General features: G+C 33.0%; 8 protein-coding genes across 16 annotated transcripts; 3 read left to right on the top strand and 5 right to left on the bottom strand.

Moving 5' to 3' along the window:
• Positions 1-32,045: 32,045 nt before the first annotated feature.
• On the bottom strand, positions 32,046-35,598 carry LOC148605051 (sulfate transporter-like). The gene is made up of 2 exons (XM_088549955.1): positions 35,459-35,598; positions 32,046-34,351 (listed from the first exon to the last, which is right to left on the bottom strand). Exon 2 carries the CDS (start codon positions 34,329-34,331, stop codon positions 32,268-32,270), a length of 2,064 nt encoding a protein of 687 aa, XP_088406081.1. The 5' UTR covers positions 34,332-34,351; positions 35,459-35,598; the 3' UTR covers positions 32,046-32,267.
• A 7,220-nt stretch (positions 35,599-42,818) lies between these two features.
• LOC148605050 (uncharacterized) lies at positions 42,819-49,912 on the bottom strand. Of its 2 annotated transcripts, XM_088549704.1 has the most exons (4): positions 49,746-49,912; positions 48,553-48,684; positions 44,852-45,595; positions 42,819-44,037 (listed from the first exon to the last, which is right to left on the bottom strand). In XM_088549704.1, the coding sequence occupies exons 1-4, from the start codon at positions 49,807-49,809 to the stop codon at positions 42,971-42,973; spliced, it is 2,007 nt and encodes a 668-aa protein (XP_088405830.1). In that variant the 5' UTR covers positions 49,810-49,912; the 3' UTR covers positions 42,819-42,970. The 2 variants fall into 2 exon arrangements, with proteins under 2 accessions (XP_088405830.1, XP_088405831.1); XM_088549705.1 differs by lacking the exons at positions 48,553-48,684; positions 49,746-49,912 and adding an exon at positions 45,719-45,863.
• Positions 49,913-50,210: 298 nt separating this feature from the next.
• LOC148605048 (uncharacterized) lies at positions 50,211-68,902 on the top strand. The gene is made up of 6 exons (XM_088549138.1): positions 50,211-50,262; positions 61,913-62,129; positions 63,146-63,199; positions 65,142-65,249; positions 67,978-68,082; positions 68,762-68,902. Coding segments are annotated over exons 1-6 (528 nt in total). The 5' UTR covers positions 50,211-50,220; the 3' UTR covers positions 68,764-68,902.
• LOC148605049 (mitochondrial import inner membrane translocase subunit Tim8 A-like) lies at positions 54,203-54,964 on the bottom strand. The gene has a single exon (XM_088550656.1). It carries the CDS (start codon positions 54,854-54,856, stop codon positions 54,596-54,598), a length of 261 nt encoding a protein of 86 aa, XP_088406782.1. The 5' UTR covers positions 54,857-54,964; the 3' UTR covers positions 54,203-54,595.
• A 12,114-nt stretch (positions 68,903-81,016) lies between the features above and the next one.
• LOC148605047 (transmembrane protein 272-like) lies at positions 81,017-95,156 on the bottom strand. Of its 3 annotated transcripts, none has more exons than XM_088547674.1 (6): positions 95,099-95,156; positions 88,091-88,144; positions 87,539-87,661; positions 86,479-86,538; positions 83,172-83,375; positions 81,017-81,460 (listed from the first exon to the last, which is right to left on the bottom strand). In XM_088547674.1, the coding sequence occupies exons 2-6, from the start codon at positions 88,134-88,136 to the stop codon at positions 81,270-81,272; spliced, it is 624 nt and encodes a 207-aa protein (XP_088403800.1). In that variant the 5' UTR covers positions 88,137-88,144; positions 95,099-95,156; the 3' UTR covers positions 81,017-81,269. The 3 variants fall into 3 exon arrangements, with proteins under 3 accessions (XP_088403800.1, XP_088403798.1, XP_088403799.1); XM_088547672.1 differs by lacking the exon at positions 95,099-95,156 and adding an exon at positions 93,513-93,803; XM_088547673.1 differs by lacking the exon at positions 95,099-95,156 and adding an exon at positions 93,327-93,474.
• On the top strand, positions 91,382-110,210 carry LOC148605046 (transmembrane protein 272-like). Of its 4 annotated transcripts, none has more exons than XM_088547670.1 (6): positions 91,382-91,400; positions 103,720-103,842; positions 104,924-105,040; positions 107,350-107,409; positions 107,904-108,113; positions 109,135-110,210. In XM_088547670.1, exons 2-6 carry the CDS (start codon positions 103,788-103,790, stop codon positions 109,323-109,325), a joined length of 633 nt encoding a protein of 210 aa, XP_088403796.1. In that variant the 5' UTR covers positions 91,382-91,400; positions 103,720-103,787; the 3' UTR covers positions 109,326-110,210. The 4 variants fall into 4 exon arrangements, with proteins under 4 accessions (XP_088403796.1, XP_088403795.1, XP_088403794.1 ...); XM_088547669.1 differs by lacking the exon at positions 91,382-91,400 and adding an exon at positions 91,842-91,862; XM_088547668.1 differs by lacking the exon at positions 91,382-91,400 and adding an exon at positions 101,696-101,938.
• Positions 110,211-119,519: 9,309 nt separating this feature from the next.
• Positions 119,520-129,344, bottom strand: LOC148605045 (carbonyl reductase [NADPH] 3-like). Of its 3 annotated transcripts, XR_015915943.1 has the most exons (9): positions 129,133-129,341; positions 128,354-128,435; positions 127,563-127,741; positions 126,149-126,261; positions 122,593-122,721; positions 121,808-121,949; positions 120,771-120,834; positions 120,069-120,232; positions 119,520-119,636 (listed from the first exon to the last, which is right to left on the bottom strand). XR_015915943.1 is itself a non-coding variant. In XM_088548991.1 (8 exons), the coding sequence occupies exons 1-8, from the start codon at positions 129,151-129,153 to the stop codon at positions 119,539-119,541; spliced, it is 828 nt and encodes a 275-aa protein (XP_088405117.1). In that variant the 5' UTR covers positions 129,154-129,341; the 3' UTR covers positions 119,520-119,538. The 3 variants fall into 3 exon arrangements, 2 of the variants coding, with proteins under 2 accessions (XP_088405117.1, XP_088405118.1); XM_088548991.1 differs by lacking the exon at positions 120,069-120,232; XM_088548992.1 differs by lacking the exons at positions 120,069-120,232; positions 122,593-122,721 and having other exon boundaries at positions 129,133-129,344.
• Positions 129,345-131,865: 2,521 nt separating this feature from the next.
• LOC148605044 (uncharacterized) lies at positions 131,866-139,380 on the top strand. Its single transcript, XM_088550216.1, has 4 exons — positions 131,866-131,900; positions 133,484-133,687; positions 135,044-135,277; positions 137,284-139,380. The coding sequence occupies exons 2-4, from the start codon at positions 133,505-133,507 to the stop codon at positions 137,809-137,811; spliced, it is 945 nt and encodes a 314-aa protein (XP_088406342.1). The 5' UTR covers positions 131,866-131,900; positions 133,484-133,504; the 3' UTR covers positions 137,812-139,380.
• The last annotated feature ends 4,799 nt before the right edge of the window (positions 139,381-144,179 follow it).

Genomic DNA, 144,179 nt, shown 5'->3' with positions numbered 1-144,179 from the left:
TTTATATGTTTGTATCATATTAAATTTCACCAAAGCCTATCAAGCTTTCATTTGAAACAGAATGAGGTCAGTCCAAATCACTTTGATGCTTCAATGAGATTGATGTTTGTTTGTTTGTTTGTTGGGGTTTAACGTCCGAACAGCAATATTTCAGCTATATTCAGACGATGAACATGAAATGGATGACAAAATGAACATGAAATGATGATGAAATGAAAAAGGGATGGGACACAAGGACAATGGGGTCGACAAATTTTGATTGCCACTGGCAATAGGGAGAGGTGGGTAGGGTCGGGCAATTTAGCTTCCTGTGGCGGAGCCCTATGGTTCTTACTCCGGGAGAATACCACAGTAGGTGCACCAATATGGTTTGCGGTCAGGTTTTCCGTATTATAGCCTGACAACCCCAGCATGTAACACGCCAGGGGTATCCCATTCCACCACCTGGGGCACACATCCCAGTTGCTCTGGACCACTATTTAGTCGCCTCTTACGACAAGCTTAGCGCTGCTGCAGGCCTATTCTTTTAACACCCGGACCTGCACGGGGTGAGATTGATGTTAAATACTGCATACAATGATTTGTAAAAGACAAAATCAAAATATACAAAACTAAACATTAACAAAACAAGCGAATTTGATTTTCTTGACTTAAAAATATGTACATGTTTATACTTTCTGAATGTTGAAATCAGTACTACACCATTAAATATTACATACATGTTTGCATCTACCGTGTGGTACAGAAACAACCTTGATCTTACATGTGTATTTGGTATCCTTTTCTACAAAATAGTTAACATCTATGTTTACACTACAAATGATTATTTGTAAAAGATCATCATCTATATTTCTTGGGTTGTGCTTCCTGCAAATAAACAGTAAAATATGTCTTTACCGAACCCTAAAACATTTCATTAACCTACCTAAACCAGACATTTTTTTAAAGTATTTTGTACCATTTTAATGTATTTAGAACCTTTGGAGGTTTCACATAACAAAACATGAACCTTTTCATGTAAGATATGGGATCACATGGGATACCAAAGTTTATCCATAATTCCTCCCACTGAATGATCTTTAATGACACTGACACAATCTTCCTTACATATTCCAATGGTGCACCTCTTATTTTAGATTTTGATCAAAATCAATATGGAGGTCAAAATGTGTTTGTTATCGAATGGACCGTTTCAATGTAGTGAACATTGTTCAGAGTTTTTTTTCTACTAAGCATCGTCGGTGGAAAATAATAATCATCAACAATTTGTTTAATTACGGTGGAAATCGCTTTCAGATAAAAGCTTGGGACAATTTTTAGTGCATACGATCAAATCTACCGAATTTAGACGGAAAATTGTCTGCAAATATTTATTAGTCAAATATGCAATTATGTTGACGCTCTTTTACTCATTTATTGTAAAAATACAATTTTTTTAAAACATTTATAAATATCCATAGAATGGAAACCAGCTATATTAATGATGCTATTTGTCAGCAAACAAAATTAATAATTAATATTTATGTTTCCTACGCACCTGGAATGTTAAGGACCACTCGGGTGTAGTTTTGGCCAAAGCAAGAAACATTGATCCTTTACCCGTGCTGTTGGTCAATAACCAAGCTAATAAAAAAACAGAACTAAAAACAAAAAAAAAACAAAAAAAAAAAAAACAAAAAAAAAAAAAGATGTACAATGGACGTAATGGTTACCATTTAACCATTGATTATTCAAAGTATTCTGAATGTTTTGATAGCCCTTTATTGACCCCTTGAATTTTTGACTTCCTCTGAATGCAGAATTTTCTAATGCTTAATGAAAAACACTGAAGTTTTAAACTGTGCATTTACCTTTAATAATCTTAGTTTCTCTTAATAATCAATGGTGTCTTGTTCATATGTCGCATGCTACATTGAAATATGTCGAAACCAAAACCTGACGTTTTCCTTGATATTTATTTTATATTATATTTTATCATATATACTTCAAATATTCTAGAATCTGTATGAATACATGTACCTGCCTATTATCCAACGTGTCAATCTAACTTAATTCGATATGAGTACCAAAATACCAACATTATAAGATAAATTGTCAATTTCAAATTTTGGTATGCTGTACATAAATGTGTTTAAAAATTCATCTCTCATCAGTTGCATCAAAACCAAATGCATAGAAAGACCGTGATCAAAATAATGTACATGAAAAAAACCATCACCTTTCAATTCAAATTTTCAATGTATAAATACATTTCCTATATACAAATATATGTAATGTATGTATTCAGGTACGAGGACACAATTAATTTCGTAGTGCATTTCAACAGACCCATCTTGACATATAAAAAAATCCATCGCTTCAAACTCATTCAAACTTCACCAATATGGAAACATGTATAAAAGCAGATTTCTATAAGAGTGCCAGAAAAATTCACCATCATATTTTATTTTTAGCAACTTTGCTTCGGAGACCCCGTAGGCATGAAAAGTGACCACTGCCAAATGTCCTAAATTTTGACCTTCTTTGATAGGACCAAATCACAATTTCCACATAAAATTACAGGATGAAAAAAAACCTTGTAAATTTGATCCTTGCCCTACATTTCTGCAGTTAATACTAAGCAATAAAGTTTATGACAGCAAAGAAAAAAAATCAGGCAGAAACACACTAAAAAAAAGGAACTATATTCGTATACAACGAAAAGTCAAGGGGAATTATTGTGATCTCGTACCTTCATTGTTCAGGGATATTGTTTGGCTTGAATTACCTCCAAAAAGGCTGGTTCCCCTTATAGAAGAGTCCAATTAGTCAAAAATGTCTGCAAAATAATCCCCAAATAAGGTAAACGATTTCCCAATTGGTAATTGGTAGTCAAAGAGTATATAATGGTGTTTCTGTTCAATATTACACTAATTAATTGTAAGTGTTTCATTAGGTATCCTCTAAAAAATTAATCAATCATGGTTTCAATCCATGTTTCCCAATTGACGATTATTTTTTCAAATAAAAACAAATGGTTGTGATATTTTGAAAAAAGACCAACAATAGCACTGTTGTATTTCAAATCCAGCAACGTGTTCTTCATACAAAAGAGTAATAATGATAAGAGTTATTCCACAGTAATTCTAATGATAGTAAATATCAAATATCAAACGCTTGGTCTATTATTGACACGTGGACATTAGCCTTTCAGAATGTGATATTCTTGTCGATAAAAGGCTAAATAAAATGGTATATATCCGGCTTTAAAAGTGTCTAACGTCATGTAATTGTAATGTTATAGTGGTAAGAAATTGTACGTCTGTCAACATCAAGTCATAATTGGATGGTGATCCCAATGAAATATATTTGTCTATATCGTCATAACACTTGGAGTTTATTTTGTTTAATAAAAATCATTGGCATTATGTGAAAAGCGCCTATTTATTGAAACTTTCGTAATGATAGAAATAAGATGTTAAAACTTCTAAAATACTAATCATATTTATTACAAATTTCGATATGCTATACATGTGTCCAAAGTAGCAAAGTCTTCTTGGTCGTGTTTTAAGGGTGTTTGCTGGTCTCTTTAAAAACAACAATGATTTCTAATGGTAGTGAAATCTTTAAGATCTTTCATGTTAAAACAATAACCGTAGACATAATTGTCGGGTCGTGTGCTCGTTGTTGATATATAAGTACATGAAAGCGCAAAAGGATTTCTTTTGATTTTCCATAGGATGTCTTAGTGTGTTTTATCTTCTAAAAATCCCGACGAAATTACAAAAATTTCAAATACAATTATGAATAGAAAAGTGTGGGTCACTGATCAAACAATATTACTGCTACTGAGTCTAAAACTCTGACATAAATGTAGGCGTGTTTATTCATATTTGCAGCGTCTTAGATTTAGTATTTATTATTATTGGTGGGCATTACTCTTTTGATTTGAGACAGTTGTGTCTTCTTTCATGACGTCAGCAAAAGTAATATTCAGTATGAAATTTCAACTTCCGGTATCTAATTATCAAATTTCTATAGTTGAATTTACTAAGGTATTTTCTGATAAAAAAAAAACAGTAGTATACATATCGCTTCATAGTCGGGGGAATATATGCCGAAATTTTATGGAATTACAGAAATTGCATGGCATAGCGGATAGCTTGTAGCAAAAGCAATGTGTTTTATATAAATGCTGCCATGATCAACGACCTTTATGTATTTATCAATGCTTCGTGTCGTATAGCAGGAATCGTGCCATGCACGAAGAATTTCTTGCATCTCAATAACCGCAACTTCCGATCTTTCCACAATAAAATGAAGTTGAATTCGTCGCAGACATCAGTTACTAAACAGTATATGTCGCAACAATCGTGCAGTTACGAATCCTTAACTACAGCTATTTTAAAAAACAAGGCACGTTCCATAATAGCAGTGAATTACGAATTAATGTTCTTAATTGTCTTCCTTTAATGGTTCTGCAAGAAAAAAACCGATAATCAAATTCTAAAAACTAATTTGGAAAAAGAAATATTAAAAGTGAAATATTTATATACTTTCGTTACATTTTGTATCAGCACGGGATTAAGAATAAATATTCGGCAGTAAGAACAATGGAAAACGATTCATTTTCTGCTGTTATAGTAGAAAGCTATATTGTTATGAACACAGAGAAAAATCAATGCAACAGACATAAAGAATCTACAGAATAGAATAAAAACTTCATCTGGTAGTCTTTTATGATTTTTCTTTCTGTAAAGAAATAGTTGATTTATAATTACCGGTATAAATATATGTGATAAACAGATTAAAACATGACATTTTTAACATTGCCTTTGTCATCAACCCTCGATTGATATCGTCCCTCAGGGCCGATATCAAGATCTCTGTCTGAAAACAAGGGCAATGCTAAAAATCATCAATAGTTTTTGTATTGTTAGGAATAGCACCCTCCCATACATCACCCTCTTCCTGTTTCTTATAAAGACCTATATGTAGAGTAGTTTTCTGTATTCGTTGTTTCTGTTACTGTATGGTTAATTGTTACTTAAAAAGTGCTTAATAAATATTAACTACATTCAAGCAGTAAATTGTAAAACTGAATTATTTAAGGTTTTTAAGGAAAGTTAACGATTGTAGTATCATGAACGGACACTCCTGGTTCAATGCTAGTCGTTCCATTGTAAAAATCGCTGCTGAATTGTTAAAAGTATACTTTGAATGCTTAAAGTGCAAAAAGAGATCAAATATTTTTACAGTAGTGCAAATTGTTTATTGGAAATGTTAAAACAAAATACCAGCAGATATTCAATATTGTGCATTTAATCATTACTGACCATCATCATTTTCAGAAGCAATGTGACTCTTCTGCTTTGAATGCTTTGGAATAATTTCCATATAAAAAGTATTGTTTCATCTGTTGAAAAAATGCTTTTGTTTTCCAGATTTAGTTCGTGTGTTACAATCGATTTTCGCACCTGGCTAAATTAACACGCAAATGTGAAAATTAACTTCTATATTCTCTGCTAAAGTTTAATATTTGTTAAACATTCGATACATTATGAAACATATTTTCCGACGTTTCTTATCTGAACTCCAGGCGTCATTAACGTTAATATTTCAAAATATTTAAGAAGAAACACTAAGTTAATGATGGGATTCTGCCATCTACACGGGAAACATACTGGTGGTCCTACAGTTTTGAACGACCAGTTCAGCCCTGCAATTAGCGCGTGGGTTTGCGACTGATGAAATCCTATGTATTATTCCCTAGGCCTTCAAAATATTCTTTTCTATCCCCATCAGTGAACCGTGCTCCCCCCATTTAAAGGTCAACTCTTCTGGGATACCAAATGTCAGAAATGTATCAAGAAGACGCTCAAAAGGCCCTTCTGCACCTGATACTGATCTCTACACCACTGACCAATTTGAATACCTGCCAACAATTACAATATATTCCTACAAATCATCTGAAATGGATATTCTGGGAGTATTATGTCAGACTGTGGCTGCATAGGGTCTGATGGCAATGAGCACAGCGGTTCCACACCTTTGCAAAATCAACTACTATTTCGAGCCAAAGTGAGGATGAGGCGGTTGCAAGTCCTGTCTTGGTGTGCACTCAGCTTATCCTTAAATACCAAGTTGTAGGCGTGTTTTGACTGACACTTTCCATGACACCAATTTGAATATTTCCTCCAGGTCAGCAGAGTTTGTCTTGACATTGGATTGGTTCCACGGCTAGATTGTGAACTGCGACTGTTGTGGCATTATGATCAATATGGAGTTGAAGGGGCTCACATGTCGTGAGTGTTACAGGATGATATTCACAGACATAAAATATTGTCGCACCGTAGACATCAAGAAGCAATTTTTTCAATGCATCCACATTATCCACTGTGGCCTTTATATCCGGAGGTAAAGTTTTAGGAATGGCGGTTGGTGTGGATTGGCGTCTATCATGTTCTGTATCTTTTGTTGGTTTTCTAGGTTGTCATTGATTGCAAAGTCAATGGTCAATTACATCTTTTTACTGGGCACTCTAAATTTGGCATGTTGATGAGTTAAATGATTAAATAGTCTTTTGGGTAGTGACTATCAGTCATAGATGAGAATTAAAATCTTCCTATTTAATGGATTTAATTAAGGATAACTGATAACTAAAACATAAATTGGCATATGATACAGTGGATAAAATAATGATTAGTTATGCATGAAAATGTGTTTTTTGTCCTAAGGTGCGACACCAAACGTATTCCAATAAATTACACGGTCGAAGGAAAAAACTAAAACAAATACCTATTTTATTTTAGAAATAACCCCTTTTTTATCAGATACATTTACATATATGATGAAACCATAGATACATTCTGATGATTATAATCAGAAAAATACGCAAATAATTTCAGGCTTCAAAGATAATATCACCATTAATGTAGGGAACTCAATTTCGATGAAATAGTGCATATGTGATTCTAAGATTCTGACAAGTACATACATATCGATAAGAAACATTCCATTTGTACACGATTTTACACGTTAATTACACGTTTGATTTTATATTATAGGTTAGATAAAAGCTGTCTGCACGTTACTCTACGTTTGATTAACAACCATAGACCCTCCAACGCACATTTTCTACGATTTCAACTTAATTTAATTCAATAGTTAGATGTATTATGTACAAAGCTGTTGGCATGTAAGAAGCGTAAAGATACGTTATCAATGACCCTTGTATGCCTTGCGTACGTCGGTTGACAACAGTAACAAGAGGGTCTAATTGTACTAAAGAAGAAACCACTTCTACATTGTAATCATATCATTTTGGTTTTGATGGCAACTGGTTTGCTCAGACTCAAAATTATTTCTGCCGTCGACGCTATGTGCTTCCATAACATGTGCCTCTTTTAAGTTTGATGACATTAAACATCCACTTTTGATTGTTTCGGTCTAAAAATAGAAAAAGCTCTGCACTACGGTAAAAAAAATTTTGTTTAACAATAAATAATTCATTTTTAAAGTGATCGTTAATGTTAAATCCCTAAGTGTTGAAGTTAAGAATGTCTCTCAAATGTATTTTTTAGCGATTGAAATATATACAATACTCATTTATCCTTTAAATAACCTCGTGGGTAGAAACACGTGATGACGGGTCAGAAAAAGGTTAATTGTACTTTTTTTATTGATCAATAAGAAGAAGACGGATGAAGCTAATTGATTTCAAATTAAAAAAGAATCTGTTCTCCTAATGAGCTCCAAACGTTGAAAGCAATTAAAGGTTCTTTGTAAAGATCGTGATGTTAAAAAGAGTGATCAAGAGAAACAAGATTGTAGCGGGAATCAAAGAATGTAATCCAGGGACAAAGACCAGACATGGAAAACAGACACCGACAACAAGCTGTAACAGAAGTAAATGAGCAACACTAAATACTTGGAGCTTGGACCAGGTGCACCGGTAGGGTAAACGTCCTCACCTTTTCTTGAAACACCTGCCAAATTGCTCATAAAGAGTCAAGTTCAGGGCAGATGAAAGAGGAAAGGAAAACTATGACACGTTGAACAAATCAAGAGACAAAGTAGATATGTTGCAGAGAATTGAAAAACCAAATTGATCGAAAGTAAAGCAGCTCGAAAGCTTTAATTCTGACATATTGGAAACGGACCGTCAGCTGCGTCTAATACATGTTTTTTATGTGGACAATTGCAAATTCCAAAACAGCGGCACCGTCTTTTATGTTTGACATGTAGGTATTCTGAAACAGGAATTCCTTTGATTCGTTCTGCAAATTGACCTGCGTAATTACAAAGTGATTGTTTCAATTTATAACACTGATGATGTGATCAGCAGGCGTTTTATACAGTGTCGCTTATTTCCATTGTTCAAAACATAATGAAAATATTTGAAAACAAACAGCTCCGTCCTTCATAGGCAAAGCCCAAAACAATAATATTAGCATTATCAAAAAGCTTATCTGTAATACAAAAATGTGAAATCAATCCTATTTTACCTTTTTGTCTTTCACAAGGATTTTAAGGAATTGCGACACAAAAGAATAAAGAAACAGGTCGGCTAGGAGAAGAACTCAATTAGTGCTCATTGAAATGCGGATATTTTGTTGAAAAATTGTCCTTTCAAAAATGACAAATATGTGAGACTCTAGCCTATTGATCACCTGTTGCTCGACGTAGCATGTTTTGTCTTTGTATTCAAATATGTTAAATAATAGACCTAAAACAACAAATACGTGAGAATTACTATTCTTGCAGTTACACACTTTATTGGTGATATCTTTAAGACGGGTTTTCAATGTATCGTGCGGCAAGGTTGTATATAATGTTGAAAACTCAACTGTTTAATTAACTTCAACGTAGGAGTGAGATTAAGATTATCTAAAATATGTTTCAAGTGTTCTTTCAGAATCCACATACGAGTAATACCACTATGTGAGTAAACAATTTCAAAGTATTTTTGTTGTCAGTCCTTCTCTGTGGACAAAGTCTTGGAGAGCCGTAGACAGTATTTTTGTTGAACAAGTAGATGATCCTGCTGTGTACCGTTGCTTGTATAGATTTTAATGTACTTTTCTAATAAAGACTTCTCGCTTTGAGGAATATTCAATGAGGCCATAAGGGACTTGTGGTTAGCTAGGATTTCATCCATGTTGAACGTAGTGCGTTTGTATGTAGGATAACCCCAATTATATTTTATTCCTAGCTCTTTTATTTAGCATTCGTAATAATGCTCTTTACATACAAAAACGATGTTATTAGAAGCTTTGTCCGCAGGGACAATAACATATTTCTCATAAAAAGAGGAAAAAAACGAACGTTTTTGAATACTGATTTTGGTCGATTATTCATGCCGTGTTTGAGGTAGTGAATACGACGTTGCACCCAATTTGACAGTGAGTCAAGTTCTGTTTTTTTCTCTATCTTTATTCGCGCCTTTGTATAATCTTCAACTGATTCCATTATGATTTTAAATTATGGTAGTTTACTTGTTGCGGTTCTCTGACATTCGAGCCGTAAAATATCACTAATGGAGGTTCTTATTTTGAATAATGTTAAGATCACCAGTGATGACATATAGAGTAGGGTTGTAACAAAAGAAGATTTGGAACTCTCAGACAGTTCTCGATGTACTCTTCTACACTTAGATCCTGCTTATATTGATTTCTGAAGTATGGCTGTATTTTCTTTATTAGTTCTTTTCGGTTAAAAATGTTGCTGACGTTAATCGCATCAATACCTATATTTTGCAAATGAAATGTGCAGAATTTATTTTTCTGTTTTTTGTCATGAAGGGCTCCGATCTGAAAAGTCTGATGGTATGAGAAGTCTTTTGCTAAGGAATGAGCTAAACCCAGGTCTTCACATATTGTTCCTCTACACAAATTATATACATATACAAAACAATACTTAAGGACGAGTTTGAATGATTATTTTTGAACTAATTTCCTTTTTACAAAGTGTCTGGTATGCATAAACGAAATAAAACACGTCAAGCAAAATCATAAGTACGGCCGGGGTATCGGGCCGTCAATGGGCAAACGTTATGGAATGTTTTGTTGTTTTGTTAATCCTCACCTCATTTATTTTCAAGTTTTTACTCAAATAATAACCATTATTTTTTTTCTTAAAGGAATGGTAATAACAAAATTACCAAATTGATACAATCTTCGCAGTAGTCAAAATGAGTAGTCAAAAGGAAAGTCCGTATAAGAAATAGCTGGGTAAAAGTCGGAAGTTGGAAACTATCGCAATGGCCCTGACTTTGTACAGGCATTTCGAAATGAAAGGTTGGTTAAAAGTAATTATTCAAACCGTATTAGATTATTGTTTTATTAATGCTAAGGTATGCACTAAAGTAATCAATTGCTACCGGTGTTGCTTAAACTGCTTAAAGTGTTATATTACTAAACGATATTCCGATAAGAGTTATCGGACTTTAAAAACGCTCAAAATGGTCTTATTAAGGCTAAATTTCCCATGTCACTAAATCCTTGCGCTTTTTCAATTGGGTATTGTTGTTTTGGGTTGTAGTTCGGATGATATACAATATAAATAGTACCGCATTAACCTAATAATGTAAGTCTCATGATAAAGTTGAATAAGAAAAATGTTCTCCGTTATTTTTATTCATTACTTTTATTTCATTATATTTTGTCTGGTTCCACTTATGTTATTCATTGTAAAATTTTCTTTTTCTTTTATGCAGATCATACTGATGCTAACAGCTATTTCAATATTTAAAATGCTAACATCTCTTAATGAGAGTATGTGTAAATCAATCTTCCTGACTAGTAGGTCTGCCAATATCTAATTACTGAACGAAAATGAAATACTACAAAATAATAAAGATTTTATAATTTTAATAATTGCCAATGTTATACTCTTAACAAGATTACATGTTAGTTGCCAATTCATAGAGTGTACCAGTATTAACAGGAATCCATGTATGAAAGTGAGAATGTCAGTGTTAATAAAATGAAAGTGAAATAAATTATATAGAGCCATATACTGGAAGCGTCAAACCTTTGTTCTACGCTTATTTATTACAGTAAAAAATGCGGCTACACAAATCTCTGTGTTATATTTTTCATTCATTGGTTATGCAAGTATACATAAGACATGATATTGTTGCCAATATAAGAGAGATAAAGATTATGAGAACTCATTGAACCAATTGACACGATATCGGCCAATGCTCAATATGATTACACCAGCTTTAATCCTCTGAAATTGTTATTGTGGTATATAGAATGTGTATACATATTTACTCAAAAGTAACATCAAGAAAATATTTTTGCAGCTGGGTTATAAAAGAAGTTATCAACGGTTATCAAGTTTATCGTTAACCTGTTCAACTAGCAATAAGTACAAGTTCACGTGTTCATCATTTGTATAATCAGCTATAAGCTGTAAACCTACTGAGTGGTTGACCTGTTTGGTATAATCATCCCATGAACATGAATTTGATCAGAGATTTTTTGTCTTTTTCATTTATTGTAAAATAAAAGAGTAATAAAAGGAACCAAGATTCTATCAGAAATCAAAATGTAATCCAGTTACAAAGACCAGACAAAGAATATAAGCACAAAAAAAAAACATAAAACAACCACAATAATACATACAAAGTAACAAAAGTAAATATGCAGTTCGGACTCCACTAAAAACTAGGAGCATGGACCAGGTGCAACGGTAAGATAAGCGTCGTCCATTGCTTTTCTAGTACTACCTGCCGAGTTGCTCACAAAAAAATAAGTTCTGGTAGACGAAATAGGAAAGCAAAACAAATCAGTTTTCACAATGCAGATGGATTCTCCGTAACGATCCACGATGACGACCATAAAATTTCTGTAGTAATGACTTCAATCATGTAGCAACATATCCCTGTTCCAGAAGCCTAATTGTAAGAAGTCAAGCGCAATACAAAAAGTTGCATAGTTACAGCAAGCTCTGGCATAATATATGAGTTGTGAAAGACAACTCTATACGCAGTAACTCAAAGTTTAATTTGCAAGGTATGATGATTTAAAAAAAGAACTTACACATACACCTGGATTTTGTAATGATCATACTTTACGTGCTTTTTACAACTTTATATGGGCGAGCTGCTTTAACTTTTAATACAGCTCGCCCATATAAAAAACCACAAAAAACAAGACGGCATAGAAAAATATTATATATATATATATTCAAACAAACTCAAAATATAACCATACATTTCAACATAAACCTACGCAAAATCAATATTTATTTTTCACTTACATATATATATATATATATATATAAAGAAATACAATTTGGCGTATTCATCTGCTTTGCAGGTCCGGGAGTAAACAAAATAGGCCTGCAGCAGCGTTAAGCTTGTCGTAAAAGGCGACTAAACAGAGCAACTGGGATGTTTGCAAAGTTACTTTGAATCACTATCCGACAAAATCACCGAACTTTCCTCTTTCGTCTACCCCGGACTTTACTTTTTATGAGCAACTCGGCGGGTTTTTCTAGAAAAGCAGAGGACGCTTACCCTACCGGTGCTTCCGGTCCATGCTCCTAGTTTTAGTGGAGTCCGAGTTGCTCATTTGCTTTTGTATGATCTTAGTTACTTATGTTCTTTGTTGTGTATGTCCGTTTTCCATGTCTGGTCTTTGTCCCTAAATTACATTCCTTTGATTACCGCTATAATCTTTGTTCCCTTGAATACTCTTTAATGTATAGATCTAGCTCTTAAGTACATGTCATATGATGTCAGAAAAAGTAGGTACAACTTTATAATTTGCATCGTAAATACCAGACAGCGCTTTTCAAACAGCTGTTCCGCGTTTGTAAGGTAAAACAGTCATTGATGAAACCATAACACATACCTTAGGGATACATCTACCTTGATTGAATCAAATGTGTACTTATGTTATCCCAGTACATTACGAAATCAAAGGCTTAATGTGAATATTAACCAATGGGGTATTTCAATCTGAGATATAATTACATTAATGAATCATATACAAAGTATCTTTTAATTGTTATTTATCCTTATGTATTATCTTAAATTTAAAGTTCATTAAAATGTAATTTCATTGACTGTATTCTTAAATACAACTGTATCTTATTGTGATAAATATATATATTCTAAAGTTTCTCACAATTTTCAATATAATTTCATTTGTATTATAGCTGTATATTTGTCATACTTTACATGTGGTGAGACTATAATAAAACATTGATTCTGAACCAATCATGAATTTGTTTTACAACAAAACCGATACTATGCACGGATAAATTGTAAAGCTAGAGCTTTGATCTGCTGTAAAATACCTATAAACATCTTTCAAACTTAAATATAATTTGCTTTTAAATGATTATTTTAACTTGAACAAAATTTTTGTAAGATTACAAAATACATTCAACTTCATCGTTTACAAGATCTTTGTAGATTTTTGCTTCAATGCATATACATGAGTAACTCTGTATATACAATGTAGCAAATACGATGACTTCCATTTCAAATTGTCAAATTTCAAATTTTCTTTCTTGTATACAACAACTTTTTTTTTATACTTTTTCATGAACTTTACTCGTTTGTCAATTTCTGAATGCATAATGTTTTAAAAAGCTTAATATTGTATCGAACACTATACTTTTGCTTCCGAAAGGGATAATTCCATGTTTGAAATCTCTTATAGTTATTTTATTATCAACTTTGGACAAATTTCTCCTAGATTATAATTAAGAAAAGGGATTTTTAAATATTTAATATACAAATTAAAACTACAAGATGTATACAAACAAAATTTAGATCCTTTAAAATGTATGCAAATTGAGCTTCCTGTACAACTCATATTGACTTGGCTTGTGATTTTTTTAAATGAAATTCCGTGATATGGTTTTCATGTGAATATTTCACTCGAAGACACAACATGAATAAAAAAGAATTTCGCGTGAACTCTGTCACCAATTTTTTAATATACATTAAGGAGGTAGACCTAGGGTAAGTGACATAACTCTTGAAATCAGTGATACGCTTGTATCATATTCAACTTTACCAAAGCTAATTAAGCTTTCATTTGAAACAGAATGAAATCAGCCAAAGTTACTTTAATGCTTACATGACACTGATGTAAAAATTCTGAATACCAACGTTCAGTGAATTGTAAGAGTTGTGTCCCTTACCCTAGGTCTTCACCTTGAGATGGAAATATAACAATATTGTCATTTTATGACACTAAACAGTATTTACAAAGATATGTTGTTGCCAGACTATTGGAGCAAACCTGTTCAAGGCCATTAATGCATCGATATATTACTAAACCAATTAAACCTACGCGCTCGGTCAAAGTGAACAAATAGGTCGATCAGTGGGAAATACAGAAATAAATTTTCCATTTAGTTAATGTTTTAAAATGTTTTCAAATACTTTAAAATTTCAGTTTTATTGGATTGGAACAATTTTATTTGAATCCAACTAAAGTAACTACTTTAACAGAGAAGACATCTGACGAAAACAAGCCATTACTAATACAGTTTATTTTCCTCCTTTAATGTATAAGGGACAGTACCAAAAAGTTTGTTTTGTAATTTATATTTCAAGTACCAGTCCATATAAACTTAGCTCACTGCCAATGATAGGAGCGATATAGGGGTTTACATATGCTATAGTTTACGTAACGATAGTCCTTCCTGCATTCAGAATCTGTAGTATTGCCTGAATTCAACCAATTCAAACCAAACCAAGAATGGTAACTCTTATAAAAGGGCAATGTCTACACAATCTATATATTTTTTATCGAGAAAGTGCAACAACTTAATAAAAAAGATAAGACCGGTCTCTAGTTTAGAAAGCGTTTCTGAATTAAATATACAAATAAATTCGTTGGGGTTTTGACATGTATAAATCACCTCTTGTCTGATTTTGCTAAGACTGCTACTTTAGTGCAAGTCTTTGAAATAATCAGATATAACTTGAAAAAATGAACCATGCATTTAAAAAACAGCCGATCTGGCAATGTAATTTCTTTTTTGCATAAACGGGCTGCCTTTCGGTATCTGTCTATATCACTGGATCTCATGATCTGTTTGGAAACGTTTCATTATAACGTTACAAAATAAAAGTTTTTTGATAGTATTTTTCTTTTGAAATATTCATTTCTTTTGTATTTCAATGAAATTATATTTTACAGAAATGATACAGTAGTTGATTGATTGATTGATTGATTGTTGGGGTTTAACGTCCGAGCAGCAATATTTCAGCTATATTCAGACGATCAGAAATGATACAGAAAATCTGATGTATGTTCCTTTACTCAGATGGTAAAAACAGGTAAATTATACTGCCGAATTTGAAGGTACTTTCATATCATGTTTTACCCGCTGTCTGATGTTTTACAGAGAAGTGATACTATATATTGTAGGATAGTGACTTAAATGTAATTACTAGTCCATATAAAATTTAGACAGTGCCAATGGTAAAATGATTCATGATTAAGAAAAACCCACCAAACAAACGATGCTTTTTTTCAGTCTACATATGCTATACTTTCACATAACAATCCTTGCTGCATTCAGATCTGTACGTTTTAGAAATTCATGCCTTCATCACCCACTAAAACAGCCAAATGAAGCTAAATCAAGAACGATAACTCATTCAAAGTGCAAATTCCATGTACAATGATTTGTATAATTTTTATCTCAAACGCGCAACAACAAAATGAAAATTTAAGACTGGTTACGTGATCAGTAACTGTTTCTGAACAAGAAATGAAATTGAAATCCGTGGATTTATGACATGCATGAATCATCTCCTATCTGATTTTTTAGAAAGACTGACACTTAAATGGCGCATGAACACTGAAACGTTTTTAAAAGCTGTTTAAACTTTATAAGCTAAACAAATGATATTAAGAAAAAACAATTTTATACGTCTTCAAAACACATTAACGTATGTTTAGTTATAATATAATGTGAAAATTACGTATTATCTTTTTTTAATTGACGTTAGATCAATGTTCATATCAATACAGAATATCATCCAGCTATGGATGACATATTCGTTTTGCATTCATCATCAAACTTATGAAACTACTTATAAAAGTGCACGATATTTGCATCGTAATTCGTTTTAGATGCATTTAGCTGATAATACATTTGCATATACATCGAACAAACCTTTGCAGTAAGCATACAGAAAGTAGTTTTATATCTGTTTCGATATTTTAGCAAAATTACTGTCGAATAGAATATTGTATCATTCTAATTTTTGTAGTTTATTCACGTTGATATGTATAGATATGGGCATTCATTTTAGGACAAGAATGCTATACAAATGTATTAATGTACGGCTCTGCTATTGACTCGACCATTTCATTCAGTCGAAATATGATACAATATAAACAAAACCTAATAACAAACAGAATAACACGTCAAGCAGAGCTAAAAACACGATTCCTTCAGTCACACATTTATTCCTTCATTTCGTTGTATTGCGCATTTGCGAAGAAGCCGCGATGATGGTTAAACTCAACCGAGGATCGAATAAACAACCGTTCTATCTTCGGAAGTTCGTCCGTTTCCTTTTTTAAGCTTTTTTTTTTACTTCAAACGAATTGTTGACAAAAGACATGTACGATTTAATTTATTTAGACCAATTAGAACATCTTTACTTTGTATAAAACTTGAACAAATGATTAACTGTTATCAACTGGAAGAAGTAGGTACCATCGTGAACATAAAACTGAACACTGAGCCACGTTATTATTATATGTTATAGCAATGGAAGAAAGATTCTTATATTTCATGAAAATTTATTTAAATTGTTTCCAAAGGAAATATATATTTCTATTCAGGACTTGACTTGATTTGATCGATATGTGGTCTGTTCACAGTTTTAAAGTGTGACCATTGCCATTAATATTTGGTCGTACTTGATGTAGTATATTTCAAAGTTTTTTGTCAAACTGGCAATCCATGAATGTCGATCCATCTTAGATTTATATAAGAATAATTTATATACAACTATTTCGTTTTATTTGAATAAATGGCTTGCGTAGAAGTTCTTTAAATACAAGCAATCTAATTGTTATTACTCTGACACTCTCAATTAAATGAGCTTAAAACCACTGCTCTCATTGAGTGTAACATTTACAGTTTCATTAAATTAAATGTTAGAAGCAAAACAATAAAAAAAAATAAATTTCCTGTCATTTAAAAGAAAACAATTTCTGCTAGAAAAGCAGAGGACGGTCAGGCTACCGGTGCACCTTATCCATACTTTCAGTTTTTAGTGGAATCTGAGTTGCTCATTTACTTTTGTTACTTAATTCGGAATTTAGAGGGGCCGGTATTCAGAGGACTTTTTTACTTGAATATATAGGCGTTAATTCCGGACCAAAAATAAATGTACGGTTTTCAGAGGAATCCGGTTTTCAGAGGGGCCGGTTTATAGGGGTTCCACTGTATGTATTATTTTAGTAGTTGTATGTTCTTTGTTGTGTATGCCTGTCTTCGGTGTTATGTCTGTCCTTGGATTACATTTCTTTTGATTTCCACTGGAATCTTGGTTCCCTTGATCACGCTTACAAAACTGGAATACATATGTATATAATTTTACAATTAAAGCAATACTTTCAGAAAGGAAAATGCAAATAAATCCTAAAATATAGATCCGTTTCCTCTGATGCTGATACAATGTAAAATATAAAAAACAATTGTAATCTATTTCCGTCAAACTTTTATTCAGGTACAGGTTTTCCTAAGAATAATGCAAATAAAGAAAAATAAGTCGAATGTTTCGAAATAGTTCATAAATTCAAGCTACATGTAAATACGGATAAGAGAATCTAATGTTACTAGAATAATTAAGTAATTTAAAAGAGTTCGTTGAATCGTGTTACGAACATACTTCATAAATTTACACTTTTTTTCAAAGAATGTGGATACATAGTGTAGAATACCCATTCTCCGCATAACTTTTAGATGAACCTGTACTAAAAAATCCTCATATCAAACTTTTATACCACAAATGACTTCAATCGATTGAACTAAACAGTTCTTCGTTGTTTACAGTAACAGAGTTTAATTAAACGAGTTAAAGCTTTAGTGTTATAAATGTCAAGTTAAGTGATTCTTTCGAGTTTACAAAGTATTTTAACGAAATGAATAGCTTTTAATTGCTCAGTCCCAGGTTGGCAGATATAAGTCATTACTCTTGTTTATTTATGGTCGCCATCATGAATTAGCTTTCAGTTACGGTTTTTTGTATATTCTTTTTTATGTCTCTATTTTTTTTTGCTTCGTCTTATTCATCTTTTCCTGTTCAAATTTGGCGAATAAACCTTTACTATGTAGAAGGACTAAGCTACGATTTCATTTTACATCGTCTATCAACTTCATTTGAAAACTTTCAAAACAAAATAATTAAAGCAAACAATAAAGCAACAACAACAACAAAAATGCAACACAAAGAAGCATTAAGTACCAGTCTTTCTAAAAATCAGACAGACGGTGATTCATGCATGTCAAAAACCCACCAAATTCAGTTTTATTTCTTGTTCATAAACAGTAACTAATCACGTAACCAGTCTTAAATTTTCATTTGGTTCTTGCGCTTTTCAGATAAAAATTATATAGATTGTACATGAAATTTGCACTTTGCAAGTCTTAGAGTTATAGTTGTTCTTTATTTGGCTTCATTTAGTTGCTTTCAGTGGGAGATACATGTATGATTTTCTCAAAATTGCAGATCTGAATACAGAAAACGTTGTTGTTATGTGAAAGGACAGTATATGTAGACTAAAACAGCACCGTTTGTTTGGTGAGTTTTTCTTGACCATGAATCACTTCACCATAGGTAATGTCTGAATTTTATGTGGACTGGTACTTAATCACACAGACAAAGAGTAATATTTCAGTAATATATTTTTAATTGTAGTCCAGCTTAATCACATTGTAAATAGTCCGGGTGTTTAACGATCCGGCTATTTTTGGTATTACATAACTGATAGAGTTCAACCAATAATAATTGCTTATAAAACTAAAAAAAATCATTCTTCATACAGTCACCGTCATTTGTGTTTTACTTTTAATCGGTAGAAATTTAAATTTAATTGTACAAGATAATCTATCATTATTATGAATGAGTGTCATTTTGATGTGTGCAATGTTGTTCGTGCTGAGTGATAAGAAAGACAAAGGTATCAAATGAGTTGTATTGATGAAAGACTGTTTCGATTTGTTATAAAATCATACAGTGTTTTCAAGCGACAAATACAATTCCAATTATAATTGTTTTCAATTATTTATTTTTAAATTGAGTTGTTGTATGCGCAAATCCAGTTTTGCATTTCCATGTCTTTGTGAATGTCTTTAATAATTAAATTTCTTCATCATCTGGAGTTTCCAAAATCCACAAGGGAGATAATTGTCTCATTTTGTACGAAAAATGTATGATGCAGATCGATAATACTCAAGTGTCAATAAAACAATTGGCTTTTAAAGAGGGAAATCCATAATAAAAAAGCGTTCGAGAACACATAAGCTGACAAAGACAACCAAAAATAAATCCCACAAAGAGTAACAGCATAAACTGCACTAAGTAACCGGGGTGAAAGCACATGTTGCGGAAGAGAGACCAGTTTTTGAATCCTCCACAACACCCGTCGTGCTGTCCGATATTACACTCAGGAACACGAAAAGATACATGTAGTTTAGACTGTTGTTTACAATTTAACTACAACACGTACCTGTGTATTTTTCTTCGGTTTCTGTATGTTGTTCTTTATTTCTGTCTCAGTTTTGTTTGCGATGTTGTATTGACTTAATTTTGAATGGTCGAATACTAAATACAATAAATAGAAAAAAAAATAATAAACCAGAAAAAAACAAAAAAAGTACAAAAAAATTAACTTCCATGTTATTCATTTTTTAAATTCAGTCAGTGTATACACAGATCAAATTTTTACCCAAGTGTGCTTGTCTTGTCTTTTAAATTCGTTGTGTCGCTTTAAAATTGATCTCTTATGACTTCATGGTCGAATAATAATAGCAAGAAAGAGTCAGAAAAACATGACGATAAAATAAAAATAGGCAAAAAATACACTTTGAAACCTTTGAGAAGGTTAACGTAATTGTGCCTTACAATGCGAATTAGATACAATGTCTTATAAATTTGATTGCAAAGTGCAAGCGTCAAACAAAAATTAATTCTTCATAATATAAGTAGATTAGAGTTCATCAAATGAATGTCGACCTTATATTACATGTGTTCTGCTTTTTGTAATTGTATTGCAATGAAAACTGTCTAAGTCGAACCTTAAATAACCATGACCCAAAACACCTGTCTAAACCGAACCTTGAATAACCCCGACCCAAAAAAACTGTGTAAACTAAACCCCGAATAACCATGACCCGAAAACCTCTTAAAGCCGAACCTTGAATAACAATGACCAAAAACCTTTCAAAGCCGAAACCTGAATAACCATGACCAGAACACCAGCCTAAACTGAATCTTGAATAACCATGATCCAAAAAACTCTCAAAGCCTAACCTTGAGTAACAATGACCCGAAAACCTCTCGAAGCCGAACCCTAAATAACCATGACCTGCAAACCTGTCTAAACCAAACCCTGAATAACCAGGACACGAAAACCTCTCAAAGCCTAACCTTGAGTAACAATGACCCGAAAACCTCTCAAAGCCGAACCCTGAATAACCATGACCCGAAAACCTGTCTAAATCGAACCCTGAATAACCATAACCCTGAAAACCTGTCTAAACTGAATCCTGAAAAACCATAACCCCGAAAACCAGTCTAAACATGACTCTTTATGGAGTCCTTTTTGCATCAATTTGATTACTTTTTAATTACGGATTCGATGTATACAGATTTCATTGTATAATGATTTGCACCACCAAGAGTAATAAATAATGACCATTTATCTACAACGTGAATGTAAACCAGCAATACAATAAATCTACTATTCAGGGGTATATTGTAACAATTAATTCATAACTAATTACTTCCTCCGTGTCCGACACAAATTGATAAAGTTCCTGTTTCGCTTTAGAAATCCCATCCTTTGTAATTGGAAAGGAAATTTGAGTCATTACTATTTAGATGGAAATTACGTTGGGCTCATTAATATCCTCTATTTTTTTTCAATTTTTTATTTTTTATTATTATTTTTTTTTTGCATAAGTTTTGCAATAAAAATATACAATAAATGGGAGAAAAGTGGGTTTAATAAGTTTGTTCCTATGTACAAATGTTTGTAAGAATCTGGCAATGAAACAATGAAACATCGATGGAAAATCAGGATTTCTGAAATATATTAATAGAATACTTTCATGTAAATTGAAACAACGGATCACGAGTTCTAAAAACTGGGAGCATGGACCAGGTGCACCGGTAGGGTAAACGTCCTTAATGAAAACATAAATTTATATATCAACTTGGCCTCCGTATCGTTTTCCTATTATGAGATTGTGAATATATAAAATGATACTCATACATGTCCTACAGCCATACAAGTTGATTCGAATGTCATCTCTGAACGAAAGATTCACATTTTTGATATTTATGCAAAAAACATGTGTATCAATTTTCTATTTCATCATTTTATAATGAATTGTACTTCTTGTTGTTTTGTGCAAGAATACAATTCAGTGTAATGTTTTGCAAGAACGAATCAATATTAAAATACTATATATATATATTAAAATATTAAATACGGGTAAATGGTTGATATTGTTATATCAAATAAACAAAAATGCATATATGATAAGGTACAAACCATTTGATTTTCGGGGGAGGGGGAGGGTTATGGATTTTTTCCCAAAAGTTTTGTTTCATATTTTTGGCAGACAAAAAAGAATCAAATGATTATTTTCTACTTATAACATGTGAGTGAATTCAAAGCCGAATTAAGTTATTGATTTTCGATTGTTACATGTATGTATTAGAAATAGAAACAGTAGCAACTTTTTTTAATAAAGTGTCACTGAATCGTGAAACATTCTGGTCAAAGTTTAAAATGATGCACATTCCTTAAAAATATGTTGTACCGACGCGTGCCGGTAATTTTATGGTAACTTTTTCGATAAGATGATCTAAGACACCTATTTAGTCGTCCTAAAGTTAGGATGAAAATTGCAACTCGTCTTAAATTATGATGGTTCCTCCGAGAACACGACTTAGGACAGAGACGAATCCTTAGATAGTCTTAGGAAACGTCTTATCCTAAGATAGCTTCGAGAAACAAATCCCAGGTCAAGAATGATGGAAAAAGCATTTCAAGTACTAGTCAATCACGGCATTTGTATATTCTATACATGTAAATTAAGGTGTCTCAATGATCTTTTCTATGTTTGTTGTGACCATTTCTGAAATAAAAAAAAGTGCATTGATTTTTTAGGCGTATCATCACCTGCCTAATTCTTTATTTGACCAGTACTATCGACACAAACAAACCAAAACATCTGAAAGAGCTTCCCGGTACCAGTGTCCTATAACAAATAGAGGAAGTTGGAGTCATTACCGTTTAAAACAGATGCATTAAGCTGATTAATAGTCCTTTTGGATTTTTTTTTTAAATTTCCATAAATCATGTAGATTTCTATTGAAAAAATCCATAAATGACGCAGAGCTGTAAGAGAAAGGAATACTATGTATTATATACCGGTTTGTGCTATACGAAATAAACACCAAAAAAGAGCTAAGCACTAAGTACATAAAAGTCACATGTGGTGTCGTAACAAACGAAGAATTCGAATTATTACCATTTAATTTATATGAAAATTGCATAAAGCTCATAAATATAGAGTTCAGACAGTTTTGGATTAATGAACTTTTGTTAGAAATTTTAAATGAATACGTAATAAACAAGTACTGAACTAAGTGCTGTTACATGATGCTTGAAGAGTGATGACTAGTGTTATTTCCCTTTTACACCATAGTAAACTAAATTTAAAAAAACATAACATACACTATAACAAGTTGTTCAAAATATTTCGGGAAAAATACATTTGTAGCTGAAAAAAATTTAATGTACCAAAGCCACGCTTATTTTGGTCCACATATGACCTTTAGCATCATAAACTATGTTCTCTTATTTGATCCTAGTCGATTTTTTTCTTTTGTTTTTCTTTTGCTAGTTTGATTGTATCTTTTGAATCTAAATTCTTCCTCGTACATTGTTTACTACATACTTTCTTTTTACCTTTACAATATAGTATCTACATCTTTTGTAAAGATGAATTAAGCTATATGCCATTTTAAAGCACGTTTTAAAATTTGACTTAAATTGCTTTACTTATTCAAACAATTCTATTGTCCTGTTATCAAAATTTGATAACATAAAATAAAACTGGATACTGTCACTATAAATAACGGTGGGAATTTACACTGCGGGTTTCATGATGCGGTCTTAGTACGCACAGGGTTTCTTGGCAGTAAACTCGAGCTCTTGCACACAAGGATAATGGGGTCGACAATTTTTCATTGCCACTGGAATTAGGGAGAGGTGGGTAGGGTCGGGCAATTTAGCCTCCTGTGGCGGAGCCATATGGTTCCTACTCCGGGCGATAACCACCGAAAGGTTTCTTTAACGTGCAAGGAACGTGGCACCTTCCCTAATACGTTGCACCACTATGGCTGCGGTCAGGTTTTCTGTATTATGTCCTGACGCCCCCAGCATGTAACATGCCAGGGGTACCCCATTCCACCACCTAGGGCACACAACCCAGTTGCTCTGTGGGCAAAGCGCCCTAGCCCCCGGCTAGGGTTCTGAGCACTATTTAGTCGTCTCTTACGACAAGCTTAGGGCTGGTGAGGGACTATTATTTTGACACCCGGACCCGGACCCATTAAAATGGCAATAGTTTAAAGGGAAACGGTACATTCTAATTGATACTTGGTTAACTTTGGTAAACCTCGCTTAAATTGATTGATTGATAAATCATGGTTCGTCGTCATATGGCAGTTTTTCATACATTTCAGGACAGATGATCGACCAAACGAACAGACAGACCCTGCCTTGTTCTAGTCGGACATGCTGAGCCGTATTTTTTATGCTTGTTCACAGGCATAAGAGACCGCATGAAGGCATGCCACCTAATTCGGATACATAATTATTCTGATTCCAAGTCAACGAGGCGTCCTTCTGTCAACTTAAATACCACATATGAAGGGGAATCAGTGACTATGTACAGTATTACACCGGGAATCGAACCTACGACCACCCCCAATTCGAAGCAGGCACGCTACCTTGAAACCATCTTGCATTAAAACAATCATAATTCAGAAACTTTATACCTTCCTCTTGATTGAAATATGAATTTCCATTACTAATTATTATAAGTCTTTCCTTAAATATTCGCCCCGTGCAGGTCCGGGTGTCAAAAGAATAGGCCTGCAGCAGCGCTAAGCTTGTCGTAAAAGGCGAGTAAATAGTGCTCAAAAACCTAGTCGGGGGCTAGGCGCTCTGCTCACAAAGCAACTGGGATATGTGCCCCAGGTGGTGGAATGGGGTACCCCTGGCGTGTTACATGCTGGGGTTCTCAGGCTATAGTACGGAAAACCTGACCGAAAACCATAATGGTGCACCGTGTTGGTAAAGATGCCACGTTCCTTGCACGTTAAAGAACCCTGCTATGGTATTCGATAGGAGTAGGAACATTTGCGCTCCGCCACAGGAGGCTAAATTGCCCGACCTTAATCATCCCTCTCTTTTTCTAGTGGCAATCTAAATTTGTCGACCCTGTTACCCTTGTGTCCCATCCCTTTTTTTCATTTCAACATCATTCATGTTCATTGTCTGAATATAGCTGAAATATTGCTGCTCAGACGTTAAACCCCAGCAACCAATCAATCAATCCTTAAATATTCAGCGGCGGTGACCTAGTTTTCGCAGCTGTCGTATTGTTTTGTTTTGTTTTGTTTTGTTTAGTAATTATTTTTAAAGTCATTTAGTGAAGGGACTAATTGTTACACAACGAAAAAACGACCTATCCCTGGTTCAAGTAAAAAAGTCAAATACAACGCGTAATTACACATTAGTAGACATAGAAACACCAAGACACATTTAAGAAATAATTCATGGAGGGGGTAGATTTATACTCATTTTAACTTGGGTACGGCATTTAACACCGAGCGACAGCTTAGTCAGTTTAGTATTAGATAACCTCTCAGTCGTTAAATCATCGCGTAAACGTTTTTAAATAAGTATTTTGTCTCGATGCGACAGCGAAAGAATAGAGGCAGTGCGCAAGGCTAAAGATGGAGTTGTACCGACATGTACTGTTTGATGATATGAAGACGTCATATTAGAATGAATGATAAAAAACTTGACACAAACATACATTTACCATTCTACCTACACAAATGCTTAGACGTTTGCATTTGTGCCGATTTTTTCTATCACTTCCGCCCATTTCTTTACTTCACTCGCACCGATTAATTTCCGTTTTCATTACAAGAAAATCACAGTTAAAATAAGTTTATTTTCAAGACACAAAATGTATTTTATTAATGTTATCAGTATATACCTCTTCCTTTTGCTAGTTACGTACATTTTGTTGATGTTACATGTATATATTTTTTCAAGACATTAATATAACTGTTTGTCCCTGCTCACAATGGGGAGGTTGAAGAATGAATTCGAACGTGATAAGACAATTTCTATACAGCTCAAAAGACTCTAATCTCTGTAAATACATATGTCCATGTAGCACTAAAATCTGTCCTTAACGAGTGATATGAACACACACTTAACAAACTGCACGGTACATAACCAACTAAACACACATTCATTTCCAGATTTATCCAGGGTACTGTCTTGGCATAACACATGTATTTATTTTATTTACATGTTATTACCTGAAAATGATAAAATCGGCACAAATAAAATGCTTAAATCGGCCTAAGTGAAATGCTTAAATCGGCCCAAATGAAATGCTTAAATCGGCCAAATTGAAAGAATTAAAATTGATAATGTCGGTGCAAACGTCATACGCCCAAATGCTAAATGTATGGGGATTAGAACAGGTATACTGTCTCGGTTATTCCAGAAATAAATATATAACTATTTGCTTTTCATTCAAAATCCATGGCTTTAACACTACCCGAAACATATGCTATTTCATCCAGTTTTTTTATATACCTGTACGCGTTTTTTCCAAGTTCAGCTTTCTATATTAATGTTAGTAATACTTAGATTAAACATGCGTTTACAGAGGCAGAAATGTAGACTAAATGTATGCTTTGAAAGTCGTAACTGTTTATATTTTTGTATATAGCAACCACAACAAAGTATAATTCTTTTGAAAGGATGCTGTGTTTTACATCATTGATGGCGTCTGCGTTTTATGTATCCATAACAAACACTGGCAGCTGATGCTTAAAACAGAACACTATTACCTAATCGTAGTAAAGACTAACTTAATGTACCTTAAAGCTAACATTTCAAGCTTCATTAGAACTGAGTCGTTACAAAATTATCATCATTAGAAATAGATATGCATGTGGAATTTTTTTTACGTTCATGTAACATTATCTTAAAACTAGCAAAGACACACCATGACCTTAAAAACTATTACTTTGAAACTAAACTCCTTTTTGACTCCCCAAACAGCACACAAAATTCGTGTAAACTCTGCAGCCGAATTTTGTCTGATGTATACGTTCACGCATGTTGTAATTGTGAATCAACTTTAGTATTAAAAAACCTGTTTTGGGATTTAATAATCGAAAACTTTCCTCTTTTTCTATTTACTGAGCTTAACAAGCTCGACAAAGTCCAGCAATTTGAAGTACTTTTAGGAAAACCATTGACATCAATCGAAGTCGATACATACAGTTTCATGAGACTGTGTCACGTACATGTTGTGCAATGCCTCGGAAAGTATAATTTACTCATGAGTTCCGTGGTAAACGCTAAATTATAAATGCAGAAAACACATAATTAAACTTATCTATAGATATACATGTATTTATTGACTAACGTTCTAATATTAGCCTAAATATGATGATAAAAGCTGCCAATACAATACAAAATACAAAAGGGCGCCAACACGGGACTTAGTCGTCCAATACGAATTTTACCCGTCCAATACAGCTTTTACAAAGTGTGCACGTCCAATACGTCATATTGGCCAATATGACGTATTTAATACGCCTCAGTCCAATATGGCTAGCCTCGGACTAGTAACTAAGCCCATCTGAAAAACCTTACGCAATAATTGCATAATTTGTATATACATGTACATGTATATACATCACTTGACCTGTATACTCTTTTAATATTTTTTATGTTGACTCTCTGATTACATTGCATCTTTAGTTTGTATTTCATTGTTTAAGGAATTGTTATTATATCTCTTTAAGAAGAAATAAAGAAATGAATGAATGAATGAATGAATGAATGAATGAATGAATGAAATTTATAACAATTAATAATACACCATTATAATATGAATTAATGTATTCAGTGGTTTTAACTTCTGGGTAGTCGTTGAGCATGCTTACAGTAATATACATTTCGACGAGGAAGATTCGTCCGTTCTACCCCAAAGCCCTACCTCACTGGCTATCCCACAGTTGGTTCTAATTGTTCAGTGTATAAAATGTGTACATGTACCAGACTGAGTGTTAAGAAAATCACGTTTTACAACCTTTACATGAAATAAATGGTATACACTTTTTTCCTCACATGCATCAACCCAAGCTGTTTGTATCTTTAAGAAGTAATTGGACTTATTTACTTGCTTTATGTAATTTCTCATGTCTGTCGCGGTTAGCTTGACATCAATCTTTTTATTCTGTTGATTTAATGTTAGAAATCCTTAAAACCGCTGTTTCCCTTCACTTCACTCTGAAGAATATACTGAATCAAATTTACGCGTAATTGATTGCTTTGAACGTTAAAGTCACTAATTTGCCGACGATACACTTTCAAAGTGTATGTTAGATAAAAAGTCTAGACGTCACTAATTCTTCGAGTCCATTATAAGCGACTTTTAGTGTGACCCGCATTTCATTCAACAGACATCTTCAAATTAATCTGAAAAGTTTAATGTATAAGGAACGAAAGTATATCAGTGCCATATTGACACTCATCTACATTGTATTTCATACAGTTTAAGGGTGATTCCTATTTAAACGTGCAGCTGAACGGCAACCAATAACAACGCATGCCCTATTTATATAAAGTGGCTACTGACACGTACCAAAATTAATACTGAGTCGAATGTATAGCATCCATTCATTTAGTATGAATATAAAAACATGAAAGATTTAAGTGTCGTTATCATAGTACATGTATCTCAATTTCAGTAAGACCGTCCAGCTGAACAGCAGCACTAATAACGTATGCCCTATTTATAAAAAAGCTGCCACAGACACGTACCTAAATGAATTATGGGGCAAAGTTTAGGGGGCATTGAATACTATTATGAGCCACTGGGGCAGGGGTGCTTTGTGTAATGGAACTTTGAGATGGAAATCAGAATTAAATGTAGCGTATCGTCCATATACAATTAAATATTTGCCTTAGAAATTTTAGTCACATTAAATGTACATGTACACGCATATGGGAATAGTTTGTTGTCAATACGGTGTTATCTTTCTTTTTACTGGTGCTATGTCGTTAAACATGAAATTAAATTCACAACTTCGTGTCGTTATTGTTCATGTTTAGGACAAATTAGTCAACTAAAAACATTCAAATCCATCGAATCAATTGAATTTTGCCAACAAAAAGTAGAAGTTCAATTGATACAAACGAATTAAAAGTATTTTATCAGTAAGCGATTATGCCGACTATGGTACAATCCTCTATCTGTCAAAAAAAAATCACGTCTTGGCACCAAATAATCATTGCACCAAAAATTAGTATCTGAATTGAACGGTTACGTTCAATTTGTCCATCTGTCAAGCCCAGTCATATGGAGTTATGTAAGCCTAATGAAGTCTATTCACATGGCGAAACTCTGCAATGGATAAAATAATCAAGTGAATGATAATGGATCCAATGTACATGCTTATTTGTCTGTGTTCAGTTAAGATATATACTTGGTCATGTCAAGCTTCAATACTAATCAATAGTTATTAATGTTACATAGTAAACTGTAGGTCCAGTGTCGTGTTCCTCTGCCCTCAATCACGAACGATCTCCTTAATCTACTCATCACGGTGCCAGTAGAATGGTCTGTTAAGTATTTTGTCACGAACCAATTGAATAGAAACAATGCATCTAATGTATTGTATTGGCTTCTAGATAATTTTTAGGAATTACAATGAATAGATGAAGTAAACCATAGCAATGATATTTATTCGTTAAAAAATAGGAAAACAACGGAAATCTTTTATTTTTAAGGATTCGCTATAGAAAAAGGGGATGCTGCTAATGTAATTTAAGTTATTGTCAAATTGTCACTTCAACATGCAGTGAAAACAATAGTCCGTTATTTTTGTTCTTTTTCTTTTGACCTTTCGCTGCTCTTCGTGTTTTGCAATTTAAGTAATCTCGGTTTTGTCTTGACAGAGGATTTCACCTGGTTTTCACGAGTTCAAGATTCAGAAGTATAAATCACAATGATGGAGCAAGTAAAATGATTTTTCTCCTTGTCGCCATACGTTTGACATTTAACAGCAATAAAACTGTTACTTTCAAACATGTTTTTGAGACACATTAAAGAATCAAACGATATCTCTTTTCCTTGCAACTTAGAACTTAGTTAGAGGCGTCTCAACAATAATTATGTAATAATAAATTTCTTTTTTTTATTTCTTCTCGCTATCACGATCTGCTTGTCTTCTGCCTTCTTGTATTTTTGCATTATATTTCCGAATCGTCTTGCTTTACTTACTGTCGAAATATTGTAAAATATTTTATGTTTATGGCATTTGCTTTGATACTTTACATGTACAGTTGTACTTTACATGTACACCATGTTTAGTTGTGTTATGAGGAGTGTAATTTTGTGATTGTAACCTTGGTGCAAATTTCGATGCGGTGAATCTTTTTGAGAGCGAAAATCGCCATAAACCTTAAGGTTCTAATTATACAGTTAATTATATTTAAACAGTATAAAAAAAGATGTGTTAAGAACGGATTTGCTACTGTTTCATTAAATAACTTATACTTTAAAGCGAAACAGCCACAGAATGCACTCCGATCAGTACTAAGAGGGCACGCTAGTGCATGTGTACTTGCATGTGAACCTGCATGTGCACTTGCATTGCTACACATGTAACAGTAAACTTAAACGAACGCTAAAAGCAAGAGGATAGAGTTTCGTCTTCGAATTTGACGTTGACCGTTGTATTATTTTGTATTTTCAGCGCATCTCGGTTTCATGAATACACGATACCATTTACCATTACTCGGAACCGTGGAAGGCTAATATTCAACAACAGTTCAGATTTTGCACGATGCCTAATACCAACAAGATGACCGTGGATGTTAAACAGATTATCTCACATACTATATTCACCAGACAAGTACAAAGTCTAGACTAATATATGAATTAAGTAAGATCGAAAACTGATTTTTATAATGCACTAAAACATCACGTTGCCTGATTTCCTGGAATTTAACGCAGATGTTATTTCTAGATAAAATTTGCTCCAAAAGCAAAATATAGCCAGACAATATATGGGATTTTCTTCAAAGAAAGCAGAAGATTCTTAGATATATTAACATTGCTATAAATGTTACAAGTGTCACATTTGTACTTTAAGTTGACGCTGAATTTCATTTCAATTGTGATATCAGTTGTTAATGTAACGATTACATTCCATGATTATTAAAAGTGTGTACGCTTTAAACACGTGAAAGTAACGTGTAAAAACACACTCATCCCCTCCTCAGCCTACAACTTCTTCCTGATTTACTGTACAAAAAACAATCTCTCGCACAGAGGATATAATCGCTATTTCAAATTTCTGCCATGCACATTCGGCATTGCATTTTGTGAAACCCACCCCTTTATTTGATGTGAATTAGTACAATTAATCGGAAACAGCTTTGCGTATTTGTAATGAGTAGTGCTCATGTCCTATGGATATTTTCACATCTTGTATAGCAGATCATTTACGGAGTGATACTTAATCAGGGAGCGGTTTTTAGTCTGCGGAGAAGATTGGTGAAAAACTGCACAAATTATGAGAGCTACTCATAAAATATCCGCGAAATTGCTTTAGATTACACGTGTAACTGTATTCCAATTTGCTTAGGAAGGTGTCGTTTAGAATAGACCCCTTTTTATATTCCTGACTCTGACTTTTTGAGCAAAACGAAGTAACTTCCCAACCCGACAAACTGGTTCACTCTCCAATTGGAGCAATGGACATCAGAATACTTCAAATTTAAATATTTGACTTATTGGAACTGTGGTACATGTAAGTACTTGCCAATGGATATTTATGAATAAATTTTTTTCATACCATTTAGCTACTTCCATGTACCTAAGTGAAAATAATTTTAGTTTCAAAGAAAAATGTTTAAATTACTATCTTTAAATTTCTTTTTCCCCAATAGACGACTTTCACATTCAATTCCATTCGGGAAAAGTTTTTCAATTATACCGAGGTCAACTGAGGTCAGCAGGCATAAGATCGGGTGACATTGCAATGGGAGCTAACCGAATAGAAACTTGATTCGGTTATTGTCAGGAATTTTTAAATGATACATACAGTCAAGTGTATAAATTATACACATGTAGAAGCATTTTCGACGTTTTAATGTTCGGGGACGTATTTCCACATACATGTAACTATTCCTGTTCGTATAGCCTTCGAATCCAATATCCTTTCTTTGTCTAGTGTAAAACCGTAGTTTCCACCAGATTCGGCGTAAATAGGGATTGTGAAAGTCGTCTATGAGACCGCCAAATAGGTATATATATTTTTACATAAACTTTATGCAACTTTTTCATATCCAGGGGATGCTTTGCCTTAAATTCTTCTAGATACATGTACACAAGTTTGTCAGTAGTCAGAGGGAAATTTGTCCTAAAATTGAGGCCGTATTTGTCGCAAGGTAATGAGGAACGTTAAATCATGCAGTAAAAATAGAAAATGAAAGAATAAATATAATATTGATATGTAACATATAAATGTGGTCGTTGCCAATACAAAGTGTTGTTTATAGAGGCTGTTGGTGGTTCCTTCATTCAAATCGACCTGTTCTTTCTTTGTGCACAACAAATACCAAAAACCTACATCCGTATGAACCCATCAGTGAAATCAGACGATATATTTGAGCAGTGAAAATTTATACATTTGAAAAAAAAAACAGGATCTATAACTTCTTGTTAGTGACGGCAATATAGGCATCAAGTAGGTCAGAATATACGTTGTTCATATCAAGTTCCTTTGTTAACTCTGACCTAACCATAAAATCTCTCATATAGTTGGTACAGTTTGCTAACACCATTGTCACACCTATGGTATTAAATTCTGAGTTCACTTGTAACAGGATTTTCATACCATTCATGTCGATGTAATTAATAGATGAACAATCTATAATCACGTGAGAAAGTAAAGCAGACGATTGGTCAAGTATGATCTTATCGTCTTCATGGTCTCCCAAACTACAATTAGTATCTACGTCGACAACGTAGTCCTTAGGGCTTTCCTCCTTTGCAGTTTGGAAGTCTTTTGGATTTATCGTATTTTTATACAACTGCTGTTTGAATCTATCCGCTGTTGCAAAATACAGCGAAGATTCCATTCTAAATATGACAACTTTTGAATTGATTTTTGGTATGTCATGCCATCTGGTATCTAACAATCTATCCTCCAGGCTTACTTTACCCAAGGCGTAGTGTGGCGAGTGCTGGCTTTGGAGAACAACTGTAAATAAACACAACAGAACACCAAAGTACAGAGCATATGGAAAATCTATCAAAATACCTGCTAGTACAGTCCCAAGAAATATTGCAAAATCATAACGATTAACCCTCCAGAGTTTGGGTAATTCTTTGAACTGATACAGTAGATTTTTGATGGCGACAATTATCATAGCTGCTAGAACTGCTATAGGTACTGACTCTAAGTACTTTCCTACGAACATTATGATGAGCAATACAAAAACAGCTGAAACTAAACCATTAAAAGTTGTTTTAGCACCCATAGTACTTAAGATGATTGTTCTAGGCGGAGCCACGCAAGACGGAAAACAAGAGAAAAACGATGATCCTAAATTAGCTACTCCATATGCGACTAATTCCTGGTTGTCGTCGACAGTGTAACCATGTTTCAACTCACACAAACGCGCCATAGATATCGTGAGAACAAATATAATGATGGCAACCACAATGCTGTGACCTATCATATCTGTTGTTAATAAAGGCAGTTTTGGTTCCGGAATTCCGGTTGGTATTTCTCCTACAACAGATATGTTAAAGGTGGCATTGAATTTTGCAAAATGCGATATGATCGTTGCTGTAACTACTAAAATTACATCGATTGGTATAGGCATTTTCATCTTGTGTTTAAACTTTTCGTTGATGACGTCTTTTACAAGCACCAAAATGACAATACAAACTAATGACAATATGAGTGTTGGTACATGGACTTCCGATAAAGATTTAAATATATCAATGTATTTGTAGATCAGCTTTCCAGGCTTGTTTACTGTTCTCACTTTGATTCCTAAAGCACTGCTTATTTGGCTTGTCAATATATGAGTTCCACCCGCTGTTGTAAACCCAGCAATGAATGAAGATGACAAATACGAAGTTATAAAACCAAGGCGACAAAGCCCCATCACCAACAATAAGATTCCAACAATACATGCGGACCCGGCTGCCACGGATGCTTTATACGATAACAACTCATCATCGTCTGCATCCGGAGCAATGGTCGAAAAGTTGTAAATGTTTGAAGTGTTTGTCACTACAACTTTCCGTATAACTTGATGCCAATTTTCAGTTTTAAGATCAACAAGTTCGGCAGTGAATAGGGCGATGACAGCATTTGTTCCAATGGAAACATGTTGAGATGTTCCGAAAATGACATACAATACGACAGGAAAAAATGAAGTGTACAGTCCATATCCAGGTGCTAAAGATGCTAGAAACCCGAATGCTAAACCCTGTGGGAAATGAAGACACGCTGCCGAAAGTCCACTCATTACATCGTCAAGTAAAAAAATTCTGAATTTATAGTTTCTGATAACTGAAAAAATTGGAAATAAAGATAACAAGTAATCCAGTACTGACTGTAGGGTACATCTCCTGCCTCGGCTTCGGATTTTTTCTAAAAATGGTTTAGATTCTTCCTTTGGTTTCCCGTAAAACTCCTGTAGTTCATTTTGCGTTTTTAATGACCGAGAAAGCTGCACATCTGTTATAGAGGTCATTATCTTTGCTTTCCCTCCTCCTACAATAAAGACATTGTTATACTAGAGTTTACAAGTTTTGTGTATGCGTATTCCAAACGGCAATGTAAATTTTAAAAACAATTTATTTCGAATGACATATTTGCTTGAAACGAAATGTCAGTAGGTACAACCTCGCCAATCAATCACAAATTTACAATAATATCTGCTTCTGTTATTAAATATTCGACTACATTTCGCGTTATTTTATTATTTTTTTTAAATATTTTTAAATATAATTTATAATTCTTTATAATGAACATAAAAGATCAGGAAAACTAAACTTGGCGTGCCTTATACGGTGTAATATAGTTAGATACAGGTGTATTTAAAATTTGAAAACGCGCATTTTAAGGTGTATACGTGATTTGCAGAGGGAAATTACCCGGGCATTGGTGTTTCTAAAAGGAGAAATATTAACATTGGCAAAATTTGAAAACCGTACTAAATGACTTCATGTAGGTGTGCATCCTTGCTTCTTCATCCAACGCCAAAACCAGGTCAGCCAAACAGACCAGGAAATTCTTCCTTATCACCCCCGTTTTGGAAAGTGTGGTGTAATTCATGCAGAAATTCGAGCAAATAAAGGCCTTGAACCCCCCTTACGAAATCACCTGATGTATCCCTGTTATTTCATCTATCTCCCATGGGTACAATTAATTAGTATAGAATGAGAATATTTGTATTTAATACTTTTTTGCATGGTTTTGTTCATAGAGCCTCGAATGAAGTTCTCGGAACGATCTACTTCAATTCAAATTGTAGATAAGCTATAAACCAGACGTATACAATTTGCAATTTAGTGTGTATTACCATGGCTGTGTAGATTTTTTTTCAATTACTATGTACATCTCGGTGTATATACGCTTAGACAACTTCACTTGAATAACGCCGTGATAAAAATATTTGAATAAATAAAAAGCGATCGATAGTGGTTGATACGACAAAACAATTTACACTCAATCGTTTGGACTGTGATGCGTGTTTTATCAGTAATATATATTTTTTTTTATCTACAGTGCGTACACTATAGTCATAAATTAATATCACTTTCTGTATTTTACAATACGTGATAAGGTTTGTTATTGCTATATGAAACATTGACTTACCAGTTCTGTGTACTTGTATGCCATATATTAACTCTTCACCTGTTATGATATCTCGACAATCTAAATATGTAAATACAGTTGTATCTGTAAACCTTGCAGAATAGGGAACTTCCGGAGTAACGGTCGACCACACTTGAGCTATTCACGGAAGCAGGCAACTAATAAAATATCTACTTGACGCGGTTAATATGGTTGTAAAAAATATTGTGTTAGTAACATAACATATTGTACGATTTGCCCAAATTAACGTCATGAGCTTGGTCGTTCAAACCGGCTGCAAGTACAAAACAGAACCTAAAGTCGCACGACAAGTAAACATCTAAATGAAAAAAGGTTTGATAGTGCAAATATAGTTAACCAGCATGTATGCATTTTGTCAGGATAAACTTTTGAATAACTCAGACAAGTCGACGAAAAAGCTTTCCATTAAAGAGAAGAAGTTCTATCCACTCGCCCAACCCCCACCCCCCTCGGGAAGGCGTTGACAACAAGTTAAGTACCAGTCTATTAAATTAGGCAATAGGTAAATATTGCAGACAACAAAAATCACCACTTTGACAGTGTATTTTTACTGTTCATTAGATTCAAGGAATTAAGTCCAGATATTTTATCTTTCTTTCAAATTGGTAAAATGAATTACATTGTCATTAAACGACACAGCAAATGAATAGTTCTTTGGAAAACCACTGTCAAAAATCTTAATTTTCTAACAATTCCCAAGTGATGCAGCGATCAAATATATTAATACAACTGTAGTTTTCCTTATAAGGAAGACTTCTTTTAGTGGAACGATTTTGAGTTTTGATTTAGCATTTTCCGTTTCTCCAATTTTGCCTGATTCTTAGGAAGTCTAGTATATTAGATCACTTATTATAACTGTAGACATCATTGATTCTCTCCATTTCATTTGATACTTTCAATTTGTTCAGAAAATTTCAATTACAGAGACAGCCCTAACTGAATTCTAACATGTACAAAAATGTAGTAAAGAGACTAGAAGGTCGTTCTGTTTAATTCCTGATGTCATTGCAAGAAAAAAAAAAGACCTTGTTCTAGGATAAATTATATTTCAGTAGTTTTGTTTTCATTCGTAGTTTGTAATCTTGAAGAAGTTCGAACAGAATTCCATTTTCTGGAACAGAATGGGTTCAGTTTTCAATGGTTTGAACACAACTGGCATCATTTATTATTATTCTCAAGATTGTCCAATATCCCGTCTATCGCAGCCGTAATATATGGGTTCTTGTGACTTCGTTCAACGCCCAACCTCCAATCCATATATTGACCTTTAAAGAGTAAAAGTACACATATTTTACGGATATTGTCTAATGACGTGTTTATTTACCTTCCCACTGATGATATATTACTTTTGTGATCTAATGTACTGATTCTGGTGACAGCTATATCAATTCTGATCTCCGATCTAAATAGATAACTATATGTAGCTGACCGCATTCATTTTGCATACTTTTCAAAGAAAATAATGTCTTTTAATGTTTTATAACTTAACGATTCGGTAAATTCCAGGACCTATATTTTTTTCTAAGTTTCATTGACTTACTATCCTTAATTTATACCAACAAACATTGTCCGAGATCCTTATTTTATACCAACAAACATTGTCCGATATCCTTAATTATAACTATGTTACATTCCTCTTTTAAATTTCTTCACTTTGGTTTGTGTCTAAATGACTTCTATTTGTATTATTATTTGGTACAAATTAAATCAATTTATTTACCTAAACATACTGAAATTCATTTAGAATTTTTTTACTAATGTTTTGTTTGAAATGTTTTTTTTTTTTAAGTCGGCAAAGCTTGGCTATTTTTCTACAGCATTCAAACCTTCAAGAATATGAAAAAATATAATCATGCCTACAAAATTGTTACTTTAAAAACACATACTTAGCTATTATTGCCTACACTACTAGTCTATATAAAACACCAAGTCATCAGTGTAGGTCCAGAAATTCTGTAGGGATGGGGGAGCTGACTGGTCTAAGGGGTGTCAGCTCCATTGGTTTTCCTTTATAATTAACCAATATTTAGTACGAATACGGTTTGAAAAATTCCCAACGATGTTAGAACTGTCAAATTTGCGATGCAAATTTTTGGTCGTTCTCTCCGCGTGACTCGAACTCATACCGCTGTGATATCTATGACAACACCGCCTGCACAAAGTCCAGCGCCCTAGACCACTCGGCCAGCTAGGCTATATAAAAATATAGCTTTCGCTGGCCGGGTCATTCTTCCTCGTAGGATTAATCTAGGGCTGAAACTTAGTACACGATGTATGGTAGTACCGGACAGTTTGCGTTATCTTCCCTGTATCAATTTGATCCGATGGAGCAGTGTAGCAAATAGAGTTTGTGTGTGTGTGTGTGTGTGTAATTGAACCCATTAAGTGCAACTATGTTTAGACGTACAAAACGTATTATTAGATAAGACAGTCATAAAATGGGTGGATCAGTCCCTTAATTACTAAGAAAGCTTTTCAGAAGTTGAATAAGGTTTTTTTTAGACCTAATCAGTCAAATTTCAACATACTATATGTATAAAAGACTGTACAAACTTTATCATAACATCAGTCAATTTGTCGGTTATTTTCAGTTAAATACAAAGTATAGACTGTGTCAACTTAAAGACTGATTATGGTATAGACCGTCTTGTTTGAAGCTAATATATTTATGTCTCGCTCTAAAAACTTTACGAAATATCAGGGACAAACGCTTTTCATAATGGTTTAATTGGAAATTTAGTGCGTCTGTGATATATAAATTGAGAATTTCAATTTTACTATTACAGTATATCACTGACTAACATTCGAATATTAGCCTAAATATGATCAAAACTGTCAATACAATACTAAATACAAATATGCGCCAATACGGGATTTAGACGTCCAATACGGCTTTTACCCGTCCAATACATCATATTGGCCTGGTTACAATCCATATTGGCCTAGGTCAATATGACGTATTGGACAAGTAAGTTAATAAAGGTATAATTGCGTATGGTTTTCCATATTGGCTGAGTTATAGGTCTTCGGCTAACAATATTGGATACGTCTCAGCCAAATATGGCTAGATTCGGACAAATAACTATGCAAATATGGAAAACCTTACGCAATAATACTATCGCATTATATTTCATGCAGTGTTTATATTTGTTGGGCATTGAAATACTTTCGGGTACGTCTCAGTTCAATATGGATAGCCTCGGACAAATAACTATGAACATATTGAAAACCTTACGCAATAATACTATCGTATTCTACAGTGTATTTCATGCATTGTATATATTTATTGGGTAATGAAATACTTTATGCTTCGAACCATAGACAGCTTAAACAACCACTGTCACAATATTAATATGTGTTCTCAATTCGCTATTTAAGTGGAGATCGTATGGGACGCTCCTGGGGACAATAAGACAACAATAGAACTTATGACGTTAGCTGTGTTCAAACCATCAAAATACATCTACCTGTTTCATTTAAAAATTGATATTAGTCGACTTCAAAGAGGTAAATCAATTTCTTCAATCACTATGCTAAGGCATTTAAGGTTTTATTTACATTTGCAGTTCATTTCTAATTCCTTTTGGTTATGTTAATGAGTTTTCTTGTGCATCTGGTTGACGTCTGATCACGCACACAATGCAGTCCTTTCATTAAGAGCCGGTACCCGGTACTTTAACCAGGCTACAATAGCGTCTGGTACCGGCAGAATAAAATTAAAAATTAAAAAAAAATCATGAGGAAAATTCTAGTAAATAGATATCTAAGGTCGTTCCGTCTGTAGGTTACGGGTAGGTCTCCAAAATCGCGATCTTTAGTCTTTATTATTGTTTATATCTATTGGTGTCTTCGTCGAGGTCCACATCGGATTCTAATCGCTAAAGGTGCACTATACAGTTACATTAAGGCGCACTGTTTCGCACACCAATTTACCCGGTCAAATTTTGTAAAACTTAAAATTAAAAGTTGAGATTTGGTGGATGTATTGTTTAAATGTAGACAAGCATTTATACATAGACAGATGTAATATATGTTATGGTAAACAAGTGTAATTTAAATGAAAAATGGTATCCGGAACGTTTCAGTCTCCTGCCGTATTAGGTTCTCTCCTCAGCATCGGATGGCTGATTTTCAAATACTTTATTTCGCACGAACTTTTGGGACTAAAATTGTGAGAGAATGAATCAAAAAGGGTCGTATTATTTTCACCTTTTTTCCACCTACTCCATGTACGCTTTCATCCTATGATAGTGTCTAAGTGCCTGATATTTTATAAAACATAGTATTTGGCGTGTTAGTTCTGGAAAGGCACCCCTGAATTTTACTAAAACTCAGTAATATTTTTTTCAGTATGTTGCCATGGCTACTGGATTTTATAAGAATAATCACTAAATTACTGATAAATGATTTGAACCTCCACACACCAAGGATTTCAAAAATATGCACTTTTTTATGACAAAACACTAGAAATTTCTGTATGGACTGCGTCAAAACAGCTTTATTTCAACAAAATGAGACAAAATGTTCAGAAATGACCTAACTGTATTGTACTACCTTATAGCGTTTTAACCTACCACGTTCACTCTACACGTTGATGTACTCACAAACAATTAGAGTGGGGACGCGCTCTCGGACCCACGTGGGGTCTGGGAGTAGGCCAGAGCGTCCACACAGCAGCCCAGCCTCTAGTAAGATATACTCGGACTGAGTTCTTTGGTCAGGTAACCCGAAGGCTGGGCTTCGCTACCTTCTACTACTAACCGGCATTACTAACAGAATCCCCGTAAGGGGCGGTCGTGCGAGATCCGTAAGGATAGTCAAGACAGTAAAAAACCCTAATCATCACCTACGACGTTTTAACGTAGTGTCTATTTATAGAAAACATGTGGTGACTAAACAATGTCAAAACAATCACCAAATATTTTGTGCTGAACAAAACGCTAATCACAGGTGAAGATTCTATGAAAACGTGTCATATTTGGAATTGCCCCATTCCCGTCATTTTCCCCGATATTTGTTCTGATTTGTGCAGACGAGTGCAGGAATTATTACAGAAAGTAGGGGAGTACCAAATAAATTCGGCAAGGGGTCTGGGGGCCGCTGAAGTGGATCCAGGGCAACGCTTTGTTGTGTGGTCCGGGAGGGGGCAAGCCCCTGGAAGCTCCTGGATGTTAACCTTTTTGAAATTTAAATTTTGACTTGAAAATATGGGATTAAGTCTGGAATATTTGCTTCAATATATGAATTTGAAATCAAGATATATGATATATGATGAATCACAACTGATTTAGTCTCAAAACCCTGAAATCCAGGAGCTCCCTTTGATTCCCACCAGATCCATTTCTAGACTAATACTGATAAACTTTGTTGACTGTTTATTTTTTTTCATAGCATAGGAACAAAACTAAACATTAATATGATACATTAAAGAATTCACCAACAAAAGCGAGATAACTCTTGTCTATTTAGCAGATACTCCCGTTACCATGTATTGCAAACCACACAAGTAATGTGAGAAAAGACAAAAAAAAAATAATAATAATTTACTCTTATACACTAATATTTGTCTGAAATAGTTTTCATATGCATGTGCAGTTTTACATGATATATGTTTGGCTATAATGTCCTACTGGCTCTTCCCAATACTTACAGGGGTGGATTCAGTAAATTTTTAAAAAAGAATGGGTTTGATCCAAACAATTTTTAAAATGGGGTGGGGGGTATCAGGTTATTTTCGTCCAAATTTTGCACAAAATGAAGAAAATTCCTGTAAAAAAGGGGGATTTCTAAAATCTACCCGAACCTACCTGTACACCAGATCCACCACTAATAATCTAAAAAGTATGATGGATCTTTCTGTTTTTACTGCTGAAATGCTTTCAATACATATACAAAGAAATTTGTTAAACAAGAAACGGCGGGGAAATTATTTGCATCTGAAAGGGTTTTTCAAATGATAAAGTACATGCGATGTATCTAGGATCTTCTATGTTGAGGTGCTACGCGTGCATGTGTTTATTGGTTATTTCTTATACGTAAAAAAAAAACGTATTTTACATAAAAATATCTTCACAGGGCGCAACTTGACACGACTGCCAAGGTCGAACAATAAACAGTAGGATCAAGAATAGACTCAACGTTCAAACTTGATACAGGTTGGAATCTTGATTAGGATTAGACATTTGACAGAATATTAGCTATAGAATTTGACTAGAATCGAAGTGGTCGACCCTTTTATATTTTGTATTCAGATAACACTTACATGTAACTGTATGAAGTTTTATAAGGATTAAACAACTAATATTCACGTTATCGAACGAAAACCAAGTATCTACGGACAACGACATCGACGGCGACTGGCGTAAATTTTTGAGGTCGTATAAAAGCTCCAAAAAAGTTTATGTTCATGCACAAATGGACACACGTTTCATGTACTGTAGGACGTGTCCTCTCCTCATATTAACCTGGATACTCAAAATACACAACCAAACTCTTAAGTACAGTAACCTCGAGGTCAGGTCAATTTTTTTGTATTATTTAGTTTGAACATTTACATGTACAATATAGTTTTAACATAAAAAAAATTCACAAATGTATGCGTATCAGTATGTCTATTTTATCTAATATCAGCTGTAGATTGATAACTCACAAGATCCGTTATGGCCGCGCATCTATGCAATGTGTACAGGACACGATCCGTTTAAATCTATGCAAATTTTGTTTTCAAAATATTTAAATATGTTCACCCATTTCATATCACAAATGTATCCTTTCTTAAAGCTGATTTTTGATTTACTGCATCGATTAAAGAAAAATAAATTACAAAGAAAGCATTGATATTCATTGAAAAAAGGGAGATAACTCTTTAGATTTAAGCAAAATATAGCTGCTTTGTTAGGGAACTTAAAAATCATTTTCTGAGCCATCCATTGTTAATTTAAAACATTTTTTTTATTATTATTTGACATACATGTACATATATATACATTACATAGGAAAAAAGTCAGTGGGATAAAATTTACTCTATGCCACCCATATCATAGGACCTGCCTGATTTGTACATGGACATCCTCTTAAGTGCTTCGCTTGTTTTCTTTTTCCATCTTAAGCACTGAAACCCCTCTCGAGCATGGTTATACATGTATATATTTAGCGTACAACTTCAATGTGATAGATTGTACATGACTTTTATGCGTACATGTAATTGCACATGTATCACATGTATGGATGACGTGCAGACCTATTAATGTACATGTATAGCTGCACTTGACTTACTATATGTTCAATGTAATACTCCGCTAGGGTATGCATAAGTTGTGAACAAATCACAGAAAGAACATTTACTGCAAAGGTCTTTATAATGTACTGTACTAATTTTCACAAGGATTACGTAGCACGATGGGGCTATACCTTCAACGCATGACATTAGGTATATTATACAAATCATATACAAACATTTGTATATAGGTATGATCTTCCTTCACAATGGTATTATGGTAAATGTATGTTCAACATTGTTTTGACCTGTTTTGATACCTCTAGTAATTTCTCAAGTTTTTCTTTTTCTTTCTTGAACATCTGATGAAGACAGTCACCCATCTGAAGGTAGTCTAGTATGGGACTTGGAATACGTTCTTTTTCACATTGCAAATATAAGAAAAAGCGGAATCCTCGAAAATGCATCCTTAATTTATGGCGACAAATAGATTTCAACGTTTTGGGTTCCTCGGGAGATCGAACCCAAACAGAAACAAAGTTACGTACTGCATTGGGCTCGTATTTAAAGAAGGTTCGTTGGATGTAACCGTAGGCGGAGGAATTTAACGAAGACTCGACTACTTCTTCTAAGATGTAAAGCAATGATGCTGCTTTCTTTTGAGTAGCAGGTATTCCAAAGTAAGGAATGTCATTGTTGTTACTAAAACCTGTTACATACTGCTTTACCATTTTGCCGATATCTATACAAGTATTTGTTGTAACAAGATGAAACAATAACATTTCAAATCGCCCACGCCCATTCCCACTTTTTACGATATCATGGGCAACAATAGTGGGGTCACAGCCTCTCAGTAAAAGATAGTTAAAGACGTCTTCAAACTCGTTTTTCGAATTGTGACATCTATAAGACCAAATATTCAGTACTGAATTTTCAATACGAGGAGAACCAAAATCATGCCCAACTTCAAACAAACGATGAATATAATGCAGAGGGCTGATGGACGAATTAAAGTCTGTTCCTGAAAACATACGGAACGAAAGTGCCTCAATCAGAAAAGCAACGTCGGGAGACGGGGTTTCAGTTGCATTTGCAGACCTTAGAACCGTTGAAACACCATCGTAAGAAAACGCTTTAGAAAGACCAAGAATATTTGTTGTTCTGAATTGAGTATTGGCATCAAACCCATTACTAAGAAATGTTTGGACAGTGTTTGGATCTCCTGTTAAAACAGCCCTGATCATCACATCGTCTAAAAGTCTTTTAATATACTTGTCTGTTGTTTGAAGTTCCTTGTGGAAGTCTCTATTGGAGAATAGTTTTTCACTTATCCAGTAGGAACCTAGAAAACATAGAGAAAAGCAATAGAACGGATACCTTCGTAATTACTTAAAGAAAGAAAACGTATGACACACGCGGGTATTCACCAACCCAACCTTTCTGACCGCGAATTATATTAAATTGTAGTTATCATATATTCATCGAAATTTACAGTATTACATATTTAAAAAAAACCTAAAACACTGAGGCTTCATACCTTGTATTGCACTTCTCTCGGTGATAGATTTGACTTCCTATTTCGACAATATTGGTTTAGAGTACTTCTTGTATACAATTAAGTTTAGGATTCACATTTTTAGATGATTCTAATGCTGCTAATGAGAGGTCACCTTTTGAAACACGTATACAGCATACCGAAATTTGCATTATATATGCATGTATGATTGAATTTTTTTTGTAGTTTGGTGGTACTGCTGTTCTCATTCTACTTAACGTTATTCTGCACATACATGTATAAGGCGTACATGTACCTGTTCATGGCATTCCCTACCCGACTGGTGCCAATTCGGAAGCAGGTCCATCAATCAAAAAGATTAGATTCAATGCCTTTGTGCAGAATTTTGTACAAATTTAACAAAAAGGGGGTCCAACCCTCCCCGTACCCGTCACTGAATTGTTACTGGTATCATACTTTCAGTGACAATGATTTCAATTTCACATAGTTCTTGCATATTGAAAATCTTAATTTGACCATTTCAGATGGAGAAATAAATTAAACGCTCTTCATTGAATGAGAATCTTTTCATCAGTTGTCTAATTCTTTACTATTTGCTTAACCTAGTATTTGTAAAATGTCAGTTTTCCCTTCAACATACCTGCCTGGTGAATTTTCTTGAAGAGTTGGATATAAGCTACAACTCCAATTCTAACAGAGAGTAATATGTCGGCCATTTCAGTTTCGCCATTTTGCATGCATTCCATGACTTTATCTGCCCAAAAGTTGAACGTATCACTGTTGTACACCATCCTTTGACAGCTTGCGAACACTTTGTCATAGATTGTTTTAAAAGCTTTAAAATCGTTAACCCACAAAGCAATGTTGATTGGTGTAGGGGTATACCCTCTTGGCATTTCAACTTGAAGTGCAGTACGAAAAACAGACGATTTGTGGTATTTCATAATCATCAAAGCCATTTCAATGTTTTGATGGCAAAGTGCAAGCGAGACTGGAGAAATTGAATGTTTCTCTGTAAACAAATAGTCAGTAGCATTGTGCTGAACTGTAAGTGGAAGAATGTCGCGCACAGTTTTCATTTTTCCATAAATAACCGCTAAATGTATCCAGTGTACTCCAGCTGTCTGTTTCAAAGAGTTACGGTACGCAACTTCCGGTATCGTGATGTTACATTTTTTTGTTAATTCAGAATACGCAATGTCCTGACCAACGTTGACATTTATTCCATTACGTAAAAGGATGACATGGGGACATGAAGTTGCAGTAATTGCTATTTCCAGTCGCTTTGTAAGTTCGTCTTTTCCAATACCACTTGCATAACACAGCTCGAGATTTCTAGAACAAGCACACGTTGCTTTCTTGTCAGTCTTCAATTGAAATATTTCTGAAATGTACATGTACATGTATAATTACAATGTAATATGTCGAAATAAAATACAATTAAAAGTAAACAGTATTAGTAGATCGAGCTGATGGATGTAAAACTCGCAGCAAGTTACTACCTTACCAAGACTTCTTATTATCTTGCCATGGCGAGTGACTATATTTCCACGGTGAATTACCCTCTTGCTATGGAGAGTTTTTACATCGTCATATAAAGATAATCTGTGAACTATTGAAAGGCCATACATGTACATTTTTTTTATCTATGACGAGTTAATTTTGCGTCATTATCAAGGCTCGTTGTGGAAAGTTTATTTTTATAGATTTGTTAACAAAGACGTTTGTTTTTAAGTTATAAAGTTACTTAAGCCTGAATAATGGCGGGAAATTCACACGTCATAAATACATGTATGGACTTTCAAAATTCACAGAGTATCTTCATATGGCTAGAAAATAACTTGCCATAGCAAGAAATAGTACTTGCCGTAACGAGACAATTAGTCGCCGTGCGCCTTGGCAATATAGTAACTCGTCGTGGAGGGATATTTTTTTCTGTATGTCCCTAATACGCTACCGTATAGTTCCATTATGCATGCCCTGTACAATTCCAACATTAATGCATGTTTATATATTTATTTCAACAACTGTAACTTTTTTCTTTCGTTTATCTAGGATAAAACATGGACTCCAAAAGTTAATGTATGAAGTGAAAAAAAAACTTTCAAAACTTGTGTTGACTCAAGCACTCACGGTCAGGTATTTTGTCTTTGAACCAAAAAAACGTCATATAACATCACATCCACGGCGTGTTATTTTTGGTAGATGAATGCAAAACTGAAATATGACCCGAAAAGGAAGGTATCGAATCTAGTATTACCACTTAAATTGACGTATAATTACTAACAGCTTTTTTCTACAGGAAAAACACAAATATCGTAACTCGTACATGAACACGCGTAGCTGTCCATGCATAGTATTTTGAAATAATTAGACCTAACACTATATGATAACGTCAACGAAAATCATTAAAATCATTCTGAAGTAATTGTAAGGAAACAAAACTAGAATGTACTAACAGACGGTTGTATCAAAACTAAGCAAATATATTCATCAACTGCTCCACAGCATCAACTTGTACTTAGGTATATCAAATTGCTGGGCCGGTACAACTGTCCTCATTCCCGACTTTTACTTCGTTCATAAAATTTTAAGCAACGGGGAGTAACTTTAAAATCTGACAGACTGGTTTACTGTCCCGTTGGAACAATGGAGAACAGTAGCCTTCAAATACGGATATCGATTTATTGGAGCTGCAATAAGTACTCACATACTTAATATTTGTTGCAAAATAATACCCATTACGGTCAAGCAAATCTTAAAACATAATACAATACAAAAATAAAGGGGAATTACTATGGTATTATCGCGTAAGGTTTCCATAATTTGGCTTAGTCCAATATGACTACCCTCCGACCAATCAGTATTTATAACAGTTTGATATTTAATATTATAGTAGGTCTGCTTCACGCATCAAATGAATAAGTGAGCCACTTTATGGTTCACTCTAACTCTGATTTGTTATAATCTAAATACTAAGAAGAATTAAACTGAATATGGGATCACAATTGTAAAAGCATCTTCGCTACCCTAGGGTTACGGTCTTGTCCCCTCCCTTCACACAATGGGGGTGGGGGGCAGGACCGTAACCCTTGCCTAACGAAGATGCTGTATATGTAGGAATCGGAAATAAGCAACTCATAACTTGGAAACTTTTCGTCGGTCTATATGATTTTAAAGGCCGAAATTATTTGAAATAATCCATTTTCAAAAAAATCTTTGTAACGTTCTCTTTCTCATTGTCACACACTAGATGACTTTTAAGCAATGCCAGAGTTTCTCTCCTTCGTTTAAACCGGAATGACATCATTTATATAAGAATAGATCGACGGGCGCTTAAGGAAAAACAGAAAAAGGCGTTAATTAATATCCTAGCAATGAACCTGATCCAAACCCCCCAGTTTTTTTTTATCAAGCCTGGCTTGCTAGTTGATTCTTTAAATTTATATAGGTTATTCTTATAACTATTTTGGTATTCTTGTTGCTTTGTCTTGACTATGGATATCCTATTGTTCCTTCCAATTTCCTAAAAACGAACATTGTTGAGCGCTCGATTATTGAATAACAGAAAAAAATATGTCAGACTTTTATCGCTCTGCATAAAAAGCGCTTAAAATATAGATCATGTCAAAAAAAAAAAGTCACTTTAGATAATATTCATGCTTTTCTGTTGTACCAACAGTTCGGAAACAGAACAGGTTGTCCGGAAAATGATTTCGTATTTTACAATGTTAGTATAATTAGTAGTAAAATATGTGAAAATTTGCACTTCAAACACATTTTGTAAAGCTCATGTTGCATATCGAAGCGAGAACGTTGTGTTTATTTTATTTGTTATTCAGTACAGAATATTTAGATATACATTGTATTATTCTTCGGTGTTTTATTATCTCTTCATCATTGAAAATGCACACTAAAATACGACCATTTTTAGGGTCAATTTTGTTCTGGGATTAAATAGTCAACTTTTGACGGACAAATTTGTTTCATTTGAATAAAGGTTGTTCGCTCAAAAAATTTGAAGTTTCTGTTAACAAACTAAGCCTAATTTCTGTATTGTCTCTAATTAAAAACTATATACAAGAGTAAAAATAATCTAGTTTTAAAAATAAGTATATGTCTTGACGCAACAGTTTTTATTAACAACAAAGATAATCATGCAAAATATCTTGCATGGCAACTAAATGTAGTTTTCTAATTTGACAGTTAAGTTTTTTTTTCTTTGCCGTTGGATCTGCTGGGTAGAAAGATATTTTGAAGATGGTATTAACATTGCACGATCCAAGTAGTTTGATAAATATTGAACAGTCCCTTAAAAATGTTTTAATTTAGGATACATACCGAACCAAAACATACATGACAATGCATGTAGGTTTGCTTTAAAATATTGAATAACCTCATCTTCTGGACCATCTCTAATGAAGAACAACAGCTTACATTTTTCTCTGTGTGTCAGCTGTCGGTGGTCAGTAACTTTAAATGTTAATGAAGAAAATTCAGAATTTACATTAAGTTAATAGAACTAACTGGGGTAGCTGTTATGTAGCAGTCTTTCTAAAAGTCGGACAGATGGTGATTCATGCATGTTAAAAACCCACCGAATTCTGTTTCATTTCTTGTTCAGAAACAGTTACTAATCACATAACCAGTCTTAGTTTTCCTTTTCGCTGTTGCACTTTTGAGATAAACATTATATAGATTGTACATGAAATAGGCACTTTGAAAGAGTTATTGTTCTTGATTTGGTAACATGTGGTTGATTTTAGCGGGAGATGAATGTATGATTTTCTTAGAAGTGCAGATCTGAAAGAAATTATTATTGTTTTGTGAAAGAATAACATATGTTTACTAAAAATGTATCATTTGTTTGGTGGGTTTTTCTACACCATGGATCACTTTACCATTGGCAGTGTCTGAATTTTATATGGAATTGTACTTAATTATTATACTAGTATTATGTAAATGCTGAATCAAAACATGCAGCCATGCATTTTAACCATTATAAATTTACCATGTAAACATAGATACATTGTAACAAAAATAAAACCAAAATATAAGTTCTGAGTTTACCAGGTCACTGTTTCACAATACTCGATCGTGAGACTTACATGTACATGTATATGTACGTACACGCAAATACTTAACAAACCATTTGAACTTACATGCTTATAAGTCCCTATTGGTTTCTTAAGGATTTACGTGTATGTAAGTCTAATTAAAGCATACTGAAACCATGTCCTGGTTGATAATATAGAAAATATTGGAAATTACTGGATCCTCCTCCCCCTAAATTCTGATTTCTGTTGCTCCTGAAAATCAAATGCAAAAAAAAAGAAATCCCAAAACAACATCCCAAACCCCCACCCTGGGGATATAACTGATCGGTGCCTTGCAATTGCATCGACTTAGACAGGTGTTCAGTTGATACACTTTAACTGATACATGTATGAATTGACTTTTAAAAGTGCGTGGTTTAAATTGGTTCAATAGAGAGGTAATCAAACTAGATAATTTCAAAGGCCCAACAAACTTACCCCAGTTGTAGGTGCCGTAGTTATAATAACTAGGAACTCTTCTTTTACTGTGACATTTACCCATGCTGAAATTGTCGTTGTTTCAACGTTTAGCAATTTTCTCTAATTGGCATTTTCTATTCTAAAAATTGTAAACATTGGATTATCTCCCGTACCATCTATATTTAATGTAACGAATCGATAATTATACATTTTACACACCATGCATAAATCTCGAGGCATAATTATATAAGCTTTACGTCAATATTATAATAAGATGTGTGCTAGGATAACCCTGCTCGGGCTCCTGCTTCCAATTTTGAATTTACTTCTTTAACTTTAGATTCTATAATTGTACCGGTCACACTGTTGACCGTGAACAGAACAGAGAATGTTAAGGATCGTGCACCGCTTAGCACATGTAGCTGTCCTCGGTTATTTATATATAAATTTATGATTGCTTTTTTCACAAACAAATCGAGCAAGTCTTTCAGTCATGTACTGTCAATATGGAAACTATTTGCAAAATTATGTTCTGGTCAGTTAAATATTAGTATTATATTGCATGCTTATTGGTTTATTTCGGAAAATACTTTACCCCTAACATTCATCAACATGCATTCACTTTGTTACATGTACATGTACATGTAGTAGACACTTTCAATCATAATGTCAACTCATTTTCATAACTGCACCAATTACAAAATGTAAAGATTCACAATGGTTTTAAATTTTCAATAATTATAAATAGCCGGAAATGTGATTAAAAATATTGCTTGTTCCCTCTCCTGAGTTCTGAAATCATGTGGTTACATCATTGATGAAATGGAACGTAGTCTAAAAGTAAATTACATTTTGTATCTAAAGAGGTCACTAGTGCAAAATCATTCCTTTAAAGATGTTCAAACCAATAGTATTATGATACATTGTAAATACAATGTATTATCCAAACTGTCTAAATGACAACTTAATTGAAGCATCTACAAAAAAATCTGAATAGCCACGTTAAAAATGGGTCATTTGTAGAGGACAGTTAGGATTAGCAACCTTATGAAGTTGCATATATTTTGGTACGTGTGGTTCCTGAGGATCGAGTTGGTATTTAAAAGAAGAACAATTAGATAGCCTCTGCATCGTAGCCAACAGAACAAAAAAAATGATTGTTCTGTGAGTCGTGTTTCACTAATGTTAACTATCAGCTCGGTGTTAGCAGAAATATTTTCCATACGCATTCAATGGCAACCTTAATTAGATGCAGCCACCTGTTGAGTCACTTCAGAAAAAAAGTGGATCTTTTGCAGAAAGCATGATGAGGTAAACAATCATATCAAGTACAATAAAACATTGATACTTGTGATTTCAGAAGAATTGACATGTGAAAATGGCTAATCAATAGCTAAATAGCATCTAGCATCATCTAGTTGGATAATATGAAACCAAATGTGATTTTTTTGTAGAGTTTCATACATACATCATGTTGTCAAGTCTGGTTAAAATTTGTCAAATGGTTCACGTTTTTATGTAAATGTGAAAAAAATACAGACGATGGACGCAAAGTTAAGGCATCAGCTCAATTCCACCTGTGGACCAGGTGGGCCTAAAGGGGTCAGTAATACAACAAATATATCACAAATGTTAAATCAGAAAGATAAAATTTTATACATTGTACTTAAGGCTTCTAATTGTAACGAGTATTTTGATGTTTTTAGAAGAGCCGGCACAAAATCTGGGGAGTTCCATGTTTTTTAACCAATGGAATAGAACCATTCTACGTACATTGTATTAAACAGATAAAGGTCAAAATGTACCAACATATATATTTTTTTATATATGCAGCTAAAATCACATGTACCATAAAAGATAGACCAAGTATACTAAAGTCATTGCTTTAGTTTAACCTAGTTAACTAAATTTTGTACGCGTAGCACTACTTCTTCACTCTTAAAGCATAATTACATATTGTAGTCCATGACCTACAAGTTCCATTTTGCAAGTTCCTTGTGTGGTTCATGAGCATTTAAAGCTACATGTTTGTGTACATTTTTTAATTTTAAAATGGCTGCCGATTTCAAAATGGTCACCAAAATAGAACCTAAAAGAAACTGAAAAAAAAGAAGAAAATAGCAACTTCAGAATTTGGCTGAATCCGACCATTTGCCGGTTATGACGACTTTTGTGTTTTGCTTGCAAACACAGTACCACTTGTTTTGTACTGATGTACCTGTCTTGAATATAACAATTTATACTCCCCTGTTTATGCATATACATGTATATGTAACAATAATACAGAGAGGGTACTTAAAGAGAACACTTGACTTTAGACCATTGGACTACCTTTCAATATTAAGGCTACTAACCACTAATTCAGATTCCCATTACTCTCTATGTTAATTTGCTCATTTTCAGGGGATCCTTAGTAGTTCACCTTAAGTTTAACCTAACCAAAACCTTATATCACCTGAAACATACACATGTACTGCTATGACACTTAAAATTTCACAATGGGTTTACTACCTTGCAGTGTAGCACTGACACTCAGAACTCATCTACCCTAAAAATAGCCTGGGGAATCCTAAAAATTCTTTATTTAGACCATCTTTATTTTATTTATAGCACCACCAAATTAGTTTATTTAAGTTTGAGGCAGCAAACATTGGGCTCAAAATAATCAGAATAAAATTCTCTTTATGAAAAAAAATCATTCATTTAAAAATATTGTCAACTATTTTAATTATGGCATGCTAAAGGGACTACTTTGTAACTTGGTGTAGGACTTTTTTGTGTACATTCCAAATTGATGATGCAATTGGTGGTCTGTAACCTAAAGAACATGTATATGGCAAGCCAAATTGGACAAAAAGCCCTATTCTTATATCAAAAAATGATTTTCTAATATTAAAAAGAAATTCATATCAAAAATTTTTTTTTTATATCAGAAATTCAATTTATAATATAAAAAAAATAAAAGAACAATATTTTTAATTTTAGAAATTAATTTTCTAATGTTAGAAATTCAATTTCTAATATTAAAAAATCATTTTTCAATACAAGAAAATGATTTTTTAATATTAAAAATCAAAATTTCATTATCAGTCTAACCCTTCTAAATATTTTATAATTAAAAAATCAGATAATTTTAAATATAAGAAATTGAATTTGTGATATTAAATTGATTTATTAATATATGAAATTGAATTTTCAATACTTAATATTTAGACAATTATTTGTTTCCTAATATTAAAAATTCAACAAGATTCTAATATTAGAAAAGGATTTTTTTATTTTAAAAAATGCATTCTTAATATAAGAAATTCATTTTTTGATATTAACAATTCAATTTCTAATATAAACAAATCAATGTCTTATATTAAAAAAATCATTTTTTAATATAAAAAATATGGCTTTTTGTCCACTTATAGCAAACTTCTCCTGGTCCCACCATCGAAATAACTAAAATTTTAAGTACAATGTTAACATTCTCAAGTCGATCATGAAAATTATAAAACAGTTATTTCTAAGATAGTGTATAATATGGTCAGACTGTGCTAGGTGGGTGGTTCTAGAAAAAGAAATGATGCTTACCCTAAGGTTGCACATGCACCTGATCCATATTTCCTGTTTTTCATGTAGTCCAGGTTGCTAGTTTATTCTTTATTTTCTACTAATAAGTATGTTCTTTTATTATATTTGTGTTATTTATGGTACATTATATCTTGTCAGGTTTTTGTTTGGTCTAGGTCTAGTTTTTCTCTCCCAAATTTCTCCTCCTAAAATTATTACATTGCTTTTACTTGCTCAAGTTTTACATACAATCATAAACATGTATTATGACATTTAACAATTATAACATTAAGTATATACATGTACATGTATAATCTTACAGTACATTGCAATATACATGTACATGACTTGTATAAAGATGTTAAAAGACCATGGTTTAAGTTTACGAATGCAAAATAAACAAGAAGTACAAATATAATTTACATGTATGTTTCAGACTGCATGTCCCTGTTTTTAATCATTCAATCCTTACATAATGACTGAAATGTACATGTATATGTACCCTTACCAACGATAAATGATGAGTCATTATAATATACTACTATTAACCAAAATTTTAATTTCTCCACTGTTCACAGTGGAGTCACTCATGTCCTCCACTGTGACTCCACCAAAGTAGAAATCAGGATAAAATTGCCAAATTTCAATAGTTTGCAATATTTTTTTCTACCCTTCACAGAAATGTTATTTAACTACTAGAACCATAAAATATATCTTGGCATAAAGACAGGAGAAGTTAATTACAGACATTTTTGGAAATGGTGACTCCACTGTGGAGGGTGGAGACACTGTGACTCCTCTGTGGAGAGTGGAGACACTGTGACTCTACTTAAAATATCTCCACTGTGGAGAGTAGAGAAATTAAAATTTGTGTTGACAGTAGTGTACATGTAAATAACAAATTGAAGACAAATAAATTTTGATTTTTTTTCATTATTTATTTATCAATTGATGATATTAATACTATTGAACTATTTCTTTTAGTCTTTAAAATAATAGATACATGTATCACTGGTTCATCTTGAATGCTGCAAATTCTGCAGTTGGAAATATCTTTTTTTTAAAACACAAGAGTCAGATTCACTTGTAAGCACGACAAGAATTAAATTTACTTTCAGGGTATGCTTATAAAAACTGCCTAAAATACATAACTGCCAATTTTGGTTCATTTTTATGATACACAAGGGAGGCAACTTCTGTGTGGCCTTTGTCTACACATTTGGTTCCACTGTCAACAGATGTAACTCAATCAATTCTTTTGTATCACTCTGGACAATAATTGTTCCCTAAGGCTAAGAATATCAACCAAATCATTCAGAATCAAATCCAGTTCTCATTGCACTTGAAGCTGCACTAGAGTCCAACCTGTTAACAACAAAGTTCGTCGTGTCTATGAATCTTTCAACACAGTTTCTTAAGCAACCTTCCGTTCGTGAATCTATTTTTTGTCCTGGTTTATCAACGCACATATCCCAACATTTTTCGTGTAGACTGTGTACCAAACCTTGAAATTTCTGCTTCTGTGCTTCGGCATCCATAAAACGTTGTAGTCTTGGGTCATTTACTGCCATTGTGTTTTTAAATTGTCTAAAATGCTTTCACACCTAATCTGCAACGCACGTTTCTTTTTTTTTTAAACTGAAGGTCAACAGCTAGAACGTTGAGTAAACTGGTACAGTTTTTATGGGGAACCAGAAAACTAAATACCGATTTCAATATATTTACAGAAGTAACAGAAAACGGACATTACTGGTAGTAATAGAGAGTTGGGACAATCGGTCTTTGATTAAAGTTATATCTCAGATCTTAGATTGCAATGTGGGATTTAGGTTAAACGCTGGTGCGTTTGATGCGTTTTTAGCATTATTCAAAATATCATATCAGTTCTTTTTTTAACTCTCTTGATTTTTAAAAGTAGTGGAATTTAGAAATGAGTTAAAACAAAAAATTCCAATAATTTGTATCTAGAATTATTCATATTAATTTTATCTTTATAAATTTATCATATTTGATTAATCTTTTTCACGAGTGTTACTAACTGAAAAAGACAAGAAAATAATACAGAATTAAATTTATAGTTCATAGAATCATATGAATGTACCATTCCTCCAGGTCTAGTAATTTCCAACGAAAAGTGTCCAAAGTGTAGGCGCATCAAAATTTTCGATTTTACTAACTATTCTAATGATGGCATAAAAATTTATTTCTTAAACCATGTTCATTATAATGTGGCATGTATAAGGCAGATTAATGTCGTGATGAACATTTTGTAAACTTGTGCATATCGAGCATTGAATAGTTTAATTTTCGTGTAACAAGTAGCAAAAATATAAAAAAAACACACACAAACAAACAACACCAACAAGTACATTTGTATATCTTAAAAAAAAAAAACCGACGCGCATACGCTCGCAGTGTTAGTACAAAAATCTGAGTAAGATTTTATTTGGTGAACTGTGTGATCAATAGGGTTTGTAAGTCTCGTCATGTGACGCCGTGGTTTAACGAGAATGTGTCCTAGTCCTCCATTCAAATGCATAGAGATTTGTCATGTTCAGAGCGTTGGTATCAATAAAAGCCAAACATATTTTCATGTAAAATACCAATAAAAATGATAAATATCTATTTTCACACGATGATAGTGTTAAGAAAAGTGTAAAATAGACGATTTTGCATTGTAATACAGCGTTTCGAGATCCCGGGAGTTCACAGTAAAATGCAGACCGGTCTTAGGATTTCAATACGTTCTACATCAGAGATTTCGGTAAGGAAAATGAAACTAGAACGAGACTTACATACCCTATGTACTTTGTTTCAAATTTCAATTATTCTATTGGTTAAACAAGTAAACTATTTCAAACTATATTCAATATATAAAAGTGGTCGAAAATATTCCAGACACCAATGCTCCCAATGAGCCTTAAATTTTAGGGTTGCTATGACATTTGTCCAATGAAATTCGAGATTGTAAGCTACATCGGTTAGGTTGCCATGTTTAAGCATCATGAATGTCACGTGATGTCAAAGCGAACGCAATACCGACTGCGTGGAAAAAATTATGTATAGACGTATATATTCATATATGAATATTTTTTACTATTTAAGAGGTGTATGTATGCTTCTTGGTTTGTGATGATTATCAATTTGCAGATCTGAATACAGAATATCGGCAAAAATACCGATGCGTCAATAATGGCGATTCAGATACATCAAAATCCAAGTTCACGAAATCAGGACACAGAGATAATCTACATAATTAGGCAAAATGTGTGTAAGGTGCGCGTGTGACACATGAAAATATACAAAAAAAAAAAAAAAAAAAATACGCAGGGAACTTTTATAAAATTGAAAAGATACCAATTAGTTATTTAAAAAGGTGACGTACTCCAATACGCATTAAAAAAAGAAATCTAAATATTTTTTTTAAATGATTTCAAGTCAATATTTCTATATCCATATCCACATTACAATTAATATGACATCATTTCATTCAGTTTATATTCTCTCGGTTTTTGAGAGTAGTATTGTGGAACATAGCGGATACAAAGAATTTTGATATCTTAATTATTACAAATGAAAAGGTTATTGAATAAATGTCCCGAACTATCAAACTTTATTAAGTCTCTGTATTCCGGACTAGTGACCAGTTTCAGTCGGAAGTTTAACATTTAAGCATATAAATTTGGCTATATATTATAATTATAAGTCATGTTGTTTTAAACTTGTTATGTTGCATTCACTTTACAAACCACTTTTATTTTAAGGTAGCGTTGTACAAACTTTTAAGATTTATCAGCTTTGTTTTATTTCAGTTTGGATGACTTGACTTGCTTTACAGCATGGAATGGAAGGCACATCTATTATTTTAAAAACAAAAATCGTCTGGTTTGCCATACTGAGAACACTACTGATCGAATCTGTGTTTAAAAGTCTTAACATGACAGGTGTTGCATGCAGTAGTCACTTTAATCTCTAGTTCTTGTGGATTAAAAAAAAACGGAGGCCACTATCCAAATTCTGCGTTGTTACCTGGTAGAACAATGACAATATATCAAATGCATCACTAAATAAATTACAGGATGAGAGAATTGCAGGCTAGTTTCACACTATTTATTGACATCTAAAATTAGCTACTTCAACTTAGTCTTTTGCAAGATTATGAGAAACTTTGATTCAAAAGAATAAAGAAACAGATCGGCCAGAAAGGGTGACAATTAGTGCTCATTGGATTGCAGATAAAGTGCAGAAAAAAATGTTTGCGCAAAAGTCACAAATAAGTTGTCAAGGATATGAACCATGATAGCACACTGATTATCTGTTGCTAACTGCATCGTTGTAAGCAACTTTTGTCCTTTTGTTTTATGTGGTAAACTATGTAGAATCGATCATGAAACCCCTTTTATAAATATGATACCCTCCTTAAATTTCCTATCGATGTTTTTTGATTTACGTAGCGTTGGCGACTATAGGAGTCTGAAACATGTATTCTTTCGGAAATGACGTATGCAATTCGAAGGTGATTGTTTGAACTTCTAACGTTAGTCAAAAGGTTGTGCTGTAGAGGATCTCGCATAATTCTGTGGGCTGAATTATCAAGTTGACCGTAAATAAATGGCACCTACGTCATCAATAAAGTCGCTTTTAGAAATTAAGTACCTGTCCACATAAAATTCAGACAGTGCCAATAGTAAAGTGATTCATAGTAAAGAAAAACCCACCAAACAAACGATGGCTTTTTAGTCTACATATACTGTACTTTCATCCAACAACAACCTTTTCTGCATTCAGATCTGCACTTTTAAGAAAATCATACATTTATCTCCCACTAAAAGCAACCAAATGAAGCCAAATCAAGAACATAACTCTTGCAAAGTGCAAATTTCATGTACAATCTATATAATTTTTAGCTCAAATGCGCAACAACCAAATGAAAAACTAAGACTGGTTACGTGATCAGTTACTGTTTATGAACAAGAAATAGAACTGAATTTGGTGGGTTTTTGACATGCATGAATCACCTTCTGTCTAATTTTTAGAAAGACTGGTACTTAAATGTAGTACAAATAGCCCCAATCATCATAAACAAAGCGTTAAACTACATTATTGATTTATTACATGTTTTGTGTGAATTTTCGTTCGTTCGTGGAAGTATAATAGTTTGAAACATATTTACATGTAGTATCAGTGTAATAAGGTGAAAAATAAGAAGTTAAAAATGTGTATTAAACCGTAAAATCAGACTGCTTTGGGCAAAAAGCATACTGATAAGTATCTCTGTACTTTAAGGAAAATCGTGCCTTACTTCCAGGCAATGAATTAACAATTTGCATGAACATATTTAGTGACATGAACTTGAGTTCATGTATGGGAATAAGGTTCCTTGAGGATATATGCATTGTAAAATTCACATTTTGACAAATGTTTCTATTGAAATCAATTTGTGAAAACAGTAAAACGAGACCTCATACTAGTAAGTTTTTTTCCCCATTTTTCTTTCTTTTTGTGAGTTTTAGATTTCGGACATATATTACGCCATAACCTATTACGCCTAGCATACAAAATATATATTTTCACATTCAGCGTGTTTTTACAAAACAGTAATCACAGGAGACACTTTCAAACTGCATGTTTTAATCAACATGAAGGTAAGAATATTTGATGTTTTACAAAATAGTTTAACGTCAAACAATCATGCTTTTGACCGATCATTTTTATAAACCCGAGGCAGCATGATACCTTAGTATGTGTTTTCTTCCCTCAACTCTTCAGATGTTATTCTTATACTCACAAGGGCGGATCCAGACACTTTTAAAAGGACGGATGCCAGTCGAGGTTCCTCATGCAGAAAAAAAGGGGGTGCCATGACACTATTTGTCAAGTTTACCACATGAAAATGACAATTCTCCAATAAAGAGAGGGATGTCAACCTCCTGCACCCCCTCTTTGGTCCACCACTGTGTTAACCTTTACATTCTTACTCCAATTTTCTACTCTCCGCAGCATTCCTATTTTGAGTTTTACAGCTCTTGAATTGTATTAATTTCCCACTTACACCTTACACCATCCCCATCTCCCATTGTCTCCATACTCATTTCTCATTGAGATTATTCCCCAATTCATATTGAAAAATCACCACCCCATAGAATCCCTATGGCATATTTATCAATTGATAAATATTTACATGATCAAATTAAGCTATATTCTTAAATTCTTCAATATTTATTTTATTTTATTTAGATATACAACATTTTTTCATATCAACAAATACTCTAGAACTGATCCCCCTCATCCTCCCCATACAAAATCCACACCCCCAAATATACCATATCCATTCCCCCCCCACCCCCCATTACTATTTAATGGAAAACTATCCCCATACAAGTATTGCAGTATGAAATACAGCGACAGTATATTTAATATGGAAATTGTAATGTTAGAAAATTGTTTTGTAAAACTTACTTTCGTTTCCTGTTTAATTTGTTTAAAGTTAATGTAGGTTTGATACGTTTGTATTGTAGTCATTTCTTTACGAAATAAAAAGTCTTTCATGAAAAACTAAGCAAAATAGAGTTATCAAAAGTAATGTAATATATATTCGAATTTATCGTTCATAAAACATAGTTGTTTCGTAATTTTTAATTGCTGCAAAATAATAATGACAACGATAAAAATAGTAAACAACACCATTCATTTTTTGTATTATTATATGCTCTCTATGTATTGGTTATAAATAGTTAATTAAATTAATACGTATATTAATCATTTTTAGTAAGTGTTGACGGAAAAAAGATAATCTATATACTACAGTATAAACTTTATTTACTTTGTTCGATCAAAATAAATAATATAATTAATAGCTATACAGTTCATTGAAATACTGTACACAATGTACCACATAAGCAAAATTGCACCATGTTACTTAATGTTTTCATATGCAGGCGCGTAGCTGCCGTTAGGCAAAAAAGCTTTTGCCTGCACTTAATTTTGCCAATTTTTTTTTTTTGGAGATAAAATACATCCAGTAGAGGCATAAATGGTGCTCTAAAACGCTATCTCCGCGGTGCTTCGCGCTCCCCCTGGACCTGCTGGGGTCCTCAAACGGCCCCCAAACCCCCTGCCGTAATTTTTCCCTACACTTCATTTGTCCTCAGCTACGCGCCTGATTATGTTTTAAAACACATGGAAATATATGCATTTAATAAGGACTGATATGGAAATAAATGTTTTGGTGCCTATAAAAAAAAAACATGGAAGTAATGTTATCCACATTTATATTAAAACAATACTCATTTCATTGAATGTCCCTTCACCGAAGCCGTATTTAATTATGATTTTTTTTTAATTGCGGATTGCGGACCGACCGATGTTTATGGTGCAAAATACCATGTTTGTATAATGAGAATGCCCAAAATGAGAAATAAAATTTGTTATTTGAATTTAATTAGATGCAGTTCTAAAAAGGTTACATATAGTTTTCGTGTATATATTACATAGAACTTGCACTGTAGTTAACCCACAAAATCCAAAGTCGAAATTGTGCCATAGATGTCATTTCCAAATTAATTCTAGTAAAAGAACACTATTCATACATTGAAGTCTTGGGCGGTCAGTGACATCTTCTTTCATAAACTACATATTTCATAAACAAATCATTGACATTGTTTTGCGATGCCGGCGCCAATTAAGACTGAGCAAATATCTATGATTTATGATATAAAAAAGAAACAAATGATTACAAATATCAAAACATAGCAACAGTCTGTGTTAGCACCAGTACTCGTCCTAATGATAAATAGGTAATTTACTTTCTTGTGTTGTGCAATCGTAGGAAAAGGTTCCTTTGATTAATAATTATTGCATAGATGTGCAATGCAGACTATTTAACACTTTTATTCAGCAGGTTAAAGTTAACTTTCAGTCAAACATTAATTTGCAAAAATTAACAGGGTCAATTATTTCACTTGTAAATGTATCTTGATGAGTAACTTGAGTAACTTGCCCCGTAGTTGTCTCATGAACACTTTCACACACTCTTATTTGATCATACTCCAACTTGTAGAGTGGTGGTAAACTGTATATAGTATAGTTAGGGATGTCAGTCCTTCCTTCGTTAATTCGGACTTCTCTCCTCCCTTTAACCAGAGGAGGATTGCATCACTTATACATTCGTCCTCCTATAATACTCAATGGAATTCGATGAAATTTCACAACATTCTCATCAAATATTCCGATTATCCACCACCTATTTTACATCTGATTCAACTCAATTTGGAGGTCAATAAATGCATGTTATCGAATGGGAAAACCGGGGTATTGAGTTGAGGAGCATTGTTCAGGGTGTTTTCTAGTTCTATATTTAAATGCTATGTATCAAATACAGTAAGGCACAACAAATGAAAAGAGCCATTGTATTCAACATTTTTATATTTGTTATTTTAAAGCTTAAGTGCAATCATAATTCAGAAATTCATTAACGAAATTATGACATCAACGAAGTAAGCATGATTTAAAAAAAAGCAGTGAGTTATTTAACATCAAATAACCATTTTCATTGCATGCAACACAAAGTTCCAGTGGACATTCTTTACTACCATAAAAATACATATATGTGTGTTTATATATTTTAGATAATTTTGCAAGAGACATTTTTTATTTGTGCTTTACTGCTGAATGGAACATTTTGTTCAAAAAAGTATGGAGGACGATTCAATGGCGGTACGCCACCAATAAATGTTATGGTTCTTCCAGTTCCATTTCATTATCCAGTACCAGATCCATATGGTCCAAACAGGAGTGTATTTAACAATGGTAATTTTGGAGATGATTTCTTTTTCCCACCGTTCTGTAAGTATATGTTCCTTAAAATTTTCATAATCCTACCTTTTGTCAACATGCATTTATACAACTTTTATATAACTTTTTTGTATTAGACCACACATATTGCATTATTATAACGTTGCCGGGATAGCACACTCGTTGATATATCAATTGTTGTTGTTTTTTTTTATTGATGTTGTTTACCTATTTTTTCAAAACGCTTTCCTAACGTTTTTCTTGTAGTATGAAAATTATAAAAGTTTGACGGTACACTTCTTTTACTCAAACTGATACTCTAATCAAATCGATGACAAATGTTCAGAGACGGCGTCTTGCGTTCCCCCTGACAAAAGTAATGTCAACAAAATGACAGAATACGGATCAGTAACTCTTTGATAATGTTACAAAATATCGCCTGTCTGCCGACGACATATAATATATATATATATATATATGTCTGAAAAAAATTCCCAACGATGTTAGAACTGTCAAATTTGCGATGCAAATTTTTGGTCGTTCCCTCCGCGGGACTCGAACTTGTACCGCTGTGACATCTATGGCAACACCGCCTGCACAAAGTCCAGCGCCCTAGACCACTCGGCCAGCTAGGCTATCATACATATATATATATATATAGTTCTACATTATTGCGGGAAAGTAAGGAATTTGGGTTCGGTTAAAGTCCTTTTTGACTAAAGTTAAAGTCTCTCTCTCCAAATACTTATATAAGAATCTAATTTCTGATGTCAAAGATTCTCCATTTCAACCATTTTCGTAAGAGGAATTTTTAAAAGAAACTCGCATTAAATTATTACGAGTCAAACAACAACAACAACAACAATAACAAAAATAAATAAATAAATACACAAATTTATCGATCACAATTCTACGACTTTCTTATACATACTCATTTCAATTGGCATAAACAATGTTAATGAACTTACAGTCAATGAAATACAGCTTTCAAGAGCCACTAATGTTTCTAATCGTGAGACAAACACAAAAAAATAGGTAATGCAATGTGAGTTCCATATTTTTTTCAGTTCCTAGAATGGAAATGCAATCTCCACCCAGTGTAGAAATTGCAGCAGTTGCAGGTAAAGTGTTTGTAACAGTGAGATCATGACATTGTAGATCTGGACGATTTTTCTATTTCCGAATATTTCAGTTCCATGCAGTCGTCCAAGACTTATCATTGCCGATAAACAAATATCACACTGCGTGCTTGAAGGGTATACTATACTACACAAGATATATACAATTTAAAAAAAAGCATGACCACTACTCATACAATTCCGCATGTTTTGTGCTATTTTTTATAAAGAGAATCTGGGATGTGAAAATAAGAATGCTTTGAAAAAGTAAGTATACCCTCTGCAAATGAAATTGTTTTGGATACCAATGCAAATATTGCTTTAAGTTCTCATAGTATTTAATAATATATACTAATGGAAAGAAAGGAATTATGCATTCTCGTTTAAATTCAATGACAAGACCTGAAATGGACATAAAATCGTTTAAATTGCAGATATTTGCCTGAATTTTTTTGCACAATGCCAAGGTATAAAAATCGAAAAAAAAAAAAATTAATGTAAAAACTGAAAAAGTCGTTTTTCTTGGACATTCATATTGTAAAGTCGCCTCCTCAAAGTTTTTGTCGGAAATCATAATCACAGTCCGATATTTATTTTTTTTTTCAAGATCAGATTTGTGAATTCATTTTTTTATACATCACCTAAAATCTGTTTTAGTTTCGAAAGTTTTTTTTTCTATTCCCAACCATGAAAATTTGAATTAAGATTTTTTTGAAAGAGGAATAAAACATTAAGAATCTTACACCTGCAGGAGTGCAGCGAGGATAAGATTTAATCGTTCTCTAACGAGGCTCCCCCAAGTAAGGGAAATATTACATCTTCCTCCCTTCGAGTTAGTTTAACGATAAAATTTTTTAATTCAAATTACTTGCATTTAATAGCTGATCGCGATCAGGTGTAAAACTGGGATCACCTCAAACTGCAAAAAGTAATTCTCGATGAACTTATTATTTAAAAAGAATTATTAAACACATTTTCAATATCGGTTGGACATGATCATCAATTAACTCCTTATTCCATTGTGCCATTTTTTTACGGGAAGTAGCACGTGTTCTGTCTACAAATATAGGAATTTTCTTGTCTCTTTAGTGAGAAATAAATGTTACTATATTAAAAGAAGAGCTTATCGTTTTGAAATGATTAAACTTGAAAGATATGCACAGTTTTTTCATTTGTATATAATTTATACAGTAAATAATCGCCTTATATTAAGTTTTTTTTAACAAAAAATACGTATGTTAGGTATAGATCCTGAATCAGTTTTTGGTACAATTTTAGAATGTTGATTTTCAATACACGATGTTACAACACGTCGTCTTTTCACTGAAGGAGTCACAAAACAGAGTTCTCGAAAGATTGAACGCAGAAACATTAACTTTCGTAGAATTAGCATTTCGTGGTTTCTTGTTTTTCCTTGCTTAACATTTAGAAATAGTTCTACAGTGATAGCTATATTTTCTTATCTCTTATTTATCCTTATCACCGAAATAAAAGCGAAATACTGATAAGCAATTAAAGTTTCTGCTCAGTATAACTTTGCAGCCTGGGTGATATTTTCGTTCCACAAGTTTCTCTAAAATGTAACCCCGGGTCACCAGTGACGTCTTCTGTCGTTTGATTGGCTGAGTGGAGATGACGTTATTTTATTTATTTTATACGTTCTAATATTCAGATTTAAAAAGGCAACGTTCAAATATTTCTTCCAAATTACTTAGATTACCTTTCGATACAAATGCGCAATAAATCAGTTAATTTAGATAATTTCATCTTGGTTTTTACTTTTTTTCATAAGCGGCAATTTACTCATATATTGTGCATATCCATCGGTGGTGACCTGAGTATGTATTTTAGCAACCCTAAGGTCGTTTATGATGCAGACCAGGGAACCAGATTACTGCTCAGTATTACTATTTTGTTGTTTTATTTGTTTAGTCCTTTATTTTAGTTGCTACCACAGCAGTAGCAGTTGCAACTGTTGCCACAATCATTCAGATGACTACAACCACTACAACAACGACGACGACGACGATGACGACGACCACTACCGCTGCAGGTTTGTACGATAATGTCTAGAGTTAAAGTCAGCAGTCGATGTCATTGAAAATTAGTCGTAAGTTATGACGCTATTATAAGAATTGTATTGTGACGTCATATTTTACGACATTTTTGTTTATATATCCGACGTTTTGAGAAACAAAACTTGAGATATTATTTGAACAATTAACAAATGATGACGAATTTAAGTAAATAAAATCAGTAATACATGTATGATAATAATAGTTTAGGAACAGAGTCCCGTTTTACAAAACAAATTCAAACTGATGGTTTCCTCAAATCTTTTCTTAAGTCAAAAATCATCCAATCAAATAACTTGAAGTTAAAGATTTGGGGGGAAAACAGTTTCACAGAATTCTTAATTTGCGATTTGCAAAAACAAAGACAAAAAAATAGGGGCCATGTCTATGAAAGTATCCTAAGATAGGTCTCAAGTCGTGTCTTAGTACAAAATTAGGATGGTTTTATGACATGTCAGAGGCACGTTGCATGGTGTAAACCGAGGGTATCTTGGGATGATCCTTAGTAACATCACCCTTAGTTGGTGACGATGTCATGTTTATTATTATTTGATATCGGATAATTATATATATAAAAAAAAACAAACAACAAAAAAAACAAAAAAAAAAAAACTGATTGCTGAATATATTGAAAAGTGGTATGTACATATAAAATAATGCTATTTATTCTCATGAAATTTTTGTCGTTAATGAAATATATACAAGTACAATTCAAAACTAATACCTACCTACGGCCAATTTGTGATACACATAAAAGATTCGAGCAAGGGTCCATTTGATACAATTACCCCTCTAATTTCAAAAGTCGACTCGTTTATAACACGTATTGCGCAATTTTCAGTAAGTGTAATTCAATTTGAAATTATATTGAATGAAGTTAAGAAGAAAAGCCAACAATATTTTAACAGAGTATCTATTTAAAATAAATGCTGTAAACAGTGGGTGTTAAATAATAATCTAATGGGCAATCTCTATCACTAAATACTCTAATTTTTCAAAAGTTATTTCTTCGTTATGAGATAAACATATACAGTGGCCATGTTTGTTGTTATTCTTTCAATTTATGACATTTGAAGTTCACATTAAGTTTAAGGGGTATCCTAAGATGATCTTACGACACCTATCGAGGTATCATAGCTTAGTACAAATTTTAGGACGTATCGTAAGTTAGGAGACTTATTGATTTTACTTAGGAGGATCAAGATGAGTCCTAAAACCATCATAAGACACGTCCTTTTCCTAAGAGAGCTTCTTTGACATTGCATCTGTCATCAGATTGTTTGAAAATTTTGTCTGTTATTATTATTGATTAAAATCTTTAAGATATATAGTCAGGACTGTTATTAATCTTATCACATCGATTGCATCTTCTCCTGAATTGTTTAATGCAATAAAAGTTATTCCACATCATATGTAAAACGCTACTAACCTTTCAACTAACCTGTTTTTGTGGACTTGGCACCGCCAATACAGCCGTCTGTTTCTAACATTCTAATGTAAATGACACAATGCGGAAACTGAACTGCACTACAAATGACTTCCAATGAAATATTCAGTTCGTATAAATTACGACATATGTGTTATATTTTATTTCTTTCTTTCTTTCTTTTTTTTTTTATTTCTTTTTTTTTCTTTTGGATAATCATAGAACATACATGTAGTATTATATACAACTCAGATATCAATAAAAACAATCCACTTAATTGTGGACTTAGCATATAGAAATTTTTCATCAGCTCTTTACACATCACGTGAAAAGCCAATTATAAGATTACGTATATAGTTTTATGCTTACTAAATGCAGCATGAGAATAATGCTGACTTTGTCATGTCAATAACTTAAACTCACTCTTCAAGCTCGTCTTGAAGCCTTTACGTGTCTCACGCTCGGAGCGTCCGTTTAAATGCACACTGGGGACGTTCATTTATAAACACGATAGAAGCGTTCGTTTATGTTTGTACATTCATTATTTCCTTTATTCAACTGTTATTTTGATATAGTTTGCTAGTATGTTTTTTTGTATTCTCATTAATTCTATTTTCGATTTTTACTTTTTTCAGTTATATTTGTTAATGTTAATATTTTTCATTGTTCGTCTATCGTGCGTTTAAACGCACGCTACGAGTGTTCAAGTATCAAACGTATGAACACACACTAAGAGCGTTCGTTTATCGTGCGTTTAAATGCATACTGGGAGCTTCCGTTTATCGTGTGTTTGGTGAGCGTTCAGCGTGCGTGCGGGAAACCTTAGTTAATGTCCCAAGGATAGACTTTGTTTATAGATAGTATACAAAACGGAAATAACTATTAGTCAGTTACTTTTATGAGCAACTCGGCGGGTGTTTCTAGAAAAGCAGAGGACGCTTACCCTAATGGTGCACCTGGTCCATGCTCCCAGTTTTTAGTGGAGTCCGAGTTGCTCATTTACTATTGTTACTTTGTATGTATGATTTTAGTTACTTTATGTTCTTTGTTGTGTATGCCTGTTTTCCATGTCTGGTCTTTGTCCCTGGATTACATTCTTTTGATTACCGCTATAACCTTGGTTCCCTTGATTACTCTTTCACTTGATACCAACGAAATATTAAAAGATAAGGAATTATTCAAAATTTGTTTTTTGTTTCTACAATCATGGTTTAAACATGTTCGGGTTTTCTTTCAACAGTTTCCCTGCTATCGTTATAATGTTCTGCTATATATTCCAGACCCATGCAGTCCTAATCCATGTCAAAACGGTGGCTTTTGTCAGAGTAATGCAGGTACATTTAGTTGTCAGTGCCCACCGGGGACTAACCCGCCTTTATGCACTTGTAAGTATTCGAGTATTTCATAGACATACGTTGTGTAACAATAGACATACGTTGTATAACAATAGACAAACGAATAAATAAATCATTATCTCGTAATAATAAAATTCGAGAATACATTTGAAACAATGATAAGCATTATATATATATTTCTTGAATTATAGTTCATTCGTCTGGTAAAAAAGAAAGACTTGTTAGAAAAAATGTACGAATGTTTGATTTCGTTTACAAATTTCATAGTTTTAGTTTGTGTGCGTAAATTTAGTGAACTTCAGCGGTCCTTTTCACAAAAAAATCGTAAGTGTAAAGTTAGTCGTAAATTACGATGTCATGATAAAGTTAAGTATTGCGACGTCACAACTTACGACTAATTTTACCCTTACGATTTTTTGTGAAAAGGACCACAGATGTTTTTGTCTTGTTTTACCCTTAATGTACATATTGTTATAGGTTTTTTTTGTGTGCGAACAATTTTGTGTCTTACTGCTTCTACAGGTTTTATTACAGTAACAAACGGTCCAGAAGGGAGTTTTTCAGAATAGTAATGTCAATTTTTGCCAAAATTGTGCAAGGAATTTACATAATTTTCAGACAAAGGGAAGGAGCACATCTGGATCCTCTACTGTAAACCTAAATGCAGACCGGATTCATTATTTACTTTCTTTTATATATTTCCTTTCAGAATACCTGAAGTGATGGACAAAATAGCAATAATATGAAAGTTATCATTTTCCAAAAATGTACTGACAAGGACATACTTACATGCCACGTAAATGTATAACTAAATTTCAGATATTTTGCTATATTCAATAAAATATGACAATTAGTATACGAAAAGTGTGCGAATTGTTCATGTTGTGTACAACTAAATTTCTGCTGACCACATTTTGTTTAACTATGGGTATTTCAGCATGATCTAACAGCAATAAGCCGAGAAAAAACATTTTTTTACATGAACATAGTTCCTTTAATAAAAACTCTGCCAAACGGAACAAATCACCCATCCCGAAAAGAACACGAAATATTCATACGAACAAATAAACAAATACTTGTCATGTTCACTTAAACTGAAACTACAACGATGGTCACCAAACAAATGAAAAGTTAATAACGAAACGAATGATTTATTAATGAAACTCACCCAACACTTACAATGATTGATTGATTATTATTTAACGTCCTATGTCAGATATTACATACATTTAAGATTAAAACGATCCACCGATCGAACAGACTCCCTGATGTGTATTAGTCCAACACCGATCTTATTCTGCTAACTCGCACAGGCAATAGCCGGCATGTAGGCACGTCATCTCAGTCGGACATATTATCCTGACAGCCATCTAACAAGTCATCACTTTATTCCATTAAATACTCGCTTGGCGGCAAAGCCGTGATTACCAACTTTACATGCTTTGATATGACTCTGTCTTATGTCAAACGTAAACCTTTAGACATCCAAGCTAGTAAGGCACGTACATTTGTGTACAAAATTCTCTTGATAAAAATAATGATACTGATAAAAGTGTGATGAATGGAGATGATTTTTACCGATTTTTTACTGATCATAAAAATTGTTTGCAATTTTTCCACAACATGAAATCCATTTCATTCTACATTTAGGTCTTACATTTTTTTTTCGGCAAATTTGTAGTTAAGTTTTGTATTGATGTACTTGCTTGCAGTTTTGTTTCCCAATCTGAACAAAACGCAAAACACTGTATTTCTGTATTAGTGTAATAAGAATTTAAAAGTACCTGAGGGATGAAATACTGTTTGCATATCTGACTGCCTACATATTACAAATGTTATCCAGACATCAAAGAAGTATATTTAGTATAAAATAATAAAACTTTGTAATTTAATGCACACTGTGTGTTTCACACCCAACTGTTTTTCTGGTCTGATATAGTCTCTTTTATGCAAAAAACAGTATTTCACCATCACCAAAAATGATGCCACGAAATACCAATCATATAAATATTGTACAGTTCGGTATGCTTTCCACGTGCATCAAGGAGTAACTTCTTATCAGGAATATTATAAATAAATACATAGAAAGATATTATACAATTTGAATGTAAAAAAATTCTTTCTGTGCGGTTATACAAGAAAGGGAAGGGAGACAATTTGTATGATTTTGTGATTCTGTTCACTCACAAACAGTTTTCTGTATATAAATACAATTACAAAAAGTAATCAAGGGAATCAAGATTCCGGAGGAAGTCGAATGAATGTAATCCAGGGAAAAGACTAGACATGGAAAACAGAAAACGGGTTGCTCATAAAATGTCTAGACAAATAAATGAACAAATACCAGCAGAGATGGGAGTGTGGATTGGATTAATTATTTTACTCCAAATTCTATAATACTAAACATTCTTTAAACAGATACCTTGCTGTATATGTACAGTCATGTTTAATGTAGCAGTGAATTATCTATGGCTTCCTGTGTAATTAATGGTTAAAGGCATCGTCTTTGAAACCCAAAATATTAACTTTGTTGTAACAATATAGAAACCTAGCTTAAAAAATAAATCAAATAACTACTAGGAAAGTAAATGTATTGTGACTTTAGTTATTGGGGGGATACGCTTTGAGTATGGCATAAATAGATCAGTTTTGTTGTAATAACATAAAAATTATAAAACATTAAAAATATAAATATTGTTGTTTTTTTACGGCATATTAACATCGGAGAAAACGGTCTCCACACCAAAGACAAACCTTTATATATTTTCACGTATAATAAATTTTGTAGTAATGAATGTTTTCACAAATTACATGTATGAAGCTGTTTCATGGAGTGTTAACACAATTCAATTGCCTGAAATATAACCGGAAAGAGACAAAAAAGTACAAAATAAGCAATATATCTTAATTTAAACTTCATACAATTCTTTTGTCCTTTTAATGCAAAAACATTGAGGCCCTTACGGTTGTTTTGATTCAAGTCTTCAAATTCACAATTAAAACTTTTTACACTTGATGATTGATTTTTAGTTGTATTTTAGGCAATAGACGCCTTGAACACCCCCTTTCCCATTTTTATTGTTTTTTGCGACATTTTTATGTCCAGAAATCCAAGAAACATCTTTATATTTCATGTATGATAAACTTAGTAACTGAAAGTGCAGTTACGAAATGTGCAGATGTTTCTTGGGTGTGGACGAAATATGACAGAAATGACACCAAAAAGTAAAACAATAAACGAAATATCAATTTGGTAAGCAGCTTTTTTTTTGTCCTTATAATGAACAAAATTCCCGAAGTCCTTATGTGGATTACTTGCCTGACCAAAGCGTCTCAAAATTGACCTCATTCGAACGATAATTCAATTTTCTACATATACGAAATAAAGCTCCAAGAATTCATGAATTTTTTTTAAAGTGAGAAATATTACCCCCACCCCTAAAAACGTCTCGGTATCAAACAAAACTGTCATTCACAGCAAACCGACACCTTAAATCTCTTTAATTGTAGACATTCATAATTAAGATAATGATGTTTCCAACATATTTTATCAATTCATATGCCTATATTTTCTATTTACAATTATTATAAAATAATAAAACGGGGAATTTTCAGAATTTCAGATTTTTTTCCATATCACCTGTTATTGTCATTTTTCTTCATACTTTAGTTCAAACAAGCCTTGATATGATGCACTACAATTATATAGTATCTAAGCTTTCCACTGAGTCCAGGTAATAAATATTTGAACTTTTTCAAGTCTAATAAGGTGAAAAATTGGCACCCTTATCTCGGAAAAATATACATCAACATGGATTTTCAGCATAAAAAATCCAGGTTGGGAACTTTTATGTTAACTATCTATACATTCAATACATCTGCTCATTCCAATCGCTTATTTCTCAGATTCAATGTAACATTCTTTTTTCATAAAAAGGGGAATTTTTGGGAATTTTATATTTTCTCCTATATCACTTGTAATATGCATTTTTTTTCAAACACCGTTCTTCAAACAAGCCTTTGTATGTATACACTTATAAAGAATCTTAGTTACTTTATAAGCCAAAGTAATGCATTTTTAGACCTATTTATGACCATTTAGGTAACAGAATGGAACTCCTTATCCCACATAAATCTGCCAAAACATGAAAGAAAATAATCGTTTATAGCATACATAAACTGTACATAATTCATAATTTTAACCTACAATTTCGTTTGAAGTGCCTGTACCAAGTCAAGACCATTGCGGTACTAGCTGCTCCAGTGATGTAATATCTGTTTTGCCAGATTTAGTTTGGACATGACTTGATTATAAATCGGACTAGTGTTCGGTAATTTGTTGTTACCCTTATTCTAATATCATTGTTTAAACATGATATCAGAATACGGGTAACAACATTAGAACTACAATTTGACATAGTAAAGTATTGTTGTGTTTATTTAGAATATCAAAATAGAAAATGTTCAGGAAATAACTCTTACAATAGTCGAGATCTCTATGCTGTTGTTAAAAACGTCAGTGGAAAACATTTCAGACGTTCTAACATTTTGTTGTAAGATAAAATGATAAAAGCCTTAATTAAAAATGTTAAAAACTAAAAGACAATTATTATGGTTATAAAAACAACAATTTTATTAAATACAACGTAAAGATCTCTATCAACCTAAACAGTTTACATATGCTTTTTTGAATGAATCGCTGAGAAAATAGTTATATTTTCCTTGACAACCCCGTATGTGTAAGGTTAGCATTTTTGAAGCATTGTTGGGAAGATGTATGCCAATTAGTCATCTTATTTGTTTCTTTGAAGCCTCAGATATTAGCAAAATAATTATAGCAAAAAAGTACCCATGATAAAACTGAGATATTTGAAATAAAAATTACAATATACTGGTAAATACTGAGTGATAATCTGTTATTCTGAAATTTCCTCTAATTTTTAATATTTTGTCGTCATTGGAATATCTAAGCAGCAAAATAAAGCATCTATGCTAGACAATATGATTGAAAAAAGGATCTTCATAATTAATACCAGAAATATATTGTGTACAGTTTATGTATGCTGAAGACGATAATATTTGTTCATATTGGGGAAGATTTTAGTGAGGTAGGTGTACCATTCTTTTGCCTGAATGGGCTTGAAAAAAATGAATTATGTTTTACATTGGTTTATTAGAAAGCTAAGATGCTACATAAATATATTTGAATATATAAAAGCTTGATTTAAGTAACGTAGGTGAAAAAAAAATGCCCATTACAGGTGAAATGGAAGAAAATATTTAATTCCGAAAATTCCCCTTTTTATGAAAAAGGTCATTGTTGGCACCATGCAAAAAAGAAAAAAGCGCTTTAAAATAAGAGGAACAACAAAATTACCTTACACTAGTCTAATTCATAAACAAGTCAAGTCCGAAACAAATCTAATAAAATAGATATTACTTACACCACCGGAGCAGCTTGTATCGCGATGGTCCAAACTTGGTACAGGAATTTCAAACAAAACGGTGGGTTAGATCTATTATTACTCATTATTTTAGAAGAAACTGAGTACTTTTCAACCAAGGACTGATATCAAAAAAATAATTCGGTAAGTGACCTTTGAGCTGCATTTCCTCATTCCCCTGATAGAGGAGTCTGATACGCAGATATTAATGGCGTTCAAGGAAATTAGAGTAATTAGTACCAGCACTAGCATAGAGAATCAATTGTGTAGTATAAACACTATAGGTAGGAGGTGAAGGTATGTTGATGCACAGGCAAGGAAAATGTATAATATTGAAATAAAAGTCGTCTCTTTTATCATACAGCTTAGTGCTGAGATGGCCACTTTTGTGAAATCCGAGATGTAGGTCCAAAAAGATGCAGAACAAGCTGTTTCTGTAGTCTCCTTTATCTCGAGCCGTGGTGGATATATTGAAGTAACCAGTTTACCAAAATAAGGGTTGTTCATGGACATTTATACATCATCATTTTTTTCTGCGTGAAAAGATAAAGGATTAGCATCTTTTACATTTTTTATTCTTTACAATATGCTGAAGAAATTCCGTCTCGTATGAATATATAAACAAATCGGCTAGGAGAGGAGTACAAATAAGTGCCTATTTGAAAGCCAACTTGTTAATGACAAATAGTTCGTCCAGATGAGACATATATCTTATCAATGAGGGAATAAAGCATGTCGCAAACCTGCTTTCCTGCGTAGCACACTTTGCCCTTCTGTGATCTTTAAAAAAATATGTATACATATTTGTAACCAACATGACCAAGCTCAACATATTTTTTCGAAATTGCAAAAGATTTACGATAAGTCCTTTCAACCAAGATTTCAATTTATCATGTGGCAACGTAGTGTAATGAGTTGAGAAGTTAAAAGTTTGGAGAGAACAAATTTCCGGAAAGCCGCAGAATTTTAGGCTTTGAAGTAAAACTTTAAAATTTTCAAGTAACCACATATGACTTATGCCACTACGAGACTAGTTTGTATTGAACTACATGTAGCGTTCTGTCCATCTTTCACTGAGGACAATATATGTGTAAATTGACAACTACATCATATGGCAAGATGAAGATCCTTTATTTTTATGGATTCTTATGAAGTTTGGGAATCCACTACAAGTATGGGAAGTCTTCACATTTGTTTCGACATGAAGGACTTATACTTGTTTATGATTTCATCGTTGATAGACGTAGTACGTTGGTGTGTGGCATTACTTGTTACATGTTAATATCAACGCCCAATTCCTTAGTAAGGCAATTGAGGAAATGGGCTTTACAAAAAAAATACAATATTGTTTGAAGCTTTGTCCACATGGGTTATAACATATTCCTCATGTATTTAGGAAAGGCATTCAAGTGCTTCGTGATCATTTAACACGAACTTGGGTCTTTTATTGTCATATTTCTTGAGAAACGTCAATACGATTCCGTAATAACCATTGGATGGTACGTATCCAATCTGAAAATTACTCGATTTCTGCTCTTGGTCCTTTTCTTTCTCTATCTATGATCTGGCATGACCTTCAACAGCATCCGTCATGGTAATGAAATTATTAATAAGACTGAGGCGCTGTGATTCTCTGAATTTTGGACCACGAGAAACTACCTTATGTAGGAGTTCATTCTCAATGATATTCAAATCACCAGTGATGACATGACCAGAAAGACTGTAATTAAAGAAAGAAGAAATACAGCCACATTACAGAGGGGACTTCAAGTATTTCTAAATGTTTAGATTCTGCAATGTCTTTTTTATGGTTGAAAAATTTACTACTTATTGTCTTAGTGTAGCTGTAAGAGACAATAATTTTTGATTGATTTTTGAAATATGGTGGAATTTCAGAATCTATCTCTTCACGACGAAGAATATTGCTGATGTTAATAGTATCTATTACCTTGTTGGAAAAATGGAATATGGATAAATTTCCGATTCTTATCGCGAAAAGTCTCAGATTTAACAGGTTTAAAAAGACGGAATTTGGCCAATTTTAATTTTCAAAGCTGGAAATTTAAAATTCCGGGGAAAAAACATTTCAAGACCCATTATTCATTCATCAGTCAACGAGACTTTGTGAAAGTTTTGGCATTGGTCGATCCCATCATGCTGAACAATTTCATCCCCTGCCAGAATTTAGATAAACACAACTTCAATTGAGTTATGTGCCAAATTCTGCAATTTGAACCCTATGTTTTATTTTTTATTATCGGCGGCAATGTTTTTCGCAAGTTAAAAAACCAGGCATAGTTTGCTTAAGATGTTTTACGAAACATTTTGTTTCAATCCATCCAGTAGCGTCAGAGGCGATTTTCAAAATTGAAAATGTACAATTCGGGAAAAGAATCCATTTCAGGGCCCATAACTCATTCATGTGTCAACGGATCTTTCTGAAAATTTTGGCATAGGTCCATCCCACCATGCTGAACAATGTTACCCTCTTGCAGATTTTGCTTTAAGCAACTCTTATTGAGTTATTTCCAAAATTCTGCAATATGATTCCTAGGGTCTATTTTTAATAACGGCGGCCATGTTTTTTGCCGTATCAAAATTCCCGATACAAGGATTGTTTAAAAATACCCCAAGGATTATTCATGCAAAATTTGGTTACATTCTATCAAATAGTTTCAGAAGAGAAGATGTTTGCAAAAGTTAACGAACGGCGACGGACGACGGACACATAGTAATTGCAATAGCTTGCATGGCCTTTTGGCCCGGTGAGCTAAAAATGAAATAAAAGGGTGATATAAAAGAAAGTCTAAAATTCTGTTTTTATTTTATAATATTTGTAACCCCAAAAAGAAAATCCAAGCGTCGGAATTGATCAGACACATCATTTTTATAAAGATAGCAGTGTTTTGTCGAATGTTCCCAGTGTAATAAATTTCGATAATAAACACTGTGAAATAAATTCGGTACTTTCTCTCGCCAAAAGGTCGCAACTTTGATAAGAATCCGCCAACCACAGAATTAAAAATTTATGCTGAAAATATCAATAAAAAATGAAGAAAATCAATTGGTTATCGTGAATAACCAAACTATGATCACTCGTGACAAAAGGACACTCGTTAAAGCTAGGCGTTCTTCGGCACTCGTGATAATATTTATATTGCACCAATTCCCAAGTTATTCCTTTAGAGAAAAAGGGGAGAACAACTGTGCAAGCTACTCCACTAAGATTTTGGTAAGGACATAAATAAAACAAAATATCCCATAAATGTCATAAACAGTAAAAATAAGTAACATATGTACATTAAATTGGAGTGTCACTGTCGGAGATGAGACAAATAATATAAATTTGATAATACAGTTGACAGTCCCTAAAAAGTATACAAAATTCCTTACAACAAAAAAGGTATGACCTAAAAACGGCCTTACAACAAAAAAGGTATGGCCTAAAATAAAAGCTAGGCGAACTTCGGCACTCGTGATAATATTTGATTACTAACTTTCCAATTCATTATCCTATTGTTATCTTAATTATGAATGTCTAATATGAGTTTTTCAATGTCCGTATGCTGTGACTGAGAATTTAGTTTGATACTGAGATGTTTTCTATGGGGTAGGGGTAATACTTCTAATAAAAAAATCAATTCTTTAAAATTAGTTACTCGTGGCTTCATTATGTAGAAAATTAAATTATCTATCACACAATACCAATTTTGAGATGTTTTGGTTGATCAATAACTTGTATAGTCGAATTTATGCGACTTTTTATGGGGTAAATCGAAAACTGCATTTTTGGTAATTTTTTATAAATTCTGAAAACGAAAATCTCCTCAAGTCATCAATAGACCTCCAGAGGTATCAATTGTGATAGTTATAAACAACAAATACCAAATAATCCTTTTTTTTCTAAAGCATAAATACTCTAGGGGTTTTTACATTGACAATCATGTCAATTTAAATGTTTCAGTTTATATTTTTGGCGAAAAAATGATTCATAATGGGATGTATAAGGGTACCCGAAAATCATATTTTAGTTGGTGAGTGGGAGGGGTGCACGGAGGTTATCTCACTCCACGTACTATTAAATTTCATATTCCAAAGGCCCCTCTTCATTAGAATTCTCATTGATTCATAGTATTACATAGTATTTTTTTTCAGAATATTGAATGAGCAATGTGTAGGTGGAAGGATTATGTACCATTCTGTGTAAGAATCAGGCAAAGGGTGGTACATCATTTCTACTGGGAAAATTATAAGAACGAAGTTGGCATTGAGGTAGGTAAATTGAAGAGAATAAAAATTATTTTCGTTTTTCTTTTTATCTTTGTTTTTCCTTTTTTTTTGTTTTGTTTTGTTTTGTTTTGTTTTTTTTTTTTTTTGGTATTACTATTATATAATATACATGTATTTACATGGGATTTTAATTTACATGTACATGTACATGTAAATGCGCTGTAAATATTTCTGCTCCTATATTGTTTACAAATATGCAAATACAAAATGGGAGTGATACGTGTATAACTATACAAAGTACATACATGTATCATAATGACCGGATTTATAAAAAAAATAAAATAGGCTACGCCTTTTTCACAGCTATGATCACATGTATGCATGTTACTGTTGTTTTAATATTAATTGTCGTTTTGCACTCACTTTATAAACCACATTTATTCTAAGCCAGCGTTGTGCAGATTCTTATCTTGGTTGTTTTTTTTTTTCAAATTGGAAAACAAGTTTTGCCAAATACGATCTATGTTAGATTTTAACTCTGAATCCGATTTAATGTTATTTAGAAAGTTAGTACATAAACATTACATGATGATTTAACACGGAATCTTTACAAACAGTTACAAAACAGAGTTCTCGTAAAATTGAAGGTAGAAAATTTGGAAATGTTTGTGGTTTTTAATCAAACAGAATTCATGGAACTTAATTATCGTGGTTAACATTGTAAAAACATTATTGAAATGATACATGTAGTTAAATTTATTAACAAAATAAAAACCTGATCACGAACGAAAGTTTCTGCTACCAAAGTGGTTTTTGCTTATTAGGATGAGTTCTAAACTTTTGATGTTACCACAAGAGTAGCAACTGCAACTGTTGCCACTATCAAAGGAGATGATCACCACAACGACGACGACGACGACTGGATCTGGAGGTTTGTACGATGATGTAGAGTTTAAGTCCGCGATCGATTTCATTGCAAATTCGTTGTGTTATGAAATAATTATAGAAAATAGTATTGTGACGTCATATCTTTCGATATATTTTCACTAACACGACTTTTTGTGAAAAAAAAAACTACAGATAATATTTGAACAATGAACAAACGATGACGTACAGAACTAATTAATCAGTGGGTCATTTTCACAAAAAAATCGTGTTACATTAGTCGTAAGTTATAACATCATAATAGTTCAAAATTATGTGACATCATAACTTACGACTAATTATACAAGGTAACAATATACATATACTTTAGGGCAGGGTCCGCTTTCACAAAATAAGTTTTACTGAATTTTCAATTTGAGATTTTAAAAAAAATCAGATTAACCAATCAGATTATTTTGTACTAAATTGTTTTACAAAAGACATATTTCATTAATATAATTATGTAGTTTGACAATTTTTCAGTAATAGATATTAAAAATTACATTCAAATATTGATACTTTCAAAATATTTGATCCCAAAATTGGTGAGTGGTCAGGAGTGGCTATTTCTATGGTAACGATGATTTTTTTTCCATTCTATTCCATAGATCTAAGGTTAATTTGGTTCATATATCTGACATCAATAAATCATCCACTGCATGATTCTTATACGGACTGGTACTTTAGTGAAATAGACATGTGAGCTTAGTGTAACTGAATTTTGTTAAAGCTGCATTAGCTTCCATATTTGTTCAGTTCTGATTTTACTGAATTTTGCAGATTTAGTGAAATATGTTTGAAGCAATAAATGCCGATATCACCTACAGAATATTGTGAAAACAACGGTTTTTTTTTAAATCAAAGAAGATCGATAGCTCTGATCTAATTATTTTTCGCCATTACTTGCGAAGATAGCCGACAGGACAATCATTTGGGTTAAAAATACTTTCACCTTGGAAAAGAAAATAACAATAACGGATATACAGGTAAGCACGTGTGTTGTTTGCATTTCATTTCATCTATTTCTTGATTGGTTTTCAAATAAATAATGGCAACTACTGACCATATTTGTGCCAAATTATATCACAATACGTAAATTACGAAAGAATTGTTGCGTTATATTCGAACTTTTTTTTTCTTTTATGGCTTGAGTCCGTTGGTTTTCCTAGCCATTGATTAACCATTTTCGCTTTGCAATCAGATTTTTTTTAAGAATCGCTCCTTACAGCACAGGCGCGGATTAAGGTCACCGGAAGTTACATGCATACGAATTTATCTAGGTCGACTTTTTTTCTTGCAAGACAATAAATGCATCGACACCTATTTCATGTATTTAATGCATTTTATTTGTAAATATCAAATAGAATTAAACAGGAAAAGTGCAATTTAGAAGAAAAAAATTAAGTTAAGGCATATTTCAATAGAGAAAAAAATTACGAAAATGACAGCTAATGCAGCTTTAAGTAAATGTTTTAATCACTTCTTGACTCTTTAAACCCTGTATAGGGTTTGTTATTTGCGTGTATATCCCCACACTAATAACATCTGGAAAATTTGGTTAAAAATGGTGGGATATTTTGCAGGGCATGCCTTCCATATTTTTAATAAAACGTTTAATTTTTTTTTCTTTATTTGGACTCACAGGAGTTTTGTTCCCACTCTTGAGTGAAAAGCTAGATGATGTTCCTCTTTGGCATTTTAATTGTAAGTTTTTGCAAGAATCAGGGAAAATGCATCACTTGATTTGTTCCGAAATTATTCAATAGAATGTTAGAAAAAAAAGGTTTTTGACATTTACATGATTGTATACTCCCTTGAAATGTTTATTTTCAGTGCATTTCAATGAAATCATAACTCAATTTACCAATAAAAAACAAAAAAACAAAAAACAAAAAACAAAAAAAAAAAAAAAACAAATTTAACTTTAAAAATGGTGGTTATTTTTTTACACCCACTGCCCGATTCTTACAGAGACTGACGAAATTTAAATGTATTTGAGGAGGAAGTACGATTCTTTTTTGTATCTCTGACTGCTGACTAAATATATTTGTAACATACATGTACATGTACAAGTTATGTTCCAAAGTGTACTAAAACATAGAATATAGAACTGTGTAGTGCACACTGTGGTTTAACTCCAAACGTATCTCTGGTCTGATATACAGTGACATTTATGCAAACAAGCAGAAATTCAACCAGAACCCGTTCAAAATCATACAATACAAAAATACCAATCATATGAATATTGCATAGATTGATTAACTTCTGCATGCTGCAAACGTGCTCTAAGGAGTATCCTCTCATCAGCAACATTAAAACTAAAGCCATAGAAAGATACTACATACAATTAATTAATAAATTAACAATTTTTATGAAAAAGTGTCGCTTTTATTACAAAATACAGGATAAGTTACAACCGTGTGTACATTCCATGTATACATACAGTCGAAATAACAAATAACATAGAAAAAAAGAATGAATATGAAAGTAAATTTTATATAAAACAGTTAAATAAAAAGAAGACAAAAAAAAAACAACAACTAAGGTATGGCTATAAATAGTTTACATATTGATAAACTCAAAAAACCTGAAATTGCCAGTTCTTCGAATTTATGTAGTTTACTTTTTGCCCCCACATAAGCAAGCACATAAGCATCCAATTATACAAACAACCAGGCACACTCCAATTAAAATATACGTTGCTGTGATTATCCAAAAGGCAAACCAATAAACTCTCGCGTGACAAAAATCGGACTTTGATGGGTCGCTACTCTGGAAATGGTCATAGGTTCTATATACCCATACATTGCCTGAAGAAGAAGAAAAAATAATACATTTATATATCTAATAACAACTTCATTATATTTACGCAGTGATGTATCCAAAGGGGGTGCAGGGGGTTGGCACCCCCCTTTTTATTGGAAAATTTGTCATTTTCATGTGTAAAACTGACAAAAATGGCAAATAATGTCCTAGCATCCCTTTTTCTTGAGGAACATCAGCTGGCACCACTGCTTTTGAAAGTGTCTGGATCCGGCGCGGCTACGGTAAAATATTGTGATGCAGGGACATGTTATGGTAAGGGAATTTAAGTCATATAAGATGTATATCAAAGACTTTTTAGGTGGAATACTTATTAGAGTAAACTTCTTTCTTGACTTCAATCATTACTATGAGGAGGTAGGCCTTTGTTAAGGGGCATAACTCTTACAAATCATTGGTATGCTTGTGTAGACCATTTAACAGAAATCTAATATAAGCATCAAAGTAACTTGGATCGACCTTTATTCTGTTTCAAATGAATGCTCGATAGCTTTTGGTGAAATTGAATATAATACTACTATGTTGACCACTGATTTCAGGAGTTATGTCCTTTACCTACATGTAAATCATTCATTTAATTTCGTTTTTGATTGTTTTCTCATGTTATATATCTTTTTCAACAGCCATATATGTACGAAGTCACAAGCAAAATGTACAATATTTCTCACATCCAATATGATTAAAGTAAATACATGTACATATGCATTAATAGTGTCACGATTTCTGACTTTGGAGTAATTGATTTTAGACTTTTGCAAATAAGACTGGTCAATTTCATTAAAATAATAACTCATACACAAATGACGCAATCCATTTGTTTATAATTATACAAGCTGCCGGTACGTCGAAAGGGAGATAATTCGAAAGATTTTATAATTCAGTTCACTCGCTTACAGTTTGGTACATACAAATACAATTACAAAAAAATGAACAAATACCAGGAGAGATGAAGTGTGCATTTGGTTAATTATTTTACGCCAAACTCTACAAAACAAGACATCCTTCTAGGAGGGATACCTTATGGCAGGAGTCATGTCATGTTTAAACAATTAGTATATATGTATGTGTCGCTACGTATTTAGTTAAGTTACAGTTACGTATGTGTTTGTAAGTTGAGCAAAAGCTAAATTTGAGATAATTCTATCATTATTTCATTTTATTATTTAGTCATATTCATTTACTTTCGACTAACGGGACCTACACATACTTTATTTTACGGATATTAACTAACTCGTTAAAGTAATTCAGTACTAGCTACATGTAGTGTTCTATGCATTTTGACCCTTGAACAACGTTTCCCCGCCACTAACATTTTTAGTATTTACACCCTTTATGCACCCGTTTTCCTTATTCACGCTTCAAACAATACACACGGATAGGGATATGTGACGCATCCCAATGTATTTTCAGGCTTTAAATGAGTTAAATTGTACCTTTTCTATTACTAATATTTCGTGGAAACCTTTTGCATTGACGTGCTATTAAAATGATATTCACAATGCATGTATTTTCTGTAATAAAAATTGGTGAAAGCTAAACTACATGTTCATATAGGTCACTAGTTACATGTACTACTAAAGTCGTTTAAATGGTTATCAATCATAAAACACTTAAAAATCATTAACTTATATAACTTTAAATCATATCATTATGAAATTAGTCGTAACCTTAATACATGTGTTGTTGTAGAACATATACCTGCAATAAACCAAGCTGTAAGGAAAACATTAAGAAGCTGTTCAAATCCTGCTGGTTGTTTCTTCTCTTCGCCGTTCTCATCTCCGGAATTTTTCCTACCACGGACCATCGTTATAAGGTTAGACAGTATACCTACAGATCCGGCCACAACAAGATAAATAGGAATCATCCTCTCTTTGGGGCAGTCGTGTAAATGAATGGCTCCTGCGATTAAGAATAACATTACATGTTTCACACAGAAAACAATTTACGGAGTGCGTTTGCAAGTTAGAAACATGTTTTAAAAAGATATTAATATCATTACATGTTATACATCGTTCATTCCAGAGACCGCTCACCATCAAAGGTCATCCCTTTATTCATGTTTTTTTTTTCAGCAATATCGAATGAGGAATTTGTTGCTGGAGGGTTTACCTCTTAGTCCCAGCTGCTTGCTTAAGTTATAATTCTGGATTTGCAAATTACAGAGTTATCTCCCTTTGTCCACCATTTAGCCAAAATTGTGAAAAACTAAGATAAAATTTACAATTTCTAGGATTTTTTGTTAAAAATGGTCTACACAACATAGTGGTCGACCATTAATATTTCGACATTGAACTTCTCAAGATTCTGAATCATAACAATCATTACAACGCCTACTCTCCCACACAGATACCCGTTTTCAATGAAAAACCAGTTCACGGCATTCCAGTCTATAATTTCACCTTCTTGTATATGAGTATTAGGTCAGTGAACGAATTTTTTTTTAAAAGGAAGGAATTCTGTTGTTTAAATTCATTGGAGAAGAAGAAATATTTGTTTACATGATTGATTGTTGGGGTTTAACGTCCGAGCAGCAATATTTCAGCTATCTTCAGGCGATGAACATGAAATGGATGACTAAATGAACATGAAATGATGATGAAATGAAAAAGGGATGGGACACAAGGACAATGGGGTCGACAAATTTTTATTGCCACTTGAAATAGGGAGAGGTGGTCAGGGTTGGGCAATTTAGCCTCCTGTGGCGGAGCCCTATGGTTCCTACTCCGGGAGAATACCACAGTAGGGTTCTTTAACGTGCGAGGAACGTGGCATCTTTCCCAACACGGTGCACCTCTATGGTTTGCGGTCAGGTTTTCCATATTATAGCCTGACAACCCCAGCATGTAACACGCCAGGGGTACCCCATTCCACCACCTGGGGCACACATCCCAGTTGCTCTGTGAGCAGAGCGCCCTAGCCCAGGCTAAGGTTCTGAACACTATTTAGTTGCCTTTTACGACAAGCTTATCGCTGCTGCAGGCCGATTCTTTTAACACCCGGACCTGCACGGGGAGTTCACATAATTGTTATAGATTACTATATGTTCATCCAAAGTTTAAAGAAAGCGCGTTTTAACCTTTAACATACGTGTGTAAGCTTTTATTTTATAATTACATTGTACATGATTTAACTTAATGTAAATATGCTACCTTTAGATGGGTGTAAGACGAAAGTTACATTAGATACATGTACTAGTACTCTACCACATGTTTCAGAAGATGATAAGTTTTGTACATGTATCTGTCACACTCTTGCAATTATTCAGTATGATAAAGTACATAACATACATAACTGTTCATAATAATAGAGGGGTTGTTACCCTTAATCACCTTGTCACTATCGGCTTCGCCTCGGAGTGACAATGACTGTCGGGGGTCTATGACCCTCTCAGCTATTTTTGTACTTATATTGAAACTACAGCATACTTAACAAAAATCGAAATTTAAATCAAAATGTTGAATACATGTACATGTATCAATATGTAAGAAGACCTGAAAGTTTGGAATGTTTGGCTTCATTTGCAAAATGTATTTTTGGGATTTTATTGAAGTTTGAGCAAAACTGCCAAATGAATTATGAAGCAAATCTTTGTTTTAGAGGGACTTTGATCGAGTTGTTTATCAAGCTGATACTTTTATCTATTTCCATTGAAATTTCGGAGGTTACTTTATTTTCCATTACATCCTTTTGAAGGTATAATCGGACCAATAGCTGTTCATACATTAAAAAAATGTTTTCTCAGTATATATCTGGCTCTGCCTAAAGTTTCAATTTAGATTCAAATTTGATGATAATCTTGCATAATTCAGGACCTGTTTCCTTCATATTTATTTTTGTTTAAATTAAAAAAAATATATTGAAGGGTATCAATTGTTACATTATATAACAGGACTAATGTGTGTAAGACTAAACATCAAATAAAGGGACAATGCCATACCGCAAAATTGTTAAGTAGCTGTCTTTGTAAGAATCATGCAAAATCTGAAAAATGTGATACACCCCAAAAAAAGCTACATATTTTTATTTTTGTAATTAAGTTGTTTTATGGGTCTATACTATGAAATGAGTAATTATTCATTCAAATCTGTCTGCTCTTAGGAGATAATCAACATTGAAAATCCAGTAGATTCTATTGTATTTGAGCATCATTTACAGAGTTATCTCCCTTAATTTTGAAATCTACAGTGCATTCTATATGATTTGTATCTCCTAAGAGCACAGGTTATATGAAAAACCACGTGTTATTTTCTGTTTACTATGACATTTCAAACAAAATATCAAAAATAAAAATATGTAGGCTTTTTACCCATGAATCACATTTTGCATGATCCTTAGCTGGAGTGCTACTTAAAATGTATAGCAAATCCACGAAATGAATTATAAGAAAAGGTAAAAATAGTATAAATAAATCGCTACGCAGAAAACCGATTGGTACGTGTACATGTATGTTCGCAAGGTTCGAAATCTGAACAGTTGAGACGGGTATGGATACATGCATCATTCAAGTTTGAAACAGCTCAGAATTTTGATTCTGATTAAATATTAAACACAAGATAAAAATTTGACCAGAATCAGGAAAAAAGAGACCACCCAAATACACAATGTGGATACATATTTACAATTACATGTAAAGATATCAAGAAAAACAAGACAACACACGAAAACTCATACAAATCCTACATGACATTAGGTGGTCCAGAGGGGTTAGCATGGCTTGCATTGACAGCGACACCCGTCACATCTAAAGTGGGTATAAAAACTTTTACGCGGTATGTGGTTCTTAGTCAACTAATGTATTAAGTCTGTGTTCTTTCAGTTTTAATAATTTTGTGGCGAGAATTTACAAGTTGTAAAGCTATGACCATTTTACAATCAAAACTTAAAGAATACCAAATTCTACATACATTGTATATAGGAGTATTTGATGATGAGATTCTAATGAAAATTATTGAATTCTCAATATGTTGGTTAAAAAAACATTGGAATTGCCTGATAAACTTACCTATGGCAATCATTGCTATTGGAATTGCCAGAAAGATGGCCAAACATATTGTACAGGCAACTACAAAGAAAAGAGAACAACGTAAAACATAGTTCCAAAAAATATATCAATTTATCAAAATTAGTCCTAAATAAAATGATAATTTTGTATATTGAAAAAGTTCCTTAAGATGATCTGCGTGTATATCGTTTCCCACTTGTCGCATACCACGTATTGCTTGGCTAAATCCTTGGCCAGTGTTTGTTTGGCTTATACATGATATACTGCATGCAAAACCAATTATAATGTACATATACTATTCTGTATGTATGGTTAATTGATCAACGGATAAATTAATGCAGTGTCACGTATATTGTTAAGTGAAGGGTTTTAATGAGGTTTTGAACTGTCAACCTAAAATACACCTGACCGAGGACGATGTCAAAGGTAAAATACAGGTAACTATGAGGAAGAAGATCCCATTACTGCATATAGATGTTGTCTTACTTGTTTAGAATAAAATGCATGCCTGTCAAATGATTATTAATGCAGCATTACTACATGTATCTTGTTAGCGTTTGTATACTTCCTGTAAGAAGATATTCAGTGCCAGTCCAACAGCCGCTTCCTGGGGCATACTAAACGGTAACAATGCATACTTTATCAACCAGATAGAACAGAAACTTTGGTGCATGAGAAAGGATCACCAATTATCGCACTCACATTCTTTTGTCTCAGAGATATTTTAACATGACTTTAACATACAAGTAAAATTACAAAATTGCAATACGGGCAATGCTATACCCCTTTTTACCATATGCTTTAAAGGGAAAAAAAGTAATATGTATGTTTCCTGCTACCCTTCTTTTTTGTGCCAAACCTAAAAAATTACGACAATTTCGGGTCAAGCACCGTTAAAGTCTTGACTACATTGTTTCCCCCATTACATTGTAAATGTAAAATGTTGTTTGAAAAATAAAATACTTTCCTTACCTATCTACCCAATTTTTTTTTCTTGCTGGTAGCATGAAACAAGACTATTATTTTGTTCGGCCTAATTTTAAAATTCTGTCTAACTTACCGGAACCCATGAGTATTCCACAACATGTTTTTGCAAAGTCGACGTTTCCATCCGAGTTATCTTTGGCATGCTTAATTTTACCAAATAATGAATCGTAAGATGGTGGGGGTTCAGACTGAGACTCTGTAAGAAAAAACAGGCATGACAATAAATTACAGGCAGCAATAAATTGAAGAATTTGATAATTAATAATTTACAAAGTGAACACGATTTAATAGTACAGACCTTAACAAAGTGGGCAATCATTTCATATCAATGTAGGTAGAGAAAAAAAAGAAAATTTTAAATGATAATTGGTAATTTATGTCAAGACTCTAAAAGCTGTTTGTAATAGTACTTGTTCCTTCTGTTTTTATGAACAACAATAACATACTGGGAAATTTATGGATTTTATTTTCATACGAGTTCGATGTTATTTACGATTATTTTATTTTGCATGTGTTTATTTTAAATATAAAACCCAGAGGTTGTGCAAGTTTTAAACTTTTGGAAGCATCTAGTTAATAAAAAGTTAATAGAAATGCAGTCGGAATGAGAACGCAATTGGATTACCTGTGGTTCCATACGCTGGAGGAGCAGCAGCGTCGCTAAAATCCATGGCTTAAGCTGAAAGGGACAAAAAATACGGACAGTTCTACGAGTATAACGCTTAAAAAAGTATGAATTTTTTGTCATGTTTAGTATAATCTACGATGAAGTAACAACCGGAAATGCAACCATGTTACTGACGTCTTTTTGGCGTTGAACGACAATAACATCCGTAAATTATCTGTTTTTTGGCAATGTTTACTATACACTGTACATGTACATGTTCTGATTGATTTTCGGTGTTTTGTCCGCATAGTTTTATTATACATGTATTAACCACGTGTTTAAATGTGATACGGGAAATGAGCGTCCAAATTTTAGAGAGACGTACAAATAAGTTAGTACTGCTTCAGACTGTCGCTGGTCTACAAGAATGTTTTTTGGTAAATTAAAAAAGGATGAACAAAAGCACTAGTGTACAAATGTACATTGTTTTATAGTACTAAAGGATTGCAAGATCACAATACATATGTTAACAACTACCCTGTCAAAGCACAGATCAAACTTCACCATTCACACAATTAAGATGTTACAACAAATCGTACATCAAGTCAATATGCAAAACCACTTTCTAAAATAAAATCACAGAGCGCGGCTTGATACGATCGCAGCGGTCGAACCCCGAAAGAATGGAGATATCATTCGAGTTAGGTACAGATCTGAATTTCGATGGATACTGAATGTTTGACACAGGACATGTTTTGACCCTTTGTGAACATATGAAACAATTCATTTCATAATCATCAACAATATCCACAGTCTTCCTCTGATGGTATGGCACCCTGTACGATGACACAGTTCCTACGAGTTACGAATTATTCTTACACCAAGAAAATGCTTGTTTCTAGTCCCTTAAAAACTAATTAGTCCTACGGTATAAGAGCAAATCCCAAAATTCAATTCCGGCATTTCCCCTTTTACGGTATAAAGAAGAATTAGATTGATTCACGTCACAGTGTCATGCTTTTACCTAACTTATTGTCAGGATACCAGAAAAATGTAAGTTTCGGGCCCCTCGTTCCTCAACGGTTTATGTCACAATCTCCAGCGATTAAAATTAGAGGAGACCATGCGCTTTTAATCATATTCCAGCTGAAAATGTCCCATTAAAAGCAGACTTTTTTTACTAAGAAAATTAAGGAATGGCCCATCTAAATTCTAAAGCTCACCATTAAAATATTTCAAGGATTCGTAAGCTTCTGATACCCCGCAAGGGCGATTTTTTTTTAACTGGGAGAGCATTCCGATTGCCGGTCTTTTTTTAAATTTGATGGGACGGGTTAGTACACGAGAAAAAGTTCAATATTTTTTATATACTTAAAATGGTGTACACGGGAGACAGATGGGAGATTTCTTTTTACGTGTAAATGGTTTATAGAAAATATGAATCTTAAAATAGTAAACATTTTAAAAAAAAATTAAAATGTATTTCCTTTACCATTACATGAAATAACGTATACAATAGGTTAAGTACGTGTTGGTGTAGAAATATCCACAACTTTACATTGTATCCATCTGCACCATGAAAACTGATTTATTCAACAGGTCATAGTTTTCCTTTCCTCGTTTGTCTACCCCGGACTTGACTTTTTATGAGCAACTCGGCGGGTGTTTCTAGAAAGACAGAGAACGCTTACCCTACCGGTGCACCTGGTCCATGCTCCCAGTTTTTAGTGGAGTCCGACTTGCTCATTTGCTTTTGTTGCTTTGTACATGTACATGTATGTATGGCTTTAGTTGTTTTATGTTCTTTGTTGTGTATGTCTGTTTTCCATGTCTGGTCTTTGTCCCTGGATTGCATTCTTTTGATTACCGCCATAACCTTGGTTCCCTAGATTACTCTTACAAGGTATCTGTATAAAATTATGTTTGTTGTATGTGGTCCAAACATAACACAAAAAATATTTAGACATTTGCCAAAAAATCCACCAGGTCAAAGATCAATAATTGAAGTAGTGATCCTCTCAAACAACATCCACAGAAGAGTTAGAATCTGTGAAGAATTGCTTTCTTGTTTTTCCTTTTTGGTTTGATGTCCTTTTTGTAGAAATGTAACAATACATTGTAAGTCCAGTAAAATATAATTACAGGTATATTCATAAACTATTCGGAACTGTTACCAGAGGGGCACAGTTCATCTTCTTATCTTCAAATGAACGTTCATTGTCCGTACACTTAAAGAGGTAGACCTAAGATAAGGGATACAACTCTTAAAATCATTGAAACATTTGTATTCAGCATTTTACATTAATCTCTTGTAAGTATCAGAGTAACTTGGATTTATTTCTTTCTGTTTTAAATGAAAGCTTGATAGGCTTTGGTGAAACTGAATATGATACAAACATATCCCTGATTTCAAGAGTTATGTCCCTCACCCCAGGTCTACCACCTTGAATACATTGTACTTGTAAAAGGGTATTGTGGGTCAAGTGCACCAAATATAACAGTGGACTATCCGAATATTAGAATACATGATTATCATGGAGTTTTACGGCCTTCCAAGCAAACCCTGGCGAACTCGTGAAACCTGTATTTGCTGACATGTACATTTTGCAATTCATCCTGCGCATCATAATGAAATACCTTAAATTCAATTTTCCATGTAACAAAATACAGTGTACTGATTATACCACTGAAATAGTTGGGTTTTTTTTAATTAAATTTTTTAGGTTTTTGGATAAACAGACAATTAAACTAGAGGTGAATCGTAATTTATCTGTAACAAATGTTTAGCCACGAAAGTGTAGCAAATGAGCTAAAAGGAGTACATTTGTAAATGTCATAATAATTATTCAGATGAAAAATTGTGATATATCTCTGCTACAAAATCAATGTCATTTCATGAATTTTGCAGTTATTGCCAATTTGCTACTACAAATAATTTATTTCGACTAAAATGTTTTGACTCTGTCCGTTTTAGCTTCTCATCATACATTAATAAAATGCATGTAGTATATTTTCAAATTATCACTTGCAAGGTTATCAAAATGAAAGAAAGATTCAGAGTTTTACCAAATATTCTACTTTTCCTGTAAATTGTGGCACATTGTTAAATCCATAACAGAAATTATATGAATAACATCATGTCCTTATGTAACAGTATTTTTAAATGCCTCTATTCATATTTCAGAACATTTCTGGACAAAGAAAATAAATTAATATGAAGCAATTATGTTTTCACATTTTTGGGAAAGGTTTTAGGCCATAGTATTAAATCTTAATACCTACTACTTGTTTCATTCCCCTACCCCGGCATGGTACATACATTGTACAAGTAAGTTATAATGTATTGTATGCATTTTGTTTCTATAGCCTCATACTCCCCCCTACTCATACATGATACAGGGTACACGTCCAACGGAATGAAGACATTTGCCTTTCATGACGGGAATTGTTCTTAATTGCGAGCGCCGCGAAGCGGGGTGAGCTCTACCGTTATTACGTGTACATTCTAAATTTCCCTTTAGGTTCCCCAATATACTAACGAAAAAAAGTCATGTCCCGGAAGTAACAAAAGTGACCGTCCTTACGGAGAAAATTCATCATTTCCTTCAGTCAAACAAACAAAAATATATCGGTTAAGATTACGTTTCAGTAAAAATAGATTCTTCTTTTCTGATAGTTTTCAAGTCTTTTCTAATTTGTTTTACTCATTTAAAGAAGAGAATGTTATGTTTATAAATACTTCGGGGAAAAACCACGTGGATGTACGTGTGTGTATCTCCGCTGTTCCACTGTTGCTGTTGTCAAGAACCTAACCCACCTCGAAAAAATATAACTCCGATTATTTTATCAAAATCGAAGCATAGCTTTTCTAAGATAGGAAAGGCAATCATTGTCTTGTTTGGAATTTGTAGCTGTCGTCTGAATTTTGTTTACGTCACATCATATGTGTAAAATATTCCCACCGTCCGCGGAGAACTGTAATATTTCCGGTATCTGAACAGATTGATCTGACAGGCCAAAACTAAAATGGGTGTTGCTAGAGATGCCCTCAAAGGATAAAAAAATGTTTGTTTGTTTGTTTGTTTGTTTGTTCAGGTTTAACGTCCGAGCAGCAATATTTCAGCTATATTCAGACGATGAACATGAAATTGATGATAAAATGAACATGAAATGATGATGAAATGAAAAAGGGATGGGACACAAGGACAGTGGGGTCGAAAAATTTTGATTGCCACTGGAAGTAGGGAGAGGTGGGTAGGGTCGGGCAATTTAACCTCCTGTGGCGGAGCCCTATGGTTCCTACTCCAGGAGAATACCACAGTAGGGTTCTTTAATGTGCGAGGAATGTGGCATCTTTTCCAACACGGTGCACCACTTTGGTTTGGGGTCAGGTTTTTCGTATTATAGCCTGACAACCCCTGCATGTAACACGTCAGGGGTACCCTATTCCACCACCTGGGGCACACATCCCATATGCTCTGTGGGCAGAGCGCCCTAGCCCCCGGCTATGGTTCTGAGCACTATTTAGTCGCCTTTTACGACAAGCTTAGCGCTGCTGCAGGCATATTCTTTTAACACCCGGACCTGCACGGGGCGATAAAAATGTAAAGCATTGCGAAGTGCTATAAAGTTATTGACCAGTTTGAGAGCGAGGGGAAAGGGCTATGGGGTTGGAATTTTGGGGAAAAATTGTTCAAGTTATTCATTTATTGAACAAATCTCCCCCATTAATTCACAAGACATATTTTCAAATAGAAATATTGATTTTGCTTGCTGGTTAAATATAACTAAAAATATTGCACTTGCGAAGCAAAAAATTTCATCCGGGTCGCCCCCTCTTTGTAATATCCATCATTATACAGACGGTACATATTTAGTAAAGCTCAGGGTGCTCGCTGATTTAGGCAATGCCTACCCCATATTATTGACCCTCAGTTTGGTACAGACGTACACAAGTATGTTTGTCCAATAATATTTGTTTGTTACACATGTACAAGTACACTGACGGACACACCCAATGAAATAACTGACATACCAGTTTCTCCTTGTAAAGTGGTAAACACGTTACTTAATCTATAAAAATAACACTGAACTATTATATTTATAGGTTATACATATGAGACATTTAAATAATCCTATTAATTCAAAATTCTATATACATTGTACATGTATATATGCGTATGTTTATAAATTTGTGTATAAACACAAAATACCTAATAATATACATTATGTAAAACACAAAATGTACGTGTACCTTGTACTATACACGATGTAAACAAATCAATAACTGGAATCTTCATGTAGATACGTTGTCTATCTGAATGATATATTCTATGCACGTTGAAAAATGATAGAAACAACGGTAACTTGTCTTCGCATTTTAACGAAGACACATGATGGTATTATACAATATGCTGTCAACAATAATAGAGTTCCTTACCTGTATAGGTTTACAGGAAAATATAACTATCCGAACAGTAAATTACGTTCTATCAATGTATATATATATCCTTGATTAGATAGAAATAAGAAAAATAATCTGTCACCAATAAATTTGTACGTCGTGGTTCACTGAACGCAACAACGCTTTTGACTGAATGGCCACTATCGTCCTATATGTCATTTAAAACCTTTGTGCCAACAATTCAATAATTTCGATTATTGACTTTCGTTTCAAATATCTTTGCTTCAGCTAATTATAGAGACACCAGGGTGTTCATAACCCTGCCAACTCAAGCATTTTAAAACGTTCTTAATCATCTGTACATGTATATATGGGAAGTTGTTATTACTATTATCTCTTTGTTTTCTTATTTGTAGATTGATTGATTGATTGTTGGGGTTTAACGTTCGAGCAGCAATATTTCAGCTATGTGTTTGTTAACTTGCTTAAAGTTGCTTCCGCACTTATAGTTGAGAACGAACCGAAGCGGTTATAAAGAGAGAGCTATTAACATGTTCAAGAATCTGATAAACCTACATGTAACTTGAATTCATCTAATAAGTATATGAAAACATGTTCTGCATACATATATGTCAGACTAAGTTTAGATAACTAGTTCGATTTTTCCCTGCCCAAAGGACTTTAATATACATTCTCTGCCTGCCCCTACAACCCTTTTTATATTGGACATTGATATGTCGGCCTGGGTGGGTGGTCAGAACGATGTACATACATGTTTTTCACTCATTTTTTTGCGGTACCGCGGAGTACCACACTTCAAACTGTTCTGACGACCTAGCATGCTAGAGCTTCCGCGGTCACACCTTTCAAATTTAGTTTTTGCGGAGTCATTTTCGTGTTTCTTTAGATCATATTTAATGCAATGGTATTATATTACTGCCTTTTTATTTCTAAATGAATTGGTTTAAATTTTATAGATTTTGAGAAAATGTGGGCAAAAATGAACAATTAATAGACCTGAACCCACCCTTTTATAAATCTATGGAAAGGACCACTTTCATAAACATCGTCTTAATGTTTTTTTTTGCGTTTTGTTTTCTGTGGATATGTATATATATTTGCAATTTAAAGCAGGGCACAAAGTGATATGCGTACCGCAAATGTAATACTGTGAAAGTACTTGAATTCGTGGATACCAATTTTCATGAATAGGGAAGAAACGCATGTTCGTGGATTCTTGAATTCGTGGTTTTGAGGTGTTTAGTATACACATCAATGGAAATCTCCTTTTCGTTGGGAACAAAATTTCATGGTTTAGCCTACACACGAAAACCACGAAAATTGGTACCCAACGAATAATAGTACTTTCACAGTATCTTTTTAACGTAATGTTTTCGGCGTATTTTAGCAATTTTGATTTCTGCTTTCCCAATATATACGTTAATGTTTTCGCGCTTCGACTTACGTTCTTATAACAATTATCATTCTTTCTTTGAAAACAAAGGCTTTTTATAGTAAACCACTGTAACACCCCTTGTAGAAACACATTTTTGAATTTTGGAAAAGAATAATAATAAAAGCAAATTCTTACATATAAATTACATGTAACTACATGTACATACAGTTAGTGTCGACTACATTATCATATCAGAATTCACCAGAAAAGGCTTCCTTCTTCCCTCTTCCTTATTTCTCTAATACATGTACATGCATGTGATTCGTTTACCAAAATGTCTATGAGGAAAAAAAAGTAATTGAAAAAAAATAAGTATAACTTCAAGGAAACAAACCGATTTATACCATTTATTTCGGTTTATATACATGTACATGTACATATATGTATGAAAAGACACTTTTTTGTCAGTTTGAAAGGACTTGTTTCCCATAATACATATTAGTCGAGAAAATGTTAAGGAGTATAATGTGACTGTTACTCGACTAGAAAACAAAACAAAACATATCAGCTGTTTGTAAAGCAAATCGTATACCAAAAGTTTTCTTCTAAAAATGATGAATAAATCGCATAAAATTAATTATTACCTAATTATGAGGTTTTATCTTGTTTATTAAATAGACACATATTTTTCTCTATTTTCAAAATTTATTCAGGACAGGGCGATCTATTGCAAAATTGATGTACTATTGCACGGTGCAATAGTCTCCTTGAGGAGTCTATTGCACTGACCCCATAATGACCTTTATCTAAGCCTTTTGATTGGTTAAACTTTTTTTCATCGCTTCATTGAATTGAAATTTACACAAAAAACTCGTGTGTAAAAACGTAGATGTGACTCTCGTCTGCCAATTCGTAAACATGGAGCGGTCAATTTTCTATTCCTTGTCGAATGATTGTCTCTTTGACATATTCCCCATTTCCATTCTTTATTTTATCTCATAGACTAATTAGGTAATAAAACAGTTATTAAATGGGTTGGATGCAATAGACCAGAACATTTGTCCTTTGGTACTGAGAATGATCAAGTGTTCTATTGAACTCGGCCGTTGACCTCGTGCAATAGAACACTTGATCATTCTCAGTATCTCAGGACAAATGTTCTGGTCTATTGCATCCAACCCATTTAATAACTGTATAATATTACACTGTCCATGAATCAGGGAATGGAGATGAAACATGGATAGAAAAAATACCCACAACCCTAGAAATGAATTTCAATATTTATACCAGCAGAACTAAGAAGTAATAGCAAGATATATCTTTCTGGTGTCTTTGAAATGCACTTGAAATGAACCATTCAGGGGTATATTACTGTCAAGTTCTGTCAACTTTATTTTGCGTTTCAGTAATTCCACTCCGATCGAATTCCTATAAACTATACGAATTTATTTAATTTTTTTTTTTTTTTTTTTTTTTAGCTTTTGCTCGTTTATCGTTTGTTAATAACAAGAAATAAAAATACTTTTAGTCTTTTTGAATCCCATTGATTTCGATTGTTTGTCTCTTCCAGTTGCATGTTCTATACCTAGGCAGAGACGAGTATAAGTGTCTGGTTCTTGTTATATTTGTATCATTCTACAGCAAAAATTATTTCCGTTTTATTTCCCCATTTCCCGATCGACGGAAAACGTTCCAAACGTTCAAAAAGTAAAAGGTCGACAAATCGTTAGACATTTGTTTCGTTTGAATTTTCTTCGTTTTAAACGGTTTAAATCATAAAAAATGAAATATGTGTATTCCTAAGTGTATGTACAATTACAAGGTATCATTATTTCATAGAAGAAATGGCCAGATTATTGATTGTAAAATTGCTTTGGAGCATGTCAATTGAACTTTTCTCAACGAACCCAGAAAATATTTACATCTGACATTTCTCTAGACATTTTCAAAAAGATAACTTTTTTGTTTGTACTGAAAATTTCATCAAATGCGGACGTAGAATTGCTAAAAGTATGTACATTTTTATGATATATTAATCGGAAAAAAATATTGTGTAAATAAGTTCTTACATTAGTAATAGAATTTGATTACTGAACACTTTTAGAAATTTGACCATTTACTAACACTTTCATTTTTGCACAGAATTTTTTTTTGCCTAAAATGAACGCAATTTCGATAATTATCTCAAAAAGAACATATGAAATAATTCTTCCATGCAAAAATTGGCGGTTTTACGGGTTTTTGGAAAGTTGAATTGATTATAAAGAATTAGAAGTACCATTTGCGACAAATATTCAGAAATTATAATTTGTCCTGATTTCAACAGTATACAGCTTTCACATAATCACAGTTTTGATTGTTTTCAATAGTCATTTATAGTTTAGATAGGTGTGTTTTTTTCCAACGCAGCCGCAATAGCGTTGCGTAACGTCGAGATAAAAAGAAATGATTTATAGTGAGATATGAATTTGGAAGAAATTTTAAGTATGTTAAAACGCTTATTGTTTAGAAAAATCTTTAATTTTTGGGGTAACTTGTTCATTTTATTATAATGCTTGCAGTTAACAACTATCTTTTTTTCAAAGTATATGTATGTTCGGTGGGATTTATAACGAAGACAATTTCGTAGAAAATGTAAATCATTTTCTTTAGAAGCTATTTATAGTGGTATTATATTATTTATATTTCAGACATTTTAGGACGTCTTCCTCTTTCAGTGAACCTATTTTCAATCTACAAATTATGGATCTATCTGTTAAATTTATTAATTTATCGATTTAAGTTGGTCTTATACCTATTTTGTAGACTCCCTGGAGAATTACGTGTACAAAAATTTAAATGTGTGGTATACACTTAAATCTTTATAATTTATATCTATTCAATGTACTGGTAAATAGAAAATTAAAATACCTTGTTCTCCTTCTTAATCATATTATAATAAACCTCATTTGAATGTGACATTTAGTCAGAAGTTTACAGGAAGGGTTTAAAATGCCCGCGCATGTTTGTAATGGCTAATACTGAGTCAGAAGCTGGTACGGAATGCTGGAAACCCATGACAGTGATAAAGAAGGATTTCCAAATAACTCATAAGGAACTTCCATGCACACTCAACATTAACAACAAGCATCTTCAAATCGTTAAAACTTGTAAATGTGAAATTGTGTTATTTTTTTTAGATGGAAACGAAGTAGAGAGAGACTGTATCTTTACAAACATGCTGATAACAGGGATTTATTGACTTTTAAATCATGCGGCTTTTGTTTCTTTAGACATTAATTTTCCAGTTTCGTACTAAGGCTTAATTTATTTTTTTTCTTTAGAAGTAATGATATTTTTTTTTCTGTTGCATCATTCAAGACATCGTCGTAGCTGGCTGAGACACGGATTACTTAACTGCGATAGTGATAAACCATATTTTATTCCCAGAGATTTTTCTGGCACTGAATGTTTTCACATAGTCCAATAAATGTGGCAGAATTCTACGGTTACTAAACGTAATTGTACCGAGTGATTACATATAGCAGTACTTTACTCAGACAAATTGTAAGCACATGGAAAGATTAGTAAAAAACTACCGTTACGTTTAATCTCCTTCGACATATAATATACAAAAGAAGTCAGTCGACCAAACAATCTGCTTTAATATTTTAGATTCAATATTAGATATAAAATATTAAAAATATGTTAGTCACTTGTATTCAAATAAATGATCAGTGCTTTTGCATATCATACACATGTGACATTTTATCACAAGTTTAGTGTAAACAATTCTATTGTGTCAATTGCAAGTACACAAACTTACTACACAGTCCATACTAATTTTAAAAAGTACATACGATCATACTTTAGGGAGTTGATGAGCACGAATACTCCCCCTAATTCCTATAGAATATTAAGAAACATGTTACAGTAAACCCTGTCTAAAGTGAACACTAAATAACCAGAAAACCTGTCTAAACCAGACATAACAAAATTATGAACCTGTTTAAGCAGTCACTGATTAATCAGGAAATATGTATAAACCAAACATTTTTAGACCTGTATATTGTTTCATTTCATTGTTTTCATTCTGATAAATTGATATTTATTTTTGTATTAACGATTATTTAATTAAACAATCAAGCCAACAAACATAACATTAAATTTTCATTTACAGACAACAACAATAACAACATACAACAAACCAAAGTAAAAGAAAAAAAATATAACAAACATCACAGAACAAAATAAATTTCTTTGTAAGATTCGGGTAAAATAGAAATTATTTCATTTATGTAAATAAATGGACAATGTCTTTTAATATGAATTTGTGTAACCTTTGTAAACCGAACACCTGTCTAAACCGAACACAGGTCTAACCCAAACACCTGTCTAAACCGAACACATATCTAAATCGAAAACCAGTCTAACACAAACACATGTCTAAACAGAACATCTGTCTATCCCAAACACCTGTCTAACCCAAAGACATGTCTAAACCGAACACCTGTCTAAACCGAACCAATTTCAAAAGCCAAATATGTATCCGATTAAGACAGGTTACGTAGTGCCATTTTAGGACATTTACAGTTCAGTTAGAAATATAATATAAGCGTCTGAAAAATTCCAAACGATGTTAAAACTGCCGAATTCGCGAAGCAAATTTTTAGTCGTTCCCTCCACGGGAGTTCGAGTCCACCCGGCCAGCTAGCTATATAAAAATATAGCTTCTGCAATACTATCATACATCGTGTACTCAATTACAGCCCTAATCCTACGAGGAGGAATGAACCGGCCAGCGAAAGCTACATTTTTAATATGATGATGATGAGAGAGAGAGAGAGAGAGAGAGATTAACACAGTTTTACACTTTGTTTCTGCATAGTTTATAAACTTCTTATTACTTTCGCACCATATTGCTACATTTGTATTTCAACTAAGTCTTCAGCTTGTATTTTTTTGGTTTTAATTCGATTATATCTGTCCATAATAATATGAATTGTTGAATCATTTGCATAAAGATCAGTATTACAGTTTTTTTTACCATGTAAAGTGGAAGGTCATTGATGTCTAAATAAAACAGAAGGGGACAAGAATTTGTCATATTCTATTGAGAATTTGTTGGACATAACATTCCTTATTGGAACTTGCTGAGTTATATTTTCCAAATAAAATCTAAAACAAATAACACTGTTTTTGTCAAAGCCATATAATTCTAATTTTTGCTGAAGCATAGAGTGTTCAACAACGTCCAATGTTTTTTTTTCAAATCTAGGAAAATTGTAATATTAATATTCCCTACATTCATGTCCAAACTCTAGAAATTTATCACCTATATAGATCAAAGATGTCTGTCGTGAATGACCTGACCTAAAACCCGATTGAGCATGTTTGGGTAACTTAAATTCAGAGAGATAAGCATAGATGGGAATGAACATGGCGCTGAATAAGTTTTGAGATAGTTGATAAAACCGATAGTGATCAATAATTTGTTGGAAGAGCACGTTCAACAGCTTTGAAAACTGGTGACACTTTTGCGGTTCTTAAATTATCTGGAAAAGTGCCAGTATCTATCATTCTGTAAAAAAAACATATTATAGATTATGCAATAATAAGGGCACTTAGGTTGAGTAATTTAGGACCAATGATGTCTATTCCTGAAGACTTAGTTATATCTTGTTTATTTAACTGTGGGAACAAATCAGGGGTTGTTAAATGCAATATACAGAATTTTTTTTATTTACTATTGTTTCCTGCATGACACGTTTATGTTTAGCAATATAGATAGGTTTAATGAGGTGGTATGACTTGCATCTGTAAATCTTTAATTTGAACAGATATTGCGAAAAATGCATTAAATTCGTTGGAAATTGGCATTCCGAGTATATAACATAGACATCTTGTAAACGTTTTGTTTAGCTGGCATTAATTTTCAATGAATCGCGATGTTGTGTTTTGCTTGGACGAATGTTTTTCAAGTGTCAATATGGTGAATATTTAGAATTGCTATACATGTAACAAATCCTTATTTTGTACGAAATAATAATGTTCCAAGTGACACCAGCCTAGTAAACACATAAGACCTCTATATTGCGATATCAGAATTTATTGCACTATCATGTTCTTTATTTTATTTTATTATTATTATTTTTTTTTTTGGGGGGGGGGGGTTAACTCATTCGTATTACAGGTTAGAAATATAAATTAATTTTAATTATGAATTATTTATTATAATCATAAACGGTTATAATTAGTATTTGTACTAATTATAACCATTTACACTTGGTCAAATACATGTACATGTACATTGTAAATGTATGCTGAATTTTTACGTAGTGAATTCAACTGCTTCTGTCCTATGCAATATATTTTGCCTTTTTCCAATAACCATGAAATTCAGTACATTTTTTTTTTGTATAAAACAATTAATACAATATTATATTACACGTACAATCATGTAATTACACATGTCGAGGTACATATATCCTGCATCTATACGTTGTGCTGCCTATTGCTGTTGTTTTTGGGCGGTTCCAGAATTTTATTGAATGAAATCCGATCTACTAATTATTAATCATAGTACTTTTTTGAAACTGGACTGTTCCATGCTATCATTTGATCATTTTTGTCACAATATTGCAGAGCAATTTAAAACTAAAATCAATCAATTTACCGCCTTTTTAACCCCTATGGACCCCCTCCCCATTTGCAACCAAACCCAACCCGCATCCTCCACTGGTTGTCGTACATAATTTTTTACCCTGGTTTAATTACCATAAATAACAATGTTACGTTTTTTCTGGTCAATTCAATATGATTGATAATCGATGTCCTATATTAAAGAACCGTATATTGACCAATTATAGAATTAGGTCATCATAGTTGACACCAAAGCACCATGACGCTCAAGAAAACAACGGTATTGTTGGGACCCGCCAATTTGTGTAGGCAGACTGAACATAACCGATCTATTTATTGAACCTATAAATCCGATCGTTGCTGCACTTGGAAAATATATAAAGGCTTTTCTCAGAACATATTCGTTAAAACGTTCAAAATATTTTCTTTGAGTAATTTCAAAAAGGTAAGACAATTTCTTTTTATTATTTTACATTTTCAATCATTTTGTTATACCTATAATATAAATTGTAATTAGAAACCTTATGTAGGTATATCGACTTGTTTTGAAAAGGGATTTAAACGTAGTTTTCAATAGAGGTTTTTAAACTTCTAACCTTGAGTGGAACTGTAAAACTCGTTCTTTCTTTAATTAACTGGATCATATTAGATCTTGTACAAGTACGTTATTGAGTAAATTGTCGATTGAAGTTTTTAAACGAAAATTCGAACTTCCCAGGTTAAGAATTTATATACTAAAACATACGGCCTTAGTAAGAATCACGTAAACGGGCTTTTGATTAATCGAACTTAGAAGGTTCCGAGTTTTATGTTAAAGCTATGATGCGCATGTAATCTCAAATCTTACAATTAACTCTAAGACTTAGTGTTTTTTTTTATAATATTAGTGCATTATACACCTCTTCCATCAACCAATTCAAAAATTCTTCTTCCTACATACGGACATCAAAAAATATCCCCGCAGCAGCACTAAGCTTGTTGTAAATAGGCGACTTAATAGTGCTCAGAACCCTTGCCGGGGGCAAGACCACTATGCCCAAAGAGCAACTGGGTTGTGTGCCCCAGGTGGTGGAATTATGTACCCCTGGCATGTTACATGCTGGGGTCGTCAGGCTATAATAAGGAAAACCTGACCGCAAACCATAGTGGTGCAATGTGTTGGGAAAAATGCCACGTTCTTCGCACGTTAAAGAACCCTGCTGTGTTATTCTATCGTTGTAGGAACCTTTGCGCTCCGCCACAGGAGGCTAAATCCCCGACCCTACCCACCTCTCCCTATTTTCAGTGGCAATCAAACTTTGTCGACCCCATTATCTTTGTGTCCCACCCCATTTTGCATTTTATCATCGCTACTTGTTCATTTAATCAGCCATTTCATGTCCATCGCCTAGATATACAGATGTAGCTGAAATATTGCTGCTCGGGCGTTAAACCACAACAATCAATCAATCATCAATCCTACATGCTTCCAATAATTCGAAAGCAGTATCTGTATACATTGGCATGTGTTTCTTTTTTTATTGTGAAGTTTGTTTATATTTTTTCAATGACTTGTTGTTCTGTTGTATGTTTGTATAGTCTATTAAAGATTTATTCCATTTTCATGATAGTAAACTAAAATGGTATGTGTATTAAGAAAACTGACCGACAAATGTATATAATTAAATTTAATAGATTAAGTTTGCATTCGAACAAAATTCCAAAAGTCATTTTACTGGATAAAAATATACGATGGTACCTGCCCTGCCGTCCTCCAACCCCTAAAAAAAAAAACAAAAACAAAAAAAACACACATTTTAAAAAGGAGTACAAAAGAAAGCAAAAAAGGAAATCGAAAACGATCTTTAACAAGTGAAAATACTGTAATGCATGTTAACATTATTATACATGTACTTCTGAAAGGGGTATCGCCTACAAGATCATGCTTCACTTAGTAAACCTTGTATTCAGTTTAGTGCGACAGAAGCTGTCACATATCTGCATGGACTATTTCATTAATATTTTTATCTTAAAATGTTCACTTGAATAAACTACTTTTTGTGAAAACGTTACAATGAAATAATTCGGGGGATAAAAAATACGCATTTTAATTTAATTGTTTATGATTCTAAATTATAATTTAATAACATTTTGTAAATAAGAATATCTAACATTATTATTATTATTTACAATTATTGTTTACATTTGTATCAGTTGTTGAGTCTAATATATTTCTTCGATTTTTAGCTTTTCTCTGAAAAAAATTGAGGACGTTTTCTAAAGAAAAAAATTAAACAAAACCAGAAAAAAAAGACATGAGTAAAGAAGCAGAAGCAGGAGCCGCGCCACCAGCCTATGTTAAACCAGAAGGTACGAAACACTCGTGTAACACATACATGTAATCAATGTTGATTATTATACACGTACGCGAGATATATTTATATATACATACGTCTCAGAATGTGACGACTCTATCATCTACACTGCTCCCTCGAATTATGATTGATACAGGGAAGATAACCAACATGTAAGGTCGTAAGAGTCTGAAATATTCCCAACGATGTTAGAACAGTCAAATTTAGGTTGTTTTTTTTTCTACAGCACTCGAAATCGTGACTTTGTGCAGGCGGTGTTGCCAAAGATGACATAGCGGTACAATTAAGTTAGTTAGAGTCCCGTGGAGTGAACAACCAATTAATTTACAGTTAACATCGTTGGGAATTTTTCAGACCCTTAAATGTACATACTCTGTACATGTATAGTGAATAATTATGTTTTACATAATTGCAATAATCAAGTGACTTGTTTTATTTCATTGCTTCATTTATTTATTTATTTAATTTCTTGTTTTTGCGATTATTCAAATAATAAGAAAAGAAAAACCGGCATCAACTAACTGTCTTTATAAGAATTGTGCAAAATATTAAAAAAAATTATGTTATGAACAATAATGACGTTTTATATGAAGCCTTGAAGTAAAAAATACATGAGTATCTTAATAAATTGAAAACGAGTATATTGGCAATATTAGGTTTGTCTCCACTGAGAAGAAACTCTTTCAATGTCATTCTATTAATTAATTTTTCACCTTATATGAATTTCAACATTAAAAAAAACTTTCTAAAAATATAAATTGAATGTGTAACCTTGTAACCCATACCCCCTTTTTTGAATGATTTTAGGATTGAATAATAATTTTATAAAAAGAAGACTCTCATTTGAAAATCTATAATAAGGAGATCCAGGCTATCACATGCTCGATGTTGTCAACATTAAGCACACAACATACAATTTTTTTCAATAAAGGAGTATAATCCCTGGAATCCGTCCCGGAACCGCGACTAACGAAAAACATATGCAATAAATTATATTGCTACATGCACATAGGAGATCAATATGAAGTCAAAATTACACGTAATCATGATTATAATAACATGCACAATTTTTACAGATGTTGAAGCACCACCATCATACGATTCCCTGTTCGGCAAAATAAAGAAAGCCAGAGAGGAATCGGACGACAATGTCAGTTTTGTCAAGACATGCTGTGGAATACTTCTGGGATCACGTAAGTCGTTATCATAACAAAAGTGGAATTTTGGTCTCCCCTGAATGTCCTTTATAACAAGATGCTAGAGAGATCTAGACTATCTTTACAAACCCGGCTGATTAAGTAAAAAAATAGTTGGCAATAAATTACTCTTTAGTAGCGATGACTTCACATATGAACAGAATTTAAAATATTTTGAAATTTGCGCCGGTTTATCAAACATTCGAAACGATTTTGAGCATTTTAGTCAGCTTCTGTATTCTCTCATCTACACACAATCATCTTATGAACCCCACTTTGCTTCAACCCTATCCTCTTCCTTTTGAAATATATGCTTTCCCCTCCTGCTTGGTACATTAGAAAACAATCATATATTATGTATGTTTTGCTGTTGTCAATATCTTTTGGTCTTAAATTATTAGTTGGATAACTTAATATCTAATTCTTATAGATCTGTTTAATCTGTAAAATAATTGTATGAATGTGTTACATGTATGTGTAAGACCATATGCAGAGACACACTTTCTGTCGTAAACATAAAAATACATGCATCCATAAAAAAACAGATAGTTGACGCAGTAAAATTTGATCTTTTTACTTATAATTTTCACAGTAATACATGACACACAATTTCCGTTACATTTTTTTTAACGCCACTAAGTTATCAGTATTTGGCCAATCGAGAAACAGAATTGTGATCAGGCGACTTGCGTTTCCATGAAATAGCGTCTTTAAGGTCAAACGGTAAAAAGCGAAACTATACCGACTGCGTCGGAAAAAATCTTTGAGGAGGTACACCTAGGGTAAGGGACATAACTCTTGAAATCATTGATATGTTTATATCATATTCAATTTTGCCAAAGCACGTCAAGCTTTCCTTTGAAACAGAATGAAATCAGTCTAAGTTACTTTGATGCTTACATAAGATTGATGTAAAATGGTGAATACAATCGTTCCGATGATTTGTAAGCGTTGTGTCCCTTACCCTGGGTCTACCTCCTTAAAGCATATAAAAACATGGAAGACTTCAATGGTCTGTATAAGGAATTCTACAGAATATTCGGCAGTCTTTTCATGGGCCCAGCTTACATTTGTACATAGATGCTTATTTCACTGTACATGTATCATGTTCATTTTTATTGTATTTCACTATTTTCGAAGATCTTGTTTTCTCACAAGTAGGATACTTAGGTTCTTCCTAACCTTATAACGGCTTTATGGTTGAGTTAGCAAAGTAGCTTGGAGTAAAACTGCAGATGTTAGGAAATCAGCTTTGGGCTAGTAACGACTAATGCTTAAGTGTCAGTCTATGTAAGAATTAGGCAATTGGTGAAACATGGTATGAAAAAAACCCATCATTTTGATAGTGTAATTTGACTTTTGCACTATCAGAATCAAGGGATATAAAAATAATATTTTTCATATCATGTTGGTGCATTGAATTACAATTTTATTGAAATGCACTGAAAAAGGACATTTCAAGGGCAGATAACTCTGTCAAAAACCTCATTTTTCTAACATTCTATATTGAAAAGTTTATGAGCAAAGGCAGTGATGCAGAGCTTAAATATTTTGTCTTTTTTTTCAAATGGAGAAGGCATCCTTGAGTTATATAATATTGTCAGATCAGTGGTGTTTTGACATACGTGTTTCTGATTTTTACCCATTTTGCCTGATTCTTACTAACACTTACACTTGATATGAAACAACACGACGATGCATGTCGTACTCGTAAACGGAATATCAACGCTATTAACACGTACAGTACTCACTAATGTAATTAAAACTTTTCAAATACCGTGATGAGAAGGATTTTGTCTGATTCATTCTTATGATACAAAATTTAAATGATACAAAATAATGTAATAATGACCAAAGTTCAAGTTTGAGGATGCATTCTTCATTTTTTTTTTTTTTATTCTGTTACCGTTTTATTTTCATTTCTTTTCACACTTTAGAGGTACCACCATTTCAATCAACATGATTGTTGCAATAATCAACGTATTTAAAGATGTATTCGGTTATGTATCTATTGTTGTTTTAATTTGTTATTGCCTCTTTTGGGTCCTCAATCGGAAATAAAGACTGATTTGATTTGATTTCATCTTATTTGTATATGTAATGTCATAGCAGATAGTTGTTATTGTCGGAGTCGGTGCACGTGAGTCGGTGCGCGTGAGTCGGTGCATGTATATCCTAATATTCTACTTAACACAAAGAATTGTGACTTTACAAGGTTGGTATTTTTGCATATCGCCCAGTAAGTTTGTTTACATTTTACCCAAAACTCAATATATATACACAATATATATATATTATTTTTACAGTGGCGTGTACCATTTGTCTTGGAGTATTCCTAGCCATTCCAATATCAATGATTGTAATTGGTATGTACATAAACCAGTGCGTTTAATGAGAAAGTTCCGATACAGATAATTAAAAACGAAGGTTAAACCATTCCAGTTCAAAATTTACATAACTATCCACTTAACCCCCGAAAACCCTACTTATGGATCCGCTACTATACATTTAGATTACCAATAGCACTTTTTGGGGTATTTCGTTACCCCGACGATTAAAACATACACAAAGTCATGTAAAATTACAAACTTAAAAAAAAATGTGCAGTATTTTAACATCAACAAAAATAATAACAGCAACAAAATCCAACGAAAACAAACAACAAATAACAAAACAAGACAACACCCATAACAAACAATCAAACACACGAACAGCACAACAAAACAAAAACAAAACAAGACGAAACAGAAATAAAAACAAAAACAAAACAAAAGTGCTATTGCATTAGAATCGGTCACACACAGTTTTATAATTATTTGTTCATTCCATTCATGCCAATCAATCAATACATTTTCCATAGGTGCAGTTTATCTCCATGATTGTCCAGCGGAGCGAATGATCCCGATCTATCTGATAGTAGCTGGTGCTTTTGGAATTGTTTCGAACATAATAAGCATCATCAGATCATGTATGCAGAAAAAGAAGGAAAATGCTGATGATGAAGAAAAGAAATCCGGAGCAGGACCAGAACAACTGATAAATGTATTCTTGAGTGCTTGGTTTATTGCTGGTAAGAGAACAAATACAATTAGTAAGGCCATCTGTAGCAGTAATTGTCGGAGCTTTTTTATCGAGACTATTTCGTCATTTTTTTAGATGAAGGTAAACTTTTTAAGGATTTTTTGCAGAATAATTTCAGTTGTAATAAGCCATTTTGGACACGCTTCAAATGATTCAGTGTACAATTTCTCATCTTTTAATTATTTTATATTGAACCGGAAAGAAATTTATTTAACGTCCAGTTGTTGAATATGCTAATAAAGATATAAAGGTCTTGACAGTCTGTGCCATTTAATTTATTATTTTATTGCTCGAGTAGCTCTTTCCTGAATCTGCAGATGCATCATTAGTAAACTGAATTGGCGGCAATCAAATCCACGATTGACGCTTTAAAATAATCGAATGCTATGACTATTAATTACATACTGCTTGTGCTAAGTACATTTGTAAATGTTCTTTACTGTTCTTGTGAGTGTTGATAAAGATTGGAGGATTTAGTCTTCTTGATATAAGGTCGATTGACTGAAAAAAAATATACAGATATCAGTCTTGCATTGCAAATTCCTGAGCGGGTATACGTCAAAACATAGAGGCGGTAAATTTAGTGCGTTTTTTTTCCTTTACCTTTTCCTATTTTTGTTTTGTTTTTTTGGGTTCGATTTTATGAACTCAAAATAAAAGTGAAAGTAGAAAATTCCTGTTCCCATGTACCAAAGTTCGTGCCTTTTTTTCTAAAATGCACCTTAAAATGAATTTTTACATTTTCCTTATTCGAAAGACAAGAAAGGTTAAAATTTTAACTATAACTCCTTGTCTATTTTTTTTAAATCAAGAAAATTTAAGGTTTACGGGACCAAGAATACAAGACTGAGACCTATCAGTAATCTCCTATCTATCTAACTTCCACATAGCGTCGATTTTGATTCCTTCCATAACTCAATCAATCAATCAATCAATCAAAAAGAATGAAATTATTGTTATACATTGTAATGTATTGGACTTAAATAAATAATCTTCTTTTTTGTTTCCAGGTAACGTATGGGTCTACAGAACATACGACGATTGGCAAAGCTCTAACTCTTCCCTGGACTCCTATTGTCATCCAACGTTATATTATTTCGCCTTCTGGATGATCACGTCCACATACATTCTGATCGGAGTTGGCCTTGTGATCTGCGTTGCTTGTTGCATTTGCCTGTGTTGCTGTAGCAAAAAGGAGTAGTGAACCCTAACCGTTGGTTGAACATTGGAATTTTCGGATTTACTAAATTCCCTTAATCGAGAACTCGGAGTTGACTGTGATACATATGTAGTTACATGCTATATAACTTCAGTTAACATATGCCAGTAGAACTTCCGATACTTGTCTTTTTTTTTCTCTCTTTTACAAGCGGTTACTAACAATTGTATCTTGTAGATTGCTTAAACATCAACGACAGTGACAGTACAATACATTGCTATGATTACTGTGTTGATCTTAGGAGATCAAAAGATAATCATAAATCCTTATTTTATTATAAAGAGTGTCGCCATCGTGAAATCGGAGAACGATTCACTTCACTATCGTTACTGTCATTTGCATATAGCAAAGAAAAAAAAATGTAAGAGATTTAATTTTATTAGTTTATTTGGACTATAAACTATTACACTTGGAAGTTTTTTATTTCTTACACTAAATTTAATGCATCTTCAGAATCTGCAGTTTTGATGTATATTGTGTTTGTAGACTTAAAGAGGTAGACCTAAGATAAGGGTCACAACTCTTACAAAATGATTGTATTCAATATTTTATATCAATCTCTTGTTAGCGTCATGCAATGTAACTTTGATTGATTTCATTCCGTTTCAAACGAAAACTTGGAAGACTTTTGGTAAAATTAAATACGATATAAACATACCACTGATTTCAAGAGTTATCAATGTCCCTTACCCTAGGTCTACCGCCTTAAAAAAACAAATAATATCATTTGTCTCATATTGTTTATACTTACAATACTTTTTTTATGATTTGGCTTACAAATTCAAAACACTACAATGTAATTTTTCAAAGGTTTATTAAATTAATTTTCTTTTCTAGTAGAAATAAAAGCACACGCATGCGCATTAATTTAAATGTTTCTTTGTAGTACAGTGCAAGTAAAAAAACCAATAGAAATAAAAACACACGCATGCGCATTAATTTTAATGTTTCTTTGTAATGCAAAATTTTTTAGATTTTATGTTCTGCACATCGGAAACAATCCCCAACATATGATTAGGGAAGACATTATGTATATCATTTTATCATTTTGCAAAAAGGGTAAAAATGCACTGCGCAATATTCCCGTGGTACTTGTATTTATTTTTTTATAATCGCACAAAATTATCTGCCTTCAACTCGCTGTCGCAGTAAAGGGCTTATTTGGCGTGATTATGATAACCTAGCTTGACTGCGCATTGAAACTAATACGCTTTACTATTTCTTTACGGGGACTATACAATACTCGACATAAAGTGCAAAATTATAATAGTTTGGTTATAAACAAAGTACCTAGTTTAATTCCATGTTATTCAAGTCAATTAACATAACTAATAAACTACTTTTTCTCGGAACGATCCAATTAAAAGTAATTTACCTTTAACCTATTATTAGTAACTGTTGTTTACCCGGATTAACCAGTCGTTTACTTTTGATATTCAAGTTGTCTACGCAAAATAATGTATTTGATAATTAGCTAGGAAGGAAACCCTACACAATTATAAAAAAGTAATCAATCAGAAAGGAAAATAGAAAGAGGGATGTGGAATACCGATCGAAAGAGCTGTATTCACATTTCATGTGGGGCGGACCTAAATATTTATCAAAAAAATGGGCTGTGTTTCCGTTAAAGACAGGGGTTCCATGCTATTAATTGCTCATTTTCGGCCTAATTCCACACAGTTATAAACAAAAAGGGTGACCCCCCCCCCACAAATCAATCTTGATGTATCCGTCACTGTTTCGTGCATTTCAGAGCGGCACCATTTATAAAAATGGTGCTTTATTCCACTACACAGTTATGTCGAAATAGTACAATCCAATATCTATGGGCACAGAAGAGGATGTCCGCCTGAACGAAAAAAACATAGACGAAAACAAAAACAAACGAATCAAACACATAAAAAAAAAAACAAAAAAAAATACATGTACAGCTAGGCTAAAAAAATATGTACTGATCTCAATATGAACAGATTCGCCTCGTGACATCGGAAAGATAACCCAAATGAAAATATAAGTTTGCTTGGAGGCTGGCATAGTAATTTTGCTAATGCAATTTCCCCAATAATAATTACAATCTGCAGTCTGTTATTGCTATTTATGATAATCATTATATTTCGCTATATAGCTACATGTATTTGGACATGAGGTTAAGAAACTATTATATTATTTCAAAACCATAGTTACAGGACTATTACATGACACATAGGTGTCTATGCGACAATTTTAAGCACTTCAAGTAGCTTATTAACTGAAAAAAGTTGTAGGTAGATGAGCGATACATGTATCTAGGGACAGGATTGGTTTCAACGATTGTGGCCCAAGTTTGAATGATTTGACAGACAGTTTCGACCTAGAGATCGCTAAATTGAATATTGACTTCACATAATTTAGAAACTGGAAAAGGACAACTAGTGGTTTGTAGTTCAACTATGAAGGATGTCTGAGAGATTTGATGTCCCATGTAAACGAACGACGGACATGAATATCACGCAACTTGGCGCACTGCTGCGATATTTTAATGAATAAAATGAATGTCGTTCGTAATCACAATGGTGTGTTTAGATAAGTTTGGAGTCGATCCCGATTATTACCTTATACCTTGACCCTATTTTTACAATTTGACGATCGTTTGAGATGTAAAACTTCAACAATTGATTCAGTATTTGACTACTTTGATTTCTTGTGTGTAACGAAATACAGTGAGCTGTTCTAACTGTGTGATGACAGATTTATAGCAAATTAAAATAGTTTTGCAAACGAGTATGGTAATAGTAATATTAATAATTCGGTCCCTAAACAGTTTTGATCAAATTTAACGGATATTCGATATTTTGTAATATTTCAATGTGTGCTTACTTTGCAAACAAAACTTGTTTGTATTTCACCCATAAGTAAAAATGTAATTTCCCCAAAATTAAGAAAAAACACGTGACTACATTACATTCTTCTTTTGTTGTGTATATTGGCCACATGCTTCGGCAGCTTCAATATTCCAAATACATGACAATCTCCTTTTTCTGCGCTTCAGTCATTTTTAAATACACACATATACAAATAGATCTTTTCAGCAGGTACAAATGTTAGCTAAAAATTTCAGACAAGAACAGTGTCGGAAAATGATTCAGAAGAATATACCCAATTGTTTGCTGCCTGATTACATGAATATGTACTCAAGATTCTCCGTTTACTGAAATGTTTATGTTAATGGTCAAATATTGTCATATATGACGCGAAAAAAAGGAGGGGCAATTCATTCGACTTCAACTAAAAGTTCAACAGTCCAGTTATATTTTGGAAAAACACTTTAATGATATTAATGTTTGCACTAATTTTAGTGCAAATACAAGGAGGTGTTGCTCAGTCATTTTATCTCGGGCTTATATTGTAATTACTAGGCATGTAATAAAACTAATTGCTATTTCAGGAAAAAATCTTCATCGCATACAATTCTTTTGCACTGACCAAGAGAGGTAACTCTAAATTATTTCAGGCATTTTTATCCTCCACACCATAGTCATTAGTATTTATAAACTCCAAGATAATGAATAAGAAAAAAAATGATATTAGAACAAAACTATTAAGGCAGTGTAGAACAAGGATGCTGTTTTGGAACAAAATAGTTATTATCCAGAGAGACAGAGGTACATACACATATAGCCCTACAAGGCAGATTTATTCATACATTTTTTGAATCGACAATGGATGGCTCAGAAAATGAATTTAAAGTTCCCAAAGAATGCAATCAAATGTTTTCAATGACTTTCAATGCTATCTATCTAATGTATTTTTCTTTAACCGCAGTTTATATATAAAAAAACAACATTTAACATAGAGAAAGGATGCATTTGCGATATGAAATCGATGAATTATTTTTGAAAACACGTGCCACCCACTGCCTGGTTTTTGCGTGGACAGTCTCTTTACTGTTAACCTTACAGTATCACACAAAAATATACCGAAAACATAATCAGTAAATATAAAAAATGGAATGGCGTCGAGTGCAATCGCAATTATTGAAACTTTGACTATTTCTTTTTACTGGTCTTATAGCTAATAAGTCGGGTAATTAACTACAAAATCTATAATTCCGTTTGCAAGTTAGATGAAACACATTTGAAAAAAAACGTGGGAATTTCACTTATTCCATTCTATGATATAAACATAAAGACACCGACTTTTTTATTAGCGGGAAAAAAGTTTTTATTTACTTATCCATTTAAAAAAAAACGATTCATTTTTCAAATGAAAATATTGATCTTGGTTGCTGCTGAAATATAAATAAAAATATACATACGTTTTTTTTAACATGATTATAATTTAAATCAATACAAACTTCAATGTCAATCAAATAAAAAAAAACCCTGAATATTAAGATTAGACTTACATGTACGGGAAGTAAATTTTTATATAGAGTTGTCTTCTCTTTCTGAAAGCGGACACAAATTCCGAGAAGTTTTCCGGAATAGCTCATACATATAACTCCCGACCTGCGAAGAATAAAATGGGGTTCATATTGCGAAGGGACCTTTATTGGATGCAAAACGACATTTTTGCCATAAGTAATCACATCAATGTAGTATACTAGTAATTATTTTATTATCAAAAACAATTCACTCATCTCAATTTATAAATGTATTTAAAATAAATCAAATGACTGATATCATTTCACTGTAAACATTGAAACAAAGAATAACTTTGATTATACAAAGTGGTGCAGTAATTGTCCTAGTTCAAATGCGGATCATTGAGGGTCGTCGTACATAATTTCGGTAACCCAGCGGATCGTTGTAAAGACGAGCTTTACCTGTGGATGTGTCCCGCAAGATTCGGGTAACTTTGCCACTACATGATTGTGTGGTTCAAGTAAAGTAACATATCTTGAATTTTACCATTACAGATAACTCTATTTATTACATGTATTTTACCGTGTTAAGTAAACACTGTTACACAGTACACGTATGATCTTTAAATTCAGATGAACCTTAAGTGATAATATATCATGTGTAGGCAATCTGCACGGATAAAATGTCTTTATAAGTTTTAGATTAAAAAAAAAATCTTTCCTGTCTCATATTAGACACACACACTGCAATTAAAGTTCTTTTTTGACTACAAAACGTATGTCTCATCCGTTCAAAAGTTTAAAGGAGCATAACTTCAAGAAAATAGTGGATCATAAATTCCTGGTAAAATCCAAAACTACATATCAAGTCCTCCCTACAAGTACATACATAGTATAATGAAATTCGATGCTGTATTTAACCAGATGTTGCGCTTTCAAAAGACGACGAAGGGACAGGAAAATTACAATTTGCCACCCCATTCAATTTGGGGGAGGGGACACATTATTACCGGGATCGTTTTATCTGGTCCATGAGAAAGTTTCATAAAGTTTATCATTATACCTCAGTATATAAACATCAATACAATATTTTCTAAAGTAAACTTGCTATTTTTCTCCTTTTTCAGTGTTTGACTATTGACCAGTCCATTGTTTTCAGACTATTGACCGGCATGTGAACCGCTTTCGCGGATTTTTAGTTCTGTCACCGGATTGGACAAAAGTTTTATATTTATTCGGAACACTCGGACTTCACCCTCGTCTGAATATAGCTGAAATATTGCTGCTCGGACGTTAAACCCCAACAAACAAACAAACAAACGGACTTCACCCTCTCTTAATGAAAAGCCCTAAATTATCACGTCTGCTCGTTTTGTCTGCTGAATCACATGTAATTTTGGTGGATTTCCATCTGGCATAACAATTAACAATTCGACAGTTAATTTTTATGTCCAAAAGTAACTGGTTATAACTTTAAAAACAAATTGTTACATTTGGTTGTTATTCAATAATATTGTTAACTCTTTATTGTTTTTATTTTACTCAATACTGCATACTGGCGCCCTCTTCAACAAGTCTTGCACTTTAACACAGATGAAATTGAATGTTTGCGAGACAATATTCAAATGTATACATTGTTGCTGTTCTTTATCTTACAGACACCATGTAATTGATGTTGAAGGCTACTTTCTGCAAATTCAAACTCCTATGAATTACTGGTGAAAAGGTCAATGAGACAACATTCAGATTAAAATATTGCCAAAAGATGCATGGTTTTCTGGGTTTTGAACATTTTGAGGTGATGAGAGGAATATATCAGTGACATTCAAATTGAAAATATTGTAAAAAAACGTTTTTCTGGGTTATCATTTTGAGATGATCATTCAACTATGAACAATGGAGGGATATGGAGTAAATGTATTACAAGTCTAATGTTTTCGGTATTATAATAAAATGCTTATAGACTGGGTATTCGGGAAAAAAGCAAGTTTGTTGTTCCCTTCGACTGTGACTATTGGCCTCGGCTACGCCTCGTTTAATAGTCACAGTCTTGAGGAACAATAAATTTGCTATTTCCCTCATACCCAGTCAATAAGTATATACTAAACAATTCAATACCTAAATTCAATTTTAATGGTCGAAAGCATGTGCTTCCAGGCCTGGAATACTTCAAAGAAGTAGTTAATAGACTTCTTGGCATTATGACAAGTTGTAAATTTTAAAGTTTTTGACGAAGGATATGCATTATGAAAGTTTGAATAAAAAGAATATATCACCTTTTTGACAATTTGAACGAATCATTCTTCTGATCTGATGCCATTTCACTGACTATCTTACAATTTTGTCAAATTTATATACTAGGTTAAATACATGTGCTTATTTTTGTTTAAATATCATCGTTTTGCCATCGTTTGGTTTGTAATGAAATAAATGTAACGAATTTATCTTTTTCTAGGACCCGAAAATCCATCAAATAAGACCTTCTTACCACAGACATAAAGCTTAGTGCAGCCCTTCACAAAGAAGTTTCAAGACAATCTGTAACCAATGTTGGGTCTAGATTAATGAGTAAATGGAATTTGAAGGCCGGGAGAAACGAGGTCAGGATAATTATACATGTATATTTTTTATGGGAGGAGATGGGTGAGTGATTTATAACAAATATATTTTTTTTCAAATTTACGGGAGTCGCACTCCGGTTCCGCGCCCTTAAATCCGCGACTTGCAAAAATTACTAGAAAACAAACCGACTAATATTTCACGAATAGAAATAAAGCAGCAGGTACATGTGTATTCCATTTGTTATATAAACGTATTTCTCGAGGACTTTTGCGAGATTTTCTACATTGTTTTATACTCCATTGGAACTGTTTGGTCTCATTCATTTTAGAAGTACAGGGGAGAATCCAGGATTTCAGGAAGTTTTATAAGTACAAGGGGTGAATTAAGGATTTCTTGGAAAGAAGGAGTAAATAGTCTAGGGACTGAAACTAGTCCAAGTGGAACTAGGCAAGACAATTTTTTGGAAGGTAGAGCTTACGAAAAAAAATTTTTAACTAAAATGAAATTTTCCAATTTTAAGGGCGTACGCCGGGTCAACCCGTGCCCGAGGTACATCATTATTATCACGGTATTTAACCTAAATGAATATTAAGTGTTTGCATAAATTTATAATAACAAACGCAAAAAGAAAACTTAAGACATGGGTCAAAATCAGAGTACGATTTATCAATGATAACTGACTGAATTAATTCCTTTGGAGTTATATACAGTGTTTCCATACGAGATTAATTAGTGTTCATTGCATTCATTTCATTAAAGGTAAGGTACATGTATCACAAAGTAAACATTGTTTGATGTTAGTAAGGAAAGATGGCGTGAACATTCAATTTGGGACAGACATTCCGACGAATAAAAAATATATTACAATTGAGCAAAACAAAACCATGTTGCTTACTTGACATATACATTGTACATGTAACTGGAGGTTAACTGCATGTACAATATTGGAATACAATGTATATACATTTACATGCTACACGATTTATCAATGTTTCAGCTGCTAGTAAAGACACTAACATTTTGTCAAACACTTTAGAATGAGGTACATGTATAACGGTTTTGTTTATTTTGTGGAATTTAATGTAATCATTTATTTACATAAGTAGGCATAGATCTGTAATAAAAGAAATGCGCAACTGTCGTGTGACATGTAACCATCCATATCGCAGCTGATTTTGGGAGTTGAAGATCTCGACTGCGTCATAATAATAATTTCCTTAAAACTATCGATTTATATATAATTTGTGAATAAATTCGGTTTGATTTTGTTTTTTTGATCAATACATTTAACATTTTTTAAGGGAGAAAACGATAATTTCGACGAATGCCGACCTGAGAAGTATCGCACGTTCATATAAAATGTTGCAGGCAATGTTGAAAACAGGAAGTGAAGGGTTTTCAGTTCACATTTAATCATACATTATGTTTGCACGAAAGGCCAAATAAATGCTGTCGTTTTTACATTCTTGAAATGGAACTTTTTATCTCCAAAGTAATTTACTATCAAAAGGTAGAAAAATCAGAAATGATCAGAAATCTTTTACATCAGTTGAAATGATACTTTTATTTCCTGGTTTGTCAACCTTAAATATTGGGATGTTCAGAAGTTTATCCTTTGTGGCGACTTTACACCGGCATGTCTCGTACAATTGTACAATACTACTTTAATCAATTACGAAAGGAATACCAACATTTTTTGTTTGAAATGTAAATAACAAAGTTCGAAATCGGGAAATAATGACAAATGTCAAAAGTGGTCATTAAAAGCAAGGAGTGTATGGTTATTAACCACTTCCCCGTTAAGATTTGTTATCAATTACCCTTTTAAGTAGTTGAATACCGTCTCGGGCCGCGGAGTTGTAAGCCTCAATAGCCTCTTTTACATGTGTCTAGTCACTATAGTCACGTGACCACGTAAATTCACAAGATTGGATCGCTATCTCCTATTACAGTATAACCTATCTAAACCAGACATGTTTAAAGTCAAAACTTTACAGAAAAAATATGAACAGTAAAGAAATGAAAATAGAAAGAACTTAATACAATGAAATTGTACATGTAAAACAAAGGAGAAACCAACTGCTGACGTAGCAAAGGAAGAACCATGCCTTCGATATAGATCTTGAACTTTGTGGGATAGAGAACGCGCCAACTTATAATATAAATACACGTAAAAAGAACAGAAGCTAAGCTAAATTTGTTGATATTTGAAATTCAATTATATATAATGTTTTTTAAAAAACAGACTATTTCTCATTTAGATCTGGATATCTGATACAATTTGTTTAGGCTGCGTAGGAAGCTTTTTAAAGCCTTGGTCAAAAAGACTACCTCCGAGGCAGTGATGACGCATTTATAGCCTTGGTTTAAAACACTGCCTCTCAGGCAACGATGATGCATTTACAGCCTTGGTCAAAATGACTACCTCTCAGGCAACGATGACGCATTTATATCCTTGGTTTAAAAGAATGCCTCTCAGAGAACGGTGACGCATTTATAGCCTTGGTCTAAAAGACTGCCTCTCAGGCAACGGTTTATAGCCTTGGCAAAAACGACTACCTCTCAGGCAACAATGACACATTTATAGTCATGGTCAAAAAGAGAAAAGACTACCTCTCAGGCAACAATGACGCATTTATAGCCATGGTCAAAAAGACTACCCGTCGTCTTAGGCAAAGATGACGCATTTTTAGCCTTGGTCCAAAAGACTACCTCTCACGCAACGATGACGCATTTGTAGTCTTGGTCAAAAAGACTGCCTCTCAGGCAAAGATGACGTATTTTTTGCTTTGGTTCAAAAGACTGCCTTTCAGGCAACGATGACGCATTTTCAGTCTTGGTTCAAAAATGGATGGAACATTACTCCACAATAAGGCTTGTGATACATTTCTTTTCATAGCTTTGAATATTTTCATACAAAAGACATTCGACAAATGCTCTTCCTCTGTATGGAAACTGTCTCGGTGCACGCCTTGAATATGAAAGATCGTTGGTTTGTTCCTAAGAAGAGGACGCTTACCCTACCGGTGAACCTGGTCCATCGTCCCAATTTAAGTTGAATTCAAGTTGCTCGTGATCATTTTATTCACTTTTGTTTCTTTGTACAAGTATGTATTATTTTGTTATTTTATGTTTATTTGTTGTGTATATCTGTTTTCCGTGTCTGTTTCTTGCCCCTCGATAGCGTTTGTACGATTTCCGATCTAATCTTGGTTCCCTTGATTACTAGTGCACAAGTTACAAATCATGAACAATTTGTAAACAAAATAAAACACACTTCTAATGATTTATTCAACCCCAGTGTAGGATGTTTCTGTCAAGCAAGAAATTCCCTTTCGGACTTGTTGTACTCGGTGGTAGAAGAGCTAAGTACACTGGCGTGTCAGCTCCTGAAAAATGAAAATAAAAATGAAAGAAGACTAAACACAATTTTTTCTCACCTCTACTTATATCACGCGACAGTTGACTGCATGTTTGTTACACTGAATGTTCAGTAAAATGAAAACTTGGTATATCTATTTGAGATATATACATTTTCTGAACTTTAAAAACACTCAACTAGATTAAAAGAACATACAGTAAATTATGAAAATATTGCTATTTTATTTAAATATTTTACAAAAAAAAAAATTAAAATCTCAGTATAATATGCTTAGTGGCGATGCAAAAATAAGTGTTGTCCTCCATTATATTTTTCAAAGAGTTATCAAGGGAACCATGATTCTAGCGGAAATCAAAAGAATATAATCCAGAGACAAAGACCAGACATGGAAAACAGACATACACAACAAAGAACATAAAGTAACTAAAATCATACATACAAAGTAACAAAAGCAAATGAGCAACTCGGACTCAACTAAAAACTGGGAGTATTGACCATGTGCGCCGGTAGGGGAAGCGTCCTCTCCTGTTCTAGAAACAGCCGCTGTGGTATTCATTTACCATCGATTTCTAAGTGTAGGTCAAGATATGAGTCTGTAGTATCCTAAATATGAAAGTATCAAAGGGATTTCAAGTTCAATCCTAAAGATGCGTTTTACATTTATGCACCTTGTTTTTCTTAATATAAGAGTTTCATAGGCAGAGTAGTACTGAAGTTTTCATTCATCGTTTACGTAGAATGTATTCAGTGCATTTTTTACATTTGTCTAACAAAGGTACTCCAAATTTGACTCTTTAGAAATATGCGGCCTACCCTTCCAAGACACCTATTGTCTCTAATCATTTCTATGCTGCATGGAAGTTTATATTTCAAGTGCTTTATTTTTTTGTGCGGAGTCATGTCTTGTTTTCATTATATTAAGTTTTTTATATTTAATTCATTCCCTTTAAGGCAATAATGAAAATTTACATTGTCACTGTTTGTTGTTGTTGTTTTTTAGGTCATGTATTCGTATGTAATGCATTTGAATGTGGCACTATTTTTACGCTTCGATATTTCTGGCGATATTAGAGAAAAAAAAAACATATCGTGTTTAAAAAAATAAAGCAAGAAAGTTATGCAGATATTCACATAAAATTACCTTCCTGTATAGTTTTAGTGCCTTTGTGCTGCGTCATGTCAGTATCTACGTAGCCAGGACAGCACTGAAAAATGTAAATATGTTTAGGAACTCATCCCAAATCTTCACTGTATCAAAATTAAGAGACAACACAAGTATGTAAATTATTAATGTCAAAGTATTATGTGTTTACAAGGTTTTGCAATTACAAATACTAACATAATTTGTCTTCACCAGGTTGAGGTGATGCACTATTTTCAGGCCAAAATATTATAAAAACTATACTACTGCAAACGCCGTGGTGACTTATTGAAGACAAATTACATATACATGTAAAAAACCAAATCATTACTGCGGATTAGGAATATGTATCTTCTTTCCAATATTTCTCATACTTAATTTTTAATTTTATCTAAGGTGCCTATAAAATGAGTTTAAATCATTTACGCAAAATTAAAAAAATAACAAAGATTTGCAAACTTTACAATGGTATTTTAGGCACGCAAATGATCATTAGTTTCGAATAAGATTAAAGTTGGAAAGTGAGCATCAAATAGCTATATTAAAACATTGTAGAACATAGTTTGGAATACTGCTCGCGAATGAACTATAGCTACTTAAAACATGTTATAAAAGAAATATTTACAAACACAATCACTATCAGCTGTAATTCATATCAAACCCCTAATAAGATATATTTCTAATAAAAAATCGCTCAATTACGGCAAAACTAAATAAGTGTTGTCGTCTAAAGGATTGATTGCATATATATGGCAAAGATAAATAAAAAATTACACTATTGCAACCATTATATAGTATAAACTTTTAATTGATTCAACACAATATCAGCCTAGGTAAGATTCAATGTGTACGTCAATTACAAAATTGAATTATACACTTAACAAAACAAAATGCTACATTGATTACATAATATCAAAAAAAACTTTTATGATACTTCAAAGTTGATCAAAATATACCTAATAATATACAGTCAGTTATATTTACGATTTTAAAACTTTTGAGACATGTATTCCATATCTAATGCAAGCAACACGTACGGCGTTTACTACTATATCTAGCTTGGAATTAAGTTCCCTTTGTTGTACAAACGTCATAGCAGTCACTGCGACCTTTGACATTCCGTAGCATGACAATGAATCAGGATATCCTTTCTGTTCATGGTTCCCAACTTTAGCAGATCTACATAAGGGAAAAATAATACATTTTACATTTTATTTATAATAGGAATTATAAATAAGCAATACCTGTCAGTTATATAAAAAAATTATAAAACAAATAAACATTAAGTGACTTCTTAATAATCAATGAAGTCATGGTTTTAAATAAAATTTGCAATAGAGCATTTTGGAAGTTTTACACGTTTACTTAGAATTGCTTTTTGTGACAAAAAAAAAATTATTCCAGTGATAAGTCAATGCGTAGTACAAACATTATTTCACATAAATATTCAATATTGAACTAATAAAATTGGTGGCAAAAATCACGTGCAGTTCTTATAAATCAATCCTTCACATGAAGTGAATGATTAGTGAATATCACATGTACAACATCAATTTCATATGAATTTTACATTGAGCTGGTTTGATTAACTTAAATTCCTGGTAAACTATATATGCCTGTGTAATAGTTTTGTTTTAAATGAAACTATATCTGTTGTACACGCAGTTCTCTGCTACAACTGAACACTGTATTCAGCCTAGATCACATTTGTGTAGTATTTCAATTAAGTTAAGTTTGTTTTACATCTGAATGAATTATGATCACAAGAGTATTGACAAAAAGGGGGTAGGTGTTGATGAAATGTCGTAAATTTTATCATTACTCTATATAGTCGTGCATCAGTTCAACTAGTTCTTCCATGGTTAGATTCTCACTAATGAACCTAGCTTTTACTTCATCACTGCATTTCAAAATAGTTTTCAAAGATGCCATACTCGAAACATTCACCACTCTAAAAATATATTATATGTCCTTAAGCATATTATGGCTCATTCTAATTCATTGGTTCTGAATATTATCAAAAGTATGTATTGCAATTTGCTTCCGCTTACTTAGAACAAATAATAGTAGTCCATGGGCTGGGAGGGTCCACAGTGCACCCCCACTGGTCAACTTCATGGTGATTTTTAGGTACCTTTATACCTCCCATTACCAAATCAATTTGTCGCCAAAGAATATTATCTGATTCTTTTTCAGTATTAGCCTATATTTTTACCCCACTGGGTCAAAAAGCCAAGATTTTTTAGACAAATATTTGAGCGTCTTAGCCTTCCTGGGATAGCACGTGTAAACACACTAAACAAATTTAGGTATCACCGTATAAGTTGATACCCCTACCCCGCCGAAAAATCACTTAAATTGAGATATTTTTCAACGTCAAAACCCCTAGATTATTTATGCTTCGGTACAAAATGGTTTATTTGGTATTTTCTGTTTAGTATTATCACAATTTATACTTCTGGGGTTCTTTTGATGAATTTTGGCGATTTTCGTAATCAGAATTTATCAAAAAATGAGAAAAATGGAGTTTTCGATTTTTCGGTCAAAAGTCACATAAATTCGACTCTACAAGTTATCACTCAAACAAAACGTATCAAATTTGGTATAATTCGATAGATAATTTAATTTCCTACGTAAATAAACCACGAAAAACTAATTTCCAAGAAAAGATTTTCAAAACATTTTAAAAATATTACCCTTACCCCTAGAAAACTGGTGCGTAGTTTGCAGTTTCAATATGACAATGACGAGTTTTTCATTATAAGGGAAATTTTCGGATTTTCATATTTTACGCCGTTTTAACGGTAATTTGGCATTTTTTCAAGTACCCTACTTCAAACCAACTTTTGCATGTACAAACACATCTATGTACCATCTACGCTTTCGAATTGGAAAAGGCATTGCATATTTTAACGTATTCCAAGCCATAAAGGCGAAAGAATGGTACCCCATACCCACTAAGATTTCCGTGAAAAACCCCGAATTCGTATGTGGTAGATTAGCATTTTGCAAATGGTGTTGGATGTGTATATGCCAATCATTCATCGTAGTTGCTTCTTTGAAACCTTATATGTACAAAAATAATGATAGCAAAAAAAAATTAAATCATGTAAAAACTATGATATTTAAAAAAAAATATTATACAATTTACGTGCTAAACTGCGTGATAATCTGTTTTATTCTTAAATTTCCCCTTTTTGTAATATTTTGTCAATTGGGCAATTTTTCACCCAATTGGACTTGGAAAAGTTCAAATATTTATTACTTGGGATCATTTCAAAGCCAAGACACTATATAATTGTGTTTGAATATACTAAAGCTTATTTCAAGCACGGTATTTGAAAAATAAATGCCAATTATTGGTGAAATAGAAGGAAATACGAAATTCTGAAAATTCCCCTTTCTATGAAAAACTCATTTTCAGCAAATTAAAACTGAAAAATAATCCCCTGAAGATATGTTGGATACATCGATGATTAAAACAATAGTACCAAACATGTGTATTGTACACCGTTTATATATTAATTATGAACATCTGGGTTCATGCTAAGGCATTTTGTCCATGGGTAGGGGTGGTAATTTTTCACCTAACTTGACTTAGAAAAGTTCAAATATTTATTACCTCGGCTCATTCTGACGATCCTACACTATATTATTCATACAAAGGCTTGTTTAAACTACGGTATTCTGAAAAAAAGGGAAATAACGGGTGATAAAGAATAAATTTTGAAATTCTGAAAATTCCCCTTTTCCCAAATTTATAAAAACTGTCACTCCAAAAAGAAACTGTAAGCATCTGAATTGACCAGATATCTTGGAAATATCATTAACTTAATTATGAATGCCTAAAATATGAGTTCTACGGTGTCGCTATGCTGTGAATGAAAATTCTGTTTGATACTGAGACCAGTTTTGTAGAGGTAGGGAAAGTATTTTTAACAGTTTTTTTTAAATTCATTCTTCAAAATTAGTTTTTCTGATTTATTTATGTCGGAAATTAAATTATCTATCGAATGATACCAAATTTGAGACGTTATATTTGAGTAATAACTTGAAGAGTTGAATTTATATGACTTTTGACCTAAAAATCGAAAATCCCATTTTTCGCATTTTTTGATAAATTCTGACTACGAAAATCGCCAAAATTCATCAGAAGAACCCCAGACGTATAAATTGTGATAATACTAGACAGAAAATACCAAAAGAAACCACCTTTTTTTACTGAAGCATAAATACTCTAGGGGTTTTGACATTGAAAAATATGTCAATTTAAGGGTTTGTCGGCGGGGTAGGGGTTCATTTTACCGCAAAACTCCAAGTGTTACCGCTAGTTTCTTGGTACTGTTGTAAAGCTGAGACATTGGGCTACATGATGATACATACATATGTCAGTTTACTTCGTTCTGTGGAAAGAAGAAGTTCGTACAATAAAAAAAACTTTAAAAATACATTTTGCCTCAACGAGGTAGCCAAAAATACAAAATGCTCAGTTTATTTTTTGGCGACAAAAAGATTCGTAAATGGGAGGTACAAGGATAACTGAAAATCATATTTCGGTTGATGAGTGTGTGTGTATGGGGGGGGGAGGGGGTTTGCACGGCCAACATACTAATTTCACTCAAGGATACTTCCTCTATTTGAACATTATTTAAGACCATTTTTTAATCTCTGCATCACTGGCTTTGCTCAGAATTTTTCAATAGGATGTTAGAAAAATGAGGTTTCAGACAGGGTTATCTGCCCCTGAAATGTTCACTTTAAGTGTATTGAAAGTAAAATGTTAACTTAACTCAATGCACTAACACGATATGGAAAATAATGTCTATTTTCCTTCAATCTCATGGTGCAAATAGTCAAATTACAATTATCTTGAACTTCCTAAATATTCGTCCGTCAGTTTCAAGTTGAACTTTGAAATACGCGTACATCATACCAATGTGAAATATTTATACCATTGGTATTTTGTATTTACCTAAGTGCTAGACCAATAATATGTTGTCTTTCAAGGAAAAATGCAGTACAAAACTGGGAACAAATAAAAAATATTAGGAATACTGTACCATAAAGCATGCAATATATTATTTACTTAATATGTTATTCATTTATGAACCACACTACATTAGACAGACATATTTTGAATCGTATGATTGGTATCTAAATCTGTGTAATGCACAAGCGTATAGAATTGGGATCGTAGTTTTATGTTCTTACTTCTAGTTCAATTATAAGTGAATATTCTTGTTTTTTGTGTGTTTGTTTTTCTTGAATTTCAGTTTTAAATGCATTTTAAACAGGAAATTTCCAAAAAGAGACTTCGGTGTTATAAAGTTAGCGTTTTCTTGACATAATTGAAATATTCACCATAATCAAAGTTATACCTTGCATGTGGTCTCAACAAAGGGAACAAGACATTGCAAACCTCCAGTGTTCCGAAAAAATTGGTTTTGCTCGTAATCTCTGCACGTTCCCCAAATGGCACTGTTGATTCGCGCTACAATATTACAATATTAGGAGATAATATTTTCAATCAAAGAGAAATCAAAGGAATCAATAGTGACCAGAAATTAAGAACATATACCAGAGACAGTTATGATGAGTAGACAAAAAAAAAAAGACACTCACAGCATGAACTTTACGAAATAACATCCACACGGTAAAAAAGGAAATGAGCAATCTGGACTTTACTATTAACTGGGGACATGGACCAGGTCCACTGGTAGAATTATTGTCATCTGATTTTCTATAAACAATCACCGATTTGCTCATAAATTGTCACATCCGGGGTAGACGAGATAGGATATTATGATATGGAGATGAAATGTGTTATCGAGGTGCAGATGGATACTCCATACCGATCAATAAAAGTCTCGATGTCGACCAATAAATTTTTGTAGTGATACCCTATCTTGCTGCAGAATAACCCATTTATAGAAACCTGATTGTAAATAGTGTATGAAGTCACGCGCGGTACAATAAGTCTGCGTACTATAAGATCAAACCGAATAAAATATATGAGTAAAATACAATCTATATGCAATCTAAATAAAATTATACATATTAATAGTGCCCTTCAGTCACTTCATGTAGGATCAAACAACACTCCATCCTACTTTCTGTTCAGATGTCATTTCTTGCCAGCCAATTAGATTTCGGCTTTCATAATTTTGACAGAATTATTCAAAGCGAAAACATCGAGGATTTTAAAAAGGTCATCTGAGCAGAAAGTAGAATGGAATGTTGTTAGATCCTAAATGCAGTGACCAAATGGAGCAATTGATGGATCTCATTTTAATTAGATTGAGGAAGATGCACATTATCAACACTTTACATGAATTGGTCTAATGTCGATATCCATTCAATCAGAAACAGTTGAAAGCTGCTCATGAGTTTTAAGTAAAGATAGAGATCATGATAGTGTTTTTTTTTCGTATTTTTCTTTTCATTTTAACTAGCTTTAAACAGTTTACCCTCTCCTGATTTGTCATAATTCTTGTATTGGAATAAACATGAAAGTGTTAATAGTTCCCTCTACTGCAAAATGATAAAACGTTTTTCTTAAGTGACAGACCTATTGAATCGGTTGTATTGGTGTGGATGGTGTAAAAAAAAAACAATTGGGCCAAACGCCTTTGTGAAAAGTTCAAATAATTACATCCGAACTTTGACATTTACAATAAAATGATTTTGAGCCATTCATGTTTCAGACCATCTACAAAGATAATTGTCAATGAAAACAAAGCCAAACTGAAGATATTTGTTCAAACTTTAAAATATATAATTATAAAAGTATACCTTATATGCAATTCCAGCATTATTGACCAAAATATCAATGCCACCATATGTTTTTTCAAGAAAGTCTCTGAAGTTGGTAATACTGCAATGGTCAGTAAGGTCCAACAGATAAAACTTTGGAGTAAGTCCTTCCCTCTGAAGATCTGCTATTGCAGCTTTGCATCTATCCTCACTCCTTCCTTGATAGGAGAGAAAATCATTTAAATCTATTGTCTCCGATTTCAAGCAACATGATGTGTACTGTAAACGTATAAATTTTCGCGGATTCTGTCAGGTCAACATATTCGCGGGTATCAATTTTCTGGGTTTCAATAAAAAAATGATTAGCGTTATATAATGTAAAAAAAAATAATTTCAGGTGTACTATTTTTTGCGGTTTTCTCTCCACCGCGAAAATAGCAAAAATTAGTACACCTCGAAAATTAGTACGTTTACAGTAGTTCAAATAACAATGTTTAATATCATAATTTTTTGCAACATAACGTAGATATCAATAAACCAACAGTGGAGTTATTAATAAATTTATCAAACAGATCGATCCGTTCTTTGAAATTGTTTGAATATAAAGACAGTTGTTTTATCAGTTATATTGATATACTTACATATAACGCGAAATGTTAACATGTTGAAAAGGACGATTCACTAATTACAGGCCTTGAACAAATTCCCCACTTCTTTCAAAGTTTGTACAATGTCACGATCCTGATAAGATGTTACTTTCTACTTTTTATCGTTTTAACGACGGCATTTTATACACTAACAGTAATATAATATATTCACAATTTAGTTACCTGTTAAATATACATCACCGGTAAACTGTTTACATAATGCTTGGACAATGGCAAATCCAATTCCCTTGTTAGCACCAGTAACCTAAATAAATTTCAAATATGTAAACAAACATCTTGACGTCTAGAATGAAGTCAGAATCTTACTATCCAGTGTGTTAAACATCTAAACGAGATATAGTTTGTAAGGAACTGGCTCTAATTACAAATTATTGCAGACATGCCAAAAAAGATTATTTATTTATTACACTTTAGTAGTAGTATACCAGCAAATATGTCGTTAGGGGTTAAATGCAAATGGCCGCCGGAAATCAACCCCAGCTTTTGTTGCAGCAAGCTGCCATTACATTCAAATATCTGTTATAGATGAAACCGTTTTACTCTTTTGTTACATTTTGGATTTCAAGTCAATAGATTATTTGCGATTTTGTTGCCAAAAATTATTAAAACATTTCGAATCAAGTGTTCCATTATATTGACGGGCTTAAGTCTTTGGAAAATAATTGTATTTGTTATAGAGCTGATATTTCAGATGAGTTAACAAGAAATACATTGAAACGCGAAGTCATTGAGCACGTGAATCAAAATTACGAAGGGTTGTCACAAGTTGATACATCGAATAAGTAATGTGAATCAATAAAGCGTATATAACTATGTATATAAGAACTGACAGTGTGAAAATATCATATATCTATTTAAATCAAAATGTAAAATGTAAGTCTGTTATGCTAAATATTCCTCTTCATAATTTACAATATGGCGGTACAATCTATGGTACTTACTATTGCCACTTTAGTACACATATCCTTATTCAATGACTCAACGCTTGTTACGTAGTTTGAGCAACACACCTTTGTCGTAATTCTTATTCCTATTCTAAATTACAATTTGACGAAACAATTTTTTTACTTCCTTTTTCCACTTTAGATAGTACAAGTGTCTTTGTTCAATGACACAACATTGTTACGTAACTTTCACTTATGTACCTATGTCGTAATTCTCATTCCTGTTCTAAATTTAGACCATACTATTGGCAACAATTGATTTCAATATAAATGATAAAAATAAACAAAGTAAAAGCTGATAAAAACTTTTTCTTCCTCAATATAATGTTTCTTCAGTGAATTTGACAAGAAAAAGACAACAAAGGGAATATACGTGTAAACAAGATGAAAATCTAAATATCCAGTGAAAAAAGTCTCAAGCTACTATCCCTGTGCCATGAATGAGCAATGAAAGCTTTTCCACAATCGGAGTCGGCCCTTGAGAAGACAATCGTATGGATCCAATAATACATATTTTTTTCTGAAATAATTACGTGTAATACAAAATGCAAAATCAAACATTACGAACAAATGCTAGAGGTAGCTGACTTTGGACGGGCGCAAACGATGCAGCTTACTCACTACAATTTTGTTGGGGTCAAATATGAAATAAACTAGAACAAAACAATACATGATAAAGACTGATTGATTAATTGATTTTGGGTAAAGCAAACTTCAGATCAATGAGTTGCTAATATGATGATAAAAAGATTAATGGTTAAAAGGCAAACTTATTTGTAGCCAATTTCAATTTAATATCGAATTGATAGCTTTTTTAAAATACTTTTTGTAAATAAATTATTTTCGGACTTAACACTCAAACCATACGTACACTGTAACTCTTTAAAACATAATGCCATACAAAATGTACGTGTCGTCGTTTATTACATTCTTATATGATCTCCAAAACCGACAGAATTTGCAGATGTCATCTTAAAAAAAATCTCTGTTCCCATATGCCTTGGTATTGGTATTGGTAATTTGTACGAGATCTGTGGGAAAAACCATTGTTGTTTCTACAAATGCAAATTTGTGTAAAATCAGATGAAAGATATACTAGTAGCAACAAAAATTGTTGAAATACATTTACGTTATATATTTTTTGTATTTTTTGCAATTGTGACCATTTAATGCTAGAACATTAATCCAACACTTCAGATTTAACAAAATATATATTATTCTTCTCAGATTGCTTTTGTTTTAGTCTATGTGAAAGACATATATGAGACCAATATTCTTCGAGCTTTTTGAGCAACTCGGTGGGTGTTTCTAGAAAAGCAGAGGACGCTTACCCTACCGGTGCACCTGGTCCATGATCCCAGTTTTTAGTGGAGTCCGAGTTGCTCATTTACTTTTGTTACTTTGTATGTATGATTTTAGTGACTTTATGTTCTATGTTGTATGTCTGTTTTCCATGTCTGGTCTTTGTCCCTGGATTACATTCTTTTGATTACCGCTATAACCATGGTTTCCTTGATTACACTTACAAAATATCAAAGCAATATGAGAGGCAAGGAATTATCCATTGGTTTGTAATTTAATGTGCGAAAGGCTCAAAAGGAATGTACGCAGTAAAGTAAGCTGTATCTTCTTCTACACGGTAAAGCGAATATACGATTGGTGGTTTTAAATAGGGAAGATTCCTTTATACCACTGCAGATAGAGTTACATGTAGCCTATACATATACTATAACGATACATACGACTCTGAAACATGCGGAGTATTATAATTATAATCAATTGTTGGAATGATGTAAACGAAGCTATTAGCTGTTAGTTAATTACTTTATACATGTTATATGAAGGCTGTATAACCAAACTGCAATGTGATATTAAGTGTTTCAACTACAGCCACGACATCAGTCGATATTTAAAGTAGAGTCTATTAAATGTAACTGTTTTTTTTTTTCAGAAAACGGAAGCATTGAAAACAAAGTAGAAATTGATAAACTAAAATCTCTATTATTGGATATAAATTTCAAGGACATTTCAAGGACTTGTGAAGAGTTATTTGTTGTGTATATTTGAATTCAAAAGCGTGACTTATGAAATATTTGGTATCAAGGTGTCAGGTTGGTTGTACATGGGGTTCTTTTGATCCAAACAAATCGAACGTATGTTTTATCACACAAAAAACCTCTTCTTTTGTTTTTGGTTCAAATATGTATGACGTAAATTACTTATAGCATTTGGACAGCAATACGATTCTTTTGATGGAACTGTAATTTGGATTGATAACAATGGAAACGCATCTAAAATTCTTCAAAGTCACACACAGTTCCACTTTAAACGTGTTACCGAAATATCTGTAAAATTAGTAAGATTAGAAATAAAGTATATTGTCACGATAATGATATATTTAAGTTCGAGCATTAATCTAAAAAATCCCGCGAAATCCCAAATTTGCGAAGTATATACATGTAATTAATTTAAGTCGTATATATTAGCATCTCATAAATACTAACTCGAAAGTTTATTTTCGTTACGAAAACACTTGGAAATTTAACTGAAATTTTTACATTCACGAAAGTTTAATTACATGTTAATACAATACATTAAATAACGTAAAGATAATGCATGGCGTGGTTATACATCTACCGTTTGTATAATTTTCTCATTTATATGAATATAAAATTCTTTATCTTTCTGCATATATGATCTGTCTATATCATTTCAAAACACTGTTGTTATTTGCACTGAATTGACAAGATCGTCATTAGAGTAGGGTAAGATCCTTGACTAATAGTTTCGTTTCAACACCTAAAAAACAGCTACCAAATATTTAATATTATATTAATATTTATTGAAAACAGTGTTTTGCGTTGGTGATGGAAAACCTAAAAATATAAGAAAACATTCCGTAAGCAAAACAAACAATCAAAAAAAATAAATCAAAATTAAAAATATGTCAGCTTTTCAACCATAAATCCCATTTTGCATGATCCTTATCTGGAGTTTTACTTAAAATGTTAAAGTATGGTAGAAGGTACAAACTATATTTCCGACCACGGGCTTGACTAATTTTGACCAACTCGTTCTTTTAATGCATATATGCTTTAAAAAGATATAATATATTTACCTCGAAAGTTTTTGCCTGTCGTTAACAAAAAGTACAACTATCCAAGTTTCTTGAAACGTACGTAGCTCAACTGATTTGACAGTTGTACCTAGACTTCATTATTTAAAAACAATATTTAGAACTCATGGTTGAATCTAGAATGTTTTAATATAGAATGTTTTATGTTTTATGTTTTTGGTAAAATGTAAATTATCACATATCAAAAGTTTGGTGTTATTTGTTAATGGAATTTTCTTCTTTTTTTCTTCTGATTTTTATCGCAGGATCATAAAGGCACTTCAAGTGTATATTTCTACGTAAAAAGCTACAGTGTCATTAGCAATGCAATGTCTACCTCAATGTCTGCTGGCGATTACACTTTTCCATTATTCAGACACTTTTTGGAAATTTTACCTAGAAGCTATGGAAGAAAAAAGAAAATATATAAAGAGTTGAAGCATCACGACTGTATTCAGCTTCAATATTTCTAAAGACTGTGCTTATTTCACATTTCTTACGCTTTCAGTAGGCACGGCTTTATGTCCATAATTGAAAAACTGCGGTTTTTACAAGCTTGAGTACCAAACGGCACCCCCTTTAAGAATAATTATTTTCTCAGTGTTTCATTATTATGCGAATATTACCCACAGGCTCACAATAGTCTATACATTAGAAAAATTGCATATTTGGAAACCTGTTCAAGCAAACAAATTTACTAGAAAACGTATAATAGCAATTTTAGTCTTTTTTAAAACAATTTATATTGTGGAATGCAACTTTTTAAAATTTCGTCTAAAATGGCCTTAAATTTAACCGTTCTGCGTTGTTATAACACACATTGCCATTGTATTCTCCACCTGGTCAAATATATATAGTACAAGTTCATCGAAATTTTCTTGTTAGATATTATTTGGGCAGCTAGTTTTCCGCGAATATTTTTTACACACGCTTGATTAACTGGTTGTCCATTAATACGATACACTGAAGGTTTTCAAATCTCCATGTGTATAATATCTTGGTTATCAGAACATGCACGCTATTGGTAATTAATTTTAAAACTTTCTTGCATAATGATATATAAATGTCATTTAAATGTGTCGTTTTCCAATGAAAAATTATGAATCCATCAATATGTGGTAACTTTGATTGCATATCGATATTTGAAACTGAAAGATCGAAAGACAAAACTTCAAACGTCTTTATTGATACGAGACGAATTAAATTTGATAAACTGCTATTTTTATCCGTTAGCACAATATATCGACAGTCAACATGGATACTTCATTCAAACATTTGAAGATTGACTTGGTAACAGAAGAGGATGAAGAAAAAGTGTTATCAATAAGAAATACAGAGGAAATTTACTGTGGAGCTGATTATCTCCCGTTTTGTTTCAAACACCTTCTTAATTTTCCAAATGCAACTGGTTATGCTGTTTTGCATGATGAAACATATGTAAGTATCGATATACGATTATATCGATATAAATAATGGTAAAAATTAAGATTTCCTTGCTCTTGTTGGCTACCAAGAGGACAATGTTCTCTGAGTACATATGCCTGGTACCAGACCTTTACAAAAGATACACAGACGATGTCTTTTCGGTGTCCTCCGATGAAGAACATGAATTCATGCCTATTATCCATTTTGTTTCTTCTTTCCATCCAGCTATCAAATATAACTTTAACCATGGATGCCCATTGTTACTTGAATTATCAGTTCTGGCATCCTCAGTCCTGCTAAAATACCATTACTTAGTCACAATTTCTGAGACTTGTCCGTATTTGCCGTATGACCATGATTTCTGAGCTCAATGTGACACGATGATTTTTTTTTGTTAAGAGACAAACAAAGACTGAACAAAGTTAAGAGACCTGAGTCTAAAGAAAAGAGGATGAGAGACACCAGTGACCAGGTTCCTGTGGTATTGACCTATCTTTCTTATGTAGCAACATCCTGGTTCGCAACTTTGAAACCATAGTTCTTAAAGACGAATACATGTCATAAATATTCATCAATTCGCTTCCAATTATTACCTATAGAAAAGGAAAGAATCTTCAAGGACACGTTGTCACGAGTTCTTTAAAGAGTGCCACTAGACGCCCCAATGCCAGTTACACACGCACACGACACTATTAGAGACCACGCTGTTCGGCATGTCCTTTTATTTGGGTAACTAACGAGGATGTCAGGCCAGCCAACATCTTTTCACCTGTACCTCAGAAAATGTCATTTACGCTGTGGTTTGCAAACGCTGTAAAATGATTTGGTGATCGTTTTGTAGAACACAAACAAAGCGTCATAATAGAAAGGATTGTCCAGTCGGTGAACATTTTTTTTTGGACGGCAAACCAAAGTGTCGACGACATGAAAGTAACTGTCTTTTTGGGAACATGCTCAGGCGAAAAACAACAAAAGTTCCTAGAACAGCGTATTATTAGCTTCCTTTGGGAATGCACACCCCTTTGGAATGAATGCCAAAACCCGCATTATTTAGTCACCATAACCCGATTTTCAAGCGCTTGTCGTCAGCTCACTTTCAATATTATAATTTTTCATCTTGAACTTCATAACGATCAATTTTAAAGGGCACGACCTCTCTCTGGTGTTGGTCGACAGCTGTGAGTTGTGACGCCGAAATTTAGGTCCATATTCTTTAAATACTTAGTTCACGTTTTATTTTATTTTCATGTAGTTTCTTTGTACCTTTTAAACGAGGCTTATGTTCACTTGTTCATTATTCTTATTGATTTACCCTAGTATATTTATCCAACATTAAAGATTAAACTAAATATTCCTTATTGTTTTCAGATTGCTTTTGCTCTTGTCAATATATACGACAAATATGAAACCTGTATCATACGGGCTCTCAGAATATCAAAGCAATATGAGAAACAAGGAATTATCAGATGGTTTATAAGTGAGATACATGAAAGAGTCAAAGAAAAGTATTCAGTAAAATACGCTGTATCCGCTTCTGGAAGAGAAAATGAAGATACAATTCGTCGGGTTAAGGAGGGACGATGCTATACGGTTGCAGATAGAGTAAGTCTTTGTCATTTTTGATAGAATGACTTCATTCTAACAATATTTTAGCTTATAGAATATCATTCAAAACCGTAGAAAGTATATAATTTTTTTTTCGAAATTTGTTGCTTTAAATGTACAGTACCTTATGGGATTATTTTCCCATTTTATGGGGTAAGGGTCAATGGGGCATGGTGATTGTGGCAATGGGGAAGGGGGTGGGGTATGGGGTATGGGGCAATGGGGCATTGGGAATGGGATACATGTATATAAATAAGGCAATGGGGAATAGGGCGAGGGTATAATTCTGATTGGTCAATCAAAAAAACAAAGTGGTTCTGCCTTTTTTCCGCAAGCAATGTACCTATCATAATTCTATGACAGCAATTTAATTTTGTTTTTTCAAACTTGTTTTAAAGTAATTTTTAATGATAACATGAGTCGCAGTTGACATTTTGAAATATTTTGTTCTGGTCATTATAGATTGCTAAACATATGTCATTTATGAAAATTTGGATTGAAATAATTTTGTGTCAGAGACACTTGCATGATTTTAATATTGACAAATTAATCATATTGAGCAATATTAACAAGACCATTTAAAAATAAAATGCTGATTTCCTTTCAATTGGCAAAAATATGTTATTTGTCGCAACCTCGAAAAAGGATAAGAATATTGTTTTTTTGATATTTGAAACAATAACTTTAGACCATTATTGAAATTAATATTATTTGCACCCTTACAATCGGCAGAAATATATCATTTTTGAGAAGTTGGACTGAAATTAATCTGTCACAGCCACACATATGAACTTGTTTTGACAATTTGAACATTTTAAACAATAATATAAGACCATAATGGTGATTTCAAGTGTTCACACTTATTAAATTTCAAAATATATCTCATTTGCAAGAGTTTGGTCTGAAATATATGTATCACAGCCATCAACATAAAACTGATACAGTAAGTTTTAATATTTCTGAAAAAGATTTTAGACAAAAATCTATCTTCGAAATGACATATTTTTGACTATGTGTTCGTTCATATACACTTATGTCATTTTGAGGATTTTTGACTCAAATATGAGTGTCACAACCACCAACCGGATACTAATATTGACATTTCAAATATTTCTATATAATGATTTTGGACTACTATTGAAATTAAAATTGTTAGTACCCTTACAATCTACAGAATCATTTTTGAGAAATTGGACTGAAATTAATGTATCGCAGCCACACATATGATGCTTATTTTGACATATTTTACATTTTAAACAATAATATCACCCATTATTGAAATTGAATTTGTTTGCACCCATACAATTTACAGAAATATGTTATGTAATTTCTTTGAACTGGGCCTGAATATGTATACATTTGTTTTCCTATTCTTAAATTGAAATAAAACAAGAATATCCATTCGTTCACAATTTATATATGTATATATATCTATAGTTTTAAGAATATTTTGCATGATCATATCTCATGCAGCTATCAGTGGCGATAATACATGTAAGCAATTCTAATATCGCGTGATTTCGGTAATTTTCGAACTCGGCGAGAATGGGGAAATGGGTCTATGGAAAATGGGGTGTGGGGCAATGGGGGCTGGGGCAATCGGGAATTGGGCATTGGGCAATGGGATACGGGGCAAGTGGGAAGTCTATACCATACAGAGAGTGTATTACAAGTTTAGTCAGCATTTTAAGAAAACGACTTCACAATGTTCAGTGTGTTTTGCGACAGCTGGGACAGATACAAAAAAACTGAAAAATACAGTTTTTTTTTAATTAATGTTATTGTTTTCTTTTTTTAAAGAAATTGGCCAATTTTTAAAAACAAAGTAATCGTCGATAAAGTGAAAATATGTTTAGTTTATATTACTTTCCCAAACACTGCTAATATTGACGAAAATTATTTCTCGGGTATATCTAACTAAACTGCAATATTTGCCACAACCTTGAAAAACCTGGAAAAACATACTGAAAAAATAGCCTTATTTATATGCTTTTTTATTTTAGGAAATGGAACATTTTGAAAATGGAATAGAAATAGATGAACTAGAATCAATGTTAGGGAAGATTAACTTGAATGGCATTGTTGTTATCGAGGAGAACACTTTGTCGAATATTTTGGAGTCACAAAGTGTTACAAATGAAATATTTGGAACAAGGTTGGTCGTAAATAGGGTTCCTTTTCGTCCGATCAAATCAAACGTAAGATTCATCATGCAAGAAACCACTTCTGTAATTGGTTCAAATATAGATGACGCAAAGTGCTTACTTATAACATTTGGCACCCAGTACGAGGCTTTTGTTGGAACTGTTGTTTTTATTGATATTTATAGAAACGCATATGCTAACCTTCGAAATCATATTCAGTTTCATCTTAAACGTGTGAAAAGAAAAGATCAAAATACAAAGATAAATATCAAATTATGTTTTGACGCAAAAGCTAAGGTTTGTATTGAGGGCATAATGAGAGATGTTGGGTTTGTTTACAAGGAACGTGCAAAGAGTGGCTTGTGGTGCACCGAAATGAAGTTGTAATATTACCCATTCAGATACAAAATGTGCTTATAATTTTTTTATAAATACTAAAGGGTTATTGCATGAATACCGGGGAATATTATCCCGAGTAGAAGTTTATGTTGCATGAGTTTACGAGTGTGTAATATACATTCTACAAATGTACGAAAGATAATATGCTACAGTTTTCATGCAATAACCCTTTTATTGTACAACAATATAGTTTAGTCTTGTGAAAAATGAACTTTTATCACGTAAAACGTTACAAATTATTAATATATTTTCATTCATGCAATATGGACATATATTGCACTCTGATGTTGCCTTCTGTGGGATAATTATATTCATTTACAATATTATACACATACTACCTGTAGTAGAGGATATTACGCTGTAATATCACACGAGACGAAGTTGAGGGCAATATATTTACTGAGTATGATACAATGCGTAAAACCCTCTACTACAGGTGGTATGTGTTATATTATACTGAATACGAGAGTGTGATATATCGTGACGTTGGGGGTAATATATCGATCCACCAATCACTGTCCAGTGGGGGAGGGGCAAGTAAAAATGTTCAGAGATTATACTAAAATATCTCATTACCCATTACCAAAATCAGAATTCAACATTGTTGTATGAAATATGATATAATGGTATATTGAAAGAGTAATCAAGGGAACCAACGTTATTGTGGTAATCATATTGCATATTCCTCGGTGGCATCCATAAGAACTTTTAAGATTTATTTCCAATTTATGGAGCGTGGTTCACGGTACTTGGTACCTTTAGAAAGGATTTTACGCAGATATTCGATTTGTCTTTGAAATATTGGGAACTTTGTAACGTTTTTGTGATGGAGGATGTTAGCCAAATTAATTGCATCTATACCTTTGTTGACAAACGGTAGTGGAAAGAATAATCAAGGGAACCAAGGTTATAGCGGCAATCAAAAGAATGTAATCCAAGGACAAAGACCAGACATGGAAAACAGACATACACAACATAGAACATAAAGTAACTAAAATCATACATACAAAGTAACAAAAGTAAATGAGCAACTAGGACTCCACTAAAAACTGGGAGCATGGACCAGGTGCACCGGTAGCTTAAGCGTCCTCTGCTTTTCTAGAAACACCCGCCGAGTTGCTCATTAAAAGTCAAGTCCGGGGTAGACAAACGAGGAAAGGAAAACTATGACCCGTTGAATATATCAGTTTTCATGGTGCTAATGGATACACCATAACGATCCACGAGTTCATGATGACGACCATAAAAAATGAAGAAATGATAATTTTTCTTCATCTTGACTTTTCACACAAACTAATATAAAGAGTGTGGAATCCAATATCCAAAATGATGGCAACAAGTCTGTATAATGATGAGGTGGGGTCAGAAACAGGAGTGTCAAGACTTGTTTTGTAAGGAGAGTGTAGTAGAGTGAGAGGTAAAGAGTATAGTTTGGTTCTAATGTGATGAAGACCAAGAGTTCTATGGAGACATCATGTAACTTAGGTGACGTATAGTGGCGATGGCCATGACTCCTTTCCTGTCTTGGATTTTTGTCAAATAAATTCATCACATTTATGCTATTGTTATATTGGCTTGAAAGGTTTCCTATACTTTTGATGTTGTCATTGCATCCGTAAGATATTGCAGTACCTAGTCTGCATATCCATTACTTCTCTCTTTCCCTACGATAGTTTTTACTTTACTTTGTACCTATTGATTGTAGAAAACAGATTTATTTTAAAGAAATAATGAATTCAATTCTGATATAGACTTTCTGATACGTATATTGCTTAGCGGTTGAGGTACAAACAAATCGTCACGATATTACGTTCAAGAGGATCAAATGATCAAGCGGATGCCTGGTTTTTATAAGATTTTCCGCTACTAAGCTTCTTGCATTTATTCTACGCAAAAACCAAAAAAAACTAATGTATTTCTTTGGAAAATAATGTAATCTGTGGTAATGACGTGCACACTAATATATTTGTTACAATTGTATACAGGGTTTGATTGAAATGGTTATACATCTTCTGTATAATAATACATCCCTAAACATAAACCTACTTAACTAAGAGTCCTATTCTAAAATGTTTTTTTTTTTTTTCATTTTTCATTAAATACATATTTAAGTCTATATCGGAATATTGGTGTATTTGTATGTATTCGACTTCCGAACTTCTGTTAAAATGGCAGCGTCCTGACCTTTCCTGATCGTTTTTGTTGGGAAGTACATTATAATTGGAGGGATGCGAGTCCCGACGTTGGTATTTTTGTTACAGTATTAGCCTATTGAAATTATTACCTTGTGCATGTGATACACAAATATAAATTCTAACAATTCAAGATCAATAAAACTCCATATCGATTATGGAAATCGTTTTATAAGACTGTACTATTTGTCTAAAGATACCCACACAAATATATCACGATAATAGGTATAGTGTATATGTCAAAGAGACAAAAATCTCACCGGGATGAAAATGTCAGCCCAAGCTTAAGGCCACCTATTGGTCCTTAATTAACGACATCATCATACCACAGGGCAAGCTGCAGTTGGCCCCAAAACATTATTATACTCAGGTAAAATATGTTCCTCTGAACCAATTGTGTGCACAAATGTTAAGTAACTCTTGGCACTAACCATGCAATTTTTAAACATCCGTATAAACCAGCATTGGCGACTGCTCAATCAACCCTATGGCTTGATCTTCACATGTATTTTTTTTCATTTCAAGCGTCAAGCAGGTTTGTTAGACTTATTTTGAATTTAATTTTACGGGTTTGGCAGTCTTTTGTGGTGACTTTATCCCCAAATTTATCCTTTGATTGCATAAGGTTTAGAAAAATACTTTGGTAACATCTATTCATGATATATTTAAAAAACGAATATACTGATACTATAGGTTAAACCGAGAAAAATCCGAAATTTTAATTTTTTCCCTGTTAAAATTAAATAAACACTTCTTTCAAATTTTGCCATGATTTTAGTGAATTAATTATTTAATTTATTGTATAAAGTCTTGATATCATGAAATAGTTCAAATTTAGCAATATACAAGCTTAATACAAAATTATCCATCTAAGGTTTTGACTTGGTCCAATTCGCTTGGAAATTAACCATGCTAAAATGCTAAAATTGAAGCAATTGACTATCTTTTTTGTTGTTAAAATTTTATACTTTGCATTATTTGCAAACCACTTAAAAATCAAAGTCTCATTAATTCCACAAGGGGGATCAGAGTTTCTCTATTTGGCCTATATACTATTACATCCGTTTTCAAAAGATCAAAATTATTCAAATATATTATCTTCTATAAATAACCAACATATACTTGTGTTAGCAGTAAAATGCCAAAACAACACTATTTTTGTCTGCAATACACATTACACCCAATGTTTATAACGTATTAACAGTAATGCTTACTTTTACTGCTACCAGACAAGAATCGATAACAAAAATTTTCCATAGCTCGATGTGCAAAATGTACTACCAAGAATTAGCTTCCATGTTTACAGCTGTCGAATGCAAGATTATTATCGAAATATGATAATATCAAGACATATGATTTTCAACCCTTTGAACTATTTTTCCTCTTACTTATACGTTTTTACAACCATACGTCTTGACAACCTACCTGTCGAAATATCTGTACCGCGCTAGATTTCCATATATCAAGCCTGGAACAGACGTAAGTTGCTACAAAATTTAAGTAAAAACTACAAAAGAATAATGGTCGTCATTATGATGGTATATCCATTTTCACTTTGAGAACCGACCTCGCTAGCCAATTCAAAGTTTTACTAACCCCTTACGTCTTATCCAGATGTAACATTTGACGATCAATTTGCTCAGAGGATCCCAAAAAAGCAGAGAATGATTACCTTACTGGTGGATTAACTAGTCTATGTTCCCCGGTTTGAAGTCCAGTTTGCTCTTTTACTTTTGTTTTTGTTTTGCATGTTTTCGTTTAGGTCTTAATGGTATTGTTTTCCGATGATATATTGAATTGAGGGTTTTCATAATAAACCGTAAACATTGCCATGAGAAAAATAAAAAGAAATGTCGGAGAGGCCAGCAGGTTTTCGAATACGTTAATACATTTTTATTTGGTCTCATTTTTGTTTCTTTTTGATATTTATACAAACGAAGTAGTTGTCCATATGTGCCTCTGAAGATGTAAAAATATACTTATATTACTCATGTTCTATTATAATGCATTGTTTCATTATCAAATAAAACACACAACATATCAACCATTTTATGGTAATACAGGCATTAGTTAAAGAATATTTCCTAACTATATTATACAATAACTCTTAGATCCAACCATATTGCATGTAACTGATATTAGACAACTGTCCTATTATGTCTAAACCTATCTGACGTAACTTGTTATAAAATGCATCTTGTTTAAACTGTCATTTTGATTTTTTGTACCATACTTAGACATTTGTGGTGGAAAAGGACAAACGGAAAGATTAATTAAGGGAACCAAGATTCAAAATCATGCAATCCAATGACAAAGACAAGACATGGAGAACAGACACACACACAACAAAGAACATAAAATAACCAAAATAATACATACAAAGTTACTAAAATAAATGAACAACTTGGACTCCACTAAAAACTGGAAGCATGAACCAGGTTCACCGGTATGGTAAGCGCCCTCTGCTTATCTAGAAACACCCGCAAAGTTGTTCATAAAAGTCCGGGGTAGACGAAAGAGGAACGGAAAACTATGACACATTGAACAAACCAGTTTCCATGGAGTAAATGGATTTACCGTAATGATCCAATGAGTTCATGATGACGACCATAAAACTTCTGTAGTGATTACCTTAATCTTGTAGCAACATAACCCTGTTCCATAAGTCTAAATGTAAATAGTTTAGCGCGATACAAAAAGCTAGCTTTGGCATAACGTATGAGTTGTGTTATTAAAACTCCAAATGCTAAAGGGATGTTGCAACGGATGAAAAGAAATTTGACAATACGGAATGAAAAGTCATCGCGTTTGTCGTACAGTTTGGTCAATAATTTTCCTTTACTATCGATTTCAATGTGTAGGTCAAGATTAAAGACTGAATTCACAGTATCTGTAGTATTTTAATCTCAAGTTCCTTGGGGTAGATGCGATATGTAAAATCCCCGAAACTAGGATTCTTTAACAGACAAACGCACAGCACTGGATACACCGAAGACCAAGTATTTAATAAGATAATAGAAGAGGGTTGGTGGTTCTAAAAACGTATCTTTCAAGGTTAAACCAACTAGCTTTGTTGAATATATTTAAAGATCAAATTTGGCAAAAATTAATTGTAACCCTTTGGCTCATAAGCAATGTAAGTCTTAATGATATTCAAAAGACTTTTCCACTGATAGGTTTATCAGTACAAATAATTTAATAATCAATATACGTCTGCATGTGACATTGGTTTTCTTTATTGAGTGCTTACTAGTACATGCGACAATACAGATTCCTTTAATGTAAATGATATCTCAAAAATGATCGCTTGAACGTTTCACGCATGTAAAGAGCTGGTGTTCTGAGAAGTAGGCTTAAATCCCTGTTAATTAAGACATAATTTTTAAAGTCGTTATTTGAATTAGAAGACAAAACCTAAATTACGAACATGTAATGGTTTTATTTTAAAATGGATTGTGAAAAGAAGGTATATTTTATTATTTATCATTAACGCATTAAGTATGTCTGGATCTTGATCGGTACTTCTTTCATCTTTCTAATACATCTACAGTTCTTGTAAAAAAATACTTTATTATGACCTATAGAATTGAGCATAGAGATACTGCCAATGTCAAAAGCAATGAGTCACATAACCCATCCCCTATGAAGTTGGAGAAATAGATCAGATTTGAGATATTACAAAATATCAATAAACAATTTTAGGCTAAAAACCACTAATTCCACTTCCCATAGGCTTCTATGCTAATTTCACAATATTCAATGGCTTCCCTGGACTTTACCTTAACTTTAACCTGCAGAGGACTATATATCAGCATGATTCTACTTATGTCAGCTCACAATTCTCAGAATGGCATGTGGGGTTAGCAGACTTGCAGTGCAGTACTGGTCACCGGAAGTGAAGGGTCTATAGATAGCACGGGAAATCCCAGTGTTTTCACAAGATAGGGGTATATTTAAAAATCATTATGGAGATTAGGCTTCACATCACAAGAAGCAAAATGCACCTATACAATGTACAGAAATGTTTTTCCTTTCAGAAACTGCTTAAATTTTTTAAATAAGATGAGAACTTTTTTCACAGCACTATGAGGAACAGGGGTAATTTCTGCGTAGGACTATTTTTGCGTACGTTCCAAATGCTCATTGGTTGAATTGGTGGTCTGT

The sequence above is a fragment of the Perna viridis genome, chromosome 10 (genome assembly GCF_037379345.1).
Source record: "Perna viridis isolate PV_CMFRI_1.1 ecotype Kerala chromosome 10, ASM3737934v1, whole genome shotgun sequence".
Lineage (NCBI taxonomy): Eukaryota > Metazoa > Mollusca > Bivalvia > Mytilida > Mytilidae > Perna > Perna viridis.
The sequence above is the reverse complement of the archived record's forward strand: the minus strand, read 5'-3'. Positions and strand labels throughout refer to the sequence as shown.

Coding starts and splice junctions, on each gene's coding strand:
- LOC148605051 (XM_088549955.1), bottom strand. CDS start 34,331: ATGACCTCTATAACAGATGTGCAGCTTTCTCGGTCATTAAAAACGCAA.
- LOC148605050 (XM_088549704.1), bottom strand. CDS start 49,809: ATGGGTAAATGTCACAGTAAAAGAAGAGTTCCTAGTTATTATAACTAC. Junction 48,685..49,745: donor CTACGGCACCTACAACTGGG/GTAAGTTTGTTG, acceptor TAACATTTAAAG/TTACTGACCACCGACAGCTG. Junction 45,596..48,552: donor GTCATGTATGTTTTGGTTCG/GTATGTATCCTA, acceptor TGTACATTTCAG/AAATATTTCAATTGAAGACT.
- LOC148605048 (XM_088549138.1), top strand. CDS start 50,221: ATGTACTGTCAATATGGAAACTATTTGCAAAATTATGTTCTG. Junction 50,263..61,912: donor ATTTGCAAAATTATGTTCTG/GTCAGTTAAATA, acceptor TATATATTTTAG/ATAATTTTGCAAGAGACATT. Junction 63,200..65,141: donor AGAAATTGCAGCAGTTGCAG/GTAAAGTGTTTG, acceptor CCTTTATTTTAG/TTGCTACCACAGCAGTAGCA.
- LOC148605049 (XM_088550656.1), bottom strand. CDS start 54,856: ATGGCAGTAAATGACCCAAGACTACAACGTTTTATGGATGCCGAAGCA.
- LOC148605047 (XM_088547674.1), bottom strand. CDS start 88,136: ATGGATTTTAGCGACGCTGCTGCTCCTCCAGCGTATGGAACCACAG. Junction 86,539..87,538: donor TGGAATACTCATGGGTTCCG/GTAAGTTAGACA, acceptor TTTTCTTTGTAG/TTGCCTGTACAATATGTTTG. Junction 81,461..83,171: donor TACAGCTTGGTTTATTGCAG/GTATATGTTCTA, acceptor CTTCTTCTTCAG/GCAATGTATGGGTATATAGA.
- LOC148605046 (XM_088547670.1), top strand. CDS start 103,788: ATGAGTAAAGAAGCAGAAGCAGGAGCCGCGCCACCAGCCTATGTTAAA. Junction 107,410..107,903: donor AATATCAATGATTGTAATTG/GTATGTACATAA, acceptor CATTTTCCATAG/GTGCAGTTTATCTCCATGAT. Junction 108,114..109,134: donor GAGTGCTTGGTTTATTGCTG/GTAAGAGAACAA, acceptor TTTTGTTTCCAG/GTAACGTATGGGTCTACAGA.
- LOC148605045 (XM_088548991.1), bottom strand. CDS start 129,153: ATGTGTACTAAAGTGGCAATA. Junction 120,835..121,807: donor TAGATATAGTAGTAAACGCC/GTACGTGTTGCT, acceptor TACATTTTTCAG/TGCTGTCCTGGCTACGTAGA. Junction 119,637..120,770: donor CACTAAAACTATACAGGAAG/GTAATTTTATGT, acceptor TTCATTTTTCAG/GAGCTGACACGCCAGTGTAC.
- LOC148605044 (XM_088550216.1), top strand. CDS start 133,505: ATGGATACTTCATTCAAACATTTGAAGATTGACTTGGTAACAGAAGAG. Junction 133,688..135,043: donor TTTTGCATGATGAAACATAT/GTAAGTATCGAT, acceptor TATTGTTTTCAG/ATTGCTTTTGCTCTTGTCAA. Junction 135,278..137,283: donor GCTATACGGTTGCAGATAGA/GTAAGTCTTTGT, acceptor TTTTTATTTTAG/GAAATGGAACATTTTGAAAA.